We start from the raw sequence: 144,179 nt of genomic DNA on the forward strand, positions 1-144,179 counted from the left end.
GTCACATTATAGGGTAAAGGGAATCTATTTTAAGAACACTCGTCATGGTGGAGGGGTGGCACAAACAATATCCTCCAAGGCCTCAAAACCCAAATGTGCCTCCACGTGGAGGAGGAAATATGGAGTCAAGGCACTCCAAGAGATACGCAGATTTTAAAAATCAGTGGATCTCCTTATACCCCAAGGCACCTTTCACACGTCTTGTAAGAGAAATCCTAAATAGTTACTCTCAAGACTATCGTGTGCAAAGCCTTTCCTTTGGGAGCTTTACAAGAAGCTGCAGAAGCTTTGTTTGGTGACATTTTTTGAGAATGCAAACCTCTATCCATGCCAAGAGGATTACTATTATGACGAAGGATCTTAAATTAGCTAGACTTTTGCATCGTCAAGACTTGTAATCAATAGTGGTGCTATGTAAAAAAATATCTTTATCAATAGAAAGCTCAAGTTTTTTTGTCTTGTCTCATTTTAAGCTTGTATAATCATGGATTTTTGTTTTGGGACACATTTTGAAATATATAATTATGATGGGGTGGTATTTTGGGTAATTTGGAGGGGTCACAGTGCCTTGCAGTAAGTTTCCCAGGTGAATGGTTTGAGAAGAAAAGTGCGCCTCTAGGCTTGGCTGCTCGCCCATGAGTTCGAATGTGATGGGGCGAGCAGTGGTGGGCGGGTGGCCGGTGGTATCCTCCGCGCTGTCTGGGGGGTGCTCTCACCGCCATTGTTGATGCTTGGCCTCGATGTATGGATGTAGGACGTTGATGTCCATGCGGTCCGTTATGCGGGTGATGGGCATGGCTTGGAGTTTTTGACCAAGCAAGATTTCTATAGCCTGCTCAAACTCCGTGCGATCGAGGGGGTCTCGCCAGTTGACAGGGTTTAGTGGAGGATCGATCTCCTCGTACTCAAGTGGTGGTGGCAGTAGTCAGGGGGTCTCGCCAGTTGACAGGGTTTAGTGGAGGATCGATCTCCTCGTACTCAAGTGGTGGTGGCAGTATAATCTCACCATCTTCCAGTGTTGGGTGGGGGGGGACGTGTCGGTGATGGTGGTGGTGGGGTAGTCAGTGTAGAAGCACCCATGGTGGTGAGGTTTGCATCAAAGAGTGGTGGGGGCTTGGGTCTTATGCAAATTTCCATTGCCAAATGGTGGAGGATGGACACATGAGCAACTGCTCATTTGTAGGTTGGGTCATCTTGCCAAATGGTGGAGGATGGACACATGAGCAGCTCATTTGTAGGTTGGGTCATCTTGCCAAATGGTGGAGGATGGACACATGAGCAGCTTATTTGTAGGTTGGGCCATCTCTGCAAGCCTATCTGTAAATAACAAAGTGCCAAAATAAGCTTTGCCTAGAGTCTATGCTCTGATACCATGTAAGAATACATAACAGTGGAATCAGGATCAACACAATGGAAAGCGCATAATTATAGAAAGAAGTGGACAATAAACAATATTACTACTTGCAAACTTTGATTATAAAAACTGATGTTCGCCCACCCATGTGCTCCACGTAAGGAGATTTGATGGCGATCTAGATAGACTCTGGAGGAGGATATCTTGGTTACAAGAGTTCTTGAACATAATAAACTTGATGATGAACTAAGGTTGCCAAACTAGCCTATATATAGTACCCAGGGTCAGCATGGACATGGATCAGGACCACATTGGCCAACCCACAACTTGTTGGTCCAAAATGACCAATCGACCATATTATCTGACCTGGACCATAATATACTATAATAAACGGCCATTTTTTGAGACCATATGGACCCTCAAAAGGCCCCAAAACCCGACAATAGTGTGTCTCAATTTGCTATCCAACACTCACTAACGTGGTTACATTGCCAGCACAAGAATACATCCTACTTGATAGAGTGTATAGCCCGCACAAGCATGTACTCTACTTGGAAGAGTGCCAAGTCTCTATAAGGTGTCTTCTAATCATTTGACCGGACCATATTAGACCACAACAACAAGCAACCTACAACCCGAGAGAAAGTGTGTCCTTCGATTTGATATCTAGCACATCACTAACGTAGTCACAAATCCCGCACAAGCATGCATCCTACTTTGGTAGAGTGCCAAGCCTCTATAAGCCATCTTCTAACCATCTGGCTAGTGTCTATGCTAGGAATTTATGTATGATGACCAGGCATGTTGCAGTAATAGCAAGTCAATTTTGCTCCTCTTTGACCAAACCTACCACCTCTCCTCCTCTTCCATATGCATGATTATTTTGAGGTGCGATGGCGGTTGTTGGCATTACTAAATCTCTTCTAGCCTAGGTTTCTTATTCCTAGATTTATAGTAGCATTTATGATTGGTCTTATTTGTAGATGGAACCCAACTGAGTAGAAGAGAGCTAGCACTCCTCCTTAGTGTGACCCTTGTTCTTACACTACGCACACACCAGACATCTAGTCCTAATTTGGATCCGTTCTTTCCTACATGTCCTCTTCACTAGGGCAGCCTTTAGAGGGTATAAAAAATGAAGTTTTAGCCTTGGGAATCCAAATAATCTAAAACAATGGTAAGAGGTTGAAAGTCCACTGCCTACTTCTTGCCTTCTTCTTCTGAGGATTTTTCTCTTCTTTGGCATTTGAATCTAAAGTGGAGTGTGAGTTAGAAGTGTCTTCTCCAATCTCTAACAATGCTAAAGATTCCTCTTCCTTCTCTTTTCCTATCTTAGACTTCTTCTTCTTCTTCTTCTTAGGCTCTTTCTTGATTTTTGCAAAGATTATTAGGCTCTTTCTTACTTTTTTTCAAGATTCTTCATGCTCTCATTGCTCCCACCACCACCACTTTCTCAAATGTAAGAGTTTCTATGTTAGACAAGGTCAAAGCTCTCTAGAGAATTATTTGTAATTATCCAAAAAACCATTGGCTCATAGCAGTTTCTACTATAGTCTATTAGCTTGATCTTCAATCTCATTAGAAGCTCATCCCCGTAATCTTTTGTGGGCCTCTTTTGGGTCAGTCTTTGTAGCTTATCCACCACTTTCATGATTATCTTGTCCTTCTAGAACTCCTTCAAAAAAGAAGTCTTGAGCTCATCAAATATCTAAAAGTAGTCCATACCATACTGTGCACACCAGTTGTTGCTTCACCACCCAGTGTACTGAGCTACTAGAGCTCTGATGGTCACCAATATGGTTTCAATGAGAAAACATGGGCATTTGGATCTTCATCACTTTTCCCTTTGAACTTTGGATACTTTAGTGCCATTACTATTGGTTGATGTTGTCTAGCTTTAGTATTCATGCTTTCTATCTTGCAGCTCTAGCTATTCTCCACCATTTTCTTGTCCTTCTTGAAATTCTTGATCTTCTTAAATTTCTTGAATTTTTAAATCTTGATCTTGGAGTTCAACTTCTCTCATAGCTTCTTGTTGTTTTGCTGGTCTTATCTCAAGAGCTGATGTGTGTTATGGCTCACCACCATTTCCTTTTGGTCTTGGTTGCCCTTCTCATGGTTTCACCTTTCTCTTGCTTGAGGTTATAGCAAACTTGTCTGCGATGGGGCTCCATCTGGCTCCACTAGGCGAAAATCCCACGTTAAGGTGTGTCTTAAGACCTCATGTTTGGCCTTTTCAAGTGGGTTTAGTGCCCTAAACCATTGGTCTACTTTGCCGTCAAGGCAAAGTTCAAATGAGAAGATCTTAGTGGGATCATCAATCCTTCTTATGACTTCACAAACTTGATCAATTTTTTTCTAGGTACTGAATGAGATCACTAGTTTCATAAAATTTATTCATTATCCTTAAGATGTAGATTGGATTTATTTCGCCTATTTTTGAACCTCTAGCAGCTTTGTTTGTGGCAACAACCCCCCTCTCATTTCAAACACCATCATTAGCATATCCTCTATCTCTAGATTTGGTGGTAGAATGTAAAGAGGCAGTTGTACGAAACCCTCTATCTCTAGATTTGGTGGTAGAATGTAAAGAGGCAGTTGTATGAAACCCTGTATCTCTAGATTTGGTATTCCATGTCTCATCAGTGAGTTGTCTGGTTTTCAATGGCACTTGTCCTACGTTAGTAGAACGTAAGGAGGTGATTGTGTGTAACCCTTTATCTCTCTAGGTTTCGTGTTTCATGCCCCATTGGGTGGGTTATGTGGTTTTCAATGATAGTTGTCTATGTCAGCCTATCTTTGAGGCTATAGGGTAGCCATACAGTTGAGGACACATTATATGATTGCCCTTGTGGAGTACCTCTCTACTACTCGTGTGAATGGAGAGGAACTAGAACTTGGTTCTGTGGTGAAGAATTTTCCATAATGGACTTCTCTTACATATAATTGCAAAGATGCAATACTAAGATGAAGTTAATTTGATTTAATGCTCTTTGTTTTGGAATAAATAATCACTAGAGAAAGATTAGAAAGTGTGCTAAGGCTTCTTTTAATTCAAGGACCACTAGTTGGGCTTTTTAGTGGTTGATTAGAGATTAGCTTATCAATTGTGTTGTAAAAATTGGCAATTGAATCTATAGTTTATTGAATGAATAGTTTATTTGATGAAGAATCCAAAAGATAATTTTAGATTTAATATGAATGAATGTGATCGAAAACACCAACAAAATTACCTTATGTGAATTTTGTATGCAATCTTGTTTCATTATGTGATGTAACCACCTTCCTCTAAGCAACATACCTTTTTAAATGTGATGAAGTCTCTATAATGCAATATGTTTCATTTCTCTCCACTCACAAAATGTCATGATTTTGTCCTTAATTTTGGATACTTCTTTTCACAATTGTCATAGCCTTGTTTTGCTAAGTGTTAGTTATCTCTCTCTCTCTCTCTCTCTCTCTCTCTCTCTCTCTCTCTCTCTCTCTCTCTAGTCCCTTAAACCTACCTCTAACTTACTACCTCATCTAGTTTATAAGTCTTTACGTATCTAAGCCAAATATTTATGAATTCCTAGGTGTGACATTTATGGGGAGCCATGTGTAAACTTGTGTGTGAGAAAAGGGAGAAATGCCAAGTCATGTGGGTTAGAGGACTAGCCTATAGTCACATATATTTAGACTGATTAGATTCAATATTATATATATATATATATATATATATATATATATATATATATATATATATATATATAGGATACTCAGGCAACAATTATGAAAATATTTGTTATATAAAAAGAAGCACTACTTAAGGTGAAATACTTGAAAATAATCTTCAACCATCCCTCTTGAGAGCATTGTTTAATCTAAGACAAAAGGAGATCTATTTTAATGTTTTTAATCATCCTTATACATGATTGTAAAATAGGCATAGGTCTAAAGGGTGTGTGGTTAAAAATAAAAATAAAAAACTCTCCTTTCACAAACTGTGGCACACTTAACATAAGAATACACAAGAGTTGATATTTGATTTTAACACTTAACATAAGAATACACAAGAGTTGATATTTGATTTTAACTATCTATCCACGGAAAGATCTATTTTGCGAGTCATTAAAAGCTTCATAATACAAAGATCAATTTGTAGGATGAGTGTGCAAGAGTCGACAGTGCTTATAGCTTGAAGGTATTGTTCACCATGTGCTCACATTAGAGTTTTATTTGACATCCTGCTTAGCTGGACTAGAATGTTACTCAGATCTGAAAGAGCATCATCATCCTGCTTGGTTTGTTCCTAATTCCATCTGGTAGGAAATGGCGTTGATATGTCCAGCCATTTACGAGAAGAGCCAATGGTTAGCTTGCACAAACAGGGAACCAGGTTAGGGTCACCATTTGATATTGAACTTCAACATGGAGGAAGCCCGCTTGCTTACCGCCTGCAGAGAGAGAGAGAGAGAGAGAGAGAGAGAGAGAGAGAGATATGCAAAACCACTTCAACATATCTGCAGAGCTGCCTAAACCTTCTCTCTTTTGAAGATTCAAGGAGATGATTCACGCTAAGCTAGCTCTTCTGCATGTGTTGGATGTTATGTCAAGGATTCAAGGTCCACATCTATGCTCTCTATCTACTACTCCCACTTAAGTTACAGGAGTCTTTCTCGCTCCAATGCCCCCTGTAGCACAAGCGATTCATTAGAAATCCCATGAACAAACCTGTGAGACTTCTTATCAAGACGGATGAGCTACAGCCATATTTGGTAGTGATGTGTGTGAAAAGACTACGACTAGCTGGCCCGAGGACACTTTTCTCCTCTTTAGGAGGTTTTTTTCCTGTGCTAGTATACACCCATCTTGGGGTATACTTATCATCTTTCTATAGCACACATTTATTATCTTTTTATCATCTCATTGTGTGCTCTCTTGAGCTTCTCCACTGTGTGTACACACGCGCATTCCTACAACCCTATTTCCAACATTTGGTATCAGCGCATACACTCCTCGCCTTTGTGCTGTTGCCTACTCTTCACCCCGAGTCACCTGTCTTCTTGTATCTCGGATCAAGGAGTCCTTTTGAGAGAAGAAAGAGGATTGTGAAGTGTATAGTTTTTTGAACTGACGTTTTTCATTCGGATTCGCGTTCTGGGGACTATTTGCGTAGTTTTAAGTTTTCTACAGACATCTTTGGGATTTAGATTTGCATTGTTTTTCATTGAATTCTAAAGTAGCACTGTCAGATCTAACACAAACGGGTGTGCAGAAGCATCATCAGACACTCACTACACGAATCTTATCTATGAGCTACACTTCAGCGACATCGATCTCTACATCTTATGAGTAAAATTTTAACTTACTTTACATTTCTTTCATACACTTTTTACAGGTATCCATTGTCAGAGGCCTTATTAGTAGCCATCGTGGTTGCATCAAAGGATCACTTTTAGCACTTTGCAAATTGCGTGATTACTTACTTGGGTATCATAAAAAATGACAGATAATGATATATTTCGGATATTATCCATTGACGACGATAGGCTTGAGAAACTTCCTTGTTCCTCTAATGAACATGATGTAGAAGGTATATTTGTAGACACAGACTCAGTTTCACATGGTACATTACCATGAGATAGCATACTCCTACACGTAAGAACAAATAAAGAGGGATGGAAGAGATGGTTTGCTTTCTTTATCAATTAAGAGGAATATCATTCTTCACATTCGATCATACAGGACTGCTAAACATGCTTAGGATGCACTTGCGTCATTGTACCAGCAGGTACATAATGAAGCACATGTTGCTTATCTACGCAAGTGATTAGAGTCAGAGTATATGAATGAGGGATACTCCATGGATAATTTCCTTACAAAAATTAAGGATTTTAAGGAGCAGTTGGCCAGTGCTGATGAAGTATAACTTGACAGTTCATTGGTCCCTAATGTCTTGAATGCATTAACGTACTTATATCAAGGTTTTACTTCTACCATCAGACTCATAATGAAAGATAATCCAAATGCCTTTAAGTATGAGGAGTTGAGTTTTGTGCTCTTGTGAGAAGAGAAATCCATGCAAAATAGATCTGTCATGTATATGCTCTTGTAAGAAGAGCAATCCATGCAAAACAGATATGTCATGCGTATAGGAGATCAAGCTTTTTTTGCCAGTCAAGTATGGGTAAATTTGTGGTGGATTTTATTGATGATATTTTGGTTTATAATAGTAAATCTTTACTGAAGCACAAACCCCACTTATTTACACTATTTGGTGTACTCAGGGGGGAAAATGTGTTGTATGCCAATGAACAAAAGACTTCTCTATATCAAGAGGAAGTTGAATATTTGGGACATATTATATTAGTTGAAAGATGGATCCAAAGAAAGTAGTAGTAATCTTGGGTTGGCTTGTTTCACGGGACATTACTATGTTAGATCTTTCTTAGGACTATGTGGTTTTTATAAAAAGTTTATTATTTTCTACTCTGAATAGCAACGCCATTGACAAGTTACCATTGTTTATGTCTCGACCAACATTCAACAGCAAAGATTTGAAATTAAAGTAGGTGGTTGTAACCGCACTTGTGTTGAAGATCATGGATCTATCATTACGTTTTGTTGTTAAGACAAAGCTAATAGCATTGCCATAGGCGCTGTGTTGGGCCAAGAAGGCCAGCCAATGGCTTTTGAGAGTAAGAAAAATGCAAGGGGGCCACACATGAGCTTGAATTGTATCCACTTATACATGCACTTGAGGTGTGGATGCATTACTTGTATGGTGTTGAGTTTAAGGTATACACGGATCATGATATACTGAAGTGTTTTTGTAACCAGCCGGATTTAAGAGGCCGTCAAGCAAGATAGGCCGAATAAATGCAAAAGCTTGACATGGAAATCTTATATCGCCAAGGAAAAGAGAATGTTGTTGCCAATGCATTGTCTTGCATAATGTATCAGATGAGTTTCAATATAGTTGAGAATGAGATCATTCATAGAATACGTAAAGTACAAAAGACGGATACATATGTTCAATCGTTATGAAATAAGGCTTGCCAAGTAGATGAGGAATTAGCCCCATTTGATTTATTATCTGGTAAATGTAGTTTTGCCACCATTAAGAATGGAATCCTTAAGAGGAATGGCAAGATATGCGTTCCAGACTCAAATAATTCGTGAATATTAGTGATATGAGAACGTGAGGATAGTCCATGTACTGGACACCTAAGATTTAAGAAAACAATTGAGCTCATTAAACATTTCTAGTGGTGGCCAACCACAAGCACCCACCCCCTACTCCTTAAAGGCACAACAAATATGGGTGCCTAAGAATGTGTTGAATATCCAAGGACACTATCTCTACTAGTAATACCAATGTAGAGAACCAACGGGGAGATCTTCACCATTAACCATCATCTAATCTTCTAACCAAATCCACAAATGTTCGAATACCAAAAGGAACCTGCTTGTAGGGTGAATGAAAAGGGGAAACACACACTCAACTCTTATAGCATGAGTTTACTTCTTTGACAAGCCATTAACATCATCCCTTACATGAGAGGCACCACAAGAACCTACTATATTCAAAGAATCAAAGAAAATGCAAAGACACAAAACCCCCATGCATGAAGGCCATGCTTTGAATTCATCAAGCCCAATGTTCATATCTAATTGAGAGTTAGCAAAGGCTCCAACACTGTGCATAATGTGGGCCATCACCTCAAGACTCTCCATTGATTGCGTAAGTAGTATGGGTTTCTTCCATAATTTAATAGGGCTGCTCATACCTTAGGGGTCTCCATACCAAGTTCAACCACCTAGATTTACCGTTTAACTATTAGAGATAACCACTAAGTTAAGTCCACACTAGACATTAACACCTTTATTCCCTATCAGGCAAAGAAACCTACTCCTCGTCGCAAGGTGAAAAAAGGCAAAAAAAAAAAAGAAAAAAAGAAAAAAAGAAAGAACTCCGGAAGTCCACAAGAAAACTTGCTAAAAAGACCAAGAACCGTCCCCTTAGTGAGATTCTCTGAGCACATGATATGTCCTCTCAATAGCCCCACATCTACAACCAGGAAGTAGACCCAACCTCATTCCTTGGCTTTTGACCATCAGCCATGCCAAGTTGTGTGGCCAATGTGCTTCGTCCTACCCTAAGTCCTTTACCTCATATTTCTCGAGGCAACCCTCAGTTCTAGACCTAAGATCGACTACAGAAGGATTTTTACCAATGACTAAACCCATCATTCCAATAATTTCACATATTCCCCAAGGTTCCCCGTGTATCTGATCATTAGCTTTATGAAATTGTTCAACTATCTTATAGCTCACTTATCCATTGTTGATAGAAGGAAGAATGTGCCTTGATGGCTTCCAGATATCAGTGCCCATGCACATTCTTGCTCAAGTTTGAACTTCGTGTCAATGAGCTTTTATAGCTCATTCTTGAGCAATTGAGTACTTGGTTGGGTCTTCGCGGAGAATGAATGGATTAGAGCGAAACATTAATCTCAAAAAGATTATAGAGAGACCATTCTCCTTTATCCTATACCAAGCATATTGTTGAGATTGTAGCTCCTATAACCATAGTGTCTAAAACTAAAGACTCACAAACGTGTGCAAAAAATGGCTACACGGAGTACATTTGTGACTTCCTTTCGTCATGGATGGTCTTTATCTATACAAGTAAAGCAAGAGCACCTACCACTTTATGTGGAGAAAGGAGAGAGAATTTTTGAAAAGGAGAAAGGAGAAGAGAAGACAAGTGTTTGGGGGTTTCTCTCCCGCAACTCATTGGGGCTCACAATTAGTTGTCACCATCAAATCATTTTCTCATTGAATGAGTTTCTTATATATATATATATATATATAATACATTAAAAATCAAAATTTCCACCCCCCTCCTCCCCACACAGACATAGACACATACATATCTTCTAATATTATATTATGTGCATGTTTAAGAGAGAATATACATACATAGATAAATATACACACACATATATATTATGTATGTATGTGTATCTATAGGTATGTAAGTATGTATATATAAATAGATCTATATGTATGTCGATGCACACACATGTATGTTCATGCACACACACATAACACACAGACAGAAGCACATGATACATGCACTCACGCATACAAACACATGTACACACACACACACTCGCACGCACGAACACATGGACACATGCAATATAGAGATATGTACACTTACACGCACACATACTCAAGCTTGCACATACACACGTGTATACATGCACACAAGCACATACATAGACAAAAAAAGATGTACACGCACACATACTCAAGCTTGCATGTATACACACGTGTATACATGCACACAAGCACATACATAGACAAAAAAGATGTACACATGGATATATTCACATGCTCACACACATGTACATGCACACACTCAACACCATGTACACACAATCACAACAAATAAACACACTAATACATACGGACAATTAAGACACTTGCACAACGCATGGAGACATTACACAATCACACATACGTGTGTATATGCACACATAATCACATATGTAAGCAAAAGAGAAGACAAAAGACATTATATGTAACATACACTTATTTAAGAGTGAACACGCCTCATCATGCATCCCCATGTATTAAAATTTAATATTAATTAAAAATGTGTTTATTTATTTTATAAATACACATATATATATAGGTATATGTCTCTAAATATAATAAAACATAATATTATAGATAATATATATTTACATGTGGATGTGTGTGTGTGTGTGTGTGTGTGTGAGAGAGAGAGAGAGAGAGAGAGTGCACGTGTGCATGAGAAAGAGAGTGTGTGCTTGTGTGTATGTGTGTGTGTGCATACATGTATGTAAGAGAGAGAGAGAGAGAGAGAGAGAGAGAGAGTTTCTATATGTGGGAGAGTGTCTGAGAAGAGAGAGCACGTGCGCATGTGTGTGTGAGTAGAGGAGAGAGAGAGAGAGAGAAACACAGAGAAAGACAGAGACATGGAAGTCTATGTGTGTGAGTGTGTGTAGGGGAAAGAGTGTGTTTGCATTAGTGCATGTGTGTGTGTGAGAAAGAGAGAGAGAGAGAGAGAGGGGTGTGTTTGTGTGTGTGTGTGTGTGTGTGTGAGAGAGAGAGAGAGAGAGATAGTTTCAACATTTGAGAGTGTGTGCATGTGTATGTGAGAGAGAGAGGGTGTGCATGTGCATGTGTTTGTGTGTGTGTGTGTGTGTGTGTGTGAGAGAGAGAGAGAGAGAGAAACATTACCTGTAGGATGTATTTTTTTGAGAGTGAGCACACTTCCCCACTCATCCCTACCATTAAAATGTAATCTAAAATTCAATTAATTAAAATTATATGTGTAAATCTATTTAAGCGCGTGTGTGTGTGTGTGTGTGTGAGAGAGAGAGAGAGAGAGAGAGAGTTTCTATGTAGGAGATAGTTTGCGTGGGAGGAGAGTCTGTTTGCATTAGTGTATGTGCCGTGTGTACATGTGTGTGTGTGTGTGTGTGTGTGAGAGAGAGAGAGAGAGAGAGAGAGAGAGTGTGTGTATGCATGCGTGTGCATACATATGCATCTGTGTGTATGTGCTTGAGAGAGAGTGAGATGGGGTAGGCCTGGAGAGAGAGAGAGAGAGATATAAAGAGGGAGAACGTGAAAAGAGAGAGAAATAGAGTGAGATAGAGAATAAAAAGTAGCTATTAATAAAATATAAATTAACTAAAAAACATATATATATGTGTGTATATACATCTGTGCGTGTTTCTATTTACATTTATACATACATACATATATGTATATGTATATACATATATATACATATATATATACCTATGTTTGTGTGTGTGCGTGTAATATATTTATCTATATATATATGTATATATATATATATATATACCTATGTTTGTGTGTATGTGCGTGTAATATATTTATCTATATATTTAATAGTGACCATTGCTTACCCATCTCCGCACATTAAAAATTAATAAAAATCAATTAAAATAATGTCAATGTATGTATTTATATTTTTAAATACATGCATATATGAATATGTGTCTATGTATAGGCACATGTATCTAAAACATAATATTATATATACTATATATTTACATGTGTGTGTGTGTGCGAGAGAGAGAGAGAGAGAGAGAGAGAGACCAAGTGTGTACATGTGTGTGCATGTGAGAGAGAGAGTTTCAACATTTGAGTGTGTGTGTACATGAGAGGGAGAGGGAGAGGGTCATGTGCATGTGTGTGTGTGTGTGTGTGTGTGAGAGAGAGAGAGAGAGAGAGAGAGAGATGGCTGTAGAGAGAGAACAATTCTTTTTTGGAACCTTGGTCGCACAACAAGTGCGGGTCCAATACTAGTATCGTTTAATATGGAAGGCACATCTCTCATGGTTAAGGACCGTACTTGTGGCATACAAGATGTACCAATCCCTCTCTCAATCCATTACAATGCCTCCAATAATGACTGATATATGAGCAGGTACTTTTTTTGGATTTTTTTTCAAAAAGAAACCACCTATGCATAATAGCAATCCCACCCCCCAAAAAAAAAAAAAAAAGAACTTTTAAAAAAGATTTTACAGAAAAATTACTAGCTCGCTCCCAAAATATTAATGAACTTTTAAAAAAGATTTTACAGAAAAATTACTAGCTCCCTCCCAAAATATTAATTACAAACTTTCTCAACATCTTACTGCAGAGATAATTAGAAGTATAATCATGGAGCCTCAGAGCATGATGAATTCCTCTCCCCGCCCCCCCCCCCCCCCCCCCCCCAAAAAAAAAAAGAAAAAGAAAAGTTAAGCAAAAAGGATGAATTTTTCTCAAAGCACAATAAATAATTCAGACATCAAGTTAACTCACGGCGGCAATGAACACCAGCTTCTCATCATACATCGTTCAACCTCCCAGACACAACTTCATTATCTCTGGGTATTTTTTAACACAAAATTGCTTTGGTTATTCCCAGCCTGCAACATAATCCAGAACTGCAACAAGGCCAAGAGACAGAGGGTACAGCAGCAGAGCAATGCTAGCCATCCACGTGGGAAAGACCTTTCGAAAAGACGCCAAGAGGCCCATCACAATGGTCACCAGGCACACCACCAGTACCTCCGAAGAGAAATCCCACACCAGCTGCCGCCCATACACCACAGCCAAGAATATCCCCAAACCCATTGTATTGTTCATCGTCGCACCACCATAAATCTGCACACACAACCCAGAGACAGCTTCCAAAATCACTCTCTCGCTCTCTCTCTCTCTCTCTCTCTCAACCCCGCCAACATTTATGCAAAGTTTGCCAATAACATGTGTAACATCCACCCCTTTCCCCTCAAAGACTGCATCTGCACCGATCTGTATCCCTGTATCCTCCACATCTAGTTTAATGGCAGCACCCATCTGGACAGATAAGAAACAATCTGGGCTGATCCTTCGATTTGCCCCAAGCTTTGCACATGGCTCTACTCTAAAGCTCAAGGGGCCTTTCGTCCTTGAATCTCTATAGACTGTGTTCTTTGGACCTGCTCCAAATAAGTGAACTTTGCTGCCGCATCCATAACACTTTTCTTCACGCTTGAAGTCCCAAAAATGTTGAGGTGTAAAATCAAAGCGATGACATTAGTCCAATCTTAAGGCCACTTTATGTGTTGTTCTCAGCTTTCATTACCAAGTGGGTAAGCTGCTGAATGGGTTAGTTGGGATATACCTCCAAACTCTACGGAATGATGGTGTGCAACCCTACTCAAACTTTCTCTTCTCCTCCTCGGATAGACGTATACATGAAAGGGGTAACCTTGAGAAGAATTCTCCAATATTTGGCTATATAGGAGGAAACTGATTCTCCATATTCCTTTCATACATCCTTCACAAAGTTGGGAGGGACAAATTGTGAATACAATTGCTTCTTGAAGTCTTTCCGACAACAGGCCACACTCCAATTCATGATCTTGGATAACCACCAATCACTGGCGGTGTCCTTCAAATGCATACCAACATGATGGAGTATAGACTTCTCAAACTGTCAGATTAAAGCAAATGCTTGAATCGTCGTGTCCATCCAGCCATTTAAGTTCTCAAACATCACATCTTTTTCCCCTGACTTGAACTCTTTAAGCTTCTTCATATGATAGGAGTCGTCCCCAAAATCTGCCTCTCTATCTTGGCGGCGGCATCGCAATGATGTGTCACGATGTCTCTTCTCTCAATCCTTTGAACTAAGAATAAGACTTTTGCAGCACACCGGGTGAGTTTGTTGGGAATCTTGATAATGCATTTGCACAAGTGTGGACAGACACAGGGAGGCCTGAAGAAAAAATCACAAAAAAGGCTGCAAATAAGCATTGTAGAGAGCTGGATCTCAAGGAGAGTGATTGGGTATTGTTGAAATTTGAGAAAGCTAGACTTCAAAAGCAACCAGGAAAAAAAAGCATGTATCTAAAGCTTTCAAACAGATATTATGGGCCATTAAAGATCACGCACAAGATCAATGAAGTGGCTTTCAAGCTTGTTCCCCAATCACTCAAGAATACATAATGCCTTTTATGTAAACCTCTTGAAGAGGTACGTGGGGCCCAAACCTACAAATGCTATTTGTAAAGGTCCACCAAAAGTGGATAAGATCGCGCAAGTCCTACATAGTACAACCTATGCATGTTATATTTCATAAGGAGCAGAGACATGCCAGTGGCAAAGTCTATAGACTGTTGGAATGTCGACATCGTGGCTCTATAACAAGTGGCATGGTTATCCCATATATCAAACTAAGGTCTATAAGCGTTGGTATAAAAGGGCTTAAGGTAGCCCTTGGCCCCTACCCTTCCAAATTTTAATTTGCTGAACAAGGGATTGCAAGGAGTTTGGGGGCCCAGCGATCGTGCTCGTCGACATGCCCATCGTTCGTTGTGTTGCTCATTCAATATGGTATCAAAGCGGTTGGTGTGTGCATGGAGTCGATCACAATCGTTTTACTGTCTCCCTATAACGGGTTATGTGGAGTCGAAAAACAAGCACAACCAAGATGGACAAGTTCGTTGGTGTGGTGGGTGTTAACTACTGGTAAGTGGGCCTATTGGACCCCAAGTAGCATCATCATCAGGCAGACGCACCTCTAAGCCTCGCGAGAGTTGTCAATGTCCCTAGGTACCACCATGTGGCACGTGGCACGGTTATCCCATATATCAAACTAACGTCTATAACCCTTAGTATACAAGGGTTTAAGGTAGCCCTTGGCCCCTATCCCTACACATTTTAACGTGGGATTACAGGGAGCGTGGGGGCCAGGCCTATTGTGGCTGCCATGCTTGTCAACATGCTTACCGTTTGTTGTGTTGCTCATTCAATAGAGACGCTACCTTGTCAAATTCAAAAATTCGCCACCAATTGATGCAAAGTGCTTCATAAAGGAATACGAACACTTCAAGGAGTATTGGGTACTTTTGAAGAATAGTTGGAGGCGTTTTAGTTATGATAAACTTTTTAAAAGTCTCACGGGGGATGTCACTTGTTTGGCTTATTATCTACGTGAGTATTCACCGGTATGGATAATCATGCGTGTGAATCCCATGTTTGGTTAATTGTCCATGTGATGTATTCACCAATATGGATAATTTTCCATGTCAACCTTACGAAGAACAACTACGAGTCATCTTGCCAACCTCCCAAGCAAGGTTTCATACCCGAGGAGCTGGATTAAAGGTGTAAAAGGCCGATACCAATTGTGTTACAATTGTAAAGAGTACCTGCTGAATCGCATATGTCACACCCATAGATGAACTTCACGCACATGCAAACATGTGACTTGGCCTTGGTTGGCAACTTGAGCCCTTTCACCAATATTCAATTCATGGGTAAGAAATACATGAGGATCGAGTTCGATTCTGCGTGCAGCGACACGAGCGTTCTTGGGCGGAGCCCAATACCAATTCGGGAGAAAGATTTTCTTGGCTCGTTGGCACCATTGATTCTCGTCTGAGTATCTGCCAATAGTGGTAGAGACACCCCCGACGGCCGCCTTGACAAGCACCCACTACATTGGGCGTCTACAACTCCGCTTGAGCCTTGCAAACAACCACCTCGCCCCGCTCCCAACCACCCCCCCCAAAAAAAAGGCCCCAACGACGGAGGGGGCGCAAGCCCTCCTTGACGATATTCCAAGACTGTCACTCTATTCTTTCGGACCTATAGATGGGCTCCATACTGTGGACATTATACCTAGTGGCAGGGGACTTTATCTCTACGCCAAGGGTCATGTGGATTGGCACATCATGGTAAGGGACTAATCTCGGCCAGTAGCCTGGATACGAGAGGCTAGGGATTTTGGTCCGTGCCCATATCCAAATTTCGGTATTTCGGTTGGCATAGGGACATAATGTCTACGCCCTAAATGATCGCCTACTACAAGCTAAATGAAAGGGAGATTGTCCAATACATTCTTACGCATGGCATACTTGCATGCTTGAAACTGTTTTCACGTGAAATATTTTACTACCTACAAGATCTATGTGTCTAGTTTACTGACGCTCTCTCATGAATCGTGCACGTGAATCTGTGTTCTGACCTCGTTTGTGGGCTATAGATAGGTGGTAGGTGTGACCCTACACTCTTTGCTTAAGCTTATTTGTGTTTTAGCTCTTTGTGCTGCTTTGCAGGTCCACACTTCTTTAAAGTATGGCCGGACTACTTATAAGTGAGTTTGGGCATCCACACTTCATTAAAGACTGGGTGGACACGTTATGATTAGTTTGGGCACTTATTGGATGGCGGCTAGCTAGACTCTGATAAATCAGGCACTCTTTTAAATAAAGAAAGTGTGGACAACTGAATGGGCACCCTCTCCACTTATGGGAGAGGCGTGGCTCCTGTTGAGGTGGCCCAAATGGCCACCCATTCTATGAATGGAAAGACTTACCCTCTCCCTCCATTGTAGGGAATTAGGCACCTATGTCATAAGGAGGAAAAGGAAGGCAATTTTCAGCATACACACACTTTTTGGCATGGTTTCTTGCTGCTCCTACTCTGTTGTTGTCCAGCCCTTTGGAGTCCTTTTGACCTGTGCTCTCTTGGATATGTACCTGCTGCTGAAAATGCTTTAGCGCATTTCTATCGCTGACAATTTGATCAAAAGCTGATTTCTTCTCTCAAAATCAGAAAATTCAACGGTAAGAGCTTCTACAGATTCTCTTTACCTACTCTACATCCGTGTGCTTGACCATTAAGGTCTTCTATGACTCGGCCAGACACACACGTGCTTATGTATGGATGCCGATAGAGCATAGGTTGAAAGACGGGAAACAAAAAAGTGGGCAAAAAGTAGGGGTTAAAAGGGTTACTAATGGACTTTCACTGGACGAGGGAGTTTTCCTGACAATATCCTTGAAGAAAACAAGCATGAGCATGCAACTCTCATAGGACTTCACAAGTTGACATCATGGCATGAACAAGGCAATCTTGCTAGCTTACCTGAGAGTAAGTCAGTGACATGTTCCTCTTCCTCTTACGAGCTGAAAACAATACCGATGACACTGCTTCGCTTGAGTTTGAAGCAAGGGGAAGCAGCACAAAGGAGATAAAGAAAGAAGGGATATGACTTGCAGTTGAGAAGCCGTTCACAGAATCAACCAGCGGATCTGCAAATACAGCAGCCATGATAGTGCCTCCAATCAGTAAAAACACAGCTTTCCTGATGATCTCGGCTTTAGTTGGAGGATTGCTTTCCCCGTCGTCCTCTTCCTCATCCTCAATCCGCAAAAGCTCTTCCACAAAGCTCTCAGCCTGAATGCACAAAAACACACGAGGATTGCATTGCAATCAAGTACTCTTTTTTCTTTGACATTACATTGTAGGTTAGGCTTGCACTCGAAAAGTATTCTTTTACTTTGAGAGCAATATATACTCTATTATAGGTGTCAGGAATAAAACTCACACACCCTTCAAGGCGGACAAGGTATCCATTTGGGTATTTTGACGGTACAGAAGAAAACACAAATCCTAGGATGTTATATAAGGAAATATCAAGCTGATTTCAAATGAACTAGAATCTCACTTCCTCCCTCCGGTCTCCAATGGTATGACGAGGATGGAGCTTCAAGTCTTTACACCATTTCTCAATGCCTATTAAAAACTCATTTATGGTGATTTTATCATCTTTGTCCGTATCGTATTCTTGCATAAAATGGTCCACCATTTCGTTATCCACTTTCTCATGAGCTAGAGTTGTCCTTAGCATGAGTGCAACCTCTCCCTTCGTCACAGCATCGTCCTTGTCTACGTCAATCGAATGGAATAGCCTGCCATAACACAAATAAGACCTCGAATCAGCTCCTCAACAAACAACAAATTAGCATAAAAACATGCCAACAACAAAAACTCAGAATCTTACAGACAGATCCCCACCCTTTGGGTAAATGGGGGAGATCATCCACCCATGAGGGATGGGTGCATGAGATCACCCCTCATCACAGGCCGGGGTCGTGTCTGTAAAGACGCTGAAGCTATAGAGATGAAAGATGCTGCTCTCCACTCACTTCTTAGCAAATTCAACATCCAGCTTCCCTTTTTCATCTATTAAATTTGCTCTACCAAATTTCTTGACAAGTCGTTCCATTGTTGAGGCCTTGATGAACATTTTTTGTGCTATTTCTTTCCGTCTCTGTTGTATCCATGGAGTGAAAACCTGCACCATTAAAACACACATCGAAAAGGGACTTATAAACAAGCATTGCTTATATGTGCCACCATGAGAAAACTACAACATAGTGTGGAGCAGACAAAGAACTTCATCTCAAATAATAATAAACAGAGTCAAGCGTTATACGGGAAAAGGGATCAAGAAAAGAACGAAAGGTTAACACACAGAAGAGTTACAAAGGAATGGAGGAGGGTGGGTGGGAAGATACAATAGAATAAGAAAACAAAATCAAGGCACATAACCAAAATGACATCCACAAAACACCACTTCAGGGGTGTATTAAAAGGAGAAAAAGGCTTTCAACCATCTCTCGAGAAGAACTAAAAGATTCAACAATCAAGTAGGAGCTCCCCACCCCCGTGTCGTACCAACTTGTGCCCAACCTGTTCCTCCCTCTCGTTTCCCCCTAACGCCTCCTGCCACCTCCTCGCTGCTCGCCTCTCCCTACCTGCACAGCCTGTCCTCACTCACCGTTGCTAACCTTCCCTGCTCTCCAGGTCCCAGGGATGGTGAGCAGCGCATATCTTCATGTAGGTACTTCTAATCGGGGACAATCGGCTCCTGACTTGGACACCTATTCCTAGCTCTTCTAGGTGGCCCTGGGCTAGCTTGATTGTGCCTATTCTGCCCTAAATCTTCCCTTCAGGTTGCCAATCATGTCATGTGGCACTCCATTAACTGAAGCACGGGAAACTTTGCTCCACTTCCACCTCGGTCATACACTCCACAATAGTTACCTTGCTTCACTTTCCTATCAAAATTCGGGGTCATCACACACCTATTCCTAGCTCTTCTAGGTGGCCCTGGGCTAGCTTGACTGTGCCTATTCTGCCCTAAATCTTGATTCTTCCCAATCATGTCATGTGGCACTCCATTAACTGAAGCACGGGAAACTATGCTCCACTTCCACCTCGGTCATACACTCCACAATAGTTAACTTGCTGCACTTTCCTATCAAAATTCGGAGTCATCACACACAAATCGGGTTATCATATCATGTGGTTCCTACTCTCAAACAATGACATTACACCAAAACAACCCGATTCCCTTCTTCCGGCCTACTTGGAACATTGCATTCTGCTCTAGGATCGATGGCACACCTACTGCTTCCACCCCTTAGTGGGATCATGGCTTTTTCTGCCCTTTTTCTGATGGATTTTCTTTTTCTGGCATCTTGTGTGCATACACTGCTTGGATAGGGTAGAGCCCCTATATTCCGAGAATGCACAAGGTCGGGTTTGGGATGCACGCGTCTCTTTGCAATACAGGCTGGCCAATTGAGACCTGCAGTAGTGTGTGTGGGCTGAGAACTAACATATCACTATTTGGGTTCTTTCAATGCATTGACTCCCGTTATTTTCCGCCCACCCTTACTTAGTGTGAAGGCCTCTCGGAGGGAGACGACATCCTAGGTGCACTAAGAGTCCTCACTCGGGCTTGTAGCACCAAATGCTAAGCCTGGAGATCTGTGCAAACCTCAAAGTCACGCCCATAGAGGAAGTTCTTCCATAATTTAGGGCTTGTATCAACACGAGGAGCTCCCAATCATAGGCCAAGTAATCATTCTCGGCAAAAATCAGTTTACAGGACATGTAAGCGATTGGATGCCCATTTTGATGTAAGACCACTCCAATAGCAATGTTCCTTGCATCATTCATCACCTGGAATGGGTCTTCCCTTGAGGCTAGTGCTAAGCAAGGAGCCTTAGATAATGCAACCTTAAGGTCCTTGAAATCTTGCAATCCATGCGGGGTCATGTGAATACATTGCCTCCAAGTCTTAACACCTTTGAGCAGATCAATGAGAGCTACCGAGACGTCCGAAAATTTGTTGATGTGGGTGGAATATGCTTGGCAAATGCCCACAAACAACCGAATATCATAGGAGGTTTTTGGGATCAACTAATTTAGGATTTTTGCCACCTTTGCGGGATCTAATCGGATGCCTTTGGCACTAATCATGTATCCAAGGTAACGAACCTCGAATAGAAAATACTCCAATTTTTTTGTCATAGACAGTCAGCTCATTGCTTTCCACCAATTTTATCACTTTCTCGACATCAATGTCGTGTTGCTCTCCGTAGTTGAAAAAATCAATATGTCATCCAAGAAGATGAAGACACACTTGTTGATCAAGTCCCTGAACACACGCATCATCATGCGGTTGAATGTAGCTCAGGTGTTTGTCAAACGTAAAGAGTAGCAACATCCACTATGAGTTTTTGGTCAGCCCTTCGGTTGCTAGATCCCTTGTGGCCCTAGGGGATGTAGGTTGGGGAATCTTCGAAAACACCTTAGCTCCATTCAAGCCCTCTAGTATGTAGTCAATCCAAGACATTGAGAACTTGCTTTTGACCGTTAACTTTTTGAAAGCGTTAGCCACTAACAAGGTCTATGTGTACATAGTCCCATAATAAAATGCACCACCACCATGTGGCCATCAGTCTACGCAAAGTCGAAAGGATCCATCCATTTCTTTGACAAAAAGAATCGAGGGTGTGAAAGGCAACACAATAGAGCATAAAAAACCAAATAAGAGCAACTCTTGGAGTTGATGATGCAACTCCGTTTCCACGGCCTTGCTAAGGCAATATGCAAACTTGCTCGAGATTCGGAACCTGAGAGGAGTAATTTTGTGGTCCTCCGATCTAGATGGGGGAATATTAGGGAGGAAATTGTCCCAAAGAAAAATCTTCGGGAGCCAGTCATGCAAGGCACTAGCAACCGTTTGGGTGGCCTAAGCATCAATCACTGCACATTGTACATCTCTCCAAATCTCTCGTTGGCCTAGATATGGCTATTGAACAAAAAGTCAGGTATCCCTCGCTCACATTTTATGATCAAGGCAACCTTGGACGCATTTCGGGTAATCCAGAAAGTGTGTTACTCCAAGTCAATTTTTGGGGTAAACTAGTGAGACTACCAACTCCCTAAAATATTTTATGTGCCTACAAGAGGTGCAACCATAAAATCTTGCACAAATATATTGTGCCTTGGATGACTAACTTAGCACTACAAGCTTCAAACTTAATATTGGTGGTCATGCTTGTGCTAAATCCCTCCACTTGGTTATCTTCCGAGGTCAACGGGAAATGAGCTCTCGGAGCAGCCTCCTCCGTGATCACGTCCTCCGTACTTCCCTTGTCGAATATGATGACGAGTCTCTGCCTATCTATATAGCCAAATGTCTTGAGCAGCTCATTTCGCTCATAGTCTTGGTCATGGTTGTCCTCCTTATCTTCGAGCTCCCCACGGACAATGGCACCAGTCGTAGGATTGGGAGCTGGAGGACTAGCGACAACCTAGAAAGTCGATGTGAGAGGTTGGCTCACCACAGAACCTGTCAAGGCGGGAGTGGTGGTATGTGCAAGGGTCTTCTTAGGGCATGCCCTAGAAGTATGACAGAAAAAACATCGCCCCTCCTCCTTACGCTAGCTGTGCTCCTTGGGGCTAAGCTTACTACCTGTCTTGCCAAGGATCCACCCTAAGCATCCATGGTTAGGTGCACAAGTCCCGTACATGTTCATGGTCAGGAGTGCATGTCCCGCACATGGAGTGAGGCACCCTCTAGAATGATGATGTGGTGTTTCGAGCATTGACAAGCTTTCAGCCAAACGCAAGGGGACTAGGGTAGCATATAGATGCAAGTAGAAGCAAGAAGTGCAGGGCCATAGACTATGTCAATGTTGCCCTACACTTGGGCAACCCATGGGACATGGTTTGGGCCCATAAAATCCCTTGTGCATCAGTTGGCCAGCCCATAGGAGGACCAAGCCAAAGTCGGCCAGAAACCAAGTCACATTCGGCCAGCAGAAACATGTCGGCCAGGCCATGAAGCCACGTGTGAAAAGGGCACGAAGGCCACAATCGACCAGCAGAAACATGTCGGCCAGGCCATGAAGCCACGTGTGAAAGGGCGCCTATTTTATGATGTTGATTCTAGTTGTGAAGCGGTACTAAACTGACGCGTATATGATTACCTTGTAAAAGCATGGACTCGGCAAAGGGCTAAAGTATCTCATTATTCACAAGTGCTAAAGTACTCCAAGGGCTAGGACATCCAAAGGGAGGCTAATACCGAGCTGAATTTGAAGGCGAAGAGTAAGTCATCTTAAGGCTGTTGTTTTCCAGCCAAGAAAGGCCTCCAAGACGTCAATCTTTTACATCATTCAATAAAACAAATACACCAATGCTTAGTGGGGAGCTCTCACCGACTTCTTCTAGACCAGAGTGACAAGGGTAGATTCACCCACTACAACCCAACCTTCAAGATGATGGAGGAGCTCAGCCAAGAGGAGTGACACTAGACAGAGCCATAGAGCTATGCAGAGCCCAGCGCCCTCGACCTCATGGTCCCTGCCACCCCCCTGTCACTACAGGAGGATTACAGCCATCATCTCCCACCAACACAAGACTTTCTATGCAAAGCACAGCGCCCTCGGCATCGTGGTCCCAGCCCACGCCCCGTTACTACAAGAGGATCAGAGCCATCATCTCCCACCAACACACAACTTTCTACCGCTGGCCCAGTTTTACTACATTGGGTACCAAATTTGAGATGTGTTGTTGGATTGGAGAATCAATTTATGCAAGCCTCGAGGAAGTCAAGCTTGGATGCGGCTAGGAGGATACTCCGGTACAAATGTCAAAGTCCACAATTCACTATGGACTTTCTATGAGGCTGCAATAAAGGTACAAGTACATTGGAGATACATATGCATATTGGCCAGGTAGTGTCTCACACAAGAAATCTACTAGTGGCTTTAAGTTTTCTTTTGGGAGTGTTGCTTTGTCAAGTAGAGAGGCAGAGTATAGGGGCATTGTTATGACAGTATGTCAGGAGGCACTTGAACATAAGTGATGGGAAGATGCCATGAATGAAGAGATGGTTGCATTGGATCCAAATAAGATGTGGGATTTAGTGCATTTGCCTAAGGAGAAGAAGACAATTGGATGCAAGTGAGTCTATAAAAGTAAAACAGAATTCATTGAAGGGATTGGGTGTTAGGGTTAGGGTTTACAGAAGGTACAATCAGGCGTGGAAACCAACACTCAGAGAGAACACGACTTCAGTATGCTTCAATGATTAAAAATGTGAAGTACAATAGCCACATGATAGTGACCCTAAAGATAAGTGTTCACATGTCCGGCCATAAATGTGCCGGGTGGACCAAAACACTTATAAACTGCATATAAGTGAAACTGAGCTAAACTGGGGGAAAAAACCTCCACTAACTGAAGTAAAAAGTGCCCCAGTAATCTACTGATGATCACTAGCACTCCTCTGGGTGCATACACAGCATAAAACCCAACAAACCCCCCTGGAGTGATATGTGATCACTGTACATCATCCACCAAAAGGAAACAAATTCAAAGCACTGCGGAATGCTTCAAATTTCGGACGTGGTAATGCCTTGGTGAAGATGTCTGCCACATTCTGATCTGTAGGACAGTAGATCAGACTAATATCTCCTGCCTGGAGTCTCTCCCGAACAAAATGATAGTGAATCTCAATGTGTTTCGTGCGAGCATGAAACACAGGATTCCTGGCCACAGCAATGGCACTCTGACTATCAGTATAGATAGGTGTAGGCTCCTCCACTGAAATATCCATATCAGTCATGAGACGACGCAGCCAAACACACTCAACAGTAGTAGTGTAGGCTGCTCTGTACTCTGCCTCACAAGACGAAGTGGCCACTGTGGTCTGTTTCTTGCTTAGCCAAGAAATGCATGAAGAGCCAAGAAAGAAACAATTTCCACTAGTGGAATGTCTGGTATCAAAATCACCAGCCAATCTGAATCACTGTAAGCGTATAACTGCATGTCACCCCCCTCAGGATAAAGCAATCCAAGAGACAAGGTACCCTGCAAATAACGGAATACACGCTTCACAGCTTGCCAATGTGACAACCGTGGGCTGTGCATGAATCTGCTCAACTGAGAGACTGCATACTGAATATCTGGCCTTGTATTACACAGGTAAATGAGACACCCAACAGCCTGAGCATATGTAGTGGCATCAAAGGAAACACTGTCATCTTGTAGTGACAGTTTCATCCCAGGCTCCATAGGAGTACTAATAGGCTTGCAATCCTGAAATTTAAACTTCTCCAGAAGTTTAGCAACATAGCGTGATTGCAACAACCCAATGCCTCTGTTATCCTGCACAAACTGTATGCCCAAATAGTAATGTACAAGGAAATGTCTGTTGCAGTATCTCCTTAAAAGCTGCAATTTTGTCATCATTTGATCCCATGAGCAAGAGATCATCCACATAAAGACTGATGACCAGCAGATCTGTCTCTTCTTTCTTTACATACAGAGTGGCCTCTGATGGACTGTTCACAAATCCCTGAGTGAGTAGAAAAGCATCTATTTTTGCATACCAAGCTCGTGGAGCTTGTTTCAAACCATACAAGGCCTTTTTCAGCCTGCAAACTTTCCCCTCATGACCATGTTCTGCAAATCCCATGGGCTGAAATACATAAACTTCCTCCTCGAGGTCCCCATGTAGGAATGCAGTCTTTATGTCCAACTGGTGAACAACCCAACCACGATGTGCAGCCAATGCAATGACACACCTAAGTGTCGACATACGGGATGTAGGAGCAAATGTCTCCTCATAATCAATGCCCTTCTTCTGTGCATAGCCCTTTGCAACTAGACGGGCTTTGTACCTGTCAATGGATCCATCTGCATGTCTTTTCAACTTATAGACCCATTTAGTACCAATTGCTTTCTTGCCTTTGGGCAGATCAACCAAATCCCATGTTTGATTCTTTTTAATAGAATCAAGCTCATCCTGCATGGCTTTGTTCCAATGCACATTATCTCGTGCATCCACAAACGAATCAGGCTCATCATCATCCTGTAAACTGGCTGCCATAACCAGATTCAAATCCATGATGTGTGCATGCTCATTGGTCCTTGTTTCCCTACGAGTACGACCAGCAAGAGGACCCTCTAAATGGCTGTCCTGTAATGTCCTCAAATACCATCTAGGTATATGTCTGACCTGTGGTGCCTGCTGTCCCATATTTGGTTCAGCTTCTGGCTCATTTGGCTGCTGAATTTCTGCACCACCTACATCATTTGCTGGCTGTCCAGTACCCTCATGAGTTGGATCACCAACTGTGGAATGAAACTCCATGGGTAGTAGACCTTCAAACACATCATTTTCAGCCTGATTTGCCTCATAACCAGCCATGGATATTTCTGATTTTTCATCAAAAATCACATCCCGACTGATGAATATCTTCCTGGATAGTGGGTCATATAACCTGTAGCCCTTGCTCTCACGGCTATACCCAACAAAAATGCATTTTGTGGCTTTATCATCCAGCTTCCTCCTCAACTCTTTGGGTATGTGTGCATATGCAAGACATCCAAAGATACGAAAATGCGATACAGAAGGCTTGCGGCCATGCCAAGCCTCAAAAGGAGTAATAGAAACCAATGCCTTTGTGGGACATCGATTCAAAATATGACAAGCACACATGACTGCTTCCACCCAAAAGATATGTGGTAGCCTTTTTGCCTTTAACATACATCTGGCCATCTCCATGAGTGACCGATTCTTCCTTTCTGCAACCCCATTCTGCTGTGGAGTGTAAGGAGTAGTATACTGATGTTTTATACCTCTACTCCCAAGAAAGGAATTCAGCATATGTGACATATATTCCCCCCTCGGTCAGAACGGAGAGTCTTCACCTTGCATCCTGACTCTGTCTCAGCAAGTGCTACAAAGGCCAAAAATGCATCATATACCTGTGATTTCTGTGTCAAAGGATAGACCCAGCATATACGAGAGAAGTCATCAATAAATGTTGCAAAATAAAAGCAACCACCTAATGACTTCGTCTGCATGGGACCACAAAGATCACTGTGTATAAGTTGCAACTTTGCAGTTGCTCTTAGAGCCTGATCACGTGGGAAGGAAAACCTGTGCATTTTTCCCAAAATACATCCTTCACAAATGTGATCTGGAGGCTTCTCCATGAGAGGTAGATCTGTAAACATGTTATGTCGCTGCATAAGCATAAGACTACCAAAATTTACATGCCCCATGCGAGCATGCCATAACTCCGGATCAACCATAGCTGGAGTAAGAGTGAATGCATTATAAGCAGACTGATCCTCTGGCTGAAATGCATCCAACTGATAAAGTCCATGACATAGTGTACCAGTAAGCATCAAGGTCAAGGCATTAGCTTTGTCTCTGACCATGCATTTATCATCATCAAAGTGGACGTGCATTCCACAATGTGCTAAAGAAGAAATGGACAACAAATTCTTCTTTATCCCTGGTACATATAAGGCATCTGTAAGGCGGAGAATGGAGCCATCAATGGCTGTAAGCTGAATCTCCCCAATGCCACGAACTGGATATGAAGCATTGTTGGCACACTGAACAGTTTTGCCAACAGAGGCAGGGCCAACATGACTAAACAAATCCCTGCGAGATGTGATATGCTTTGAGGCACCACTATCAAAATACCAAGTACATGCATGCTCTGTCAAACTGAGTGCCTGTGAAGACCAAGAGGCATCATAGCTGCATGTATAAAAACAGTAATCCCTGTCCTCAACAAAAGAAGCAGTCTCTGGAGGAGCTTTAGAAGCATCATTGACAGACATCCCAGCTTCCTTTGCCTTCTCTTTGGCAATCCTCTTCCTACATTCCGTGATGTAGTGACCTGGCTTCTTACAGTAATGACATTTGCCCTTCTTCTTGGGTTGTCCATCACCTTTCTTGGTATCCTGTGAAGAACCACCATCACCTGAGTTTTGATTTGCACTCTTTGGCTGAGTTTTTCCTTTCCCCTTTTGACCTGTAGTAAATGCTTGTTCAACATTTGTGTTCATATTCATATTCTTCCTCATTTGCTCCTCTTGTAGTAAGAGAGCAACAAGTTCCTGATACTTGAGGGGTTCAACAGCATTCCTCATGCTGAGGTTCAAAGAGGTATGAAAAGCCAAGTAAGATCTTGGCAAAGAGTGCAAGATGGTGGACACAAGCTGTGTCTCAGGAATAATCTCATCCACATTGATGAGTTGCTCTCTCAAATCCTGCAGCTTGTTTAAGTGGCTAGACATATCATCTCCTTCATTCATCTTCTGATTTTCCAGCTCTCTTTTCAAAAATGAGATCCTAGCCTCATTACGAGCAGCATACATCTGCTCCAAAGTCACCCATGCATTCTGTGAAGAGCCAGCTGAACGAATATGAGGTATAATGGACCTTTGTACTGACAATGCAATGAGTGACAAAGCTTGTGCATCCCTGGCATCCCATGTCTTTTGAGCATTTGTTCTCTGAACAGGCAATGGCTGTCCTCGAGCCTGTACCTGTTGTCCTCGTCCACGAGCACCCCCTTGGGGAGGAGTCTCTGGAGCCAATGGACCTGGACGTGGTTCATCACCACTAACAAAATCCCAAAGACCTTTTGCCACAAGCACATTTTTCAGCATAAAACTCCACAAGGAGTAGTTCGTGCCATCCAATTTGTCTTCCTTAGACAAATATGTGAATACATCACTTTGCTGTTGATTTGCCATTATGCTTTACGCACAATGTTGTACCTGTTTACCAAAAAACCCAATAGCAGAAACCCTGATAATAACTGTACTCCACTGAATACAGTTCACCCAAATCTGCCTGCACTCTCAATCCTCTGAATGTGCAGCTCAATGCACCAATGACTGAGTAGAGCAGCAAATGGCATACACAATGCCAAAGTGCCCCAAAAATACCCAAATTTGCTGCACCCAAACACTTCTGTGCTGAGCAGTAGGCTAAACTGCAGTCGAATGTTGACGTGGCAGAATCTGGTCGGCTGTACTGTGCAGGTACCTTGACTGTACTATTGCAGTCGTGTGCTGTACTGTGCACTGTACAGAGCAGGGCGACCAGTTACACGTCAGCTGCAGGTTCAGATGTGCGTATCAGGTACAGGCGCTGACTGTACGGAAGCAAGTCGCCTGTTGCAGCAGGCGCACAGGTGTAGCTGAAGGCGCACAGGTGATGGTGGCTATGCTTGACTGTACGGGCAGGTACAGTAACTGAAGGCGATGCAGGTTGCAGTACCCGACTGAAGGCGACCAGGAACAGAAGTTGTAGGCGACGTGCAGTACCCGACTGAAGGCGACCAGGTACAGAGGTTGTAGGCGGCGCTTGACTGGATGTATGGGCAGCTAGTGCGCACGTGTAGCTGAAGGCGGCGCAGAGTTGTACGGGCTGCAACAAAACTGTATAGCGCAGAGGTGTACGGGTGCTGTACGGGCAGCAGCAACAAGAGCTTCAATGCTCTGATACCAATTGAAGGGATTGGGTGTTAGGGTTAGGGTTTACAGAAGGTACAATCAGGCGTGGAAACCAACACTCAGAGAGAACACGACTTCAGTATGCTTCAATGATTAAAAATGTGAAGTACAATAGCCACATGATAGTGACCCTAAAGATAAGTGTTCACATGTCCGGCCATAAATGTGCCGGGTGGACCAAAACACTTATAAACTGCATATAAGTGAAACTGAGCTAAACTAGGGAAAAAACCTCCACTAACTGAAGTAAAAAGTGCCCCAGTAATCTACTGATGATCACTAGCACTCCTCTGGGTGCATACACAGCATAAAACCCAACATTCATATGGGTTTGTAAGTAGGCACAAGGCAAGATTGGTAGCCAAGGGATGTGCACATAGTCACATATGGGTTTGTAAGTAGGCACAAGGCAAGATTGGTAGCCAAGGGATGTGCACATAGTCACATAAAAACGCGTTTTTGGGTTGAGAAACTCTGAAACCCCGAAACGATCGAAATGCTAGAAACGCGTTTCAAAAACGGGGATTTTTTTCTCATTTCTAAAAAAAACTAGAAGTCTTTCTTGAAAATTTAGTCTAAGGGTTTTTTTAAAATGTTGGGCTTTCACTCTCTCTCTCAGCTCCAGATCCAGGACATGCTCCACCACCATCGAGCTACCTTTCCACGTGACATAGTTGAGGGAGACCTCTCGGCCATACTCATCAGCCCCATGCTTGATATTTTGGAGAGTGGTATACCATCTACTCGGAGCTGATGTTGCTCCCATGTTTTTAATGTTCTTGTATTCCATGATGAGTATAAACTCCTTATTTGAGTTCTATTTGTCACGTGTGCGCCCATGCCATAGATAAACCTCATCATGAACATCATTAATCCCTCATCTAAGTCAGCATTTAGGACATCATTAGCAACATCAAAGCATTACCATCGACAATAGCACCATCAGTTCAATGGCATCATTGCAACAACATAAGCATTATCATTAGCCACAACACCATCATCATCATCATCATCATCAGCCATGAAAGGGGATGGGACCATGTCGGCAACAAACAAAGGATCCTATGCAGCCGAAAGCCAAGCACCAGAAGGAAAGTCAACATTGTATGGACAGCATGGCAATTAAAGCACAGTATTTTAGGGGTTCCTGTCCAAAGCAGGCTGATAGCCTTATGGATTGGCCGACCAGCTCAATAGTTCGAGGAGGAAGGATGCTACGAGTGTCCACCCCATCATCAAGTTTCGCAGGAGGGGATGTCACATGCACGCATGTGCCATGGCTAAACCTTAGCATGAACATCATTAATCCCTGATCTAAGTCAGCATTCAGGGCATCTTTAGCAGCATCTAAGCATTACCATTAGCAATGGTATGATTAGTTCCATAGCATCATTAGCATCAACATAAGCATCAACATCATCATCATCATTAGCTATGATAGGGGATGATTGCCTCAGCATTAAGCCAGTTTTTGTAGAATATTAAATACAAGAATCCCTCTCTTCTTCTCTTTGCTCTATCTTGATCATGTTTAAATCAGCATCTTGTTCTTAATCAAGCTTAGGATTGTGGATCAGTGCAACAAGGCTTCTACGCATAAAACACTATTAGAGTTTCCATACTTATTTGAATCTCTCTATGAGAGCAGTAGGCAAACCTACATCCTTTGAGGAGCTAGTTGGTAACTTCTTTATAAGGACCAAACAAAGAAGAACAGATCCAAGGGTGATGCAAGCAAAGGAAACCAAGCTACTTCTCTAGGGACAAAGGCAAAGTGGACTTGTCACAGGGTGACACCAAGAAGAAGAAAGGAAAGTGTCATTACTACTACAAGACAAGGCACTACATCGAAGAGTGTCAGAAGAGGCTTGCAAAGCTGAAAGCTAATGAAGACTTTGCAAACTCCGCTTCTTCTACCTCCGACGACAAGAAGCAATAGCCAAAAGAAAAAGTAAACCTAGTCCAAGATAACTCAGCTTTCTAGCCACATTATCACTATGGGGGGGAATGTTAAATGTTAATAGTGATTACTATGGGAATAAACAAGTGCTAGGTCGTTGTGTAAACTAGCATTAAGGGATGTGTGGTGGCAACATATGCTTCAGAATATGTAAAGGGATTCTCTGCTATAAAAAGAACCTATGTCTAACGAATTCATGCTTTCTACTACTCTTGTACTTCCTGAATCTCTTTACTCTTGTGCTGATTATCTTGTTGGTCATAATCTCTCTTCTCCCCACTAGTTGTGATCTTTTGTTGCATGCGTGGAAGCCTTTATTGTACTAATTTACAGTCTTAAGCCTAATTAAGAAGAAGGTGCTGAAATATACATGATTAAGACAACCGAGAGAGAAGAAGATAGATAGTTGGTGTCAAGTTTTCTTGTATTTCACATGGTTCAAAAAAGTCTGTACATGGTTGAGCCCTTGGTCAGCCCCAAAAGGGTGACGTCCAGCCCCTACATATGCTTCTATTGATGACTTCAATGATGGATGAATGAATGATTGAATTGATTTGATGTAAATGATGGCTTTTACTTATATACATGTTTGGGGATGATGGTTGGCCACTACAAAGGATGCTGGCCTATTTGCTTGGACACATATGACATAAAATATCCTTTTTATTTGCTGTGCTTACTCCCATGTTGCCAACACATGCTGGCCTTCTATTCAGCACCTGTCACCTACTGGATGTTGACAACAATATGCTGGCTACCGACAGGATCCCATGCCTTTCCATGGTGATGATGGTAATGATTATGATGCTGATGACGGGACTGATACTCATGCTGATGCTACTTCAGATAATATTGATGCTAACATTGTTGGTAATGAATATGATGATACTACTAATGATGCTCTAAATGCTGACTTAATCAGGGATTCTACTGTTCATGCTGGGGATTAGCCATGGCACGAGCATGCACGTGGCATCCCCTCCTACTAAACTTAATGACAGGGTGGACACTTTGTCAACCTTCTGGACACTTTGTCAACCTTCTTTTGTGGACTACTGACTTTAAACTTCTACTTCTAACTTTGACACCATAGTTGTCACCTACAAGACAAAGGTACGAAAAAACGATACCGATACGGGACTTTTAAATTTTGGAGAAAAGTTCAATTGAGATACGGTCCACTTTAAAAAACACTTGGAAAAAACATATTTATACACATTTAGAGAAGCAAAGTCTAGAGAAGTTGTAACTTGTCATAAACTAGAAAAAAGTTAAAACACTAGTACAAAGACTCAAGAGTCATGCACATGTGTGGGAGTATGAAGAATTAGGGTTAGGTTAATTCATGTGTGGGAGACATACACAGAGAAGCAGGGGAGAGAGAGAGAGAGAGAGAGAGTTGTGGGGATAAGTCAACTCATGAGGCATGAGTGTGTGACTCCCCTATCACACATGTATATTGCACTAGTACACATAGTGCACTTAGTACATTAAAAGTACTAAGTGTACTATGTACTATAACTTATGGGCTTGTACACACTATAAGGGTGGGCATTATGCCTTTACCCCAACAACCTCCCACTTAAAGGCAAAGTGCCCTTAAGTAAAGGAAAAGAAAAAATCAGCATGTACATGATAATATACAAGGCCATATCAAGGCTGAAACTGGCCTCATCCAATGCCCATCAAGTGTCTACAATGAGCAAACCGCTCCGGAGGCAAACTCTTTGTCAACAGATCAGCCGGGTTGTCATCCGTATGAATCTTAACAAGCTGAATTTGCTTGTTCTCTATCACCTCTCTGATGAAGTGATACTTCACATCCACATGCTTCGTCTTTGCATGGAAGACAGGGTTCTTTGCCAACTGGATGGCACTCTGACTGTCACAATGCAACAATGGTATATCCCCTGTATAACCCAAATCAACCACTAACCGAGATAGCCATAATGCCTCCTTGCAAGCCTCTGTGGTTGCAATATACTCGGCCTCTGTAGTAGATAAGGCAGTGCACTTCTGCATCCTGGATATCCATGACACAGCACCTCCTGTGAATGTAAACACATAACCGGTAGTAGACTTCCGGTTATCTGGATGACCGGCATAATCCGAATCCGTGTAACCATGCACTAATGCATCCTGTTTGCCAAGGCATATGCACATATCCTGTGTGCCCTTCAGGTATCTCATGACACCTTTCACTGCTTCCCAATGCTTCTTGCCAGGGTTGGCCATATATCTACTAACCACTCCCACTGCAAATGCAATGTCCGGCCTAGTAGCAACCATGGCATACATGAGACTGCCACAAGCTGAAGCATACGGAATCTTGGCCATATCAGCCCTGCCACTATCTGACTGTGGGCTGTCCATAGCACTGAGTTTCACATATGGAGGCAAAGGAGTACTAGTCTTCTTCCCCCCGTCCATATTGAACCTCTGCAAAACTTTGCCAATGTATTCCTTCTGAGACAAATACAACACATGCTGATTTCTGTCCCGAAGTATCCGCATACCCAAAATGTGATTTGCATCACCCTCATATCAAAGGTTTCATGCAGCCTCTGCTTCAAGGTATCCATCTCCTTACGAGATTTCCCGGCAATCAACATATCATCAACATACAAGATGAGGATCAATAGACTGCCATCCAAAGCTTTCTTGGTGTACAAGCAGTGATCTATGTCACTTCTCCTGAATTTCTGGGATTTCATGAATGTATCAAATTTGTGATACCATTCCCTTGGTGCCTGTTTGAGCCCATAAAGACTCTTTTTCAGCTTGCATACAAGCTTCTCCTTTCCACTTACTGCATAACCCTCTGGCTGCTGCATATATATCTCCTCATGGAGATCACCGTGAAGAAAAGCAGTCTTCACATCCATCTGAATCAAGTCCAGATCATCATGCGCAACCAAAGCTAACACAGCTCTAAGTGTGGTCATTTTGACCACTGGAGAGAAGATCTCCTCAAAGTCCACACCATATTCCTGCTTGAAGCCCTTAGCCACTAACCTGGCTTTGTATCTTGGCTTTGCATCAGGTGCAACTTTGAGCCTGTAAACCCACTTGCATGGCAAAACCTTCTTGCCTGCAGGCAAATGCACCAACTTCCATGTACCATTTTTGTGCAGAGAATCCATCTCTGACTTCATGGCACGCTCCCATAGAGCTTTGTCTGCCCTCTGTAAAGCCTCCTTATGACATAAGGGCTCCCCACAGTCAGTGAGCATCAAGTAGTCAACCCCTGGAACAAACCTGTCAGGGGCTCTGGAGGGTCTTGTGGACCTCCGTACCCAATGACCATCATTTGCAGGTTGTTGTCCAGCCTGCATATCACCTATTGGTGGCTCCTGTTTCATGCCATAAGGCTGAAAAATCATGCCCGGTATCTCCTCTAACTGTGGTATATCCATAGGGATATCTTCTGCCATCTTTGGCTGTCCATTTGGACCATTTTCAGCACCATTTAAGGGCTGGTTTTGTTGCTGTAATGGCTGATTTACAGCCCTTGGTTGTTGTCCATGATGTCCATCATCATCAAAGATGACTCTGCCAGGCTCCTGTTGCCTTGCAGGCTCCTTATACATGCATGTTTCATAAAAAATGACATCATTGCTGCGTATAATCTTTCTATTCACTGGATCCCAAAGTCTATACCCCATTTCACCTCTGTCACCATATCCTAGGAATATGCATTTGTGAGACTTAGGATCAAGTTTGGTGCGCATTTCCCTGCGTATGTGCACGTAGGCAATGCAACCAAACACTCTCAAGTGCTTGTATGACGGAGGCTTCCCAGTCCATACTTCCTCTGGCACTTTCCCACCAAGCCTTGTGTTAGGTGACCTGTTTGCAAGATGAACGGCTGTCATAACAGCTTCAGCCCAAAAACCATGAGGTAACGCAGCATGTGATAACATAGAACGGACCTTCTCCTGAATGGTCCTGTTCATTCTCTCTGCTGTCCCGTTTTGTGGAGGATCATAAGGAGTAGAGAGCTCCCTCTTGATGCCTTTAGCATCACAAAAGTCCTAAAACTGTTTGGACATATACTCTCCACCATTGTCGGAACGCAAAGCCTTTAGTGTTTTGCCAGTTTGATTCTCAACAAGAGCAACAAACTTCTCAAACACTGAGAATGTATCACTCTTCAAACAAAGAGGATAAACCCACACCTTGCGTGTGGCATCATCTATAAAAGACACAAAATATTTTGCCCCTCCCAAAGAAAGCTGAGGCATCTCACATACATTTGTATACACAAGCTCTAACTGAACATCTTTCTGTCCAAGAGCTTTCTTGTGGGGGCACTGTAGTTGCCTACCATATATACAATGCTCACAAAACTGAAAACTTGAAAACTTTAGAGAAGGCAAGTAACCCAAACGAGACAATTGCTCCATTCCCTTGACACTCATGTGTCCCAACCGGCTATGCCACATAGAAATTTCTGGCAGCTCGGTTGCATTTACATTAGCATGGTGACAAACACCTGCATGCATGAAATAAAGAGTGTCCACCTTAGAGCCTCTGGCAACAACCAGTGAGCCCTTACTAATTTTCCACTTTCCACGACCAAATGTGGTAACATAATCAGCATCATCAAGCTGTCCAGTAGAAAGCAGATTCTTCTTGATCTCAGGCACATGCCTGACATCATGGAGCATAAGCTGTGAGCCATCTGAAAACACAAGCCTCACATCACCTCTGCCAAGAATTTTGCATGCATGGTTATCACCCAAATAAACCACTCCTTCATTGCCAGCAGTATACCTGACAAACAAGTCTCTGCAACCTGTGACATGAAAGGAGGCACCTGAATCAATGATCCATGAGTGCATACCATGACCACCTGTAAGAAGTGAATGGGCATCAAGTGAAAACGTAAATAGGACCTCATCCTCACTGCCACCTGCATGTGACACATTGATTTCTTCAATCTTGACTCCACTTTTGCCCTTTGGCTTTACATCTTTGGCTTCATCTTTCTCTTTGTCTTTGCCTTTTCCCTTTTCTTTTTGATCATTTTTCCATTTGTAGCATTGCTTTTTAATGTGGCGATTTGGTCGACGGCTGGCTACGTGAGCGAGTACGTGTAGCGCTGGACCCGACGGAGCGAAGGAGTACCTGCGACTACTGCGAGCGCTGCTTTCTCGTAGACTTTGCCTTTTCCCTTTTCTTTTTGATCATTTTTCCATTTGTAGCATTGCTTTTTAATGTGTCCCTTCTTGCCACAATAATGGCATTCCAAATCATTTTTGGAGCGAGACTTGCTCCTTCCCCGTTCTTGGCTTTTTCCCCTTTGTTGGGATCTCCCACGTGCATTCATTGCATTGGACTTTCCAACAGAGTTGTTTTTCCTGTTCATCTCTTATTGAAGAAGAGCACCCTCAACATCTGCATATGACAGCATAGCATGCGAATTGCTAGTGGTTGTCCTGAATGTGTCCCAACTCTCTGGCAAAGTGCATAACAGAAAAGTGGCTTTGAACTCATCGTCCATTGCCAACTTTTGATTAATGACCTGGCTGACAATACCATTAAACTCATTTAGATGGGCTGTCATAGACGCCCCTTCCTTCATCTGAAGACCTATGAGTTTCTTCAACCAATACACTTTGCTTGAGGCACTTTGTTGGGCATACAAGTCCTGCAATCTCTGCCACATTCCCCAAGCTGTCTTCTCTTCACGAATGCTGAAAAGTAATGAGTCTGACACAGACAACATGATAGTAGATCTTGCCAGCTCATCCATATCTTCCCACTCTTCAGCAGTAAGAGAAGCGGGCATTACACCCCTTTCTTTGATAGGCTTGTGCTGCTTTTTCTGGAGCAACACATTGTAGCACTGGGTTTGCCAAATATCATAATTATGCGAGCCTTCAAGCTTCTTGATGTGAAGCAATGAAGAGCTCTCACCTGTGGTTGCCATAGCAATATGCAACCTGTCAATGCCTGACTCCCTGCAAAATGTGCAAACACTGCACCAAAAGCACACAAAGTGCTCACAGTTGTTCTCCCGAGCTTTATCTCCCACTGCGGAAGCAAGAATGCAACTTTTCTCCCACTGTTTGTCATGAAATCACCAAAATCTGGTTGCTGCAGATTTTGGACAGCACCTTAAATGTGCTCTGTTACCCTTCCAAAGTACTGTACAGCAGTACCAAGTGCTCACCAATGATGTACCAAACCTGTACTACCGGCAAGTACAGCAGCTGAAATTGAACCTTTTGGTCACTCAAAACAGTGTACAGCCATGCCAAAACTTGCACAAAGCTGTGCCAAATCTGTACCAGCAGGTACAATAGCAATAAATGCTCTCCTGGCTGTCCAAATGAGTGAAAATCAGACTTTTACAGTCCCGAACACTGCATACAACAGTTCCGAACAGAAATTGGGCAAAAGCCCCTTGACTGCAAGCTGATTTCTGAGGATTCAAGGCATAAAAGTCTTGCCTGCTGCTTTGCCAAGCTCAACAAGCATACGAACTTGAAAAGCCCCTTGATTTAAGATCAATTGCTGATCATACATGGTACATTGACGCACATGAAGGCATCCAAAGTCTTCACGGTGCTTCCCCCTGGCCACATATACATACATGAAAGCCCCTTGATTTACAGGCACATTGAGTGCTTGTAAGGCATCAACACATTATCCACAGCATCAAATGCGATTGCCTGCATGCAAATCAACCAATCGGCACAAAAGCCCCTTGATTTGCACTGCAATTTGCTGCAAATTTGCCCAAATGTGCGATTTCTCACGTCATACAGTATGTATGAGTGCTTAATTGCACAATTACATCAAAAGCCCCAAATTTCGACATTCAATTTCTTGCAAATTGATCCTGATTGTGACCAATTTTCTGCAAATTGATCCTGATTGTGACCAATGTCACCCAATTTTGCCAATTTTGCTCAAAAATTGAGCAATTCGGCACCTGTACCTGCTCAATTGATGATTGTACCTGCTCAATTGCAAGTCCCCAAAAAAAAATTGAAGCAAGATACCTTGTAATTTCTGATTTTTTTTTTTTGTTGCAGGAAAGGGTGTGTTGAATTTGGTGCTGCTGCAGAAATCTGATGCTCTGTTGCAGAAGAGGGTGATGAAGCTGCTGTAGAGAAGGGGCTGCACACGTGTTGGGGAGACCAGAAGGGGCTGCACACGTGTTCGGGACAGTCGCCTGCTAGGAGACGCCAACTTTCCCACGACAACACAACTAGCCGCTTGTATCGCCTATTTGTTGGCTACGCGGCCAGTTGACAGGCAAAATTGGGGCGTCTATATTCGATGGACATTCGCTATGCTGCCTTCGCCGTCTCCACCTCTTCGCTCGCCTAGTAGCCTTCGCTTCACGCCCAGCAGTCAATGATTACGCCTTTGCCTACTATTCGGCTGTGGTAGCCTTCGCTTCACGCCCAGCAGCCAGTCGACTGTTAACCCATGGCGGACATTGCGACATACTATATTTTACGTCATTAATTTAAATATTCTGAGTCATGGGCCAGGCTTGTCGGCACCATATGTTAAGGATGAAGGGATTGGGTGATCGCCGATGAGAGGCGCACCTTGGATATCAGTAGGATAAGTGTTAGGGTCGGCCGGCCATGTATGGGCGCCCAAGTGTGAACGGCCAAGTCACCTATATGAGTCAAATGTAACCCTAAAATCCTCATTCTCATGTGTTGTGAATACAAGAGTGCTCTTGCCTTATCTCTTTGGTTTCCTTCTCCTCCGTTTGTGAGAGAGAGAGAGAGAGAGTGAGTGAGAGAGCGATCGAGCACTGTGTAGCGGCACGGCGGCGGCGGAGAGGCGGTAGAGCGGCGACGGCGGCTCCTCCTTCACGGCTGCGACGCGGGAATCCTTCAAGGCGGCAGTTAAGCGGTGAGTGACACACCTTTTGCATTCTGTTTTGAGCTTGCCTTCCTGGTTGTATGCTTGCAGCCATTCGTGGCTCGCATACGGTGTCCGGCAAGTCCCCAGCTACGACCTGTGCGGCAAAAGCGCACATTTTTGGCGCCGCTGCCGGGGAGTTGCCCTGCACCAAGCTCCAGTTTGCAGCTCGGCTGCTGCTGCGTGAAGTTTAATTTACACTACTGTAGGAAAGGCGTCTGTGTTGCTGTTGTGGTGTTTCTGTGGTTTTCAATCTCTGTTTCTGCAAGTTGTCTTCTGCATTTCTGTTTCTTTTTGTTATTTTTCCGCTCCGCGTGTGGGCGTGCATTCTGTTATCTGGTTTCCGCGTGTGAGAGGGATTTCTGAATCCCCAGATCTGCGCTGTGTGTGCGAACTGCACCGCGGCCAAGGCTGAACCCTAAGGAAACCCTAGAAAACTTATCTCACAAAAAAAAACAGAAAATTAAAAATTATAAAAAGTAAAAAAGAAAAAATTAAATTTTATTTTCAAAGAAAGAACCAAACATGTGGAGAGGAAAGATTTTCTAATTGGAGAAAAAAATTTTGAAAAGAAAGAACCCCAATTGACCCACGACCCACGACCCCCGGCCCCGGCCCCGGCCCCGGCCTCGGTCTCGGTCTCGGTCTTTTGATATATATATATAGGAGAGTGAGCCTCCATAGCTTTCTCTCAAGTGATGGCTTATGGGAAGTTGTGCCCTATATGTAGCCCACTCCCCAAGGAGTAAAGTGAGCATGTGGGATAAAGCCCTCACCCCTTCCTCCACAAGCAAATAGGCTTTTGCCCTTTCCCCCCAAAGGAAACGGACTATTTTGAGGATTACAGGAGCTCTAGATAGGCGAACACGGTGCTGTAAAGCACATTAGGACCCTTTAAACGATACGCTCGTTTCGAGCTATCACACGCCCTAGTCCAAGTTCGACCGTAAGTAAGGGGGTCAAAAACGGGTTAAAAACAACACAAAAACAAGTAAAAACGGGGTGCGAAACACCTAAGAAACCACTTGTGTGAGTTTCAAGGGTAGTTACCAACGCACGTAGGGTATCCACGTCACATGTATCTACGTTCTGGTCGGGTGCTAGAGCCTGAACCACTAGAAAGCGTTTCAGTCTACGCAGGCTCACACCATCCCTCCACGTTGGCATCTTGGCCTTCGGCTGGAACCCAAGGGAGTGCAACCCAAGATCCACGAATAGTGGATAGTGACTCATCCTCCGACTCAGAAGCCATGGAAGGGCACCCTACCAAGAACCCTGAGGAGACAAGCCAAAACATGCCAGTGTGGGCCCCACAGCCCGGATCTAGCCTGTTTAGTCGTTTAATAGAGACCTTTAGTAGAGCTACACGCTCTGAGCATGCGACAAGCGAAGTAAATGAGGAAGGAGGGGTAGTAGATTCGCCATTCACATCTTATGTGGACCCTACCCTCCCAAAGAGTGTCCATGTGGATATTCTACCCACTTCGTTTAATGAGGGCCCTACTGAGCTACCACATTCCGATGCTCTTCCTAAAGTAGAGGTCCCTAGAAGCCAATCCATAAGAAGTGACATTGCGTCCACTTCAAGAGAACCGTTTGGCACACCAAGTCTAGATGGGATATTTCTCAATGAAAATTGGGAATATGATCTACACACAGAGACTCTAACGGACCTATACACGGGTTACACATACCATGTAGGTTGGTTAGAAGTCCTACGATCTACATCTAGCGCCACTAATCTAGAGGAGCAACAACACATGATATGTGAGGTGATTCATAGAATTATCCAAATTGAGAGGCAAAATAGGGGAGTGGACCTAGTTTCCACTGGCCCTATGAGGTTTTTGGATACGGGCAAGGCCAAACAACCAACCCTATCATAATTGGAGACTCCCTCGGTGAGTCCCATAGACCCTTCGTATGTTGTTTCGCCTGGAGTCTCAATGCAGGTTGAGCCCACGAGCAGTAACTTTAGTTTTCCAACCTTGGCTCAACTTTCCATTAAGGAATCCGCAATGCCTACCCCAATGATGAGCATAGCTGAAAGTGCACCTGTTACCGCTGTAGTTAGTACGACACCGCTACCTAGTGGAACAGTACCTACAACAGTGCGTGCCAGTGCCTATCGACCCTATGTACCTATCGCTACTCATGCTCAGGTAGCTCCTACGCCTCTTAGTATGCCAATGGCGTATGCTCCACGATCGCCTTATCATAACCATTATCCAAGGGGAGCTAGGCCTAGTCACATATCATATCCTACGTCATTTGCCAACTTACTCAGACCAATGCCAACTCCTATCAGCCAGGCTATCCCAGAAGTGCCTCCACCAACTATGCCTGCTCACTTAGGTGATCTCGCAGCATTTGCTCAGACGATCGGACGATCCATTGCAGAAAACATGCGGGGTATGCCTGAGAGAGAACCTAGAAGCAAGGCAGTACAAGTGGCTAAGCTCACTCAAAACTTCAGTGGTAACGAGGATGTTAGGAAGCACATTGAAGTCTTTGAACACGTGTGTGATTCCTTGGAAGAGCACAATGAGCTGCATAAGTGTAAAGCTTTAGGCTTAACCTTGAGTGGGAAGGCCGGAGATTGGTATCGAACCTTAAGGGTTGAAGAGCGCACTCACTACCCCACTCTCAAGAGATTGTTCTTGAAGGAATACATACGTGAGGGTGTGCTTTGGGGGGTAGCATCTCAACTCCAAAAAGCTGAACGCGAGGAAGGGGAGTCAGTGAGAGACTTTATAAGTCGATTGAAGCATCTAAATTCTCGCTGCACTCCCGATGAACGCTTCAATAACAACCAACTCCTCGATAGATTCATCCGAGGATTGCGCCACGAGGACATTTACAATGGCCTAGTCATTAGAGGTCTTACAACGTGGGAAGCAGTCACTGCCAATGCAATCCAGTTAGAAGACAACTTGATGATTGCAGGTAAAAAGGTGTCTTCAGAAACAAAATCCGTTAGTTCGCAAGTATCTGGGCACGAGCCAATGACGGTAAAACCAATTGCCAAGGAGCCCAAGATATCTGAAATGTCTGTGACCGACCTTACTAAGGCTCTCCAAGAATACTTCAGGGGTAATCGAGCTCCTCAGAATAGCCATATGTACCCAAGGAGAGAGCAACAATGGTGTTCGGTGTGCTTAGGACCACATAGCACGAGTGAATGTCCCACATTCAGAGTCAAATTCAATGGGAATTGCAATGCATGTGGTAAGTATGGCCATCAATCTAAAGATTGCCTAACACTTAAGCGAATGTTGGCAAACCAGGCACCACTAGCTTGGTCAAACACACCTCAAGTACCCGCGCTAATGCCTGCACAACCTATCGAGCAACCGTCACAGCACATAGTTCCAAGGAATCCGAATGTAGTCCAGTCTGTGCCGTTACCACCGCCAGTGCTAGGACCACAACCTCCACATCCAAGGATTACCCCTGTAAACTAGATGGGTTGTGAGTCACATAGTGCATGTGGGGATTATGAAGAGGAGATAGACCCCACTGCTCCATACGGGATTGATACGTTTGAAATGATTCCCCAGTACTACATGGAGGATCATTTCGGGCAAGTCAAGCCTGTATATCAAGCGGCTGCTCTCGCCACAAGAGGGCAAAACCTTAATACCTTGGCAAGGAGACCACCTCTTCAATGTTACGAGTGTGGTGGACCGCATCGTATAGCGGAGTGCCCTAATAGGCTACAGAAGATCGCTACTCAGATGCAACCAAATCAAGGGAGCACATCGGGAATGCCGGTACTTACATGTAATCGTTGTGGCATAGATCATTTGATCGCTCAATGTCCACATAATCCTAATGCACCCAAGATTACGCCATTGAATTTGGTTGAGGTCACCAACCAAGCACGAGGAACCACACCCGTTGTACCCGCGAATGTAGTTACACGGTCAATGCTTCAAAATCAAAACTACATTCTTGAAGAAAGGGATACTGCATCAATCGCTCAGGCAAAGAAAAAGAAAACACGGCGGAAGAGATCGCTTAATGCCACGAGCTCCAAGCCTAGTTCAAAGACTAACATAGGGACAGGAGACGACCCCGTGTATATGAATGATCCTGAAGATGATTCCGATTCAATAGAAACCATGGGGACCAAAGCCACTACCTTAAGGGAGGAACCCACTCGGGAGCTCAATGAAGGAGAATCAAGCGAGTACAAAAATAAGGGGAAACGGAAGGAAACTTCCTCGGCCCCACAACCAAGTCAGTTAATGCCCCCTCGACCACCCAAACTGACTGAGACTCCCCAAGACAAGCCACGTGGGCCAAAAACCCTCAAGAAAAAGATTGGAACTTACCCAAACCCAATTGAGGAGATTGAACAAGTGCAACACTTAAGGGGTTTGGTGGAAGAAACACAAAGAGAACTGGAGCCAAACCCGAGAAAAATCAAAATTCCAGACACAGTGTTTCCTACGCAAGTTCAGCCTCACCGGAACCATAAACCGTTAGCTATACCTAGTATCATTCGGGAAGAAAGTGAGGATAGGACATCTGGAAGTGGGCAAACACCCTTCTTGCTGGAAAGAATGTTTAGTGAGGGAATGCCTGACCCCATCGAAGAGGAAGTGATTCCATCTTCACCAGTCCCTAGTCAAGGGGCGATGTCTCAAAAAGTACCGTTGAATGTGTCTAAGCTAATGGATTTCATGTCCTCTGAGATCAGAACCACGATCATATCCAAATTATACGGAGATCCTGAGCTATTCTTAGCTCTTCGGGCATTTCTCAATGGAGAACTAAAGGCGGGGCTACCACAATTTGCAAATATGGATAGACCCGACACGCTTCAAGATGAAGGGGAGCATTGGGATCTACAACCCAACTTTGATGAAGATTCGGTCGTGGAAATACCTGTGAACAAGTTGGGACAGTACTTTGAAGGTGACGAATCTAATGCCACCCTCCCCATTACTACCAAGGGATTAACTCTAAAGGGAATCCTTGATGGTGGTGCTGGAGTGAGCATTGTGACTAAAAACTGTTGGGAATCTATGGGAAGGCCTCACCTCGAAGTCACAAACATAGTGGTTAAGATGGCAAACGGAACCATAGCTAAACCTATTGGAATGTTAAGGGACCTTAAGATCAAGGTCCTGGGATACAAGGTAAAACATACCTTCATTGTAATGGATTTCTCCAAGCATCCTATGTCATATCAAATGATCTTAGGACGTCCTTTCATGAGGGAAGCACAAATGGTACATGACTGGTCGAAAAACCATGTCTACCTACAATTCCAGGACTCTGTCATTCGAGTTGATCTTGAGAATGGTCGTGCACATCCTTTAGGAAGCAAGGTTATCATCGATAATCGATCGGATACCACTGTTCACTCTGCCCCATTAAGGTATTGCTATACATGCAAAAAAGAGACTGATGATGGGAAAGATTCTCCTTATATGGATGTCCTACCGGGTATGACTGAGTCGGATAACGTGGATTGGGTACACCTAGCGGCAACCATAGACACATGGGAAAATAGAGGCACAAGTTGGGTAACACCTGAGGGGCAAGATATGCCACCGTTAGTGCCAATAAACATGATAGGTGTTATGCACATGACTCCTGATGGCGAGAACGTGGCAAACTCCACCGACACTGAAAGTAGCAAAGACTCTGACCAATGCAACTCTGAGTATGAATCTCAAGAAGAAACTGACCCTGAGCCTGATGGGGAAAATGAATCAAATATTCACACAAATGTGGAAGCAAGGTGCTCAAGGCCTAGGACAGTGGCCTCCTGCAGTTCATCCGAAAGTGAAGATCGACCAAGTGAGCCCGAATCGGATAGAAACAAAAATCAAAAACTTGGTAAGAAGAAACGAGACATAAGCGCCAACGCTATCGAGCTAATGTACGAACTGCAATAAACAAGGAAAGATCCACTGCAGAATGGCTTAGTTATGTAGGAGCCATTGATGCTCATCGGAAGATAGCGGATAATTGGGGACAATACCTCCAAAGCGTCATGTGGTGTATTCCGCAACCTCATGACGTCGCCCAATTAGAAATCGAAGAGAAGCCGAAACTAAGTCGTACTGCAAGAAGGCGGCAAAACCAAGAGTTGGCTCAACAACAAAAGGAAGCGGAATTGAAAGAAAAAAGTCTGGCACAACAAGAACCAGTAGACTTACACCCCGCACCCGAGCATTTCAAATCATTCACCACAGGGGAACGTAAAGTAGTCTACACAAAAGCCCAACGAACGCCTACCAATGGGAGTAGCGGTGTCTACGATGGCCCTGCGGTAGTTAAGGAGATAGACTTAGCAGATCCGGGTGAGGAGTCTAAACCAGTTTATATTGCTCAAGACCTCACCAAGGCGGAAGAAGTTGCACTTACGAAGCTTCTTAAAGAATTCAAGGACATATTTGCTTGGACATATCATGATATGAAGGGTGTTCCACCCTCGGTGGTGCAACACACGATTCCAATGATTAGCACTGCTAAACCAGTCCAGCAACGTCCCTACCCAATGAATCCTAAGTACGCAAAGATTGTACAAGAGGAAATTGAAAAGCTGGTAAAATGTGGATTCATATACCCAATTGAGCACTCAGAATGGGTTTCTCCGATAGTCATCGTGCCAAAGAAGAATGGGAAACTCAGAGTGTGCGTTGATCTCAAAAAGGTTAATGCAGCCACCAGAAGGGATCATTACCCCTTGCCATATTCTGAACATGTGCTTGAAAGAGTGGCAGGCAAGGAGGCATATAGCTTTTTAGATGGGTACTCGGGTTACAATCAGATCACAATTGCAGACGAGGACCAAGCTAAAACAGCATTTATCACGGAGTTTGGAGTGTTTGCCTTTCGCGTCATGGCTTTTGGCCTGACCAATGCACCTGCAACATTCCAACGATTGATAAACACGGCCTTTAAGGAATATCTAAGGGACTTCTGTGAAGCTTTCTTAGATGATCTTTGTGTTCATTCCTCTTGGGACGAGCACTTGATGTGTTTACGAAAAATATTTGAAAGGTGTAGATTATATCGCATCTCCTTGAATCCTTTCAAATGCCAATTCTGGGTTAAACACGGAGTTATCTTAGGGCATATAGTGTCCAAAAATGGGATTTCCACTGATGAGAGTAAGATCAAGGTCATTCTGGAATTACCCCCACCCACCAACTACAAGGGAGTCCAACGCTTTATGGGCCACGTTGGTTATTATCGAAGGTTTATTCTCTTCTTCGCCGAGATAGCTCGACCATTGTATAAGCTTCTCATCGAGTTTATTTGGACCGAAGAATGTGACCGTGCCTATGAGCTATTAAAGAAGGCCTTGGCGAGTGCTCCAATCTTGAGAATGCCTAACTGGGATTTACTCTTCCATGTGCATATTGATGCATCAAACTTTGCTATTGGGTGTGTGTTAACTCAACCTGGAGAACACAAGCTAGACTACCCCATTAGCTTTGCCGGTCGCCAGTTGAACGATGCTGAGATGAACTACACCACTACGGAGCGAGAAGGGTTGGCAATGATATATGCAGTAAGGAAATTTCGTTATTACCTCCTTGCCACCAAGTTTGTTTTCTATGTGGATCATCAAGCATTGTTGTATCTGGTAAACAAACCATGCTCCACAGGAAGAATCACACGATGGCTATTGATTCTTCTTGAGTTTGATTTCACGGTTGTTGTGAGACCTGGCAAGAAACATGTTATGGCTGATCATTTGTCTCGCATACCTAATGGTGAGGCTCCTACGGGGGTTGATGATGACTTACCTGACACTTCCCTGTTCATGGTGGAGACAATGCCTGAATGGAGTGAGAAAATTGTTAACTTTTTGGTTAATGGCTTTCCACCCAAGGAGCTTCGTAAAGATCTAGCTCGGAAGCTGATCAAAGAATGCGAACCCTATTGCCTGATAGCCGGGACTCTTTATAAAAGAGGAAAGGATGACGTTCTTAGGCGTTGTGCCCGAGAGGATGAGTATCTATACATTTTGCAAGAGGCACATATGGGCGTAGCCGGTGGTCACTTCTCTGGAGACTTAACTGCGCGAAAGATCTTACAATCAGGGTATTGGTGGCCCACTATGTTCCAAGATGCATCACTCTTTGTGAAGGGTTGCGATGAATGCCAACGATACAAGAAACCCCAGAGGAAAGACCAGATGCCCCTACATCCGATCAAAGTAAACCAACCATTTGAAAAGTGGGGTTTAGACTTTGTAGGTCCAATTAGTCCAGCGGCCCGAAACACACAATCTCGCTATATTATTGTGGCCACTGACTATATGACCAAATGGGCTGAAGCGAAAGCGACACGTAAGGCAGATGCAAGGACAACAGCCAAGTTCCTCTTTGAAAATATAATCACACGATTCGGTTGTCCTTTTGAACTTGTGAGCGACAATGGTACGCATTTTATAAATGAAGTGATTAAGGAGCTCACAACAAATTTCATGATATCCCATCATAAATCTACTCCTTACTATCCGCAAGCGAATGGCCAAGCCGAGAGTACCAACAAGACTTTAATCTCTGTTTTGACAAAGACAGTTGAAGCTCATCGCACGGATTGGGATCTAAAGCTTACGACAGCTTTATGGGCCTATCGTACTGCGTACAAAGTGGCTATTAATTGTACACCATTCAAAATGGTATATGGCCAAGAAGCAGTCATGCCGTGGGAATTTGTCATTCCAAGTCTTCGTGTTGCTACTCAAGAGGGTTGGGATGGTAATCCCTTAGCAGAACGTCTGTATATCCTTGAGCGGCTAAATGAAGAAAGACAATTGGCTGTATACAATGCCCTTGTGGAGAAGGATAGGAGGAAAAAATGGTTTGATCGCCATCTAAAGGACAAGGACATCAAGGTTGGGGATAAAGTCCTGATGTATGGAGTGCGAAACGAAAAGAAGAAGCTCAAATATGCTGGTAAGGGACCATATAGAGTATGTGAAATTACCCCGCAAGGTACCATCAGAGTGGAGACTCTCGACGGAGTTGAAACCATTGGATTCCTTAATGGGAGTAAATTCAAAAGATACTATGACCCCCTAAGCCAGGAGGAGTTACATGCAATCCATCAAAAGAAGGCAGCTAAAGAACAAGCTGAGCTTAAAAAGATACAAGCGAGAGTCGAAGCCAAAGAACGTCAACAGCGTGCTAGGCGACAACGAGAAGCCAACTTGGGAATTACGCAAGTATTTTTTGAGGAAGCAGAGGAGGATGCACTGGAATCTGACCCACCTCTAAGATACCCAATTGAGTTACAGAGTCCTTACGGGGAGGTGCTGTATAATGCATTATTGGATACAGGAGCTCAACATAATTTGCTATCATATGGCGTGTGGTGTCAACTGGGAAAACCACCTTTAACCAAGAGTTCTATCCAAGTTCAAGGAATCAACAAGAAGAAAACCCCTGTATCAGGAATTCTGCACACTCCGGTTGCCTATGACAAGGGAACCATAATTCAAAGCTTTTTGGTTATGCCTCTTGGTACCATGGGAGGGACTGTAATCTTAGGGCGCAAATGGATGATGGCCACCAAGTGCAATATCGATTGGGCAACCAGACAAGTCACAACGCAAGAACCAACACTAGGTCTGACCGCTCAAAATCCCGCACCTAAGTCATCCACTCAAATATTAGATAACGAAAAATCACAAAGTCCAGTGGCAAAACCATCTTTGATTGTTGGCCACCCCTCTAACGCTTCAATGCCAAGAGTGGAAACAGGCAAGGTGGTCCCTAAAGCTTCACTTACTATGCCAAAGAGTACATACAAATGGGTCCCCAAAGCTTCGTTAACAGCTACTTCCCCTGCTCAATCTCGTTCAGCCACCAAGAAGCCTCGTAAAAGGGAAGCAGCTACCCACCCGAGAAAGGGAAATGTAACATCGCGATGGATCCCTAAAAAATTATTAGTAGCCCAAGGGTACTACGAGGGGAATGACCAGATTTGGGTCCCTAAACATAAGGTGAATCCCTCTACATCACCTGTAAAACCTTGCAAACCAATTGTTGCCACCCCAATGACAATTCAAGACCGTGGTAAGGGAAAGGTAACAGAGTGCTCCGCACCACTTCCAGAGTTAGTTTGGATTCCCAAACGATATCGATCATTACCACCTAGCTCAGGAAGGGGGGAGCCACATGAAGCTTCTAGCTCCTCATGCCAGGCACACACTCATATAGAAGTTTCTACATGCTCTACACCTACTCTTGTCAACACCCAACAAAAAACCGATGAGCCTACATCTCCCCTTGTAATAGTATCGATGGAAACCATTTCCTCCATTCGTCAATGGGAGCGTACACTACCATCTTTGCAATTGGATGTGGCCACAAGGGTCATAAAAAGCTATCTGCCCACATCACAACCTATGACCCGCTGGACAAATTGGTTCCAAGAGGCTGCAACATCATTGCAAATAATATGATCTACCCAAGGAAAGGGGGAGCATGTACTCACGCTCGACATTCTAATGCTTCCTCCTTAACCTTCTCCCCTGACCATGTAATTGCCAAATTCAAGGGGATGTATATATATAGCTTCATACATTATAAAAAACAAAAAAAAACAAAACAAAGAAAAGAAAAACAAAAAATAGTAAAAAGAGCAAGAGCACAAAAAGAGGATAAATATCCGTATACAATCAAGAACTAGATTGACCTGTCTCACAAACCTACTGATGCTATATCTGTGTTTGCAGATATGGCAGATGCACGATCATCATACACTTCATCCACTCCCGCCTTTGATGAGAGGTATCATCTGTACCTTTCTCAGATATTTCACATGTGCTATCCTGTAATTGAAACTGAATGGGATCATATAGATGTATTAGCCAGAGAGAAAAATGTTGAGGAATTAGAATGGCTAATTCGCCTATTAACCATGACTGACCCCTACTCCGTAGAGGACATATCCCCGATAGCCCAATGCTTTCCTTTTCCACAAGATGACTATCCGCGCATGGTTACATTCTTGATGAGTCTATGTGGATGGGAAAATGAAAAGGAAATATCTGACAATGATGAATGGACGGATGAAACTCATGGCACTACTGAGGTTGATTTTATTTATTTGGATGATGCGGATAGAGGCTTAGCCTTAGGGCTAGAGCCAGGACTCTACAACATCCTCTTACCGTATCCTCAGTAGTAGTGTGGTGACTGGTAGGTAGGTTAGTGTTTTCAAGTTTTTTCTAGTTTAGATTCTTTAAACGAGTCTTGAATTTTCACACTGATGTGGCTCTCGAGGTATAGTGCTTGTTAGTTGATTGTACAGGTTAAAAAGTTTGAGGTGGGTTCGCTTCCAAGTCCAGAGACTGCCGCAACGTTCATCAAAATATATCTACATCAAATTGCAAGCTGTCTCGTCAAATCAAGGAGATCTCCAATTACAGGTGTAATTCTTCCATACCCACTCTCTTTCGTTTTTACTGTTCAATCAATTGCATAAACTATAATGCATGACCACATGGAAATTATCAATGTACTACTTAGTTTTTGAAGTTGCTTGCATGCTAGTGTAAATCATTAATGAGCTTAACTCTATTGGAAATATTCCTAGGGAGCATGACGTCTTTAGTTAACCTTGGAATACGATTGTCTTAGGTCTAGGGTCAAACCATCTTAATGTTTGAACACCTGGCTGTGTGTGTGTTGACCTCTAGGACATAGATTTTACCCCTTGTCGAAAAGATGTAAGAACACATTTTAGTTCAGGAGCGAAGATCAAAACAAACTTAAAAAAAAAAAAAAAAGCCTACAATAAATGGCAATACAAGTCTATGATGTGCTTTAATGTTGGCCTATCGCCTTATTGATACTTGGTAGGCGAGGAGTATTCTACTCCAGATCGATGCCTTGGTTGGTAGGGGGTAGCCTTGCCTAAAGTGAGCTAATAGATTCCTGGATAATGCCTTGTGTTAAACATGGTACCAGGATCGATGTTAGTTTTGCCTTAGGAAGGTCGCCATTGTGTATAAAAATTGTCATGTGCAAAAAAAAAATAAATAAAGGCAAAAGGCTCCTGTAACTCTGATGTTTCTTGTGTCCCTAGGCTCGTGGTAACTACTTGTTCTTAGAGTAGACATAGTATGGTCATCTGTTTATTTATTAAGCTTGGTTATTTTCCTTAACTTAGGCCAGTTATAAACCTTGATTAACCTTTGACACCTTGCTAACTCTTGAATTCCTTTCAATAATTTTAAACTCCTATTAATTTGCTACACTAGCTCACTCATGTACCCTTAAACTAAGTTCTAATAGCATCATCCATTGTGGTCTCACACGCTTGAATTTATACACTTTATATCTTTTGAATTCCAGCATACCTTCACTCTACTTCCCTGTTTTGCAGACGGTCTACCACAACAACCCTCTCGAGTTTACGATACCATAGCTTCCGAGGACGGAATCTACATCAGGAAGGGGGGCATGTTAACCCATGGCGGACATTGCGACATACTATATTTTACGTCATTAATTTAAATATTCTGAGTCATGGGCCAGGCTTGTCGGCACCATATGTTAAGGATGAAGGGATTGGGTGATCGCCGATGAGAGGCGCACCTTGGATATCAGTAGGATAAGTGTTAGGGTCGGCCGGCCATGTATGGGCGCCCAAGTGTGAACGGCCAAGTCACCTATATGAGTCAAATGTAACCCTAAAATCCTCATTCTCATGTGTTGTGAATACAAGAGTGCTCTTGCCTTATCTCTTTGGTTTCCTTCTCCTGCGTTTGTGAGAGAGAGAGAGAGAGTGAGTGAGAGAGCGATCGAGCACTGTGTAGCGGCACGGCGGCGGCGGAGAGGCGGTAGAGCGGCGACGGCGGCTCCTCCTTCACGGCTGCGACGCGGGAATCCTTCAAGGCGGCAGTTAAGCGGTGAGTGACACACCTTTTGCATTCTGTTTTGAGCTTGCCTTCCTGGTTGTATGCTTGCAGCCATTCGTGGCTCGCATACGGTGTCCGGCAAGTCCCCAGCTACGACCTGTGCGGCAAAAGCGCACATCGACGCCTGGCTGGACCTGAAAAGCTGGGCAGCGCTGGTTGCTGCCTGTTGGGCAGCGTAGGCTACCTGCTGCGCTGCCTGCCTAGCTGGTCGCTTCTCCTCTTTACACACAGGCTGCGCCCAACACACGAGCGCTGTAGACTAATGAGGGTGACAGCCAGCTGGTAGCAGTCACAGGGTACAACTTGCACAGGGTACGACCAGCAGAATGACCATGGCTCCAGTTGAAGGCTCTGATACCAGTTGTGTGGGAGTATGAAGAATTAGGGTTAGGTTAATTCATGTGTGGGAGACATACACAGAGAAGCAAGGGAGAGAGAGAGAGAGAGAGTTGTGGGGATAAGTCGACTCATGAGGCATGAGTGTGTGACTCCCCTATCACACATGTATATTGCACTAGTACACATAGTGCACTTAGTACATTAAAAGTACTAAGTGTACTATGTACTATAACTTATGGGCTTGTACACACTATAAGGGTGGGCATTATGCCTTTACCCCAACAGCACAGTGAACATTGAACATATGCGTGCCGCATGCAATAAATAAGAGCCGTGGCCCACGTCTGCAATAGGAATACAAAAAAAGTGTGTAGTGACTAGTCACAACACTAAGTACAAAAATGTCTAGAGTCAAGACTCGTCCTCCTCCCCAAAGAAATCACTAGGGGAAGGAATGCCCTTGCTAGAGGTGCTCCCATCATCAGAGGCCAACCCAAAACTGTCCTCGCTAAGGACATTGCCCTCGTCATCATACTCGGGCTCTCTGATGTTTGCAATAGGAGCAACCTCTTCTTCGGCAACAGGTGCTAAAGAGCTCCTCGAAGTCGAGCCACACCTCACATATGTAGCCACCGGGCCGGTTGAAGTAGGGCACCAAACAGTGCATCCGAGGCCTCCTACTCATATCTATGACAATCATTGTAATTACTCATTCAATGAGCAATATATAGTAGGAGTAGGTTAGGTAAAGAGTGTCTCTCTTCTTCTCCTCTCTACTTCTCTATGTCATGAGCATGTGATTAGCGTTAATCTTTACTGATTTGCATTAATCATCATTAATGCACGCTTCCGCATAGTAGTCATGTTACATTGGTATCAGAGCTTGTCTAGGTTGTTTCCATTAGAAAGTCTTGCATCAATGCTAGGGTTTGCATGTAAATCAGAAAATTAGAGCTTGCGTTTTTGCATTAAATCAGTAATTGAGCAAGGTTCGAACAAGCACCCCAAGAAAGCGCAAAGATTTACCGACAAGCATTTGAAGACGGAGATCGCCAAAGGGAACAACGTGAAGAAGAAGCAAGGCAAAGAAGGGAACAACGTGAAGAAGAAGCAAGACAAGGAGAAGAAAAGTATTGGAAAGAAATAAAGGAGTTTTTCGCCATGATGAGTTAAAGTACTCCAATGGAAGCAAGTGTGGTAAAGACCAAGGAAGAGAACAAGCGTACCGCAGTAGAAGACCAAGGACAAAGGGATACCAAAGGGGCACTAGAAACCGTGTCGGATCCACAAGTCGAGGTCAACCAAGACGTGCAATTGATGGAGCATGCAAAGCCACAAACAGTTCCAGATTCCATGCAAGTTCTTGAGATCATCATAGCCATCGAGGAGGTGATAATTCGCGAGGTTCCCACAATTATCTCCAAATCAGCATTTTTGATTAACGCATAGAGGAGGACAATAAGCATAGCATTCATAGTCTAGATCTACAATGGATCTATGATGATCATTGTAATTACTCATTCATTCAGTAATATATAGGAGTAGGTTAGGTAAAGAGTACCTCTCTTCTCCTCTCTACTTCTCTGTCATGAGCATGTGATTAGCGTTAATCTTTATCGATTTGCATTAAAAATAATTAATGCACGCTTCTGCATAGTAGTCATGTTCCTGATGTTGATGCTACTTCAAGTGATACTGATGCTAACACTCAACGACAAGTCGAGTGATGTAGAGTCCCGTCGCGATTCGCAGCGCTTAGGTGCCATGGTTTCGACACTGCATCCGACCCTTTGGTAGGTGTATCTGGCTTCCCCATGACGGTATGCTTCCCCGATCTTCGAAAGGAGTGGCGGCCGCATGTGTGGTGGCCAGGAGAACTGCATCTCGTCCATTAGAGTCTACATTGGCTCATCGGAGGATCTCCCATAGATCATTGCACTCCCAAGCCTTCAGGGTGACCCATTTCTTCAATGGGTAATGTACACCGGTCTCCCATGCCAATGTTTCATTTGCCCACGAGATTCCTATAGATCTTGGCTCATCCTCCGAGGTTCGGGTGTCAGCTACCAAAAATATCAAGTGACAACCAATTGATAGACTCCAACTAATTATTCATAGCTGCAAACCACCCTTTCCTCTGTGGGGGCGTTTCTGGGCTCTAGCAGACTAGCACACAGCTCTAAATTCTAAAATGCATCGGTTGGGAGGTCTACATGCATGTTGCAAGTAGTGGGAGACTTTCATGGCATCTGAAAACATTCCAGAGGCACAAAGCAATGGTCTCATTCAAGGCATTAACCTTTTGCAAGGTTCCAGATTGATCACACATGTTGATACAGCCATTCTCTTGACCTTTGAAGGATCTATATTGGACACCTATCTTACCTGGGTGTAGAGGATGCAAAGACTCACCGTTGAGAAGCTGTTGTTAATAGCATATCTACTGCCTATTGGAGTGATAGGACATAGAACCCCCCCTTACATGTGCAGATCAGCCTCGAGACTTGAGATGTTCTATGGCTTCCAGATTACATATTTGCAATGAGATTTCTCCACATTATTCCTTATTAACTACCCTCGGCATTTCACGCCTAAGCTGAATCTTGATCGGTGTCAACTACACCATCCCTAGGCCTAGTGTGACCTTGTCTGCTGCAGTAGCCAAAAGGAATCATTGGTGTTCTTCAGCTGTCTCAACCTGGTTCTAAACTGCTCAAACAGCTCAGTGACAATGTCTTCTTGAGCATGATTGTGCTCATCCATTTATCACTTCTCTGCTTGATTATTTCAGTCAAGTTAAAACAGCATCACAAGTATGATTTTTAGTTATTCTATTATGGGCCACAACATTGGAAAAAAGTTTGAAGCCAGTGTTTGATTGGCTTAAGTTTCAAGGAACAGGAAGGAAAACCTGGTAGAGACAGTACGCTAAGAGTCCACCAAAAGACAGCACACAAGCTATAAGTACAGGAATGTTCCCAGGTGATGAAAAGTTGAATATACGCGGCAGCTGGGCTACAATGAAGGGAATGATGGACACGATCATAATTCGGGCAGACAGCTTGGTTAAGTCATCGTTTTCAACTCCAGTTCCTGTGACAGGCAGCTAATATTATCAGAATGCACGCATCAGTTGGCTCTAAATCAAATAAAAACCAATAACATAGAAAAGAAGCAACAAGCCCACCAACAGACATGGGTGAAATAATACGTATACCCGTTAGATCCAAAGGCCTAGTGAGTCTCTTGTCTACAGCAGTGAGCTTGTCATTTTCGACCTCCAAGTCACAACGGCCAAGCAAAAGGCAGCTTCCCCACAGAACTGTTAAGAGCATTACAGTTGATCCAGCTAGCAATCCGATACCGACCAATACCTGTTCCTGAGCTTCAGCTTGGGTACCACCTAAGCCAGAAACTACAAACAGCAAGCCACGTGAGATCAAGAAAGACTGTTAACATAAATCTGTGTTGGTGACTATTTGCACTTCTATAACATTGGTCCTTTACAATTCCAACCAAAACACATGTAGCATGGAAAGACTTCCGAACACAGTATTCGCAGAATCAGAGAGCAAGCTATGGGGAGTGGAAGAATTCCATGATGTCAGTGTGGAAAAGAGACATGAGGATTCAAGGAGAGAGGAAGTTCAAGCCATGACAATGGTGAAGAGAGAGACAAAGAAAGAAAGAAAGAAAGTCATATTAATGTCCGCGGAATGCCTTGAAAGCATATGGGACCAAAAGACATGACATCACAAAATCATTACAATCCACTTCGGGGTGCACTTAGGCGCAAATGTGCATAGGCGCGGACATTGAAAATAAAAATAAAAAGCTAAGGGTCAACTACCATGTGTAATATGAAATGTTTGTGGTACGTAGGAGAGAGCCAGTTAGTGGGGTTTAGGCTTCTAGAAGTCTTCAATTATTGCTCTTCCTTCGCGGTAGACAGCCCACTTTCCAGCTTTGCGGCTTCTCGAACTTTAGCCAGTTCTGCACTTCCGTTTTTGAGCTGCATAGGTGTAAGCTCGTCTGCTAGCCACAGCTTGGTGCCCTGGAGTGCCTTGGATTGTCGCAAAACCTTGATCTTGTCCTTCTTGGTTTCATAGCATAGGATGGCTTGTCCACTTTTCGGGGTAATAAGATATGGATTGCCTATGTCAATGGAGGGGAGAACCCTGCTGATTCTTCTCTTCCAGATGTCCGTATCGGGGATGTAGTCATCTGCATCAATCTTGGTTTGCTTGTCCCAACCTTGTGGGAGTCCCCCTACCCAAATGTCTCGGGCAACCGACACTTGAAGTTTTTCTTCCTTGATGGTGGAAATAACATCTAATTTCACATGTTGTTGCATACCTTTGGTGGCGTCAAAACGACCTCCTCCTTGGCTTCTTGGATCTGCTACTGAACTTCTTGAACTGGATCAAGCTTGCCCTCACGAGTGGCCACCTTGGCCTCAACTTTGCTGAGCTACTTCTTCAAGGCTTCGTTTTCTTCTCTCCTATAAGAGAAACACCTCCCATGAGCTCGAGAAGACAAGGCAATGCTTGGCTGCCTCTTGGTGCTTGATGAAATAGCTCCTGAGCCAAGGGTAAATCCGTAGCCTAGTGTAGATCTCCTCGTGTCTGGATCTCCTCCCCAATCTGAGCCACTCCAACCTTGAAGTCTGACTGGTTCCATTGTTCCCCGTCTAGTGTCATAGAAGAGTCCAAGATCCTTCATACCTTGCGGATACCACAAGGTCCGCAATCTTGCGTCCGAATGAGTCTTCAAAGGCGTCTGCATGAATGAGCTCAACAGCCCCACGAGAAAGCTCAAGTCCAATATGGTGTTCAGCAACCAAATCAATGAACCGACAAGCTTCCGATACAGAGAGGCATCAATGTGCTCACAAGGATCATTCACTATGTAAGTTTGGTGTTCGGGCCCATCAGTGAAGTAATAGACTTACAGTTCTCCATCCCAAAGGTCTCCAACAACTCATAAACATACCGTTGCTGAGAAACAAAGAACCCCCTCTGGCTCTGCCAAATCTCCAATCCCAAGAAGAAATGAAGTAAGCCTAAGTCGATCATCTCAAACTTCTTTGACAAGGCAACCTTCGTCACTGCTATGTGCTCCACATGACCGCCATGAGAATGAGATCATCCACATAAAGGATAATCAACGTAACCAAACCGCATTTCCAATAGAGATAAAAGTTGGAATCTACAACTGATCTCTGAAATCCCGTCCCTATAAAGAAGGAATCAATCTTCTGATTCTAAGCCCTGGGAGCCTGCTTAAGACCATACAAGGCCTTCCGTAACCTGTAAACCATCCCCTTTGATCCCGGAACCTCAAAGTCTGGAGGTTGCTCAACATACACCTCCTCCTACAAGTCACCGTTAAGATTTTACATCCATCTAATATACGGGCCACTGCTGAGAAGAGGTAAGGGCAAGAACGGTCCGAATCGTGGTCATCCTCGCTATCAGTGCAAAGGTATCCTCATAGTCGATGCCAGGCCGCTGAGCATAGCCCTTAGCCACAAGTTTGGCCTTGTGCTTGTCCACCGACCTATCTGACGTATACTTGGTCTTAAAGACCCACTTGACACCAATGACTGACCGTTTTGACAGCCTCGGAACCAACTCCCAAGTTTTATTCTTTATATACCTTCATAAGGTCAGAAAAATCTAAACTTACGAATTGAGAGATTTACCTAGCTATGAAGGAGAGGAAATCAAAAGATAATATCAAACAAAGACTTTTAATTAAGACATTAACAAAAAAACAAACAAACAAAACAAAACAAACAAAAAAACAAAAAAACAAGAAAACAAGAAACAAGAAAACAAAACAAAACAGAACAATTACATGAATGAAAGAAACTTTAAAAAATAAAAAACACACACACAAAAGCATACACACACTTCTTCTTAATAAGAACTTAAACCTTTTAAGCTGAGATACTAAACAACAACACAAAATAGCAAAATAGAGAACTGTAAACTCTAGACCTAAAGCACTTAAGAGCCAGAACCAAACAATAAGCTAAACTTTAAAAAAGACTTCGACTCAAAAGTGCAACCATTAACTCCAATGTTTGTCCGAACATGAAGTGTAGGTTCATAAACTCTATCATGCATAACGTGGACACTAAGCTATGACATCCCTACTCACGTCACATGCTTTATAAAATCAGCAAACTGAGTTTCTATCACTCTCTGGAGGTGATGGGCATACTCAGCCATGATAGAGACTAGCACTCAAAGTCTGCTCTTAGGTATATAAGAACATAGAATCACAAAACATAGGAAAGAACCAAACTAAGTCTATATTAAGCTAGAGCGAGAAAGAATTACAAAAAGACTAAACAAGGCCTAGTCTAAGTTATAACAACAAACCCTACTCTAAGCTAGAACAAGCCACTTTTACAAAAAAAGAGCACTGAATTATGAATTAAGTGGGCTTTTCAGCTCCCCACTTCTATAAAACTTACTCCTTATCATTTTAAACATTCCAAAAGCTGAAATACCAAAGATAAACTTACTACGATTCATGAAAGAAAGAACCTTTTTCAAAATCTTATTGAAACTATAACCTTTTTTGATAAGCAACAAAATAAGATCGTATGATTAAGAGATAAAGGCAAATTTAGTAGAGCAAAGATGAGAGAATCTAAAAAGTTGAGAGCAGATAACACCATACTTAGCTGTATCACAAACATTTAAAGAAAAGCATGGCATCCGAATCATCTTTTAAGTTAGCATATTCAGGTTGTAAGCGTTTGTCATAAATATCTACTATGAAGCCTGAAGATGATTGAGAGATCTTGAGGTCTAAAAAAGCACAACTATCGCTATTCGAGTAGACTGGCATCTAGTTCCACTTGCATGGCTTTCCTCCAAGTCTCCTGAGAAAGAGCTTACTTAACGGAAGTGGGCTCTTTGTCCCGAATGATACGAGAGATCAAAGCATAGTTCACCTCCAACAGCTCCTCTGATTCACTTTTGTCACGAACTCTATGTGCGATCTTTGAGGTCCATCCTCTATGGTCCACTCGGAGAGAAGCTCCATAACACTTGACTCCTGAATGATGTCTAACAACCACTTTGGTACTCGAACAAAACGCCGAGCCTCCTGCTACTACCAGGGCTCATCTCCAGCCCAAGTGCCGGGGCTCATCTCCAGCCTTGGGCTCAACCTCTACAATTGACTGAGGCTGTCTAGTTGGAACAATAGACTAGGAATCATCCTTATACTCATTTGGTTCTCCAAGAAGTGGCGGCTCATCAACAGCGGAAGGTGAAACATGCTCATCAAAGATAACATCTCTGCTCACAACAACCTCGTTCCACTCTGGGTCATATAACATGTAGCCTTTGGAAAGAGTTATACCCCACAAACACAAGCTTCTGGAACTTCGAGTCAAGCTTCCCCCTCTGCTTCTTTGGAATGTGAACATAGGCATCACTCCCACACACACGGAAATGGGAGACGTGTGGTTTCTTGCCAAGATAAGCCTCAAATGAAGTCATCTTTGGTACTGAAGTTGTCGGAGATTGGTTGAGAATATGGATAGCCGTAGCCACAGCCTCTCCCCAAAGTGGAGGAGGAAGATCACGATGCTCTAGCATCGTCCTCGCTATCTCCACCACAGTCTGGTTCTTACACTCAACTACTCCATTCTCTGAAGACGAACCTGTATTAGCCAGCTCCCGCTTGATGCCATGTTCCGCACAAATTCGCACAAAAGCATTAGAAGAGAATTCTCCTCCTTTGTTAGCCCGAAGAGTCTTCACGTGCAATCCAGATTCCTCCACCATAACATGCCACTCCTTGAACCGAGCAAAAGCTTGGTGCTTTTGGGAAAGAAAATAAATCCATGTAAATTTGCTACAATCATCAACAAGCACCATAGAGTACAAAGAACCTCCCAAGGATGGGGTCTGCATAGGTCCACACAAGTCAATGTGTACCTACTCCAAAGGTTTCCAAGCCCGCCTCATAGCCATCTTTGAAAAAGATTCCATGTGCTACTTACCACACGAATGCAAGAACTTTAGTGTCCTTGCCTGTTGCCAACATTTGGCAAGCTATCCACCATCTGGTCTCGGAAAGCCCACGCAACGCAAGTGGCCAAAACGGAAATGCCACAAATCATCGATCATCTGAGTGCCCGTCAAAGAAGAGAGTGCTGAGAGTTTGTAGATCCTATTCTCCACTCCGCCTTCCCAAACAACTTGGCATGTTGCTATGTCCCGTAGAGCAATAAAATGCTCATCAAACTCCACCCAGATGCCAGACTTGCAAACCTCATGCACTGACAAAAGATGAAAACCACATGCTGGGACATAAACAACACGAGAGGAATGGTTCTCCCCTTTACCATCAGAAATAATCTCCAGCTTGCCCTCACTGTGTATCGGGATAGAGGAATTGTCGCCAACGAAAATGCGACCTGACTGCTATTGAAGATCCTGTAATAACTCTCAGGAAGGAGTCATGTACCTGGAAGAAGCAGCACTATTGAGAATCCACTCCCCAGTATCCTTGGTGGTGAAACCAACTGCCTCCTTGCTCAAGAAGATGAAGCATCTGTGTCCATAATCTCCAAGTGCACAAAAGCTGGAGTCTTGGCAGTTGCAGTAGAAAGCTGAAGAATCAGCACTCTTCTCAATACTTCGCTTAGGACATTTCCTCCAATAGTGGCCTTTCTCGCCACAATTGTTACAGGTCCGCTCGGCCTTCAAAGCATCACGCTCTGAATCGGGTTTCTTCTCAAAAGACTTCTCTGATGAAGACTTCCCTTTGCCCTTATTGTTGCTTGTATGGCCTTTCGACCGCTGGCCAATCAAGGCTTCAGAACCTCCGCCATGTGAAGGGTTAGTAAAACGCTCTTCCTCATCCAAGACCATAGGCACAAGCTCCTCCCATGTGATGGTGTCGAGCCTCCCACTGGTGATCAAAGAGGAGTAGAAAGCTGAATATTGAGAGGTCAGATGAGACAGCAAAGTGATGGCCATGTCCTCTGAACATATCTCCTTCCCAACCTGAAGAACCTCTTGCTGAAGAGCCTGCAACTTCTTGATGTGCTCATGCATCGTCGAGGACTTTGCGGGATTCATCACCCGCATCTGCACTTCCAAGGAAAACCGCTTCATGGGGGATACCCTGTTATATAGAGAAGTCAAATGCTGCCAAATTCCTCTGGCCAACGTCATACATTTGATATGATTAATCACCTATGGTGTGCAATTAAGGAAGATGAAAGAACACACACGAGCATTGACACGATCCCATAACTGTGCCTGAGCCTCCCATTCTTTCCTAGTAGAGGGTAAAAGCTCCCCGTCCTCCAACTCTGGCTATAGAACACCAACCACAATGAAATCAGCCAAGTCATAAGACTTCAAGACAGACTCCATCATTCCCTTCCAGATGCCATAGTTGGTCCCGTCCAAATGTCGATTCATAGGGAATGTGAGGAGAGTGGGGATCTTCACGTGCTTCTCAGCCATCTCCAGCAAATCTGCCATCTCAAGGGTTCACAAGGTCTTCTGAAGGGAGGGAGGGTGGGTGGGAAAAAAATGAAGAAGAGGCTGCAAACACTATGCCAAGTGGCTGTCCAATGGTGATTGCCGCCTTCTACCCGATCGCCAAGTCCCGAACAGCCCAAGAAATCTCCAATTAGCACCAAAAATCAGCAAACCCTCAAGCTCCCACTGTCTCCAAGCTTCAAGCCATCTGGGGCTCTAATACCATGTTGGAATGCACAACGAAAAATGAGACAAGTGCTATAGAAAACAAAACGCAAAAGTGTAGAGAGAGAGAAGCTATATAAACTATGCTATATACACAAGGATCCAATACAAAACAGGTGTCAGGGGCAAGGGTGGTATTTATACCAACCTCCAATGCTGGTCGGCCAGGACTAAAACAGTCGACAGGGTGCAGATGATGTCTACGACAGAGAAAAAGTAGTCGGCCAGCATATGTACAGTCGGCCAGCACAAGACATCAAGTCGGCCAGGACAAAAGTAGTCGGCCAGCACAAAACTGCCTCCACGACCAGAAAAATAGAAAAATGGAAAAAATGGGAGAAAATAGAAAAAGCTCCTAGGCGGGACCATCCACAACAAAGCCCCTCACTATATAGACGGGAGATGACTGCTAACGAGAGAGAGAGAGAGAGAGAGAGAGAGAGAGAGAGAGAGATGAAATGAAATGATATATTAACGTCTTCAGAAGGCCAAAATGACCTATGAGACCAAAAAGGTTACAACAATTGGTGGATCTGATACAATGTCTGTGTAAGAAAAGCTAAAAACAACTAAACAACTAACTGAAACTGAAACAACTATGAAGAAAAGTACGATACTAGGAGCTCCTAATGGATAACATCTGGGAGGAAAACTCCAGCCAACAAAGGTAAGCATCATACACATCACTATCCAAAGATGTCTCTCATCGGTCGATGGCGGATATCCTCAATGTCCTCCATGGTGAGTACTCTGACTGGACGTCTCCCATGCCGTGCTAGTATGGTCCTGATCCTCTGTTGTAGTCTCCGCCGGTGTCGAGATGGGCCTCTCATCTTGGGGCACCTGGACCGCCCCAGCTCTATAGCCCGATCAATCAGTGTACCTCTGGTGTGACTATACTTTGGGGCTAGCTGCAATGCCTGCTGGCCTGACTGCTCAATCTCTGGTCGAAAGAAGTCTGTAATCTGCCTCTGTAGGTGTCTCTCCCTCTCCGATCCCCTCCCTCTCAAGAGACCCTCTCTATGTCTACGCAGCTCCAGCAAGTATAATCCGAGGCATCTCTGATCCTGGTATCTCATGACTCTAGAAAGTGGTCCAAAACCCTCTCTAAACAGGCAGTGAAAACGGCCTCGTATCTCATAATATATTGGACAGTGACATATGTAATGTAACTCTGTCTCTGGCTCCATCTGGCACAACTGACAAATCCTGGCCTCATCTAGTACTCCTCTGAATCTGCCAGTCTCAATCTCTAGCTGGTGTGAGGATGTGTGCATCTGACCAATAGCACACCGTACCCCATGAGAAAGATGAGTATCCATGTAGCTGGGTCTAATCACAAACCCATCATCCGTGAGCTGGAGAAGATGATCTCTATAGAAAGCCATCTTCGTACCAAGCTCGTGTGTCGGCCGTATCCATGTCCTCCTAGTGTCCAGCTGAGTCCTGCTTGATAAGTCTGGTAATCTCTGCCCGTGTGAGAGAGAGGGAGGGTGCATCCACGGAACCAAGCTGTCATCTGTGCATACCAACATGATCCGTCTCCCTGTGATGCCAACTGTCTTGAAGACTCCCGAGCTAAGCGAGCATATCTGTCTCTAGGGAGAGTCCAAGTGCTATGTATAAAGGAGACTGATCGAGTGAGTGCCTCTACTACCAATGGGGGGGCAGCCATCTCTGCACGGATAATATCATGTGGTACGGATGCCTTAGCCCTAATCATCCGGGAAATCATAGAAACCAAGGGCCTCTCCATACGTCTTCATCCATCAGTGCTACCAGCTCAGCTGTGGTGATCCACTGAGGGTCCCCATATCTCCACTCCATACAGCATGGCTGAAGTGACCAAAGTGTCAAAGAGCCAGAGCTTTATTCGAGGTTCCTGAAACTGAACCTGCGAACACATTTTCTCTCGTCTCCCCAATACTGCATAAGCTCTAGTCAATCTGGTCTCCGCTGCTCTCCTCTCAAGGAAAATAGTGGGCCACTAAAAACCACACCAAGGTAAGTATATGCATCTGTATACTCCATTGTCTCCTCCTGACCATATGTAAAGGTGGGTACTGACCTCCTAACCCACTGTGCTGTGGTGTTAAACACCATCACCTTGGTTTTACCAAGGTTAACAGACAATCCACTGTCCTGTGCAAATGTGTGCAATGCATCCAAATGACGCTGCATCCCCTCTGGAGAATCTGAGATCGGCACAATATCATCAGCATACAATAACAGCGGAATCCATGTCCCTGCTAGTTGTGCTGCTTTGTCACCCTCCCGCTCTACATAGTCCGAAACCTCATCCACATACATCCCAAATAAGGTGGGAGAAAGGGGGCAGCCCTGTTTCACCCCAATAGTGAAGTGAACCATCTCAGATATACCCTGAGTAGTACGTACCTACCCCACAATTGTCCTGTATAAAGCCATGATTCCCCAAATCAGCTCTGTGGGCACTCTCATCTCCTGTAGTCTGCGCATCAGTCTGGCTCTCAGTACTGTGTCAAAAGCTTTGCGGAAATCCACAAAGCAACAATAAATCCTCCTAAAGTTGACCTCAACATTCAAAGACAATCTCATTTTCTGAATTCACTAGAAGTTAGTGTAGGCATTCTCTAGATAAACTTCTTTTATCTATAACCTGCATGTATTGATGTGTAATCTCGTCGGCATTTTCACTTGTTGGAATCTCTTTCTTTAGAGTTCAACGAGTTTATCTTGTTGTGTTCGGATTAAGGAAATTTGGATTTTTCCTTTGTTGGCATTTCTTTCTCTAGTTTTGTACTTTAGGTGATTTATACAGTCAACTTGATGATTTACGGATGAACATATGTGACTCATCGAGACGTTGATGACTCTCTATATTGATATGGGTAACTCAGGACGCCGATAATTCCATGAGCAGATGTGGGAAAATAATGCCATGTTTTCTTACTTTATTCCGAATGGTTTACAACGAGGAAATTACTTTGAGTATGAATTCCTTTGATCATCCGCAGTCTAATGGGCAAACACAGCGTATGAATCAGATTGTAGAGGATATGCTTCGTACATGTCTCTCTCGAAAAGTATCAAATTGGAAAAAATATCTTCCAATGATGAAATTTGCCTATAACAATTTTAAACATACGGCTATTGGTTTTAGTCCGTTCATGCTTATGTATGGGTATCAACCCAGGGCACCTATTGATGTCGGTCTTAAGGACATCGAGCTTCATACATCGAGGGATTTCTTACATGATATGCAGGAAATGCTGACTGAAGCTCGAGATTCTATCAGGAGTGCTCAGGATAGGGCACAGTTCTATGCTAATAGAGGATGCTCAACTTGGTATTTTGAACCAGGAGCGTTGGTTTATTTAAAAGTTCCTAAAGATTCTCAGATTTTGTCAATGGAAAAATGCTCGAATTTATCTCCTAGATATTGTGGTCCATTTCGATTTATACATCGGATTGGCACGGTTACGTATGAACTTAAACTACCTCCACATGTTAGAGTTCATCTAGTCTTTTATATCAATAGATTGAAAGGGAAACTGGGAGGTGAGGATAACACAGTTACTCCTCAAGAAGTCGTTGAAGTCGAAGAATTATCCTATGTTCCACATGAACCTGATAAGGTACTTGAATTCAGGGAAAGGAAACTTTCTAGTTGACTAATCCCTGAGGTTAAAATTAGGTGAAAAGATAGGGAAATAGAGGTTTCGACTTGGGAGTCGGTTGAGATTGTTCAGCACAGTTCTCCTTCTTTTCATTGTAAGAGTGCAATGTTTTGAGAGAGGGGAACTATGTTATATACACATTATGTGTGCATATACTAGGAGGCTAACCCACATTAGGCTTGTGAGCATGGGAGCATGGGAACAAGCTCTAGTGAAGCATGGGTTAGGACTAACCTTAAGGGTTAAGGTTAGGGTCAGGCATCTAAGGGTTAAGGTTAGGGTCAAGCATCTAAGGGTCACACATGGAAAATGGAGAGTCAAGAGTCACTTGAGGGTCCTCCTATATAATAGGGGCATGGGGCACACTCAAGGGAGGCTAAGACTATGTTATCTTGAGGCTAAGGCTATGTTATCTTGAGACTAGGTTATGATGTTATGTTCTCTTGTGAAGAGGATTATATCTACTCACCTACCATTTCACACTATAGCTACATGCTACTGAATTGGAGTTATACCTCTTGATTGTATGGGACATCAGGGTAAAGGTATGATGTATTTCATTATAATTCATGTGTGCATCCCTTGGGCTCGCGGGTGGTCGGGTGGTTGAGTTTATGCCTAATTTATGCATGTTTATGCATAACAATTATCTAGAGAGATCTTAGGGTTTTAACAGGCGGGCACACCCACAACAGAGGCCCTGGTGTAAATATACAGACAGGAGATGACTGCTAACACCCCCTCTTAGCTCTTGGATGTGGAACCAACCCCAATGAGCTGGAGTGCCGTCGGAGCATAGCTTGAGGTAGAGACTTCGTGAAGAGGTCCGCCGCATTGTCCTCTGTCGAACAATAAAGAAGCAAGATGTCACCAGCCCAGATCTTCTCACAAACAAAGTGATATTGAATCTCTATGTACTTGGTCAAGGCATAGAAGACTGGGTTCCGAGCAATAGCGATACAGCTCTGGTTATAGCACTGGTGGATGACTGTGGGCTCCTTCTGTGGAAACCCAATCTCGCCAAGCAACCTCCGCAGCCACACAACCTCGCAAGCAGCACCACGAGCAGCCTGGTACTCTGCCTCTGTCAATGACAAGGCAATAGTTGGCTGCCTCTTGCTGCTCCATGAAACCGCTCCTGAGCCGAGGGAAAAACTGTAGCCTGATGTGGATCTCCTTGTGTCTGGATCTCCTCCCCAATCTAAGTCACTCCATCCTTGGAGTCTTAACTCCATCCATCAATCCCCCTCCTGTGTAAAAGAGTCCAAGATCCTTCGTACCTTGCAGATACCGCAAGATCCGCAATCCTGCATCCCAATGAGACTTCAACGGTGTCTGCATGAATGAGCTCAACAGCCCCACAAAAAAGCGCAAGTCCAATTTGGTGTTCAGCCAACCAGATCAATGAACCAACCAGCTTCTGGTACAGAGAGGCATCAACTGGCTCACAAGGATCATTCACTATCAGCTTCGTGTTCGGGTCCATCGGCGACGTGATAGGCTTGCAGTTCTCCATCCAAAGGCCTCAAGCAACTCATGAACATACCGCTACTGAGAGACAAAGAACCCCCTTTGGGTCAGCCAGATCTCCAATCCCAAGAAGAAGTGGAGTAAGCCTATCTCAAACTCCTTTGACAAGACAGCCTTCGTCATCACTGCAATGTGCTCCATATGACCGCCGATGAGAATAAGGTCATCCACATAAAGGATGATTAACGTGACCATGCTGCATCGAAAGAGATATAGGTTGGGATCTGCAAACAACTGCTCTCTGAAATCCAGTCCGAAGAAAGAAGGAATCAATCTTCTGATTCTAAGCCTTGGGAGCCTGTTTAAGACCATATAAGTCCTTCCATAACCTGTAAACCATCCCCTTTGATCCTGGAACCTTAGAGCCTGGAGGCTCCTCAACATACACCTCCTCCCGCAGGTCACCATTAAGGAACGTAGATTTGACATCCATCTGATATACGGGCCGCCACTGAGAAGAAGCAAGGACAAGAACGGTCCGAATCGTGGTCATCCTTGCTATCGGTGCAGAGGTATCCTCATAGTCGATGCCAGGCCACTGAGCATAACCCTTAGCCACAAGTCTGGCTTTGTGTTTGTCCACCGACCCATCTGATGTATACTTTGTCTTAAAGACCCACTTGACACCAATGATGACAGACCGTTTCGACGGCCTTGGTACCAACTCCCGAGTGTTGTTCTTCTCAATGGCATCCAATTCCACCTATATGGTTTTCCTCCAAGTATCCTGTGCAAGGGCTTCCTTGACGGAATTGGGCTCTTTGTCTCGCATGATACGAGACATCAAAGCATAGTTTACATGTAAAAGCTCTGCTAAATGTCTCTTATCATGGACTCTGTGCGATCTTCGAGGTCCGTCCTCTATGGTCCATTCAGAGGGAAGCTCCGTGACACCTGACTCCCGAAGGGTGTCCACTAACCACCTGGGTACTCGAACAGAACGCGAAGCCTCCTGCTGCAGTGGGGGCTCATCTCCAACTGCGGGCTCAACCTCCTGAACTGACTCAGGATGTCCAGCCCTGGAACAATCGACTGGGAATCATCATCAAAATCCTCTGGGTCTCCAAGAAGTGGCGGCTCATCAACAGTGGAAACTGGAACATGCTCATCAAAGACCACATCCTTGCTGATAACAACCTCGTTCCTCTCTGGATCATACAACCTGTATTCCCTTGGAAAGAGAGTTATAACCCACAAAGATAAGCTTTTGGGACTTTGAGTTGAGCTTCCCCCTCTGCTTCTTCGGAATGTGAACATATGCATCGCTCCCAAACACACGAAAATGGGAGACATCAGGTCTCCTGCCAAAATATGCCTCAAAGGGAGTCATGTTTAGTACTTAAGTCGTCGTAGACCGGTTGAGGATATGGACAGCCGTAGCCACAGGCTCTCCCCAAAGTGGACGAGGAAGATCACGATGCTCCAACATCGTTCTCACCATCTCCACCACAGTCATGTTCTTTCGTTCAACTACTCCATTCTCTGACGGCGAACCTGTATTGGCCGGCTCCCTTTTGATGCCATGTTCCGCACAAAATCTCATGAAAGCATTAGAGGAAAATTCACCTCCTCTGTCAGCCCGAAGAGTCTTCACTTGCAAGCTAGACTCTTTCTCCACCATTACATGCCACTCCTTGAACCAAGTAAAAGCTTGGTCCTTCTGTGAAAGGAAATAAACCCATGTGAATCTGTAACAATCATCAACAAGCAGAATAAAATACAAAGAACCTCCCAGGGATGTTGTCAACATAGGTCCACACAAGTCAATGTGTACCAACTCCAATGGTTTCGAAGCCCGCCTGGAAGCCTGCTTCGGAAAAGATTCCTTGTGCTGCTTACCATGAATGCAAGAACTGCAGTGTCCTTGCCTGCTGCCAACATTTGGCAAGCCAACCACCATCTGGTCCTAGAAAGCTCGGCCGCAGCACATCCACATTTAAGTGGCCAAACCGAAAGAGCCACAAGTCACCAACCTGAGAACCTGTCAAAGAGGAGAGTGCGGAGAGTTTGTATATACCATTCTCCACGCCACCTTCCCAACCAAACTAGCCAGTCTCACAGTCCCGTAGAGCAACAGAATGCTCCTTAAACTCCCCCCGGAAGCCAGTCTTGCATACCTCATGCACTGACAATAGATGAAAACCAAGTGTTGGGACATAAAGAACACGAGAGGAATGCTTCCTCCCTCTACCATCAGGAATGATCTCCATCCGGCCCTCGCTATGTATTGATATTATGGAATTGTCGCCAAAAAAAATGCGACCTGACTGCCGTTTCAGATCCAGAAAGAAGTCACGAGAAGGAGTCATGTGCCTGGAAGCACCACTATCGAGAATCCATTCCTGAGTAGTATCCTTTGCGCGGTGAAGCCAACTGCCTCCTTGCTCGAAGAAGATGAAGCATCCGTGTCCATCATCTCTAAGTGCACAAAGGCTAGAGTCTTTGCAGCTAGCTGAAGAATCAGCACTCTTCCCAGTCCGCTTTGGACACTTCCTCCAATAGTGGCCTTTCTCGCCACAATCATTACAGGTCCTCTCGGCCTTCAGTTTCTCTCGGTCTGAGTCGAGCTTCTTCTCAAAAGACTTCTCCGATGAAGCCTTCCCTTTGCCCTTGTTGTTGTTATTACGGCCTTTCGACCATTGGCCAATTAAGGCCTCAGAATCTCCGCCTTGTGGAGGGTTCGTGAATCGCTCTTCCTGGTCCAAGACCATGGACACAAGCTCCTCCCATGTGATGGTGCTGAGCTTGCCACTCGTAATCAACGAAGAGTAAAAGGCTGAGTATTGAGAGGCAAATGTGATAGCAACGTTATGGCCATATCCTCTGATGATATCTCTTTCCCTACCTAGTGGTGTGCAATTGAGGAAGATGAAAGAACGGACTCTGGCATTGACATGATCCCATAACTGTACTTGTGCCTCCCGTTCCTTCCGAATAGAGGGTAACTCCCCTTCCTCTAACTCCGGTCGTGGAACCCCAACAACAATGAAATCAGCAAGGTCATAAGACTCCAAAACAGATTCCATCATTACCTTCTATATGCCGTAGTTCTTCCCATCCAACTGACGGTCCACTGGGAACGTGGGGAGTGTCGGGATCTTCACGTGCTTCTCAGCCATCTCAAGTAAATGTGCCATTGCAGGGGTGTAACTAAAAAGGGAGGGTGGGTGGGATAAAATGAAGAGCTAAACCTGCAAGTGGCTGTCCAGCAACAAGGCCCGCCTTCCGCTTGCTTCTCCTCTTCCTGTACGTCCCAAAACAATCCTCCAATCAGCACTACATGTTGGGGTAAAGGCGTTATGCCCACCCTTATAGTGTGTACAAGCCCATAAGTTATAGTACATAGTACACTTAGTACTTTTAATGTACTAAGTGCACTATGTGTACTAGTGCAATATACATGTGTGATAGGGGAGTCACACACTCATGCTTTTCATGAGTTGACTTATCCCCACAACTCTCACTCTCTCTCTCTCCCTTGCTTCTCTGTGTATATCTCCCATGAATGAACTCTAAACCCTAATTGACAGGTTTCTCCCCATCAACTGGTATCAGAGCCAGAGTGAGGTTTGCCTGGTTCATTCGGAGCCTGTAGGTGTTGAGAAGGGCGACCTTGCAGCTTCTGTTTTAGGGCAGGTGCCCTTCGAATCTTTGACACAGGCAGGCAGCAACTTTCCCATTCAGCAGCCTGTGTGTGAAGAGGCGCAGCCACCCAGTTAGCGCAGCAGAAGCCAGCGCATCAACAACAGCAGCCAGCGCATCAACTGCACCTACAGGTAGTCGGCGGGCGTCCATCAAGTGGGTGAAGCGAAGGCTTTTACTACTTGACACGAGCCGGCAGAAACGGTGCGGTGAGCGTGTAGCCTTGGTGGCCACAAGGCGTTAGACGTGCGACGGGCGCCGTGCTGCTGCAGGTTCACGCAAAGCTGGCGGATAGGCGAAGGCAAACGCCCACCACCGTGACATCGTGATCAACGCCCGACCATTAGCGAAGGGGGCGCCCGTCAGCAAGCTTCCATCTGGCAGCAACCTGGTATTGTTCTGTGCGCTGCTGGGAGTACAGGCAACAACCTGGTATTGTTCGCATCACTCGCCCTGACAAAGCTCGCCAAAGGGCAGCGCTTGCAGCAGTCTTCTACACCACGCTTGAAGATACTCACATGTGAGGATTTTTCATCAGCACAATCTTTCTGCAGCAGCACCAAATTCATCAACCCGCCTGCAAATCAGAGAAATTCAGAATTTCATAGGTATTTGCCTTCAATTTTTTGCGAATTTCTTATCAATTAAATCAATTGAGCAAATACAGGTGCCCAATTGCTCAATTTTTGAGCAAAATTGGCAAAATTGGGTGACATTGGTCACAATCAGGATAAATTTGCAGGAAATTGGTCAAATCAGGATCAATTTGCAGGAAATTGGATGTCAAAATTTGGGGCTTTTGATGTAATTGTGCAATTAAGCACTCATACATGCTGTATGATGTGAAAAATCGCACATTTGGGCAAAATTGCAGCAAATTACAGTGCAAATCAAGGGGCTTTTGTGCCGATTGGGTTGATTTGCATGCACGCAATCGCATTTGATGCTGTGGTTAATGTGCTGATGCCTTACAAGCACTCAATGTGCCTGTAAATCAAGGGGCTTTCATGTATTTAATGTATATGTGGCCAGGGGGAAGCATCGTGAACACTCTGGATGCCTTTACGTGCGTCAATGTACCATGTATGATCAGAAATTGATCTTAAATCAAGGGGCTTTTCAAGTTTGTATGCTTGTTGAGCTTGGCAAAGCAGCAGGCAAGACATTTATGCCTTGAATCTTCAGAAATCAGCTTGCAGTCAAGGGGCTTTTGCCCAATTTCTGTTCGGGACTGTTGTATGCAGTGTACGGGACTGTAAAAGTCTGATTTTCACTCATTTGGACAGCCAGGAGAGCATTTATTGCTATTGTACCTGCTGGTACAGATTTGGCACAGCTTTGTGCATGTTTTGACATGGCTGTACACTGTTTTGAGTGATCAAAAGGTTCAAATTCAGCTGCTGAAATTGCCGGTACAGGTTTGGTACATCATTTGTAAGCACTTAGTACTGCTGTACAGTACTTTGGAAGGGCAAAAGAGCACATTCAAGGTGCTGTCCAAAATCTGCAGTAACCAGATTTTGGTGTTTTCATCACAAAAAGTGGGAGAAAAGTTGCATTCTTGCTTCCGCAGTGGGAGATAAAGCTTGGGAGAACATTTGTGAGCACTTCGTGTGCTTTGGGTGCAGTGTTTGCACATCTTGGGTGCAGTGTTTGCACATTTGCAGGGAGTCAGGCATTACAGGTTGCATTTTGCTATGGCAACCACAGGTGAGAGCTCTTCATTGCTTCACATCAAGAAGCTTGAAGGCTCGCAGAATTATGATATTTGGCAAACCCAGTGCTACAATGTGTTGCTTCAGAAAAAGCAGCACAAGCCTATCAAAGAAAGGGGTGTAATGCCCGCTTCTCTTACAGCTGAAGAGTGGGAAGATATGGATGAGCTGGCAAGATCTACTATCATGTTGTCTGTGTCAGACTCATTACTTTTCAGCATTCGTGAAGAGAAGACAGCTTGGGGAATGTGGCAGAGATTGCAGGACTTGTATGCCCAACAAAGTGCCTCAAGCAAAGTGTATTGGTTGAAGAAACTCATAGGCCTTCAGATGAAGGAAGGGGCTTCTATGACAGCCCATCTCAATGAGTTTAATGGTATTGTCAGCCAGGTTATCAATCAAAAGTTGGCAATGGACGATGAGTTCAAAGCCACCTTTTTGTTATGCACTTTGCCAGAGAGTTGGGACACATTCAGGACAGCCACTAGCAATTCGCATGCTATGCTGTCATATGCAGATGTTGAGGGTGCTCTTCTTCAAGAAGAGATGAACAGGAAGAACAACTCTGTTGGAAAGTCCAATGCAATGAATGCACGTGGGAGATCCCAGCAAAGGGGGAAAAGCCAAGAAAGGGGAAGGAGCAAGTCTCGCTCCAAAAAGGATTTGGAATGCCATTATTGTGGCAAAAAGGGACACATTAAAAAGCAATGCTACAAATGGAAAAATGATCAGAAAAAAAAGGGAAAAGGCAAAGACAAAGAGAAAGACGAAGCCAAAGATGTAAAGCCAAAGGGCAAAAGTGGAGTCAAGATCGAAGAAATCAATGTGTCACATGCAGGTGGCAGTGAGGATGAGGTCCTATTTACTTCTTCACTTGATGCCCATTCACTTCTTACAGGTGGTCATGGTATGCACTCATGGATCATTGATTCAGGTGCCTCCTTTCATGTCACAGGTTGCAGAGACTTGTTTGTCAGGTACACTGCTGGCAATGAAGGAGTGGTTTATTTGGGTGATAACCATGCATGCAAGATACTTGGCAGAGGTGATGTGAGGCTTGTATTTTCAGATGGCTCACAGCTTATGCTCCATGATGTCAGGCATGTGCCTGAGATCAAGAAGAATCTGCTTTCTACTGGACAGCTTGATGATGCTGATTATGTTACCACATTTGGTAGTGGAAAGTGGAAGATTAGTAAGGGCTCACTGGTTGTTGCCAGAGGCTCTAAGGTGGACACTCTTTATTTCATGCATGCAGGTGTTTGTCACCATGCTAATGTAAATGCAACCGAGCTGCCGGAAATTTCTATGTGGCATAGCCGGTTGGGACACATGAGTGTCAAGGGAATGGAGCAATTGTCTCGTTTGGGTTACTTGCCTTCTCTAAAGTTTTCAAGTTTTCAGTTTTGTGAGCATTGTATATATGGTAGGCAACTACAGTGCCCCCACAAGAAAGCTCTTGGACAGAAAGATGCTCAGTTAGAGCTTGTGCATACAGATGTATGTGAGATGCCTCAGCTTTCTTTGGGAGGGGCAAAATACTTTGTGTCTTTTATAGATGATGCCACACGCAAGGTGTGGGTTTATCCTCTTCGTTTGAAGAGTGATACATTCTCAGTGTTTGAGAAGTTTGTTGCTCTTGTTGAGAATCAAACTGGCAAAACACTGAAAGCTTTGCGTTCCGACAATGGTGGAGAGTACATGTCCAAACAGTTTCAGGACTTTTGTGATGCTAAAGGCATCAAGAGGGAGCTCTCTACTCCTTATGATCCTCCACAAAACGGGACAGCAGAGAGGATGAACAGGACCATACAGGAGAAGGTCCGTTCTATGTTGTCACATGCTGCATTACCTCATGGTTTTTGGGCTGAAGCTGTTATGACAGCCGTTCACCTTATAAACAGGTCACCTAACACGAGGCTTGGTGGGAAAGTGCCAGAAGAAGTATGGACAGGGAAGCCTCCGTCATACAAGCACTTGAGAGTGTTTGGTTGCGTTGCGTACGTGCACATACGCAGGGAAATGCGCACCAAACTTGATCCTAAGTCTCATAAATGCATATTCCTAGGATATGGTGACAGAGGTGAAATGGGGTATAGACTTTGGGATCCCATGAATAAAAAGATCATACGCAGCAATGATGTCATTTTTGATGAAACATGCATGTATAAGGAGCCTGCAAGGCAACAGGAGCCTGGCAGAGTCATCTTTGATGATGATGGACATCATGGACAACAACAAAGGGCTGTAAATCAGCCATTACAGCAGGAAAACCAGCCCTTAAATGGTGCTGAAAATGGTCCAAATGGACAGCCAGAGATGGCAGAAGATATCCCTATGGATATACCACAGTTGGAGGAGATACCGGGCATGATTTTTCAGCCTTATGGCATGGAACAGGAGCCACCAATGGGTGATATGCAGGCTGGACAGCAACCTGCAAATGATGGTCATTGGGTACGGAGGTCCACTAGACCCTCCAGAGCCCCTGACAGGTTTGTTCCAGGGGTTGACTACTTGATGCTAACTGACTGTGGGGAGCCCTCATGTTACAAAGAGGCTTTACAGAGGGCAGACAAGGCTCTATGGGAGCGTGCCATGAAGTCAGAGATGGATTCTCTGCATAAAAATGGAACATGGAAATTGGTGCCTTTGCCTGCAGGCAAAAAGGTTTTGCCATGCAAGTGGGTTTACAGGCTCAAAGTTGCACCAGATGCAAAGCCAAGATACAAAGCCAGGTTAGTGGCTAAGGGCTTCAAGCAGGAATATGGTGTGGACTTTGATGAGATCTTCTCTCCAGTGGTCAAAATGACCACACTTAGAGCTGTGTTGGCTTTGGTTGCGCATGATGATCTGGACTTGATTCAGATGGATGTGAAGACTGCTTTTCTTCACGGTGATCTCCATGACGAGATATATATGCAGCAGCCAGAGGGTTATGCAGTGAGTGGAAAGGAGAAGCTTGTATGCAAGCTGAAAAAGAGTCTTTATGGGCTCAAACAGGCACCAAGAGAATGGTATCATAAATTTGATACATTCATGAAATCTCAGAAATTCAGGAGAAGTGACATAGATCACTGCTTGTACACCAAGAAAGCTTTGGATGGCAGTCTATTGATTCTCATTTTGTATGTTGATGATATGTTGATTGCCGGGAAATCTCGTAAAGAGATGGATGCTTTGAAGCAGAGGCTGCATCAAACCTTTGATATGAAGGATTTGGGTGATGCAAATCACATTTTGGGTATGCGGATACTTCGGGACAGAAATCAGCATGTGTTGTATTTGTCTCAGAAGGAATACATTGGCAAAGTCTTGCAGAGGTTCAATATGGACGGGGGGAAGAAAGCTAGTACTCCTTTGCCTCCATATGTGAAACTCAGTGCTATGGACAGCCCACAGTCAGATAGAGACAGGGCTGATATGGCCAAGATTCCGTATGCTTCAGCTTGTGGCAGTCTCATGTATGCCATGGTTGCTACTAGGCCGGACATTGCATTTGCAGTGGGAGTGGTTTCTAGATACATGGCCAACCCTGGCAAGAAGCATTGGGAAGCAGTGAAAGGTGTCATGAGATACCTGAAGGGCACACAGGATTTGTGCATTTGCTTTGGCAAACAGGATGCATTAGTGCATGGTTACACGGATTCGGATTATGCCGGTCATCCAGATAACCGGAAGTCTACTACCGGTTATGTCTTTACATTCACAGGAGGTGCTGTGTCATGGATATCCAGGATGCAGAAGTGCACAGCCTTATCTACTACAGAGGCCGAGTATATTGCAGCCACAGAGGCTTGCAAGGAGGCATTATGGCTATCTCGGTTAGTGGTTGATTTGGGTTATACAGGGGATATTCCATTGTTGCATTGTGACAGTCAGAGTGCCATCCAGTTGGCAAAGAACCCTGTCTTTCATGCAAAGACGAAGCATGTGGATGTGAAGTATCACTTCATCAGAGAGGTGATAGAGAACAAGCAAATTCAGCTTGTTAAGATTCATACGGATGACAACTCGGCTGATCTGTTGACGAAGAGTTTGCCTCCGGAGCGGTTTGCTCATTGCAGACACTTGATGGGCATTGGATGAGGCCAGTTTCAGCCTTGATATGGCCTTGTATATTATCATGTACATGCTGATTTTTCTTTTCCTTTACTTAAGGGCACTTTGCCTTTAAGTGGGAGGTTGTTGGGGTAAAGGCGTTATGCCCACCCTTATAGTGTGTACAAGCCCATAAGTTATAGTACATAGTACACTTAGTACTTTTAATGTACTAAGTGCACTATGTGTACTAGTGCAATATACATGTGTGATAGGGGAGTCACACACTCATGCTTTTCATGAGTTGACTTATCCCCACAACTCTCACTCTCTCTCTCTCCCTTGCTTCTCTGTGTATATCTCCCATGAATGAACTCTAAACCCTAATTGACAGGTTTCTCCCCATCACTACAAACAGCCCCCCTCTTGCTCACACAGTTTCCAAGATCTTCCAAGAGCCTAGGGCTCTCATACCATGTCAGAATATGCAGCGGAGATGAAGACAAGATCTGAAAACACCTAGAGCAAAAGCACAGCAGAAAAACGCAGAAATGAGAGAGAGAGAGAGAGAGAGAAAGAAAGAAAGAAAGAAAGATTTTATTAACGTCTTCCAAAAGACCGAACTCGGCCTATGAGACAAATCGGAGTACCTGTATGGGGTATCCTCTGTCATCCCAACAAGAGAGAGAGAGAGAGAGAGAGAGAGAGAGAGAGAGAGAGAGAGAGAGAGAAGCGTATAACTCTCCTATATACACAAGAAAATCCCAGAGTACAAGATGAATAGTGTGGGGGGCAAGGGGCCATTTTATATGGCCCCAGGTAGCCAATCGACCTGCTCAAAAATAGCCGACAGCCCCCAGAGTGTACCCGACCAGCAGCACTACAGTCAGTTTGCTGTAAATCTTGTTGGCCATCAACAGAGTCGGCCAGCTCCTAAAGACACATTGGATAGTACAAAGAGGCAGGCGGGCAGCCGACAGCCCTCCACACATTAAAAAAATGGAAAAAAATAGGAAAAAATATGGGAAGTGGAGATAAATGAGAAAACACCTAAATCGGGCGGGCACACCCACAACAGAGGCCCTGATGTAAATATATAGACAGGAGATGATTGCTAAAACAGATACGGCATATGCACCACTAAAGAAAGAAAGAATTAACACAATATCAACTGGCTGCAACATGGACGAAAACTTCACAATGTGAAATTCGCATGTCCGCTAATACATCATAAAGATATACCTAGAGGAATCCAAGAACATGCTCAAATTCACTTTATAATAATGAGCAATTTATAATCTCATGGTAGTCATCCACAAGACAATAAACCATCAACTCCATCATGCATAGTATGAACTAGATACTACGACATCCCCACTAACATCATCAATGCCCAATAGTGGGTGTGTAACTCGGTAACAATATATGCTTCCACGCACACACCCCGCGCGTGCGCGCACACACATAAGAGCATACTTTTATACAAAGGTCTGTGTATTAAGTTTTCTGTTAGAGCTCTAGAGATATAGGGTAAACTCAGCCATAATGAAGCCTAGCACTAAGGATCATAACAAATAGAAAGAATTATTACAACAAAAAGGTAGTTGATAGGGCATATGCACCACTAAAGATAGAAAGAATTAACACAATATCAACTGGCTGCAACTTGGACGAAGACTTCACAATGTGAAATTTGCATGTTCGCTAATAAAGCATAAAGATATACCTAGATGAATCCAAGAACATGCCCAAATTCACCTTATAAGAATGAGCAATTTATAACCTCATGGTAGTCATCCACAAGACAATAAACCATCAACTCCATCATGCATAGTATGGACTGGATACTACGACATTCCCACTAACGTCATCAATCCCCAATAGTGGGTGTAGATCTTGGTATCCATATATGCTTCCACACACACACCCCACGCGCACGCGCACACAAACACATAAGAGCATACTTTTATACAAAGGTCTGTATACTAAGTTTCTGTTAGAGCTCCGGAGATACAAGGTCTGTATACTAAGTTTCTATTAGAGCTCCGGAGATACAAGGCAGACTTAGCCATAATGAAGCCTAGCACTAAGGATCATAACAAATAGAAAGAATTATTACAATAAAAAGATAGTTGATATGGTATATACACCACTAAAGATAGAAAGAATTAACACAATATCAACTGGCTGCAACTTGGACGAAGACTTCACAATGTGAAATTTGCATATCCGCTAATATAGCATAAAGATATACCTAGATGAATCCAAGAACATGCCCAAACTCACCTTATAAGAATGTGTAATTTATAACTTCATGGTAGTCATCCACAAGACAATAAACCATCAACTCCATCATGCATAGTATAAACTGGATACTATGACATCCCCACTAACGTCATCAGTGCCCAATAGTGGGTGTAGAACTTGGTATCAATATATGCTACCACACACACACCCCCCACGCGTGCACACACACAAACATAAGAGCATACATTTAAACAAAGGTCTATGAAATGAGTCTCTCTCAGCACTCCGGAGATACAAGGCAGACTCAGTCATAATGAAGCCTAGCACTAAGGATCATAACAAATAGAAAGAATTATTACAACAAAAAGGTAGTTGATACGGCATATGCACCACTAAAGAAAGAAAGAATTAACACAATATCAACTCGCTACAACTTGGATGAAAACTTCACAATGTGAAATTTGCATGTCCGCTAGTACAGAACAAAGATATACCTAGATGAATCCAAGAACATGCCCAAATTCACCTTATAAGAATAAGCAATTTATAACCTCATGGTAATCATCCACAAGACAATAAACCATCAACTCCATCATGCATAGTATGGACTGGATACTACGACATCCCCACTAACATCATCAATGCCCAATAGTGGGTGTAGAACTCGGTAACAATATATGCTTCCACGCGCACAACTCGCGCGCGCACACACATACATAAGAGCATACTTTTATACAAAGGTCTGTGTACTAAGTTTCTGTTAGAGCTCTAGAGATATAGGGCAAACTCAGCCATAATGAATCCTAGCACTAAGGATCATAACAAATAGAAAGAATTATTACAACAAAAAGGTAGTTGATAGGGCATATGCACCACTAAAGATAGAAAGAATTAACACAATATCAACTGGCTGCAACTTGGACGAAAACTTCACAATGTGAAATTTGCATGTCCGCTAATAAAGCATAAAGATATACCTAGATGAATCCAAGAACATGCCCAAATTCACCTTATAAGAATGAGCAATTTATAACCTCATGGTAGTCATCCACAAGACAATAAAACATCAACTCCATCATGCATAGTATGGACTGGATACTACGACATCCCCACTAACATCATCAATGCCCAATAGTGGGTGTAGAACTTGGTATCAATATATGCTTCCACACACACACCCCACGCACGCGCGCACACACACATAAGAGCATACTTTTATACAAAGGTCTGTATATTGAGTTTCTATTACAGCTCCGGAGATACAGGGCAGACTCAGCCATAATGAAGCCTAGTACTAAGGATCATAACAAATAGAAAGAATTATTACAACAAAAAGGTAGTTGATAGGGCAGGGCATATGCACCATAAAAGATAGAAAGAATTAACAAAATATCAACTAGCTGCAACTTGGATGAAAACTTCACAATGTGAAATTTGCATATCCACTAATAAAGCATAAAGATATACCTAGATGAATCCAAGAACATGCCCAAATTTACCTTCTAGGAATGAGCAATTTATAACCTCATGGTAGTCATCCACAAGACAATAAAACATCAACTCCATCATGCATAGTATGGACTGGATACTACGACATCCCCACTAATGTCATCAATGCCCAATAGTGGTGGGTATAGAACTTGGTATCAATATATGCTTCCACACACACACCCCACGTGCGCGCGCACACACATAAGAGCATACTTTTATACAAAGGTCTGTATATTGAGTTTCTGTTAGAGCTCTGGAGATACAGGGTAGACTCAGCCATTATGAAGCCTAGCACTAAGGATCATAACAAATAGAAAGAATTATTACAACAAAAAGGTAGTTGATACGGCATATGCACCACTAAAGATAGAAAGAATTAACACAATATCAACTGGCTGCAACTTGGACAAAAACTTCACAATGTGAAATTTGCATGTCAGCTAATACAGCATAAAGATATACCTGGAGATACCTAAGGCCATTGATAATGTAGAAAAGTACTTTTGAATCGTTTGTTTTTCACTTATTGCTCACAAAGCCAAGCCTGAGGGCTTTTCGTGTCTATACCATTCACAACTCTTCATAACCCCTTTTATCTACTAGTGCCATTTGCATCTTGATGGCCCAATTATGGTACTTGCAACCATCAATCATATTCACTTTATTAAAATACCCACCCATGTCGTTTGTCATGATGCTCCTTCGAATTTCTCACAAGACCTTTTCTCGATTGAGGTATCCCTTTATAAGTGAGCCTCCGTGCAAAGAGAGTTCCATCAAAAAGGAAGGTGATAACTCACACTTGATCAACTTAAACCTACCCTCCTCATACAAGTGAAATTTTTTACTTAAAACTCTAAGTATCCCAAGCTCTCAGCTTTGACATAATAATGGGATAGTTTTAGTTTCTTGATCTTTGCTTTGATTTGCTTAGACTTCTATTACAAGATGAGGTTAATTTTGTCATGCATAACTCTCTCTCCATGAGTCCATACTAAGCTTTTACAACTCTCCCACACACTAAGCGGAGTTACCTTTTATCCACAAACCCTCAAAGGTTACAATGAAATTCCATGTTTCCTCAAGAAGATGTTATGACACAAGAGGCTCCAAGGTCTACAAGGTTTGTTTCAAAGGTTTATTCAACTTATGAAGTTGAATTTTAAACTTTAAACTTTTCACCAACTGAGGTCCGCTTTATCACTTATTCGAGAAGGAAAGAAAGAAAACCCACTACAAATGTAATATGCGGAAGCTTCAGAGAAGAATCGGCAACTTCAATACTCAGAATTCAGCACTCTTTTCGTGACAGAAATTAACGCACAAATTGAAAGGAGAAGTGCAGAAAATAGAGAGAGAGAGAGAGGGAGAGGTGGAGAGGACACAGTATTGGGTCCCAATTACCCTCTGTAGGGCCCCCACCACGGATGGTGTATTTACTTTATTAGAATGATGAGAAATCTGAAAGAAAATACAGCAATCTTGGACCTTTTCTTGGCTAGGAATACCCTGCCCTTGACCTGAATCCTTCACCCCTTTGCTTAGCACCCTCTTGGCTTTGTCTAGCCTCTTATGCTTGAGCTCTTGGTGGAGAATGAGATAAATGAATGGGAACATGGGCTCTCCCTTTTACACTAGCCCAACTACAGCAATCGGCCAGTACTACTGCAGGCGGCCAGCAATAAATGCTCCCACGACTGAAAATTCAGCATAAAATGCTGAAAATATTCACATAAAATGCTGCATTTTTTCCTTAAAAGGCTGGACATGATGCGCCTGCTTCTGAAGGGCTGGGCACACCCTTTGCCCACATTCCAAGGGCTGGGCAGCCTGTATGGGCTGCCCCATACCTGCCCTACAGCCATGCAAAGGCTGTAAACTCTTGGAATCTGCCTTTTGCTTGCCCTAGGGCTGTCCTACAGCCCCTTCATGGCTGGTGGGTTCAGCCTGGGCCTTCTTGGCCCTCATGGGGGTGGTTCCACACCATTCCCATGCCCACACTAAGATCTGGGGTAGCCCTATGGGCTGGCCCCTTGTTCTAAACACTAACTACTCAGTGATCTGGCATCCGGTACCATACCAAATACACAGAATCACTGATATCATTCTAGAGGGAGACTCACAGCGCGGACTGGCTCTGTTTCATGTGCAGGACAGTGCACACCTGACCTTGGACTCATGTGCAGGACAATGCACACCTGACCTCGAACGACTGAGATGGATCCCTGGGTGACTCGTTCCGGACTGGGCTCACATGGGACCAGTTCACCATCCTAGGTCCTGCACCTTTTGTACAGAAATGTCTACGTGGCATCCAAGTGCAGGATGCACGTGACATGAACAAATGGGAGCACCTGTATGCAACTTAAGGCAAGACATTGCAACAAAGTGGTCAATAGCAGAAGCAGTTGATAACTGCACAACACGAGTGGTTAGTGCTTAAAAGGACCTGAAGTTGTCCAAGAGTGTGGGATCAATGGAAGACCAAGAACAGATGTTGTTCTCAGTTTCTACACAGTCAACACAATTCTGCAGTCCACAAAGGTTCATGAACTAGTAGTTTCGAAGATCCAACAGTTCCCACAATCGGTGGCAGCACCCTGCAGATTTCATTTTCCGAGTTCATTCCAATGGAGAATGCAGTGACTTCACTAGTAGAGACAGCACTGGAGGAAAAGAGGAGGAGAGCCTAAAGTGGACCAAATTGAGGAAGGAGTAAAGCCTAAAGGTGAATAAGTTTTCTTTTGCTCCAAGTTTAACAGGAAGAAATGTCACGTATAACAGCTACATGAGTGCCACATGGACATGGTTCCAACAATTTGCCCGGTTAAGAGCAAGAATAGACGCATTTCAGATATCCAGAAGGATGCCCAGGGCCGGCACCCAAGTGCGAAGCCTGGTTGGCCAGGTTGTCAGTTGACCACTGACCAATTGGAAAGTACCCATATTGGGCTAAGCGTTGGCTGACCAGCAGGACAGCATACATAGTAGAATAGGTAAATTTCTACTCTTCTCTGTGCTCTCAGTTCAGGCATGTTAATCAGCATTTAATTAGCATTAATTATTGCATAGTTAGTCACGCTTCGGCTTCTACATGTAACATGTTTACAGCCCGATGTCAGGCCTTGCCAAGGGCCAGGCGTGTTCGAATCCCGGTTTGAACAAATCCAAGGGCAAATATTAAGATAAAAATGTGCTCCTAAACAGAGGGTGAGATGCATTAAATAGGGCCGTCATTTGTGCATTCAGCCCCTCTTAACCCTCAGCCGCGAAGAGCAGCCATTGGAGGCCAGAAACCCAGCAACCCAAGAAGAGCCTTGCAAATCAACTATGGTGACTACAGATTCGCATCCGCAAGAAGATAGTCCATGAGGGATGTCTTGGCTGTTGGCCCCAGTTCTGGTGCTGTGAGAGTAGCATGCAGCTTTCTTTCCTTAATTTTATGCTGTATTCTACTTTCCTAAGATCGATTGCTTTTGTGAACGTGCGTGACAATGGCACGAGTTTCCTGGAAGGCCATTACAAGATGCTTCACTGCCACACATAATCTCCTAATATATAAAGTGTTAAGACCAACAAAGTGTATAGTCCTTAGGAGAGTAGCATACATGATCTCCTAATATGTGAAGTGTAAGACCATAAAAGTGTAGAGTCCTTAGGAGAGTACTACTGCAAGCTGTTGTTTACAGACCAGCAATCCCGCAGGCTTTCGATTAGGACCCGAGCGGTTATGTAGTGTAGAGCAAAGGAATGAGTGGGTACCCAAAATGAGGATGGAGTCCGGAAGCGCGCCCAAGATGGGGAGGAGAAGACCACCGATGATGCCAGCGTCCAGCACGGTCAGAAGGAGTTCGCTGCCCAAGGACAGCAATTTGGCCGCTACGAGGAGGAGGTAGCCATAGGCGGTGAGCAAGAAGATGTTGCCGATGACGGTGTTGGTGCAGGGTAAGACGCCATAGGTGGCCTGGCAGGAAGAGGCGGAAGCGCTGGTTGAGGTTCTGTTGGAGGAAGAGGAACTGCTGTTATTGCTGGTGCTCGCAGCTTTCACCTGATGCGAAGAGAAGACACTATCTCCAGCTCTGGAGAGTGAATCCAGGCCCAGCTCGCGCTGGTTAAGGACGGTGAGCTCGTCGTAAGCGAGCAGAGAACGGGGCAGCGCGAGGTCGGAGACGGCAGAGGGCGTCGTTGCAGCTGCAAGTACGAAGAAATACAGGAGAAGAGAAGACGCAGTCTTGTACGCAGATTTCCACAAGTCCGGCACGTCCCCCCGCCTCCTTCCATTATCGGTTTGTGTCGTCTAGGCTACCACCATCCCCTCGATTTGCGTCGTCTAGGCCACCACCACGACCACCACCCCGGCGCTTCTTGCAGAGCTTTTACTTATATAATAATAATAATAATTATTATTATTATAATAATGCTACTCTTCTAATGCTGCTTTTGCAAGGAAAAAATTACGCTACTGCCCAAACCCACATTTTGCAGCGCTCCCTAATTTAATTTCTGTTTCGTCTACCTTTTGAACCGCCATTAATTAATAACTGATTGGCAACCAGTGCTTGTCAGGCTTTCAAAACCAAATTCTACCCAAATTTTTTCTTCCCTTTCTTGAACCTCTAAATTCTTGCCACTTGGCAGTTTTGTGAAACTCTTCCTTAAGATAATATAGAGAAGAGATGCCATAGAGATGTCTCTACTGTGGAAAAAAAAATCAAAGCTTCTTCTAGGTATTGCTGAAAAATATGGTTCCATATATTTCTTTTTTTTTGTTAATAAGAAGAACTCCTATAAAAATTTTTCTTTTTTTCCTTTCTGTTTTCTTGCAGGACTCCTTCTCTAGTAACCTCTTTCTCAAGACTAGTGGGTTTCTCAAGACTAGTGGGGTGACCTGTGCACTATATAATTCTCAGCTTGATATTTTTTAAATTCTTAAAAAGAGAAAGACTAGTGGTGAAAATATCAATTCCTAAAAAGAAAAACTAGTAAAGTGACGTATGCACTCCCACCTTGAAATTTAAATTCCTAAAGTAATAAAAATATACCTCTTTCAACCTCCAAATTGTTTTTTGTGGGTGGTAGCTTCGCTAAACTTTTTCTTCATAGTATAGTATATATAATATACATATATATATATAATATAAAGACAAAGAAAATTAGCAACCAAGCAACATCCTTACTATTCCTTAGCACTGTAAGGTTTTCTTATTGATACATCTCACATGAATATCCATTTTTCACACAAAGTCCCTATTTCAAACTTTAACTTTTTTTTAAAAGTACTAATCTCAGCCATTCTCTTTCTATTTCTTCAAATACATATAAACGATTACAAACATCGCGCCCGCCACAAAATCACTTGTCCTCGAGGAGAAAAAGAAAAAAGAAAAAAAATAGTACATTCGGCCTGAGTAGAAAAGTGGAAAAACAACGTCCTTACGATTCTTTAGCACTCCACGCCACTTTCTCTTTTTCTTTAGAGATTAAAAAAATCACACCCGCCACAATCACTTGTCACAAATCAATCTTCCTCAATCACTTGTCACAATTCAAAAAAAAAGGAGAGAAATAGTACACCTTTTCATGTCGCAGCTACAGGTGGAATAGAAAAGTGCACATACCCAAGATAAGGATGGAATCAGGAAGCGCGCCAAGGATGGGCAGCAGGAGGCCACCGATGATTCCCGCGTCCAGCACAGCGAGAAGAAGCTCGCTCCCCACCGACAGCAATTTGGCCCCTACAAAGAGGAGGTAACCGTAGGCAGCCAGAAGGAAGAGGTTGCCAATGACGGTGTTGGTGCAAGGCAGGACTCCATAGGTCGCCTCACAGGGCGACGAAGAGCTGATGGTATGGTTGGAAGAGGGGGCGGAGTTGCTGATGTTTCCGGTAGTGGCCTCCTGGGAGAGAGAGAAGGTACCGATTTCGAGCTTTCCCACGCGTTTGGCGTTGGAGATGAAGCCCCATCTGGGGTAGGATCTGATGGAGTCCAATCCCAGCGCATGCCTGTCAAGGTCGGAGAGCTGCTGGGCAAGAAGCGGTCGGGGATTCGAGAAAGCAAGGCACGCTGAGAGTAACAAGAGGAGGACGACGACGACGAAGGCGAGAGGAGTAGAGCAGAACATCGACATGGCGCTGATTGAGCGTCCCATACAGAGTTCCTCCTATCTACTACGGCATCTTAAAAGCCGATATTCCGCGGCACGATCACCGTCAGCATAAGAAAGAAAGTGACTATAATTAATTAGTGGATTCACGCATGTCCCGCCACCTAGAAAGTAGCGTGAAAAACCATCAAGGGTTGGAACTTAGGCTTAGGCAGCACCTATTTCAAGGTCAGTTTTAAAACTCAACCTTTCCTTGCAAGTATCATAGTTAAGTACTATGTATGTACGTGACAGCGACGATGGAAGGACAGCAAAAGTTACTTCTTTATTTTAAGGAATGATTTTTTATATATTTTAGTTATAAAATTGGTATATTGTAAAGATTTTGGAAACAAAAATTAGATAGATTTCAGGGTTGTTTTTATTTTAATTGGTTGAAAATATGTTTTTTTAGAGCACTCCTCCATACCCTTCTTCCAATGGGAAAAACACAACTTTCTTAAATAGGGTGGGGATAAAAAAATAAATAATTGAACTACTTTTTAGAGTGGGTACATAATTTAAATGCCACAAGGATAGATTTGAACTCAATACCGAGGCTCCACGGTACCACCTTAGAGGCAAGGACACTAATATCTATTTTGAAAAAACTTGATTCTTTACTTTAGCCTTTCTTTAAAGTATTGGTGTTTGAGATTTTTTGCTTCTATTTTGAGATCTAGGATTAGTTTCTGTTTGGATCTTATTCTCAAACTTTGAAAAATATTCTATTTATGCTTGTTGTTGTTGAAAAAAATTTAAAATATTTTACTCCTAAAATATACTCCTGAGAAGGTAACTTTTGCACTAGTCCTATGGAAAGGCCATGCTTAGTTCCGTACGTCGTACGGATCTGTCCGTACGTACGAATCGTACCGTACGGTACCGTACGGATCCGTACGATCAGGTACGAATTTCGCCTGTTTCTACCCGTTGGAAGTAGCCGTTTTCAGCCCGTTTTTTTCGTTGTTTTCCTTTCATCTCTCCTGAGTCCTATAAAAGCCTCAAGGACCAAGCCTCTCCTCCATCTACTCCAAGCCTCTCCTCCACCACCCTCCATCTGCTCCAAGCCTCAAGGACCAAGCCTCTACTCCAAGCCTCTCCTCCACCCTCCTCCACCCTCCTCCAAGCTCCTTCCATCCCACTTGAGCCTCTACTCCAAGTTCTCTTCCTCCAAGCTCTTCCCATACTTCATCTTCTCTACGCTCTCTCCTCTACTCCACGCTTTAGCCCTTCTCTTATCCATCATGCCTCGGGAGAAGCATGAGGCTTTTGATTTGCATGGCCTCAATGTGGAGAAGGACACCAAGAAGTCCAACTCCCATCATTGGACATGCCGATATTGCGGCAAGTCATACACCAGTGGAACAACAAGGCTTCTCCAGCACCTTTCAAAGATTGGGGGACAAGTTGCCCCATGCAAGGAGATTCTGCAAAGCATTGCCGATGACATTTCGTGGAAGATGAGCGGCGGCTCAAATTCAAGTAGAGGAGCATCATCAACACACGCACCGACACCACCACCAGCACCACCATCAGCACATGATGAAGCGGCCACTGGCTCTTTCATTGGTGTATCCTCCACTGCCACTTCCACGGATGCACGGTCCGCCTCCGCACCAGGCAAAAGGCAAAGGGTGGTGGAGCGTGAAGGGGTGCAACCCTCTCTCCACCAAGTCACGGGTAGTGTGAGAGCTTCGGTTGCATTCCTTAAGGAGTGGCAACGCCTTGCGGAGATAGAGATTGCTCGCATCATTATTGAATGCAATCTTGCCTTCAATGTACTCCAAAAGGAGCAATGGAAGAGGATGGTGACGGCGATTGCAAATGTGGGCCCATGTGAGGGGTGGACGGGGGTCTCTTACACGGCTATGCGCACGAGGAAGATTGATGAAGAAGGAGAGAATTGATCGAGCCCTTGACCCGATTCGAGCCGCATGGACGAAGTATGGATGTTCTATTCTCACAGATGGATGGAGTGATCAAAGGAAGCGTGGCATCATCAACATCCTTGTGTCTCGCCCGCTTGGCACATACTTCTTGCGTGCGGTTGATACTGGGAGAAGGGGGAGAAAGACTACCGGGAGTTTCATCTACCGCCATATTAGGGAAGCGATCATAGAGGTAAGCATTATTTTACTTAAGTGTGGCTGATTTTGTCATTTGTGCAAAGCCCTCAACTCATATGATTTATCTACCATGTAGGTTGGGGCTCAAAACGTGGTGCAAGTCATCACCGACAATGCATCAAATTGTCGACGCATGGGCCGCTTGCTTGAGGAGGAATTCCCCACCATTGTGTGGACTCCATGTGCGAGTCATTGCATTGACTTACTCATGGAGGATGTGTGGCGAAGCTCGGCTGGGTGAAGAGGATTGTGCAACAAGCTACATCTATTGTCAACTTCTTCATGCTAAAGGTGAAGGTGCTTGCTATGTTTCGTGAGCATAGCAGGCTTGACTTGAAGAAGCCATCGGCCACCCGCTTTGCCTACATGTGATTGGTTTTGGAGCGTCTATACGATGTGAGGCCCGCCCTTCGCCAGACAGTTGTTTCCACCATGTGGAACGAATGGGATGAGCACGTCACTGAAGAGGCCAAAGCCATGCAACGCTTTTGCCAAGAGGAGAGATTTTGGGCTAGATTCCGAGCAATTGTCATTGCTATGACTCCATTCTATAGGCTCTTGTGGATGACAGATTGCGAGGGGTCCACCATGGGCCTTCTTGTCCACTTCTTTAGAGCTGCCCTTGTGGAGTTGGAGGCTTGCACAGACATTACATCTGAGGAGCGAGCACAAATCATGGAGATTGCACAAAAGAGATGGAGGTGGATGCACAAACCAATCCACGGGTTTGCAGCATTGGTACATCCAGCCTACAAGTCTCCAGTAGTTTGCACCGATAGGGAGCTTCGACAAGATCGAGATGCATATATGCTTCGAGCTGTGCCAGTTGATGAGCACAATGCCTTTCTAGAGGAGTTGGGCTGCTATGTTGATCAGAGAGGTCAAACCTCCTTTTCGTCTCCCACTTGCTGGAGGAGGGAGTCACTTGTGAAGCCCCTTTTTTGGTGGGACAATTTTGGGTATGGACTAGAGCATCTCCAACCCATAGCCTTAAGGGTCCTAGCCCAGGATTGTTCTCTACGGGTGCATGTGAGAGGAACTGGAGTTCCTATTCTCTCATACACACGAGGATACGCAATCGACTGAGCACACGACAGTTGGAGCGGTTGGTCGACTGCCGCACTAACTTGCGCATGATGCAAGGCATTCTTAGTATGGGTAGTCCCAAGCAAGTAAGTGACAAGTCTAGCCTCTAACTTGTCATGACTCATAACTTTTAAGTTTTGTGTACACTGTACAGACTCTAACTTTTGTGCCTTAATGTGTAGGTCAATGTTGACACTTTCACGTTGACGAGTGAAAACTTTGCAAGTGTCAATCAACAACCTGATGAGGAGGAGGAGGCAATCTTCATGGAGCTCTATAGTGAGCTTGTGGCAGCAGATACTCGCAGCACCAGGAGTCAGCATGGACGGGGCCGAGCAGTTGGAGTTCATAGGCCTCCGCCTTCGACATCGGCAAAGGGTGGCCTTCGCACATATGTGAGGCGGGGATCCTCGAGCTCCAATCCCCGCCTTCATGATGATATTCCATTGCTCCCTCATGATGATACCCCACTGCCTAGAGAGCCCTTGTTTGATGATGATGGCAACCTACTTAGCGAGAATGATCCCCAGAGTGTCTCGTCCACCTTCGAAGAGTCCTCTTCAGAGAACTCTCTTGATGGACACTCTAGTAGTGATCATGTTGATGATCATGCAGATGTTGATGATGATGTAGACTTTTGATATGTTATAGCTCTCTAGGTATTGGGCATCTATCTCCTTCTAGCCCATTGATGATGTATTGTAGTATGTAGTATCATGTATGTACGCATGTTGGCGGTCGCCCATGCCATGAGTTTTTGGCCTATCCTTTTGTAGCAATTTTGTACTCTAATGGCATGATGACATTATGTTCATGGTTCTACTATTTTGTAACTTCTTGTCTACAATTTTTAAGTTTAGGAAGTATTTTTTTAAAAAAACGTACTAATATCGTACCGTACCTCAAAAAATTTTAAGGTACCAATTAGTATCGTATTTTATCGTACCGTACCTTTCGTACTAACTAACCATGGGAAAGGCAAAGTATAAAATTCACCTTTCTCGACTTCCTAAAAATGGACCCCACTTAGAAAAACGAACCAAGTGTGAAGCCTCCCAAAGCTTACTTTCTTAGTACTATTGATAACACATGGCTCTCCCAATGCAGTTTCGAAGATAACTCGACTACACCAACTTAGAGGAAATAGATCTTGGCAACCTATGAAAAGATGCAGGGAGGAAGAGAGCTTGAGCTCTTGTAAGCACACACACTAGATGAGAGGCTGAAAATTTGTTCTTCACAACAACAACAACAACAACAAAGTTCTACCAAAAAGATAAGGGAAATACAACATAAGTACTAAAGTACTATGTACATGCGGTCCATAATGTGAGAGTGAGCTGGCAAGATAGTACACCATAACTCAGCGGTGCACTAGTAGCTGGTGTAGTCTAGCTATAGAATTACTGAGACGAAGATCTATCATATCAACATCCTACAGAACATGCCAGAGATCTAAGTGGCGAAAACGGTCACCCAGGCATATCATAAGTGTCAGCTTGTGTTGAGCTTGACATCTCAACACTCCCCCTCAAGCTCAACTCAAGCATAGTCCGGAATCTGCGAAGCTTCTCTGCTCCCAATGCTTTCATGAAGATGTCAGCTACTTGCTCCTCTGTGCTAACATACACGAGATCAATGTCTCTTGCTAAGACCCTCTCTCTAATGAAGTGATAGTGGACCTCTATGTATTTGGTCCACACATTAAAAATTGGCTTCCTCGCTACCTGTATACTGCTAAGGTTATCACATTAGATGACAACCTATCTGTCAACCTGCAGTCCCAAATCACCAAGAACCAAGCTACCTCGAATGCGGCCATTGCAGCACCCCTAAACTCTACCTCTAGTACTCAACAAGACAACTGTTGGTTGCTTCTTACTGCTCTATGTCACAACACCACTCCCAAAGGAGAACATAAATTTACTGGTAGATCTCTTATCTATGATCCTACCAACCCAATCTGCATCGATGTATCCAAACACCTGCAACTCTGTACCAGCCTTATAAAAGAAATGTCACGTGCACACCCATCAGGTGTACAAGTGGCATGGCATCATCAAGCATTAATCAGGACATCTAAGTATTATTTAGGCGTATATCACCATGAGCATGTATATGGGGCTGTTTCAGCACCAACATCAGCACCTTAAGAGTCTTCATGAGCATGTAAGGCATTTAGTTGCATCAGGTCGGGACTGTTAGCACCAGCCGACAGCATGGTATGGGTAGCCGACAGCACTTAGGCATTTATGGCAGGTCGTGAGCATCCAGGAGCTGGCCGACAGCAGCAAGGCTGGCCGACCAGCATTATTCCCACATATATATAAGAAGCGCATCCATTCAGTCCTTCATCTCAGTTCAGTTCATAGATCATCCATCAGATCTCAGTTCAGTTCATAGATCATCCATCTCCTTAGCGTTTCCCTCCCAGGCAACAAGGAGAGCATCAGCTCAGCATCAGTTCATCAACGTTTCAGCATACAGACAGCATCGCATCAGTTCCAAGCATTCCCTTCAGCGTTTCCTTCCCAGGAGACAAGGGAAAGTCAGTGGGACAGCAGTTCATCCAGCATATAGTCATCAAATCATCATATTCAGCATATAGTTCATCATTCCTACCTCCTACATAGAGGGAAGCCGGCATCGAAGGGTAGACCTCAACATTGGAGCAAGGAACAGTCCTCATCTTCAGCATTCAGCCCATCCATCTCATCCCGAGAAGGATCTTCATCTAGGACAGCATCATAGATCTATTTAGATTTCATTGTAAACCCATTCATCTTATATAGCTACATTGCATTGCATTGCATTGACACTATTTGTCTATCTCTTAAGCATCATTAAGTGAAGTTTAGTTAGCCTAAGGTTGTGTTTACGAACGGTCAATCCCTCACATGTCACATTGGTATCAGAGCGTTACAAGGTAACCAGCCTTAGATCATTTTCATTCCGTCAGTCATTCAATTAGACATCATGTTAATCGCTTCCGCATAGTTAAACCCAGTTCCCAAAATCTTGCAGGCCATCCTTAGGGATTTTCCCTTAGGCATGCATTAGTAACCCATCCATCTACATTCTTGCACAGCATATAGGGTTGCACATGGCTTGCATAGCAGACATCTTAGCAATCAGTCTTGCATCTGTAAGGCATACATGAATTCTCTGGGGAAGAATGACATCCATCATCAAAGGAGTACATAAAGTTTTGGGCTTCAATTGGCAGCAGCAGCAGGGGGTTCTCTTTCACAGAAGAAGACGGAAGTTTGCTCCAACATCGCCTCAGGAGGTTCAAAGTTTCAGGAACGACGGAGATGGTAGGTGAAAGGATTCCACAGACAAGTTAGGGGTGACTCACGTATTTCCAAACAGTTTTAGCAGCATTTGCCATTCACTTCCCGTAGTAGACAAGTCTTTGGCTCAAAGGATTCAACTCCTACAGGTTTCAGTGGAGAAGGATCAGCAGAGGAGTCGAAAGGTTGCCAGGTATACCACCTAGCAACAGTTTAGCAGAGGGGAATGCCACGTGCACACCCATCAGGTGTACAAGTGGCATGGCATCATCAAGCATTAATCAGGACATCTAAGTATTATTTAGGCATATATCAGCATGAGCATGTATATGGGGCTGTTTCAGCACCAACATCAGCACCTTAGTCTTCATGAGCATGTAAGGCATTTAGTTGCATCAGGTTGGGGCTATTAGCACCAGCCAACAGCACTTTATGACCAGCCAACAGCATGGTATGGGCAGCCGACACAGCACTTAGGCATTTATGGCAAGTCATGAGCCAACCACAACAGAGGCCTTGGTGTCTGATAAAGACAGGAGATGACTTCTAACAACTTTCACCAGTGCCAGAGCTTTGCAATTTCTACATTTGCTTTTCTTCTAAAATTTCCCTCCACACAACACTATCTAATTCATGCAGAAATTTAATTTTCCTTTCTCTCCACTTCCACAAAACCTACAGTATAGTATATGTACTGCTAAATCTTCAGACTGCCCATCTTTTATGCCATACATCTTTAGCAACACAAACGTATTCATCAATTTGCATTTGATATATGCTCTTCATCTACATTTCTTTAGTCTCATCTGAAATCTTTTCTACATTCATACTCTTATTTCTAGACTACATGGACCATGCACAGGGATAAACTATCTTCATGAGCATGCCTTCTCTTTTGTCTACAACAATACATGTTAGGGAAATACTCAACAAAAACAACACATCAATAACATTGATGGAAGAGGATAACACCATGCATGAGCTCACCTTACCTATACTTCCCATACATCATGTGATCAAAACCAGCCTCGATACATGATTCAACATGATGTTGATCACATTCAATGGTACATCAAACCCAGATCATCAAGCCCATATCATTTTGTATTCCACTCTCATGTGGATGATGAACGAGGGCATGAAATTTTTGAGTTACCAAATTTCATGTTATTCCTCATAATTTGCAACTTAGTGCGTGAAGACCTTAACAAGAACAAATTCCAGCTCGATTCAATTCATTGGTAGGCCGCCTTTTCAGTGTGGAAAAGAAAGTTGCAATTGTGGTGGAATGTGCTTTTGGTTGGCTCAAAGAGACTTGGCGTTACTTGGATGCGTTGGGTGGCTCATCACCTGGTCCATCATGACATTATGCAAAATACAGCAAAGCGTGGATAACTCCTAGGACTGTTTCTATACAAGGACTCTTGATTGTTCGGTGGACTTAAATGACTCTCTTGTAGACAAACCTCTCACACAGAACCTATTTGAGGATGGGGAGGATGATGCTGGTGGGGCATAGCTCAAGGCAAGATTTATATACCATCATAAGGCCAGATGAATCCGGACTTACAAATAATTTTAAAAGAAAGAAGAGAATCACTAAAAACAAACAAATCAAAAATAGGAAAGCTTAACCGAGTTACTGAACCACAAGAAAAGTATTTCTAACAAACAAGCTAAACAAATTTTGAATGACTAAATAGCAACGACAAAACAAACTTTACATAACTAATTCACTAAAACAAAACAAGCAAAGACAAGAGTACAAAAAGTGTGAACTTTACCTCAAAGATTATCCAATCATGAAGTATAAGATCATCAACTCCATCATGCATAGTGTCATGTGCATGATCAATGCCATGTACCTTCTCAGGTGCTGATTCAGAGAAGGCAGCCAGATAAAGACTATGAACCAGATAGGAGCACAAGAGGACAAAGGTGGATTCAGAGCAAGGCCTGGAGGAGCTTCATGACCATGCGTTAGGAGCCAGGACAAGGGGTCGGCTGAACTAGCACTGGTCGGCTGAACCAGAGGAAGGCAGGAGCCGGCGCATCAAATGCAAAAAGGAAAAGCAACAAGTCGGGCAACGCTGAAGTGTTTTTAGAGAATGTGTACTGGCCGACTAGCAGTCGACCAGTTGGCCAAGCATTTAAGAGGCCCTATAAAAGGGACCATGTGCTCATTGTTAAGACCATTCAATCCTCTAGGGATTGGGTCTCTAGGAGTCCCGTAGGGGGGACAATTTTGGGGTGTTATTCACCTTTTAGAAGAAGGCAGCCTACGGCTGTGTGTAAGAGTACCTTTTTGTACTATATGAATATACCTGAATTTCCAGCATTTCTCTCTCTCTCTACTCTCTCTCTATATCTGCGTTTTGCGTCAGCATGTTGCCAGTAGTGTTTAGGGCTGAAAGAAGACTCCCAGAGCTTCCGCGTGTTACATTGGTATCAGAGAATCAGGCTCAGCAAAGCTAAACACTGATTCAGTCCCATATGATGGTGTACAGGTCCAAGGTACAGGAAAGTACACGGATACAAAGCCCAAGGCAAGGAGCACACAATCGGGAAGAGCTCCCAGGAGGTTTGTTAGTGGTGTTCCACAAAGCCAAAGGGGATGGCAGTCCTATGAGCCAGATAGGTTCTCGTGCAACGGTCCCAAGGGAGGTTTATCCTCCAAGGGTGATGTGAGTGCCAGACTCATTTCTCAAGAATGAAGACCAAGACAGTGTTCAGAGTCAGGGTAGGAATGGATTGTGGACTAGATGGAACAGATGCATAGATCTTCGTCTGAGACAGAGTGGTTTGGAGATCGGGCCGGGCTTTCAGAGAAAAGGGTTGCCAGGGATGGATGGATGACAGAGGGACTTCGGGAAAGGATTTGGATGATGACAATCATCCAAGAGCAGGTTGGAATCCCGCCATCAAGTTTAGCATAGGGGGATGTCATGTGCATGATCAATGCCATGTACCTTCTCAGATGCTGATTCAGAGGAGGCAGCCAGATAAAGACTATGAACCAGATAGGAGCACAAGAGGACAAAGGTGGATTCAGAGCAAGGCCTGGAGGAGCTTCATGACCATGCGTTAGGAGCCAAGGCAAGGGGTCGGCTGAACCAGCACCGGTCGGCTGAACCAGAGGAAGGCAGGAGCCGGCGCATCAAATGCAAAAACGAAAAGCAACAGGTCGGGCAGCGCTAAAGTGGTTTTAGAGAATGTGTACTGGCCAACTAGCAGTCGGCCAGTTGGCCAAGCATTTAAGAGGCCCTATAAAAGGGACCATGTGCTCATTGTTAAGACCATTCAATCCTCTAGGGATTGGGTCTCTAGGAGTCCCATAGGGGGACAGTTTTGGGGTGTTATTCACCTTTTAGAAGAAGGCAGCCTGTGTGTAAGAGTACCTTTTTGTACTATATGAATATACCTGAATTTCCAGCATTTCTCTCTCTCTCTACTCTCTCTCTATATCTGCGTTTTGCGTCAGCATGTTTCCAGTAGTGTTTAGGGCTGAAAGAAGACTCCCAGAGCTTCCGCGTGTTACATCATAGCATGGACTAGGTGCTTTGACATCCCTACTCATGTCATCAGTGCTGCCCAAGAGTAGATGTAGGTTTACATATAAAAAATTTGTCTTAACCAAGAGGACACAATTCTTATACAAAAACCAACGTGTTGAGTTTCTATCACTTCTATGGAGGTGAAGGGCAAACTCAGAAAATCCACTAGAAATGGGGAAGAAGTGTTGGGGTAAAGGCATTATGCCCACCCTTGTAGTGTGTACAAGCCCATAAGTTAGAGTACATAGTACACTTAGTACTTTTAATGTACTAAGTGCACTATGTGTACTAGTGCAAAATATACATGTGTGATAGGGGAGTCACACACTCATCATTCCAATGAGTTGACTTATCCCCACATATGTCTCTCTCTCTCTCCCTTCTTCTCTCTGTGTGTATGTCCCCCACATTAAACCCTAATTAACTCTCCCATTCAGAGCCACGGTTGTGTCCGTGTGTGTGCACGTGTGCGGAGTCATCTTCATCGCGAAGAAGAAGCTCGGCTATGGAGCCTTGAGCTTGGCACGAGCAGAGGAACTTTTTGGTGCTCAGCAAGGAGCACGTGCGCTGCAAGTTTCCTGTGCGAGTGAGCATTTAGAAACAGCGCTGGACTTTGGCCAGCGTGAGCAAGGCACAGGTGCTGCAAAGCCCTGCACAGCAAGCATTGAGTCAGCGCACAGCAGGCGAGCGTCCATCGAACACGCCTACTGTCATGGCCCTGTGAAAATGGAGCAGGACAAGTGTGGGCATGGTGGTTGTAGGGTCAGAATATTTTATGATTCACATGGGAGGTGCCCAGACAGTGTTTAAGATGTGTGGACATCCCTAGGTGTGAAGGGGGAAACTAAAAACATTAAGTTTTAATGTTTATTGAAGTTTGCCCCTAGGCCTTAGTGGCCCTAGGAACTTATTTAAGTTGGGGTCCTAGGGATTAAATTGGGGAGGAGTTTTCTCTCTCTTCTCTCTCTCTCTTCCCTTTTTGGGGAATCGTGTAGCAAAAGAGGAGTTTCTTTCATGCGCTTGAATCCTAGCGTGGAAAAGCATAGAAGTTGAAGGCGGCTGCTGAAGACCAGTCTGGTTGCTGTTTTTCTGAGTGGAATCAGCCGTACAGCACTGTACGGCCAGAACTGGGCAAACTTTCTCTCTCTTTCTCCTCTGCTGCTGGCTGCGCACAGAAGCTGCTGCTGGAAACTCTGCGCACAGGCCAGTACAGGCTGTACCAGCAAGTGCACAGGCCGTACAGCCCTGTACGACAGCCGTACAGTGTACGGACAGGGCTGACGCATGCTTTTCTGAATTCTGTAGCTTCAGGCGGCGCTTGTCAGGTGGCTGGGCAGACCTGAATACACAGGTTCAGGTTGGTACAGGAGTGGACAGCAGGCTGTTTATGCAAGTACAACTCCTGGCACGTATCCCGAGGCGGTACAGACGGGTACTGTGCTGATTTTCAGATCTGTATTTTTCAAGGACAGCATAAGAGTGAGCATCAGGAGGAGGATACAGGCAAGTGCAAGCACACGTGTGAAGCAGGGTTGTGGATTCAAGTGCCTGCAAGCACAGATTGGTGCTGTTGCTTCCTCCAGTGTTGTTTCACGAGCTGAACTTGGTAAGCTCTGTTTCTGTTCATCCATCTCTCTTCCTACTGCTTGATGTCTGCTGCAGGTATGTGTTATCTGGCTCCTTGTGAGAGGAGGGGTATGGCAGATTGACAAGGGATTAAGACAGAGATTGGACAGCACATGTATGTTTGAGCTGAGAAGATGTGTCATGCTCTTGAGTTATGCCAGATGTATGCCCATGGCTGGCCTGCTTTGTGATCTTGGCTGATCAGAGGGAGGCACAGTGTGTTGCTTGAGGACACAGATCTGTGTGCATAGATCCTCTGTGCTGAGAAGGATTTGTGGGCCGTCAGATTGGACTTACAGGTGTAAACTCTTGGCTGGTCTTTGTGTTGTACTCAGCCATACATATTATTTTAATTGAATAAAGAAATACCGCAAGGGGCGCCAAGCTTTGGGGCCAACAGGTGTCGCTGTGTTTTCAGATTTGGGCACTCTAGCCCCAATCTGTGTTTTGTTTCTCATCTAGACTACAAGTGGACAGGTGATTGCTCCTACCGCACTCTGGTTTTCTATCAGAGGCCGGTTTCAAGGTTCCGTTGCCGGGACCAATCATCAACTTTCTGAAGGGGGTGAGCTCGTGGTTGCCTTGAAGAAAGCCATCGCTGAAAATTCAGCAATCATGTCTGATACAGAGGAAGAGTACTTCTATCATGAAGAAGAAGAGCAAGAGTCTTCTCTTGAAAGAGATGTATCTGAGGATATTTTTGCAGGAGAACAGGCTGCAGATGTTGAGCCTTATGAGGATGTAACACAGCCAGAAGATGTGCATGGTAAAGAGGATGATGATGCTCGGTTCAAAGATCGCTTGGCTAGTGTTATGGATACTTTTATGCAGCTCACACAGAGTGAGAGATTTGCTGAATTTTTGAGATCTCGCACAGAGCCCCGCACAGAGCCCCAGAAAAAGAAGAAGAAGGTTCGTTCAAAGAATCTTTCTCAGGGTCATAGTGGAACCACTCCACAGGATCCATCTCCTGCACAGTTTCCGAACATGCAGCATGCTTTTGGTGCTAACCCACAGAGTTCCTTCTATGGACAGCCACCTATTCCTCAGCAGAACATGCATCCAGGTTATTTTGGTGGTGGCTCGGTGTTTCAATCCATGACTGGGGGTTATCCTCAGGGAGGCATGGGTATGTATGGGCCTTTTGGAGCCAATTTTCAGCCTGGCATGCAAGGGAATATGTATGGTGGTATGCAGTCCGGTATGCAAGGAAATGTGTTTGGAGGCATGCAACCTGGGATGCAAGGCAATATGTTGCATGCAGCCAGGTATGCATAGTGGAATGTATGGAAACATGGCTGGAATGTATGGTATGCCTGGCATGGGAATGGGAAATGTTGACCCAATGATGGGTATGAATGTTGGGGGCAGCAATCTCACGACACCACTTCCATATGATAATCTAACGCCTATGGGAAAGGCGAAGGATTACAAGGAAGGGGGAGCTGCAGTGAAGTTTGACACTTTCAGTGGGGCCAAGGATAAACTTAAAGCACTTACCTTTTTACAGCAGTTTGATGCTGCTTTTTCTGGTGGGAATTACACAGAGTCTTCTAAGGTGAGGAAAGCTGCCACTTTTCTCAAGGGCAATGCTTTGCAGTGGTGGTCTACTCTTCTTTTGCAGGGCATAGCACCCACCACATGGGTCCAATTCAAACAGGTTTTCTCTTCCGTATGGCTCACATCTACATTTGAGGTGGATGTTATGACAGCATGGCACAAGCTGGATGCTTCAAAGTGTGATAGTTTGGAGGATTATAACAAGAAGTTTTGGGAAGCTCTACTCCCAGTGACTTCTTATCGTGCCGTGCCATTATCTGAGCAGGTAGAGAAGTATTGTTGTGGGCTGCCCAAAGTGGTACGAGATTACTGTATAAAGACGAGAGTAACGAACATGTCACAGATGATTGAAAATGCTATGACAGCTAATGCGTTACTCACAGGTGGTTCATCTGGATTTAAAGGCAGTAAGAAGTTGGGCAAGAAAGCTGAAAAATTTGGGCATGCTTCTCGTAATGCTAAAGGGTCTACAGAGACAAAGTATAAGAAGTTGCCAATGCCCAAAAGGACTTCTGAGGAAAGACAGGCTTTGAGAGATGCTCAAAAGTGTTTTTTACTGTACTGAAGAGGGGCATATGTCATTCAATTGTCCCAAGAGAACGTCCAAGAAGGACCCTGACAATAAAGGAGAGCCCAAGCCAAAGAAACCAAAGCCTTCTGCAGGCTTAGTTCCTGATCTTGTGGGGGAGCAGCTAAGTGGTGAAGCTACAGAGTTGTGCAGGGCATGGGGCAAAGTGAGAGATCAGAATGCTTTGATCTTCTTTGACACAGGTGCTAGAGCCAACTTTATTTCACCAGATTTGGCTGGCCGATTGGGGATTCACGCAGAGGAGATGGGGCCGTTACATGAGGCAAATATGGCTTGTCCAGGGTATGCAGAACCCGTTACTCCTATCATTGGGAAGCTTCGGCTTCATTTGCAGGGTTATGTGGACAGCGAGGAGTTCTTCATCATGCCTTTGGATGGCTGTGATGTTTTGTTGGGGATGCCATGGTGCCACAGGGTACATGCGGTGGTGGATACTTACAATAGGAAAATTACTCTGACTCATAGAGGGAAAGAGCATGTATTGGATGTAAAACTCAAAGGGGAATCTGTTCCTATTGTATCCGCTTCGGCGATTTCATCAGTAATGAAAAAGCATCTTTCCGCGTACTTGATTTATGTAAAGGATGCACAGGATGATGAGTCTAAGTCTAATTTGTCAATGTTAGATAAGGACAGGGCTGATTTCTTAAGTGGGTTTCAAGACTGTTTTCCTGAGTCATTGCCAGGAGAATTACCTCCTGAGAGGCCAGAAGATCATGCCATAGATCTGATTCCTGGTAGTACTCCACCGAATAGACCGCCGTATCGTGTTAGTGCAGCCCAACAGGAAGAGATTATGAGTCAGGTGCAGGAGCTTTTGAATAAGGGGTTGATTCAGCCTAGCTCATCACCCTTTTGCTCACCTGTGCTCTTAGTGCAGAAGAAGGATGGTTCTTGGCGCATGTGTATAGATTACAGGGCGCTGAATAAGAATACCATCAAGAATCGATTCCCCATACCGAGAATCGATGACATCTTGGACCGCTTACAGGGCTCCATAGTTTTTAGTCGTATTGACTTGAAAAGCGGGTATCATCAGATACGCATTAGACCCGAGGATGTGCATAAGACAGCATTCCGAACCACGTTTGGGTTGTATGAGTTCTTGGTTATGCCCTTTGGTTTGACAAATGCGCCTGCCACATTTAACAGAATGATGGACAGGATTTTCAGGCCTCATAGAGAGTTTGTGGGCACATTCTTTGATGATATGATTGTGCATTCACGAACTGAGGAAGAGCATAGAAGGCATTTGGCCATTGTGTTTGCAGAACTCAGAAACCATAGATTGGTGGTTAATGGCAAGAAGAGTGAGTTTTTCTTGCAGGAGATACATTTCTTGGGGCATATTGTGTCTGGTCATGGAGTCCGTATGGATCCAGCAAAGGTGGAAGCAATACTTAATTGGCCAGCTTTGAGGACCGTGCATGATGTACGCAGCTTTCTAGGATTGTGTTCCTATTACAGGCGTTACATACGGCACTTTGCTGAAATTGCTTCACCTCTTCATGCTTTGACGAAGAAAGCAACTCCGTTTAGATGGGCTGATCGGGAAATTACAGCATTCAAAAAGCTCAAAGAAAAGCTTACTTCGGACCCAGTATTGGTGTTACCGGACCTCCGAAAGGCTTTTGTTGTCCAGTGTGATGCATGTGGAAGTAGCATTGGTGCAGTTCTCATGCAAGAGGGACATGTGATAGCCTATGAGAGTAGAGTTTTGCAAGATGCCGAGAAGCATTTACAGGTGTATGAGAAAGAGATGTTGGCTGTAATTCACGCTCTTTCTACATGGAAACACTACTTGCTTGGGGCTGATTTCACTGTGCACACAGATCATCAGACCTTGCGATATTTCCTCACGCAGACTAAGCTTTCAGAGAAGCATATGCGTTGGGCAAACTTTTTGTCAATGTTTCACTTCCAGATTGTGCATGTGAAAGGCAAAAAGAATGTAGTGGCAGATGCTTTGTCACGCAAGCCACAGGTCTCTGCAGTTTCACTTGCTTATCATCATGAGCTTGATGAAATGAAAGAGCAATATGCCCATGATGAGGATTTTGAAAGGTTGTATGATCAGATGTCTGAGGGTCAGCGGCATGAGCATTATACTCTCAGAGATGGGTTTTTATTGATGCATGGCAGACTGTGTGTTACCAGGCCATTGCGACTCAAGGTTATGATTGAAAGTCATGCTCCACCGTATGCAGGTCATAGAGGGATTGACGCCACGGTCAAAGCAGTGGAGACTTTCTTTTATTGGCCAACCTTGAGAAGAGATGTTGATGCCTTTGTGAGGCAATGCATCGTATGTCAGAAGGTAAAGTTTGACCGTCAGAAGACACCAGGGTTATTACAGCCTTTACCTATTCCGGATAGACCTTGGGAGAGCATTGCCATGGATTTTGTATTTGATCTTCCACGGACACAAACGGGAAACAATGCGCACAGGCCAGTACAGGCTGTACCAGCAAGTGCACAGGCCGTACAGCCCTGTACGACAGCCGTACAGTGTACGGACAGGGCTGACGCATGCTTTTCTGAATTCTGTAGCTTCAGGCGGCGCTTGTCAGGTGGCTGGGCAGACCTGAATACACAGGTTCAGGTTGGTACAGGAGTGGACAGCAAGCTGTTTATGCAAGTACAACTCCTGGCACGTATCCCGAGGCGGTACAAACGGGTACTGTGCTGATTTTCAGATCTGTATTTTTCAAGGACAGCATAAGAGTGAGCATCAGGAGGAGGATACAGGCAAGTGCAAGCACACGTGTGAAGCAGGGTTGTGGATTCAAGTGCCTGCAAGCACAGATTGGTGCTGTTGCTTCCTCCAGTGTTGTTTCACGAGCTGAACTTGGTAAGCTCTGTTTCTGTTCATCCATCTCTCTTCCTACTGCTTGATGTCTGCTGCAGGTATGTGTTATCTGGCTCCTTGTGAGAGGAGGGGTATGGCAGATTGACAAGGGATTAAGACAGAGATTGGACAGCACATGTATGTTTGAGCTGAGAAGATGTGTCATGCTCTTGAGTTATGCCAGATGTATGCCCATGGCTGGCCTGCTTTGTGATCTTGGCTGATCAGAGGGAGGCACAGTGTGTTGCTTGAGGACACAGATCTGTGTGCATAGATCCTCTGTGCTGAGAAGGATTTGTGGGCCGTCAGATTGGACTTACAGGTGTAAACTCTTGGTTGGTCTTTGTGTTGTACTCAGCCATACATATTATTTTAATTGAATAAAGAAATACCGCAAGGGGCGCCAAGCTTTGGGGCCAACAGGTGTCGCTGTGTTTTCAGATTTGGGCACTCTAGCCCCAATCTGTGTTTTGTTTCTCATCTAGACTACAAGTGGACGGGTGATTGCTCCTACCGCACTCTGGTTTTCTATCAGAGGCCGGTTTCACCTACGCTTCGGTGAGAGCCATCGCGTGTAGCGCTGGCCACTAGGCAGGCGAGCGAAGAAGAAGAGCAGCGGCGCTTCACCAGCGCGCACAGCTGGTTGGAGTCGGGCGCCGTGCTGCAGGTTCGCACGCAGCTGAGGAGTCGGGCGCCGTGCGTCGCCGACTCGATAGCACACTCAGTCCCCTACAAAGCTTCGAAAAGTCACCTGCCGTGTATTCGCCACGCTCACGTCGACTAGTTCGCTTGCCCATCGCCGGCATAAACTCGACGTCGTCTTCTTTTGTGCGCAAAGGCGGCTGCAGCGAACCTGTGTGCAGAACTCGTCGCCTTCAGCAAAACATCCCATCGTTGTCCCCTCCAGCACCATATGTAGACAGGCGAATCAACTTACGCTTCTGTGTATAGAAGCTCCAACCAGCTGCAGTTCATCTGCACAGATTTTCAGCAGCAGCAACAGCATCAATACAGCAGCACCAAATTCAACGCCCCCTTTCTGCAACATTAATCAGAAATTTCAGAGGTACATACTTCATTTTTTTTTGGGATTTGCAATTGAGCAGGTACAGGTGTCAAATTGCTCAAATTTTGAGCAAAATTGGCAAAATTGGGTGACATTGGTCACATTCAAGATCAATTTGCAGGAAATTGGATGTCAAAATTTGGGGCTTTTGATGTAATTGTGCAATTGGGCATTCATACATGCTGTATGATGTGAGAAATCTCACATTCGGGCCAAAATTGCAGGAAGTTGTAGTGCAAATCAAAGGGCTTTTGTGCCGATTGGGTTGATTTGCATGCAAGCACTCGCATTTGATGCTTTGGGCAATGTGTTGATGCCTGTCAAGCACTCAATGTGCCTGTAAATCAAGGGGCTTTTATGTATTGGATGTATATGTGGCCAGGCGGAAGCACTGTGAAGACTCTGGATGCCTTCATGTGCGTTTATGTACCAAGTATGATCAGAAATTGATCTTAAATCAAGGGGCTTTTCAAGATTTTATGCTTGTTGAGCTTGGCAAAGCAGCAGGCAAGACTTTTATGCCTTGAATCCTCAGAAATCAGCTTGCAGTCAAGGGGCTTTTGCTCAATTTCTGTTCGGGACTGTTGTATGCAGTGGTCGGGACTGTAAAAGTCTGATTTTCACTCATTTGGACAGCCAGGAGAGCATTTATTGCTACTGTACCTGCTGGTACAAATTTGGTACAGCTTTGTACAAGTTTTGGCATGGCTGCACATTGATTTGAGTGACCAAAAGGCTCAATTTCAGCTGCTGTACTTGCCAGTACAGGTTTGGTACATCATTGGTGAGCACTTAGTACTGCTGTACAGTACTTTGGAAGGGCAACAGAGCACATTTAAGGTGCTGTCCTAAATCTGCAGCAACCAGATTTTGGTGATTTTATCACATACAGTGGGAGTAGAGTTGCATTTGTGCTTCCGCAGTAAGAGATAAACTTTGGGAGAACAACAGTGAGCACTTTGTGTGCTTTTGGTGCAGTGTTTGCACATCTTGCAGGAAGTCAGGCATTGACAGGTTGCATATTGCTATGGCAACCACAGGTGAGAGCTCTTCATTGCTTCACATCAAGAAGCTTGAAGGCTCACATAATTATGACATTTGGCAAACCCAGTGCTATAATGTGTTGCTCCAGAAGAAGCAGCACAAGCCCATCAAAGAAAGGGGTGTAATGCCCGCTTCTCTTACTGCTGAAGAGTGGGAAGATATGGATGAGCTGGCAAGATCTACCATCATGTTGTCTGTGTCAGACTCTTTACTTTTCAGCATACGTGAAGAGAAGACAGCTTGGGGAATGTGGCAAAGATTGCAGGACTTGTATGCCCAGCAAAGTGCCTCAAGCAAAGTGTATTGGTTGAAGAAACTCATAGGTCTTCAAATGAAGGAAGGGGCGTCTATGGCAGCCCATCTAAATGAGTTTAATGGTATTGTCAGCCAAGTTATAAATCAAAAGTTGGCAATGGACGATGAGTTCAAAGCCACCTTCTCTTATGCACTTTGCCAGAGAGTTGGGACACATTCAGGACAGCCACTAGCAATTCGAATGCTATGCTGTCATATGCAGATGTTGAGGGTGCTCTTCTTCAAGAAGAGATGAACAGGAAGAACAATTCCGTTGGAAAGTCCAATGCAATGAATGCACGTGGGAGATCCCAGCAAAGGGAAAAAAGCCAAGAATGGGGAAGGAGCAAGTCCCGCTCCAAAAAGGACTTGGAATGCCATTATTGTGGCAAGAAGGGACACATCAAAAAGCAATGCTACAAATGGAAGAATGATCAAAAGGAAAAGGGCAAAGGAAAAGACAAAGACAAAGATGAAGCCAAAGATGCAAAGCCAAAGGGCAAAAGTGGAGTCAAGATTGAAGAAGTCAATGTGTCACATGCAGGTGACAGTGAGGATGAAGTCCTATTCACGTCTTCACTTGATGCCCATTCACTTCTTGCAGGAGATGGTCATGGTATGCACTCATGGATCATTGATTCAGGTGCCTCCTTTCATGTCACAGGTTGCAGAGACTTGTTTGTCAGGTATACTGCTGGCAATGAAGGAGTAGTTTATTTGGGTGACAACCATGCATGCAAGATTCTTGGCAGAGGTGATGTGAGGCTTGTGTTTTCAGATGGCTCACAGCTTATGCTCCATGATGTCAGGCATGTGCCTGAGATTAAGAAGAACCTGCTTTCTACTGGACGGCTTGATGATGCTGATTATGTTACCACATTTGGTCGTGGAAAGTGTAAGATTAGTAAGGGCTCACTGGTTGTTGCCAGAGGCTCTAAGGTGGACACTCTTTACTTCATGCATGCAGGTGTTTGTCACCATGCTAATGTAAATGCAACCGAGCTGCCGGAAATCTCTATGTGGCATAGCCGGTTGGGACACATGAGTGTCAAAGGAATGGAGCAATTGTCTTGTTTGGGTTACTTGCCTTCTCTAAAGTTTTCAAGTTTTCAGTTTTGTGAGCATTGTATATATGGCAGGCAACTCCAGTGCCCCCACAAGAAAGCTCTTGGACAGAAAGATGTTCAGTTAGAGCTTGTGTATACAAATGTATGTGAGATGCCTCAGCTTTCTTTGGGAGGGGCAAAATATTTTGTGTCTTTTATAGATGATGCCACACGCAAGGTGTGGGTTTATCCTCTTCGTTTGAAGAGTGATACATTCTCAGTGTTTGAGAAGTTTGTTGCTCTTGTTGAGAATCAAACTGGCAAAACACTAAAGGCTTTGCGTTCCGACAATGGTGGAGAGTATATGTCCAAACAGTTTTAGGACTTTTGTGATGCTAAAGGCATCAAGAGGGAGCTCTCTACTCCTTATGATCCTCCACAAAACGGGACAGCAGAGAGGATGAACAGGACCATTCAGGAGAAGGTCCGTTCTATGTTATCACATGCTGCGTTACCTCATGGTTTTTGGGCTGAAGCTGTTATGACAGCCGTTCATCTTATAAACAGGTCACCTAACACAAGGCTTGGTGGGAAAGTGCCAGAGGAAGTATGGACTGGGAAGCCTCCGTCATACAAGCACTTGAGAGTGTTTGGTTGCATTGCATACGTGCACATACGCAGGGAAATGCGCACCAAACTTGATCCTAAGTCTCACAAATGCATATTCCTAGGATATGGTGACAGAGGTGAAATGGGGTATAGACTTTGGGATCCAGTGAATAGAAAGATTATACGCAGCAATGATGTCATTTTTTATGAAACATGCATGTATAAGGAGCCTGCAAGGCAACAGGAGCCTGGCAGAGTCATCTTTGATGATGATGGACATCATGGACAACAACCAAGGGCTGTAAATCAGCCATTACAGCAACAAAACCAGCCCTTAAATGGTGCTGAAAATGGTCCAAATGGACAGCCAAAGATGGCAGAAGATATCCCTATGGATATACCACAGTTAGAGGAGATACCGGGCATGATTTTTCAGCCTTATGGCATGAAACAGGAGCCACCAATAGGTGATATGCAGGCTGGACAACAACCTGCAAATGATGGTCATTGGGTACGGAGGTCCACAAGACCCTCCAGAGCCCCTGACAGGTTTGTTCCAGGGGTTGACTACTTGATGCTCACTGACTGTGGGGAGCCCTCATGTTATAAGGAGGCTTTACAGAGGGCAGACAAGGCTCTTTGGGAGCGTGCCATGAAGTCAGAGATGGATTCTCTGCACAAAAATGGAACATGGAAGTTGGTGCATTCGCCTACAGGCAAGAAGGTTTTGCCTTGCAAGTGGGTTTACAGGCTCAAAGTTGCACCTGATGCAAAGCCAAGATACAAAGCCAGGTTAGTGGCTAAGGGCTTCAAGCAGGAATATGGTGTGGACTTTGATGAGATCTTCTCTTCAGTGGTAAAAATGACCACACTTAGAGGTGTATTAGCTTTGGTTGCTCATGATGATCTGGATTTGATTCAGATGGATGTGAAGACTGCTTTTCTTCACGGTGATCTCCATGAGGAGATATATATGCAACAGCCAGAGGGTTATGCAGTGAATGGAAAGGAGAAGCTTGTATGCAAGCTGAAAAAGAGTCTTTATGGGCTCAAACAGGCACCAAGGAAATGGTATCATAAATTTGATACATTTATGAAATCTCAGGATTTCAGGAGAAGTGACATAGATCACTGCTTATACACCAAGAAAGCTTTGGATGGCAGTCTATTGATCCTCATCTTGTATTTTGATGATATGTTGATTGCCGGGAAATCTCGTAAAGAGATGGATGCCTTGAAGAAGAGGTTGCATCAGACCTTTGATATGAAGGATTTGGGTGATGCAAATCACATTTTGGGTATGCGGATACTTCGGGACAGAAATCAGCATGTGTTGTATTTGTCTCAAAAGGAATACATTGGCAAAGTTTTGCAGAGGTTCAATATGGACGGGGGGAAGAAGACTAGTACTCCTTTGCCTCCATATGTGAAACTCAGTGCTATGGACAGCCCACAGTCAGATAGTGGCAGGGCTGATATGGCCAAGATTCCGTATGCTTCAGCTTGTGGCAGTCTCATGTATGCCATGGTTGCTACTAGGCCGGACATTGCATTTGCAGTGGGAGTGGTTTCTAGATACATGGCCAACCCTGGCAAGAAGCATTGGGAAGCAGTGAAAGGTGTCATGAGATACCTGAAGGGCACACAGGATATGTGCATTTGCTATGGCAAACAAGATGCATTAGTGCATGGTTACACGGATTCGGATTATGCCGGTCATCCAGATAACCGGAAGTCTACTACCAATTATGTGTTTACATTAGGAGGTGCTGTGTCATGGATATCCAGGATGCAGAAGTGCACTGCCTTATCTACTACAGAGGCCGAGTATATTGCAACCACAGAGCTTGCAAGGAGGCATTATGGCTATCTCGGTTAGTGGTTGATTTGGGTTATACAGGGGATATTCCATTGTTGCATTGTGACAGTCAGAGTGCCATCCAGTTGGCAAAGAACCCTGTCTTTCATGCAAAGACGAAGCATGTGGATGTGAAGTATCACTTCATCAGAGAGGTGATAGAGAACAAGCAAATTCAGCTTGTTAAGATTCATATGGATGACAACCCGGCTGATCTGTTGACAAAGAGTTTGCCTCCGGAGCGGTTTGCTCATTGCAGACACTTGATGGGCATTGGATGAGGCCAGTTTCAATCTTGATATGGCCTTGTATATTATCATGTACATGCTGATTTTTCTTTTCCTTTACTTAAGGACACTTTGCCTTTAAGTGGGAGGTTGTTGGGGTAAAGGCATTATGCCCACCCTTGTAGTGTGTACAAGCCCATAAGTTATAGTACATAGTACACTTAGTACTTTTAATGTACTAAGTGCACTATGTGTACTAGTGCAAAATATACATGTGTGATAGGGGAGTCACACACTCATCATTCCAATGAGTTGACTTATCCCCACATATGTCTCTCTCTCTCTCCCTTCTTCTCTCTGTGTGTATATCTCCCACATTAAACCCTAATTAACTCTCCCATTCAAGAAGAAGAACAAATGGAAGCACCTGTTGGCAACTTAAGACATCGCAACAACAAAGTGGTCAATAGTAGAAGCAATTGATAACTACACACGAGTGGTTAGTGCTCTAAGGACCTAAAGTTGTCCAAGAGTGTGGGATCAATGGGAGACCAAGAAAAGATGATGTTCTCGGTTTCTACACAGTCAACACAATTCTGCAGTCCACAAAGGTTAATGAACTCGTAGCTTCAAAGATCCAATAGTTCCCACAATCGGTGGCAGCACCCACAGACCAAATTTGGCAGATTTAATTTTCCAAGTTCATTATGCATTGAGTTCCAATAATGAAACGTTTCGCGGTGACCTTCATTGGGCTAAGCGTTGGCTGACCAGCCGGCGGACAGCCAACTGACCATTTCTATGGATGCACCAGTGTTCACGAAAAACTGAGGTTTAGTGTCAGGTAAATAGCAAATTTTGAAAAATAACCTTCAAATTTCAAGATAAAAATTCACAAAAACCTACAAATTTTAAAGGATTTTAGTTATAATTTTACTAAAAACCTTTAAAATTTAGAGAAAAACCTACATAAATTTGAGGTTAAGGTTTTTTGAATTGTTGGAAAAGATGTTTTCTGCGAACACTGGGATGCACATACATGGGCAGCTAAGGGACACATGAAGACAAGAAAGCATTCGTCAGATCTGCTAAGTCAAAGCCATGTGCCATAAGGGAAGAAGGCAGTCCGAAACTGTAGTAACCAGCCTGCACAGGAGTTGGGAAAGCCACGTTGACCTTTTATTCATGCATTGTAGCTAATCACATGATAGCCAGTACTCCAAATCACCGTCCAGATTTGGGTTTAGAGCATTGAATATATTAATAGTAGAATAGGCAAATTTCTCCTCTTCTCTGTGTGCGCTCAGTTCATGCATGTTATTCAGCATTTAATTAGCATTAAGTACTGCATAGTTAGTCACGCTTCGGCTTCTACATGTAACATGTTTACAGCCCAATGAGCAGCCCGATGTCAGGCCTTGCCAAGGGCCCCCAGCCGTGTTCGAATCCCAGTTTGGACACATTCAAGGGCAAATATATTAAGATAAAAATGTGTTCCTAACCAGAGGGTGAGATGCATTAAATAGGGCACTAGGCCCCTTCATTTGTGCATTCAGCCCCTCTTAACCCTCAGCCATGAAGAGCAGCCATTGCAGGCCTTGCCAGAGGCCAGGCGTGTTTGAATCCCAGTTTGAACACATTCAAGGGCAAATATTAAGATAAGAATGTGGTGACTACAGCTTCGCATCCGCAAGCAAATAGTCCATCAGGGATATCGTGGCTGTTGGCCCCAGTTCCGGTGCTGTGAGAGTAACATGCAGCTTTCTTTCCTTAATTTTGTGCTGTATTCTACTTTCCTAAGATCCATTGCTTTTGTGAAAGGGTGTAACAAAGGCACGAATTTTCTGGAAGGCCATTACAAGATGCTTCACTGCCATACATAATCTCCTAATATGTAAGTGTTAAGACCAGCAAAGTGTAGAGACCTTAGGAGAGTAGCATACATAATCTCCTAATATATGTGAAGTGTAAGACCAGCAAAGTGTAGAGTCCTTAGGAGAGTACTACTGCAAGCTGTTGCTTACAGACCAGCAATCCCGCAGGCTTTCTGTTAGGAACCGTGCGGCAGTGTAGTGTAGAGCAAGGGAATGAATGTGTACCCAAAATGAGGATGGAGTCCGCAAGCGCGCCCAAGATGGGCAGGAGAAGGCCACCGATGATGCCAGCGTCCAGCACGGTCAGAAGGAGTTCGCTGCCCAAGGACAGCAATTCGGCAGCTACGAGGAGGAGGTAGCCATAGGCGGCGAGCAGGAAGAGGTTGCCGATGACGGTGTTGGTGCAGGGTAGGAGGCGTCTAGGCTACCACCATCCTCAGGCCATCACCACAACCACCACCCCGGCGCTTCCCCACCGTGATTTCTGTGCCTTGCGCTATGTACTCTCCGCGCATCAGAGTTCCTTATATAATAATTATTATTATTGTTATAATGCTCCGAGCTCTAATGCTCTTTTTCAAAGAAAAAATTAGCATTATAATAATTATTATTATAATGCTCCGAGCTCTACTGTGTCACATTTTGCAGCAGCGCTCGGCATTAATGCCCACTAATAATGTAATGCCATCACCTTAGGTGAGCCTAAGGTATGCATGCCCACAAAGAGAAAGCGCACTGTGTTGCGGGGGAGAGAGAGACAGAGAGGGGGAGAGAATTTTGATCCAGACACACCAGAGAGAGGGAAAGAGAGGGTGCCATCCATTAGCAAGCGTAGGGGCAGCAGCACCACAATCGCAAAAAAGTCTCTCTGCAGAGGAGGAGAGAGCGCACTCTTCGAAAGGTCTGAAAGATAGCAGGAGGGAGGGGTCCCTTCCCTTCCCCCTCGTATCCACCGGAGGTGCATTGAGCGTTGAGTAAGCGAAACGCTCAATGGACCGGGTTGAATGACTCAAAAGAGGTGCAAAACACTGGTTTGGGTAGAATTTCATTTTGGAAGACTCAAAAGAGGTGCAAAACACTGCTTCCCAACTAATTAATTAGAGATTAAAAACACCGTTCACTTGTCACAAATCAATCTTGCTCAAAAAGCAAAACAAAAGGTAAGCACACCTTTGTACAGCTGAAAAGTGCACATACCCAAGATAAGGATGGAATCAGGAAGCGCGCCAAGGATGGGCAGCAGGAGGCCACCGATGATTCCCGCGTCCAGCACAGTGAGAAGAAGCTCGCTCCCCACCGACAGCAATTTGGCCCCTACAAAGAGGAGGTAACCGTAGGCAGCCAGAAGGAAGAGGTTGCCAATGACGGTGTCGGTGCAAGGCAGGACGCCATAGGTCGCCTCACAGGACGACGAAGAGCTGATCATGGTATGGTTGGAAGAGGGGGCGGAGTTGCTGATGTTTCCGGTAGTGGCCTCCTGGGAGAGAGAGAAGGTACCGTCTTCGAGCTTTCCCCCGCCTTTGGTGTCGGAGATGAAGCCCCAACTGGGGTAGGAGCTGATGGTGTCCAGTCCGAGCGCATGCCTGTCGAGGTCGGAGAGCTGCTGGTCATAGTGCTTCTGCTGCTGGGCAAGAAGCGGTCGTGGATGCGAGAAAGCAAGGCTCGCTGAGAGTAACAAGAGGAGGACGACGACGAGAGGAGTAGACATGGCGCTGATTAAGCGTGCCACACAGCGTTCCTCCTACTATCTACTACTACTGTAAACTTTCTTCCCTGTCATCCCACAAGCGTCTTAAAAGCGGATCGTGCGAACCAATCCGCGGCACGATCACCGTCGGGATAAAGAAGTGATTATTATAATTACTAAAGAAATCGTTGGCTATTTACGAGAAGCCAAACATCTTTCAAGGTGCGCCCTTTGTTTGGGAAACCGATAGGATCATAGGAGGTACGAAGGGGGCGCTCAAGCTTGCTTCCAGGAATGTTGTTTTATATATTTTTTTGGTACGTTTTCAGCCCTACAAGCTCCCATGAGTCCCATCGTTTAGTGGACTCCATGTGGGTGGTCCAGGTGCCTCCACTGGCTCCACTCCTCCTGCTTGAACGTACTTGACGGCCTTGTTCAGCCTTTCCTTGCAAGTATCATAGAAGGTACTAGGTATGAACGTGACAACCAATACGGTAGGAGGGAAAAAATTGACCCATACCCTTCTAAAGCCATTTTAACTCGCAAACACAACCTTCTTAAATAGGGTGGGGACAAAGAGATAAAAAAATTGAGCTACTTTTTAGAGTGGGTACGTGATTTAAACTAGTACGTGACCTCTGGGCTACTGTGGCCCTACGCACTGCTCCCTTGGTGCTCTCGTGTGGCACATCACTAGAGAGGGGCTCTTAGACTTGCCACGCGATAGACATGGGATCAGTTTCCCACATTGTTGCTCTAGCAGTTTTTGTTGTTGCCTACAGTGCTTCCACATGGTAGCTCTCCCCCTGTGTTTGCCACAAGCACCCCCAAACTGTGCTCTCCTCCTCCCATGTGGCAAAAGAGAGAGTATATGGTAGGAGAGTGCACGCAAGTCATGGACCTGCACGTAAAAAGAAACCTTAGCAATCACCTCGAAATTGCACTATGTACCAACTTGTGAGCTTATATTCGAATGTGAGTGACTATATGTATGAATACACTTTGTAAGATGTGCATATGTTTTATTGGGATGAACACTACTATAAATATGTATATGTACATGTGTGTGCACCATGTGTGTAGGTTCATACATCTCTCTCTCTCTCTCTCTCTCTCTCTCTCTCTCTCTCTCTCTCTCTCTCTCTCTCTCACACACACACACACACACACACATAACACACGTATGTACCCACATGTGTACCCTCTCTCACACAGACACTCTTTCTCTCTGCAAGTATAGACCCTTACGCTCAGACAATATACATGTGTGTGTGTGTGTGCGTGTGTGTGTGTGTGTACACACGTGGAAATGTATGTGTGTATATGTGTACATGTGTGTCAACTATGTACGCACTAACATTTTGTGTGTGTGCACATGCATGCGAGTGTGTGTACCTTTATGTGTCAATAGATTTTACGCACATGTCTGTGTGAGTGTACTGTCATATCATAAAGCCTTAATGAAGATGATTCTGTGTGTCGACTCTGTGTACACACCTATGCAATTGTGTGTGTATTAGTGGTGCACATGCACATGGGGATGGGCCTAGGCACATGGGGTTAGGGTCCATTTACACATGTGGGGCATATGGGGCCCTAGGGGTATAAATAGGAGAGTACTATCATGTATTGGGACCTTTTGATCTTTTTACTCACTTTATGACATTGGGTCATCTTTTACATATGCAAAGTGACACTCCCTCATTTATGCGTGTGCTTGGTGAGCTACACCCATGTGTGGACTCCATGTGATGAGTCTAATCCATGTGTGGACTCCATGTCAATGAGTCTAATCCATCATTAATCTTTCTTAATCTCCCTCTCCTCTTGCATTGGTATCAGAGCTCTTGGCTTAGATCCCTAGGATTAGAGCCTTTGGCTTAGGTCCTTGGTTAGGGAGTGATTAGTGTTAATCATTTTTGAAATTGATTTTCACACAGTTTTCAAATTTCCTAATTTCTTATTTGATAAGATTAGCAAAGAGATTTCTGTTAATCATTTTCGAATTTGTATTTCTGAACCCTAATCCAGTTTACTATTTGATTCTTGATCTTCTTTATCTTGATTTTCTTGATTTTCGAATTAGGGTTGATTTCAGCAAAACAATCAAAATTGAGAGATTTTCTTGCATTATCCTGCTTAAAGAGCTTACAGTTCCAATTATTAATCCATAAAGCCTCTATTTCTGTTCTATTTTCCAAAATCTTGGAGTTCTTGGAGCAAATTTACAAGAAGCTTGGTTCCTTAAGCAGTTTTGTAGAGAAAATTTCATTACAGTTTCAAAAATTGGTGCATACTGTGCAGAATATTCAGATTACAAGTTTATGCAAAGTACAATTGCTGTGTAGACATCAAGATTGCTGTGTAGTTTTTAAATTATTGTGCAAATTATTGTGCAGAGTGCAGATAGAAGTGCAGTTTTCAAATTTCTATGCAGATTATTGTGCAGAGTGCAAATTGCTGTGCAGAACAGAATTCTGGTGCAGATTATTATAACAGTTGTAGATTCTGGTGCAAAAAATTGAAGGTTACACTAGTTCATTGAAGTTTGTGCAATTTCTTGAAGTTTGTGCAAAGTTTTATGTAGCTGTGCAAAGTTCCTTGAAACAGTCATAGTTAGTGCAAAGATTATGCAGAAAATCCATAAAGATTATCAAGAAAACAATGCAGAGTGAAGAACTTAAGTGTTTAAAGCAAGATTGGTGCAAAAACTTTACATTAGTAAGTGATCTTTACCCTAAACTTTATTCTATTCTTGATTTTCTTGTTTTTGTGCAAGAAAAAAGTGTTCAGCAGTTGGTCTTGGCAAGAAAAGTCAAAGACATAGCAATCCCTCTCAGAATTGAATTGAGATCATTGGCAAGCCAATGTGTTACCATTTACACCATGGGATTCCACTGCTATACAAGAATTGATAGATCTTGCTAGATATCTAACAAACAAGCCAAACAGTTGTGAATCTTTCTACATTCAAGGCAGTTACAAGCAAATCTTGATGAATGCTTAGCGCAAGAATGGTCTGAATCAGTCCAAGATTGACAAATTTACAGACATTTGAATGTGTGCATGAAGAAACCAGTGAAATGCATCTATGCAGACAGTTTTGCAAGCCAGCTATTGGATGTATGCTTGTGTGTCACTGACCGACATCAAGAAAAAGCAATAGAGAGTGCAAATTTTTAAATTTGTGCAGAACTTTAGAAAGTCTATTCAAGAAAGCTTCAAGAAAACCTAACTGCAGTTGCATTAAGTAAAGAACTTAGATTTGAACAAGCACTGAAGGGCGAGAAGCTACAATCAGAGTTGAGCAAGACAATAAGATCAACACATTAGTGTCATAACTACTCTAAAAGAGACACAAAGATCATCCTCAAACTACTTGGAGATCAAGGATCAAATAGGCGTGAACTACTGAGTGAATCAATGCATATTTGGAAGGAAGCACATATCAACAATAATACTGACATGTGTCAACATTGTTGAAATATACAAGTGAATAGGGTGTGTTTGGGAACAAGCCCTTAGCAAGAGGCTATAAAAGAGAATCTGTAAATGAGTGAGAAGCAGTAAAAAGGTGAGATATATCTACTGGGAGAGAATAAAGGGTAGCATGATAAGATTTAGGACATGTGGAGATATTCTGGGAAAAGTGAAGAGGTGGAGAGAATCAAGCAAAAGAGGTGGAGTGAATCAAGGAGAGATCAGTGGGATTAGATGCTTGGATATAAACTCTATAAATTGAGGCATTGGCCTAATGAGAATTTGCTGGTTTTTGATTATCCATGTCTACATAAAGCTATCAGTTAATTACTCACTAATCTTATCTTAATCATTGTCTAATCTCTTTGTTAATGATGTTGATTCTTGCGTTTTATCTACCATAGCTCATCACATTGCTGCAAATTTAACATGGTATCAGAGCCTAGCTTAGTATCCATCAAATCTATGAGCTCATTATCTTGCTAATCACCTAGTTAATTAGGATTAGAAAAAAAAATCAATTTTTTTGCTCTTTTTCAATTAGCCTCTGTACCCCCAGCTGGTGGCGGGGCTTGATCTCCCTCTTGCCATAACATTAGCCCAAGCCCTCTTAGCCACATCTAGCCAAGCTGCCCACGCTTTAGCCCATCAAGACGAATCGTGAAACTGCCAAGAGAAGCTGTAGATTTTCGTGAATTTTCAAGCGGCTGTTTCTAGAAGAAATCTGCAGATCTACTCCTCCACAGAAGAAATTGGTCTAATTCCTCTTAGCACCAGGGGTTTTCAAGGGTGCTCTACATATTGGTGATGTCAGATTTGTGAAATTCCTCAAGGAGAAGTGGCATCAAGCTCTGCATCAAATCTGTAGGTGACTTTGGTAAAATAGAGATTAAACATTCAATGTTTGATCAAATCTTGTGTTTCTTGGCTTGATCCTCTACTAGACTAACTGTTATTGATGGCTTTGAAAAGGGTTAAGCTCATTTGAACTCTAAGGCCACAGATCTGGTCTCCCTGTGCACTTTGTTTTTCGTACATAAAAACAGAGGATTATTTTACTAATTAATGATTAATCAGTACTAATCACTGTATTTTGGTACAATTAAGGATTCAAATTTACCATTGGGTGTTTGATACAGATCCCTATAACTTCAGATTATAATTCGGAGATGGTTTGATGCTCCAACCATTCAGTACAGATTTGTTACCCTTGGCTTTATGTAATTTTTGATGCTGATAAATTTGTTGTAATCATCACCTAAACACTAGATTGAGTTGCAAAAGGGTAGACAATGTCCTTGAATCTTGAAATTGGATCAAGAGGTAAGACCCCCTTCACATCATCACGAGCACGGCACAAGAGATAGCCAAATTTAATGGGAAGTAGTTTTATACATGGCAAACAAAAACCATGTATTTGCTCATGAGGAAAAATTTGTGGGGGCTAGTTAAGGGAAGAAATGAATGCCCAGAGGTGAGTGGGAAAAATGAGTGGAAGAGCAGGAATGAGAAAGCATTAGGACTCATCGCACTCAGTTTAAATGATGAAATCAGTCATCACATCACAGGGATACAATGGGCAAAAGATGCATGGAATGAACTCAATAAATTATTTGGCACTCAAGCAAAACATTCAAAGATAAATCTGTTAATGCAATTCTACAAACTTGATATGAAGGAAAACCTTTAATCACACACTTGAACAAATACAAAAGCATTCAGCAACAACTAGTAGCCATTGGCAAGAAGGTAGAGGATGATGAGGCACTAGCAGTGTTTCTAAAGAGTGTGGACAAAGGTGAATATGAAAACATTGTAGCAACCTTAAAGAATGTACCTGAATTGAAGCTGCATGAGATAGAAGGAGCTCTACTAGAGCAAGAGACCAAGGTCAAAGAGAAGAAATGGCTGGACTCAACAGCTGGAGAAGAAAAAACATTCTTCACCTAAGGAGGATTCTCACGAGGACGAGGACAAGGACAAGGACGAGGATGAGGACGAGGAAGAGGCAGAGTAGGAGGAAGGTCCTTCACTGGCCACAACTGTGGGAAGCCAGGACACATGGTAAGAGACTGCTACAGCAAACCCAGTGGAGAAGGAACGACATCGACAAACTTCATGGAGACTCCTAAGGAAGTGGAGTCAGATCGTCTTTTCAGAGAGAGAGAGAGAGAGAGAGAGAGAGAGAGAGAGAGAGAAACCCCACAACCCAATGTAACCTGCCCCAACAGAGTAAAACCACCTTTGAGCCACCGACGATGTAGGCCATGTGGTAGATGTATGTGTGAGCGCTTTAGTCAAGGTCACGGGCACTTGTAGTAGTCTTGGACACATAGAGAGAGAGTGTGTCAAGGACTATGAGCTTAGGGAGTTGAGGCACTAGTCGCGGGCTACCAAGTAAGAGGGAAACTTGGTATAGGGTCCAGGTGTGCTAGGATTATTCACTTGAGGGGAGGTGTGCTAGGATTATTCACTTGAGGGGAGGTGTTGAAATATACAAGTGAATAGGGTGTGTGCGAGAACAAGCCCTTAGCAAGAGGCTGTAAAAGAGAATCTGTAAATGAGTGAGAAGCAGTGAAAAGGTGAGAGGTATCTACTGGAGAGAATAAAGGGTAGCATGAGAAGATTTAGGATGTGTGGAGATATTTTGGGAAAAGTGAAGAGGTGGAGAGAATCAAGCAAAAGGGGTGAAGTGAATCAAGGAGTGGGATTAGATGCTTGGATGTAAACTCTATAAATTGAGGCATTGGCCTAATGAGAATTTACTGGTTTTTGATTATCCATGTCTACATTAAGCTATGAGTTAATTGCTCACTAATCTCATCTTAATCATCATCTAATCTCTTTGTTAATGATGTTGATTCTTGCATTTGATCGATCATAGCTCATCACATTGCTGCAAATTTAACAATTATCAAGGCAATGTGGAATAAGATCAAGATGCATACTCCACACATAGTTTTATCAGGCATCGTTTACAGCGCTTAGGCGAGAACAGGTAGCATCATTAAAGCTACTAGCGTTTATGCATTAAGTGCAAGCTTACCCAACTCAACAAGCACCACATGCACATGCAAGATCGCTGACAGCAGATCGCACACAAGACATCTGCCATAGATTTTGTTTCACCATTGTGCATAACCAATGGTACACTTCCAACATGTGTGATAGCATGTTGGGTATCATCTCCTGTTTCCACATAGCCTTTCGCATCCATAGGCTTCATATGCTCAAACCATTCGCCATGACAAGTCATATGGTTTGATGCTCTAGAGTCCATATACCAAGTGTCATCATTTTCACCATTCGTCATCATAGATCCCACAACATGTTTCATGGCAAACAAGTGATTTGCACTAACATCATTACTGCTTGATGCATAATTTCCACCATGTTGTGCATAATGTCCACCATGTTGTGCTCTACCCCCTCTCAAATCATTTTGTTAGCTGAAACAATCACGTGCCATATGACCAAATTTCCCACAGTAATGGCATTCCACATTTTGCATAGATGTTTGTTGGCCTTGCCAACGTCCTCTACCACGAGGAATACCTCTGCCTCTCTGAGGTGTATATCCACGACCACCTCTAGCACCATATGTAGGCTGAAAATTATGTTGTGGTGACCTATCGTGCCATCCACGACTATTACCACGGCCACGTGATGCAAATCTCCCCCTGTCTCTAGATCCCCTTTGTGAATAGAAAGCCTGATTTCTGCCATTATCATCATGGCTAGTAGATGCATCATGAAAGGAGTCACTGAGTTTGATTTCCTCAACAAGTAAGAGTGAAACCAACTCATCAAAATCTGGTAAACCTGTACTGCGAACCGAGATGGATGTATCAAAAGACTTATACTCCTTGTTGCCAAGACCACGCAAGGTAATGTCTACCAAATCATCATCAAGCATGGGGGCATTGATTGTTGCCAATGCATCTGCATACTTCTTTATCTCTTGTACATAATCATGGATGCTCCTTCCTTTCCGTTTCACATTATGAATCTGTTGTCGCAACACTGAGACTTGCGAGCACTAGTGTCTGTATTAAACAGCTTTACCAATGTATCCCATGCATCCTTGGGATTCTCAACATCATGTATATGTAAGAGTATAGCATCCGAGATACATATAGACAGATAATGCAAAACTTTGTATGCTCTTTCTGACCATTTCTTATGAGTTATAACCTGTTGCTGTGTAGGTTGTCGGGGTAGTTCCGGGCTCTAGCTTCGCACTTGTAATAAGAGCTTCACAGCTTCTTCTCCCTCTTCTCTCACTCACTCATAAACCCTAATAGAGAGTACCAAACTCTGATACCATGTTGAAAAACAGGTAGAGGGAGAGGAGACACACACACAGGAGCAAACCCTAATGTATATTGCAAACCCTAACCATAGAGGGAAGCCATCTCCCTTCTCACACAATGCATAAAGCCATAATCCATAATACACACACACACATTATTGTGTTGTGTCCACACAGCTAACCCTAGCTAATGTCCACACACTATGACCAGCTGGACGTGGTCATTTATGTCTCACACATGCTGTTACCTAACATGCCAGCACATAGTGCAACTGGCATAAGCCGACATCGAGCTTAAATATCAACATTCTTGGGTGCGGGCTACAGCATGTAGCATGCCTTCTTCTTCAAATTCTCAGTTCACTATGTTAAGGAGGGCAATCAAATGTATCCTGTGTACTTAGCAGCCCTGATATCGTGGGCCACGGATATGAATCGAACAACAAAAGACCACCCATACAGTGTTATGATTATGGTGGACGATAGCACACTAGCCTTAACTTGTTGAGTGTTAGAAATGGTTTCGTTCGAGCAGTACCTCTCAATGTAGCTACAAAACCGGCAATGGGCCGCAGCACATGTTGATGCAGAGGCATCAACCTCTCAAAACTAGGACATAGCAAGAGCCCCTGACCAAGCCCGAATAACTCGGCGCTCACAAAAGAAGGCCACCAAGGTTGGGAAGGGTGAAAGCCGAGTGATTATCAAAAGCGATTCTGACTCTGGCTCTCATCCTTTGACTTCTCATGGGCTCTTGGGTTTTATAAGTGGTAGTCTCCAGGATTTCTCCCTCATTCCCATCCTCGAAGCGTTCTATCAAGGTTATTTGACAAACTAGTGCGACTCTGGGTAACGGGGGTGTTGAAATAATGGATCAAGCTCTCCTAAACAACTTTCTAATAACAAGACATTTACCTAATCATAGACTAATCCTACACTAATCTAAGGTGGATAAAAATTAACAATACTCATGGTGATGAGTGTGTGCTAATTAAGTTTAGACTCAAGTTCAGTTAGGTTACAAGATGGAAACTTGTACTCATAAAAAGACTTAAGATATTGTGCTTGTATTTCATTGTTTGAAATGGCCTCCTTTTATATGAGGAGAATACAACTTGGCCTTTCTCTTGCATGTGGGATAATTCTCACTTGGTGATGTGGCGTCTCACACTCACTCCATATTTTCCTTGTACTCTTTGGCACCACATTTCTCAACACCCCCCCTTGGTGCCAAATCTTTGGGCTACTCAAGGTGGTTGGATGTTGGTTACATAATGTTGTTTGAATTTTTCCTTTCTACATTTCCCTATGTTCTATGAGCAACTTTGGCCCATGTGCTACTTTGGCACTTCCCCCCCTTAATGCTACTTTGGCTCTAGGTGAGGGATGAATTTCTAGCTTGGGTACATCATCGATCCTAGAGGCTAGATACAAGCACTTTTTGTAGGAAGTAGAATTTCTAAATTTTTTGGTAGTGAGGTAGGTAGCTTCTTTGATGTGGACTAGATGAAATTTCCCATTTATGGTTTTCACACATATGCTCGCATACTCATGTGGTTGCGGCATTTTTACAAAGATTGTACTTTTTCTTTTCACACACACTAGCGTGCTCATTTGGCCGATTTTACAATGATTTTGATGATGATGGTAGAGTAGCCTTTTCTTGATTTTGATGTTTCCCTTGATTTCATGAGGCTTCTTGTCCCAGTGATGTAGATATACTTCATAGTATCAATGTGAGACGAGCATGAAGGCTACAAAGCATTTATATTTTATGTGAGCAACTCCTATGAAGATATGTTCACATATAACTTTAATGCGCATGTGATCATGCCCTTGGGTTTCTTTTTATTTTTTATTTTTTAAATAAATTTTTAATAAAACCTTATCTCAACCAATTTTTGGCAGTGGACACCATCTCTTCTCTCGACTGTACTGTAGGCAAATGGTGATGGTGCTTGTTAACCCATGGCGGACGTACTATATTTTACGTCATTAATTTAAATATTCTGAGTCATGGGCCGGGCTTGTCGGCACCATATATTAAGGATAAAGGGATTGGGTGATCGCCGATGAGAGGCGCACCTTGGATATCAGTAGGATAAGGGTTAGGGTTGGCCGGCCATGTATGGGCGCCCAAGTGTGAACGGCCAAGTCACCTATAAGAGTCAAATGTAACCCTAAACTCCTCATTCTCATGTGTTGTGAATACAAGAGTGTGTTGAAATTTGAGCTGAATGATGAGCTATGGTGGATCAAACACTAGAATCAACATGATTAAGAAAGTGATTAGCAAATGATTAACACGTAATTAGTGAATAATTAGCAGATAGATTAATGTAGGCATGGATACTCAAAAACCAGCAAATTCTCATTAGGGCTATGCCTCAATTTATAGTGTTTACATCAAGCATCAAATCCCATTGATTTCTCCATGATTCACTCCCTGAATATCTCCACCTCTTGCCTGATTCTCTCCACCTCTTCTCTTTTCCCTGAATATCTCCCAGAATAACTCCACACTCCTAAATTCCCTCATGCTACCCATTATTCTCTCCCAGTAGATTCTCCTAACCTTTTCACAGGTTCTTTCACAATTACATCTCCTCTTTTACAGCCTCTATCCAAGAGCTTGTTCCCACACACACCCTATTCACTTGTATATTTCAACACCTCTCCTCAAGTGAATAATCCTAGCACACCTAGACCCTATACCAAGTTTGCCTCCCTTTACTTGGTAGTCCGCGACCAGTGTCTAATCCTCCCCTCAAGTTATCTCAGCACACCTGGACCCTGTATCAAGTTTCTTTCTTACTTGACAGTCCGCGACCAGTGCCTCAAGTCCCTAAACTCCATAGTCCTTGACACTCTCTCTCTCAATGTGTCCAAGGCTACTATAAGTGCCCGCGACCTTGACTAAAGTGCTCACACATACATCTACCACGTGGCCTACATCATCGGTGGCTCAGAGGTGGTTTTACTTTATTGGGGCAGGTTACATTGGGTTGTGGGTTCTCTCTCTCTCTCTCTCTCTCTCTCTCTCTCTCTCTCTCTCTCTCAGAGATTTTTACATGGCTCCTCACTCTTTGGAGCCTCACATCTTCTCTTTTCTTCAGTCTTCTTCTCGTGGCAACATCTCTTCTCGGGGCAGCTTCTCTTCTTGTGGCAGCTTCTCTTCTCGTGTCCATGTCTTCCTTCAGGTCTTCTTCTCGGTGTGGATCCTCTTCTTGGGAAGAGATATTCTTCTTCTTTCATGGCTGGAGCCATGAGCTCGTCCGTCAGGTCATTTTGCTCCATGTGAGCAACATGTTTCAATGTTTTGCTGACAGTTCCTTTGGGCTTTTTATGTTTATCTTTTGTCATTATGCAATGCAAACCCAAATTTATGCGGGAGGTCTTACCTCTTGCCTTAATCTGGACAAGGGCAGTGTCTGTTCCCATTTTTACACTGATAAAATGTGCCCAATACATAATGCGTATAGCATTCATTCTCATGCACATTCCAAATGCAATTCTGGCTGTGAATAATCTTGAATTTGAGTGAGATTTACAGGCATTAACCAAGGGTTGAATGCAAAATGTTGATTTTCACAATTTTATCAGCACAATTTTCCCAGAAATTACACTAAATTGAGAGTAACCAATTTGTACGGGATGGTTGGAGTATCAAACCAACTCCGATTTGCAATCTGAAACTTTAGGGATCTGTATCAGATACCTAATGGTTAATTTGAACCCTCAATTGCACCAAAGTACAGTGATTAGCACTGATTAATCACTGATTAGCAAATTAATGCTCTGGTTTGTGTGCAGAAAACAGAGTATGCGGGGAGCCCAGATCTGATGCCTTCCACTTCAAATGAGCTCAAATGCTTTCAAAGGCATCAATAGCAATGAGTCTAGTAGAGGATTAAGCCAAGAAACACAAGATTTGACCAAATAATGAAAGCTTAATCTCTGTTTTACCAAAGTCACCTGCAGATTTGATGAAGAGCTTTGATCTCTCTGTAGACTTGATGAAATTGATTTCTGTCTTCACCAGCTTGTAGAGCATGCTTGATTACCCCTTGGGCTAGGAGGAATTGAAGTAATTTGATTGGAGCCAAGGGAAATCTGCAGTTTGCTTCAGAAAAAACGCGCCGGTTCAAACGTCGATTTTCGCTTCATTTCTGCGCGGTTTGCTACGCCGTCTTGATAGGCTTGAAGCCAAAGACCTAAGCTAGCTTGTGTAAGAATCTTATGCCCTAATTTTGAGTGTGCTAGATGCTAGAGACCCTCCACTGGCTGGGGGTGAAGGGGAAGAGTGAAAACTCACTAAAAACTGATTTTTTGCTAATTATCTTACTAATCCTGATTAATTCACTAATGGGCTCATAAATCTGGTTGATTCTAGGCATGGCTCTGATACCATGTTGAAATTTGAGCTGAATGATGAGCTATGGTGGATCAAACACTAGAATCAACATGATTAAGAAAGTGATTAGCAAATGATTAACACGTAATTAGTGAATAATTAGCAGATAGATTAATGTAGGCATGGATACTCAAAAACCAGCAAATTCTCATTAGGGCTATGCCTCAATTTATAGTGTTTACATCAAGCATCAAATCCCATTGATTTCTCCATGATTCACTCCCTGAATATCTCCACCTCTTGCCTGATTCTCTCCACCTCTTCTCTTTTCCCTGAATATCTCCCAGAATAACTCCACACTCCTAAATTCCCTCATGCTACCCATTATTCTCTCCCAGTAGATTCTCCTAACCTTTTCACAGGTTCTTTCACAATTACATCTCCTCTTTTACAGCCTCTATCCAAGAGCTTGTTCCCACACACACCCTATTCACTTGTATATTTCAACAGAGTGCTCTTGCCTTATCTCTTGGGTTTCCTTCTCCTGCGTGTGGGTGTGAGAGAGAGAGAGAGAGAGAGAGAGTGATCGAGCACTGTGTAGCAGCACGGCGGCGGAGAGGCGGTAGAGCGGCGACGACGGCGGCTCCTCCTTCACGACTGCGACGCGGGAATCCTTCAAAGCGGCGGTTAAGCGGTGAGTGACACACCTTTTGCATTCTGTTTTGAGCTTCCTTCCCTGGTTGTATGCTTGCAGCCATTCGTGGCTCGCATACGGTGTCCGGCAAGTCCCCAGCTACGACCTGTGCGACAAAAGCGCACATTTTTGGCGCCGTTGCCGGGGAGTTGCCCTGCACCAAGCTCCAGTTTGCAGCTCGACTGCTGCGTGAAGTTTAATCTACACTGTAGGAAAGCGACTGTGTGTTTGTTGGCAAGGCGTTTCTGTGTTGCATTTTTGTTTCTTTTGTTATATTTTCGCTCCGCGTGTGGGCGTGCGTTCTGTTATCTGGTTTCTGCGTGTGAGAGGGATTTCTGAATCCCCAGATCTGTGCTGTGTGTGCGAACTGCGCCGCGGCCAAGGCTGAACCCTAAGGAAACCCTAGAGAACTTATCTCACAAAAAAAAACAGAAAATAAAAAATAAAAAAATTATAAAAAAGAAAAAAGAAAAAATTAAATTTTATTTTCAAAGAAAGAACCAAACATGTGGAGAGGGAAGATTTTCTCCAATAGAACCAAACATGTGGAGAGGGAAGATTTTCTAATTGGAGAAAAAATTTTTGAAAAGAAAGAACCCCAATTGACCCACGGCCTCGGTCTCGGTCTCGGTCTTTTGATATATATATATATAGGAGAGTGAGCCTCCATAGCTTTCTCTCAAGTGAGAGCTTATGGGAAGTCGTGCCCTATATGTAGCCCACTCCCCAAGGAGTAAAGTGAGCATGTGGGATAAAGCCCTCACCCTTTCCTCCACAAGCAAATAGGCTTTTGCCCCTTCCCCCCAAGGGAAACGGACTGTTTTGAGGACTACAGGAGCTCTAGATAGGCGAACACGGTGCTGTAAAGCACACTAGGATCCTTTGAACGATACGCTCGTTTCGAGCTATCACACGCCCTAGTCCAAGTTCGACCGTAAGTAAGGGGGTCAAAAACGGGTTAAAAACAACACAAAAACAAGTAAAAACGGGGTGCGAAACACCTAAAAAACCACTTGTGTGAGTTTCAAGGGTAGTTACAACGCACGTAGGGTACCCACGTCACATGCATCTACGTTCTGGTCGGGTGCTAGAGCCTGAACCACTAGAAAGTGTTTCAGTTTACGCAAGCTCACACCATCCCTTCACGTTGGCATCTTGGCCTTCGGCTGGAACCCAAGGGAGTGCAACCCAAGATCCACGAATAGTGGATAGTGACTCGTCCTCTGACTCAGAAGCCATGGAAGGAAACCCTACCAAGAATCCTGAGGAGACAAGCCAAAACATGCCAGTGTGGGCCCCACAACCTGGATCTAGCATGTTTAGTCGTCTAATAGAGACCTTTAGTAGAGCTACACGCTCTGAACATGCGACAAGCGAAGTAAATGAGGAGGGAGGGGTAGTAGATTCGCCATTCACATCTTATGTAGACCCTACCCTCCCAAAGAGTGTCCATGTGGATATTCTATCCACTTCGTTTAATGAGGGCCCTACTGAGCTACCACATTCCGATGCTCTTCCTAAAGTAGAGGTCCCTAGAAGCCAATCCATAAGAAGTGACATTGCGTCCACTTCAAGAGAACCATTTGGCACACCAAGTCTAGATGGGATATTTCTCAATGAAAATTGGGAATATGATCTACACACAGAGACTCTAACTGACCTATACACAGGTTACACATACCATGTAGGTTGGTTAGAAGTCCTACGATCTACATCTAGCGCCACTAATCTAGAGGAGCAACAACACATGATATGTGAGGTGATTCATAGAATTATCCAAATTGAGAGGCAAAATAGTGGAGTGAACCTAGTTTCCACTGGCTCTATGAGGTTTTTGGATACGGGCAAGGCCAAACAACCAACCCTATCACAATTGGAGACCCCCTCGGTGAGTCCCATAGACCCTTCATATGTTGTTTCGCCTGGAGTCTCAATGCAGGTTGAGCCCACGAGTAGTAACTTTAGTTTTCCAACCTTGGCTCAACTTTCCATTAGGGAATCCGCAATGCCTACCCCAATGATGAGCATAGCTGAAAGTGCACCTGTTACCGCTGTAGTTAGTACGACACCACTACCTAGTGGAACAGTACCTACAACAGTGCGTGCCAGTGCCTATCGACCCTATGTACCTATCGCTACTCATGCTCAGGTAGCTCCTACGCCTCTTAGTATGCCAATGGCGTATGCTCCACGACCGCCTTATCATAACCATTATCCAAGGGGAGCTAGGCCTAGTCACATATCATATCCTACGTCATTTGCCAACCTACTCAGACCAACGCCAACTCCTATCAGCCAGGCTATCCCAGAAGTGCCTTCACCAACTATGCCTGCTCACTTAGGTGATCTCGCAGCATTTGCTCAGACGATCGGACGATCCATTGTAGAAAACATGCGGGGTATTCATGAGAGAGAACCTAGAAGCAAGGCAGTACAAGTGGCTAAGCTCACTCAAAACTTCAGTGGTAACGAGGATGTTAGGAAGCACATTGAAGTCTTTGAACACGTGTGTGATTCCTTGGAAGAGCACAATGAGCTGCATAAGTGTAAAGCCCTAGGCTTAACCTTGAGTGGGAAGGCCGGAGATTGGTATCGAACCTTAAGGGTTGAAGAGCGCACTCACTACCCCACTCTCAAGAGATTGTTCTTGAGAGAATACATACGTGAGGGTGTGCTTTGGGGAGTAGCATCTCAACTCCAAAAAGCTGAACGCGAGGAAGGGGAGTCAGTGAGAGACTTTATAAGTCGATTGAAGCATCTAAATTCTCGCTGCACTCCCGATGAACGCTTCAATAACAACCAACTCCTCGATAGATTCATCCGAGTATTGCGCCACGAGGACATTTACAATGGCCTAGTCATTAGAGGTCTTACAACGTGGGAAGCAGTCACTGCCAATGCAATCCAGTTAGAAGACAACTTGATGATTGCAGGTAAAAAGGTGTCTTCAGAAACAAAATCTGTTAGTTCGCAAGTATCTGGGCACGAGCCAATGACGGTGAAACCTATTGCCAAGGAGCCCAAGATATCTAAAATGTCTGTGAGACCGACCTTACTAAGGCTCTCCAAGAATACTTTAGGGGTAATCGAGCTCCTCAGAATAGCCATATGTACCCAAGAAGAGAGCAACAATGGTGTTCGGTGTGCTTAGGACCACATAGCACGAGTGAATGTCCCACATTCAGAGTCAAATTCAATGGGAATTGCAATGCATGTGGTAAGTATGGCCATCAATCTAAAGATTGCCTAACACTCAAGCGAATGTTGGCAAACCAGGCACCACTAGCTTGGTCAAGCACACCTCAAGTACCCGCGCTAATGCCTGCACAACCTATCGAGCAACCGATACAGCACATAGTTCCAAGGAATCCGAATGTAGTCCAGTCTGTGCCGTTACCACCGCCAGTGCTAGGACCACAACCTCCACATCCAAGGATTACCCCAATAAACCAGATGGGTTGTGAGTCACATAGTGCGTGTGGGGATTATGAAGAGGAGATAGACCCCACTGCTCCATACAGGATTGATACGTTTGAAATGATTCCCCAGTACTACATGGAGGATCATTTCGGGCAAGTCAAGCCTGTATATCAAGCGGCTGCTCTTGCCACAAGAGGGCAAAACCTTAATACCTTGGCGAGGAGACCACCTCTTCAATGCTACGATTGTGGTGGACCGCATCGTGTAGCAGAGTGCCCTAATAGGCTACAGAAGATCGCTACTCATATGCAACCAAATCAAGGGAGCACATCGGGAATGCCGGTACTTACATGTAATCGTTGTGGCATAGATTATTTGATCGCTCAATGTCCACATAATCCTAATGCACCCAAGATTACGCCATTGAATTTGGTTGAGGTCACCAACCAAGCACGAGGATCCACACCCATTGTACCCGCGAATGTAGTTACACGGTCAATGCTTCAAAATCAAAACTACATTCTTGAAGAGAGGGATACTGCCTCAATCGCTCAGGCAAAGAAAAAGAAAACATGACGGAAGAGATCGCTTAATGCCACGAGCTCCAAGCCCAGTTCAAAGACCAACATAGGGACAGGAGACGACCCCGTGTATATGAATGATCCTGAAGATGATTCTGATTCAATAGAAACCATGGGGACCAAAGCCACTACCTTAAGGGAGGAACCCACTCGGGAGCTCAATGAAGGAGAATCAAGCGAGTACAAAAATAAGGGGAAACAGAAGGAAACTTCCTCGGCCCCACAACCAAGTCAGTTAATGCCCTCTCGACCACCCAAACTGACTGAGACTCCCCAAGACAAGCCACGTGGGGCAAAAACCCTCAAGAAAAAGATTGGAACTTACCCAAACCCAGTTGAGGAGATTGAACAAGTGCAACACTTAAGGGGTTTGGTGGAAGAAACACAAAGAGAACTGGAGCCAAACTCGAGAAAAATCAAAATTCCAGACACAGTGTTTCCTACGCAAGTTCAGCCTCACAGGAACCATAAACCGTTAGCTATACCGAGTATCATTCGAGAAGAAAGTGAGGATAGAACATCAGGAAGTGGGCAAACACCCTTTTTGCTTGAAAGAATGTTTAGTGAGGGAATGCCTGACCCCATCGAAGAGGAAGTGATTCCATCTTCACCAGTCCCTAGTCAAGGGGTGATGTCTCGAAAAGTACCGTTGAATGTGTCTAAGCTAATGGATTTCATGTCCTCTGAGATCAGAACCACGATCATATCCAAATTATACGGAGATCCTGAGCTATTCTTAGCTCTTCGGGCATTTCTCAATGGAGAACTAAAGGCGGGGCTACCACAATTTGCAAATATGGATAGACCCGACACGCTTCAAGATGAAGGGGAACATTGGGATCTACAACCCAACTTTGATAAAGATTCGGTCGTGGAAATACCTGTGAACAAGTTGGGACAGTACTTTGAAGGTGACGAATCTAATGCCACCCTCCCCATTACTACCAAGGGATTAACTCTAAAGGGAATCCTTGATGGTGGTGCTGGAGTGAGCATTGTGACTAAAAACTGTTGGGAATCTATGGGAAGGCCTCACCTCGAAGTCACAAACATAGTGGTTAAGATGGCAAACGGAACCATAGCTAAACCTATTGGAATGTTAAGGGACCTTAAGATTAAGGTCCTGGGATACAAGGTAAAACATACCTTCATTGTAATGGATTTCTCCAAGCATCCTATGTCATATCAAATGATCTTAGGACGTCCTTTCATGAGGGAAGCACAAATGGTGCATGACTGGTCGAAAAACCATGTCTACCTACAATTCCAGGACTCTGTCATTCGAGTTGATCTTGAGAATGGTCGTGCACATCCTTTAGGAAGCAAGGTTATCATTGATAATCGATCGGATACCACTATTCACTCCGCCCCATTAAGGTATTGCTATACATGCAAAAAAGAGACTGATGATGGGAAAGATTCTCCTTATATGGATGTCCTACCGGGTATGACTGAGTCGGATAACGTGGATTGGGTACACCTAGCGGCAACCATAGACACATGGGGAAATAGAGGCACAAGTTGGGTAACACCTGAGGGGCAAGATATGCCACCGTTAGTGCCAATAAACATGATAGGTGTTATGCACTTGACTCTTGATGGCGAGAAAGTGGCAAACTCCACTGACACTGAAAGTAGCGAAGACTCTGACCAATGCAACTCTGAGTATGAATCTCAAGAAGAAACTGACTCTGAGCCTGAGGGGGAAAATGAATCAAATATTCACCCAAATGTGGAAGCAAGGTGCTCAAGGCCTAGGACAGTGGCCCCCTGCAGTTCATCCGAAAGTGAAGATCGACCAAGTGAGTCCGAATCGGATAGAAACAAAAATCAAAAACTTGGTAAGAAGAAAACGAGACATAAGCGCCAACGCTATGGAGCTAATGTACGCACTGCAATAAACAAGGAAAGATCCACTGCAGAATGGCTTAGTTATGTAGGAGCCATTGATGCTCATCGGAAGATAGCGGATAATTGGGGACAATACCTCCAAAGTGTCATGTGGTGTATTCCGCAACCTCATGACGTCGCCCAATTAGAAATCGAAGAGAAGCCGAAACTAAGTCGTACTGCAAGAAGGCGGCAAAACCAAGAGTTGGCTCAACAACAAAAGGAAGCGAAATTGAAAGAAAAAATCCTAGCACAACAAGAACCAGTAGACTTACACCCCGCACCTGAGCATTTCAAATCATTCACCACAGGGGAATGTAAAGTAGTCTACACAAAAGCCCAACGAACGCCTACCAATGGGAGTAGCGGTGTCTACGATGGCCCTGCGGTAGTTAAGGAGATAGACTTAGCAGATCCGGGTGAGGAGTCTAAACCAGTTTATATTGCTCAAGACCTCACCAAGGCGGAAGAAGCTGCACTTACGAAGCTTCTTAAAGAATTCAAGGACATATTTGCTTGGACATATCATGATATGAAGGGTGTTCCACCCTCGGTGGTGCAACACACGATTCCAATGATTAGCACTACTAAACCAGTCCAGCAACGTCCCTACCCAATGAATCCTAAGTACGCAAAGATTGTACAAGAGGAAATTGAAAAGTTGGTAAAATGTGGATTCATATACCCAATTGAGCACTCAGAATGGGTTTCTCCGATAGTCATCGTGCCAAAGAAGAATGGGAAACTCAGAGTGTGCGTTGATCTCAAAAAGGTTAATGCAGCCACCAGAAGGGATCATTACCCCTTGCCATATTCTGAACATGTTCTTGAAAGAGTGGCAGGCAAGGAGGCATATAGCTTTTTAGATGGGTACTCGGGTTACAATCAGATCACAATTGCAGTCGAGGACCAAGCTAAAACAGCATTTATCACGGAGTTTGGAGTGTTTGCCTTTCGCGTCATGGCTTTTGGCTTGACCAATGCACCTGCAACATTCCAACGATTGATAAACACGGCCTTTAAGGAATATCTAAGGGACTTCTGTGAAGCTTTCTTAGATGATCTTTGTGTTCATTCCTCTTGGGATGAGCACTTGATGTGTTTACGAAAAATATTTGAAAGGTGTAGATTATATCGCATCTCCTTGAATCCTTTCAAATGCCAATTTTGGGTTAAACACGGAGTTATCTTAGGACATATAATGTCCAAAAATGGGATTTCCATGGACGAGAGTAAAATCAAGGTCATTCTGGAACTGCCACCACCCACCAACTACAAGGGAGTCCAACGCTTTATGGGCCACGTTGGTTATTATCGAAGGTTTATTCTCTTCTTCGCTGAGATAGCTCGACCATTGTATAAGCTTCTCATCGAGTTTATCTGGACCGAAGAATGTGACCGTGCCTATGAGCTATTAAAGAAGGCCTTGGCGAGTGCTCCAATCTTGAGAATGCCTAACTGGGATTTACTCTTCCATGTGCATATTGATGCATCAAACTTTGCTATTGGGTGTGTTTTAACTCAACCTGGAGAACACAAGCTAGACTACCCCATTAGCTTTGCCAGTCGCCAGTTGAATGATGCTGAGATGAACTACACCACTACGGAGCGAGAAGGGTTGGCAATGATATATGCAGTAAGGAAATTTCGTTATTACCTCCTTGCCACCAAGTTTGTTTTCTATGTGGATCATCAAGCATTGTTGTATCTGGTAAACAAACCATGCTCCACAGGAAGAATCACACGATGGCTATTGATTCTTCTTGAGTTTGATTTCACTGTTGTTGTGAGACCTGGCAAAAAACATGTTATGGCTGATCATTTGTCTCGCATACCTAATGGTGAGGCTCCTACGGGGGTTGATGATGACTTACCGGACACTTCCCTGTTCATGGTGGAGACAATGCCTGAATGGAGTGAGAAGATTGTTAACTTTTTGGTTAATGGCTTTCCACCCAAGGAGCTTCGTAAAGATCTAGCTCGAAAGCTAATCAAAGAATGCGAACCCTATTGCCTGATAGCCGGGACTCTTTATAAAAGAGGAAAGGATGACGTTCTTAGGCGTTGTGCCCGAGAGGATGAGTATCTATACATTTTGCAAGAGGCACATATGGGCGTAGCCGGTGGTCACTTCTCAGGCGACTTAACTGCGCGAAAGATCTTACAATCAGGGTATTGGTGGCCCACTATGTTCCAAGATGCATCACTCTTTGTGAAGGGTTGCGATGAATGCCAACGATATAAGAAACCCCAGAGGAAAGATCAGATGCCCCTACATCCGATCAAAGTAAACCAACCATTTGAAAAGTGGGGTTTAGACTTTGTAGGTCCAATTAGCCCAGCGGCCCGAAACACACAATCTCGCTATATTATTGTGGCCACTGACTATATGACCAAATGGGCTGAAGCGAAAGCGACACGTAAGGCGGATGCGAGGACAACAGCCAAGTTCCTCTTTGAAAATATAATCACACGCTTCGGTTGTCCTTTTGAACTTGTGAGCAACAATGGGACACATTTTATAAATGAAGTGATTAAGGAGCTCACAACAAATTTCATGATATCCCATCATAAATCTACTCCTTACTATCCGCAAGCGAATGGCCAAGCCGAGAGTACAAACAAGACATTAATCTCTGTTTTGACAAAGACAGTTGAAGCTCATCGCACGGATTGGGATCTAAAGCTTACAACAGCTTTATGGGCCTATCGTACTGCGTACAAAGTGGCTATTAATTGCACACCATTCAAAATGGTATATGGCCAAGAAGCAGTCATGCCATGGGAATTTGTCATTCCAAGTCTTCGTGTTGCTACTCAAGAGGGTTGGGATGGTAATCCCTTAGCAGAGCGTCTGTATATCCTTGAGCGGCTAAATGAAGAAAGACAATTGGCTGTGTACAATGCCCTTGTGGAGAAGGATAGAAGGAAAAAATGGTTTGATCGCCATCTAAAGGACAAGGACATCAAGGTTGGGGATAAAGTCCTGATGTATGGAGTGCGAAACGAAAAGAAAAAGCTCAAATATGCTGGTAAGGGACCGTATAGAGTATGTGAAATTACCCCGCAAGGTACCATCAGAGTGGAGACTCTCGACGGAGTTAAAACCATTGGATTCCTTAATGGGAGTAAGTTCAAAAGATACTATGACCCCCTGAGCCAAGAGGAGTTACATGCAATCCATCAAAAGAAGGCAGCTAAAGAACAAGCTGAGCTTAAAAAGATACAAGCAAGAGTCGAAGCCAAAGAACGTCAACAGCATGCTAGGAGACAACGAGAAGCCAACTTGGGAATTACACAAGTATTTTTCGAGGAAGCAGAAGAGGATGCACTGGAATCTGACCCACCTCTAAGGTACCCAATTGAGTTACAGAGTCCTTACGGGGAGGTGCTGTATAATGCATTATTGGATACAGGAGCTCAACACAATTTGCTATCATATGGCGTGTGGTGTCAACTGGGAAAACCACCTTTAACCAAGAGTTCTATCCAAGTTAGGAAATCAACAAGAAGAAAACCCCTGTCTCAGGAATTCTGCACACTCCGGTTGCTTATGACAAGGGAACCATAATTCAAAGCTTTTTGGTTATGCCTGCTGGCACCATGGAAGGGACTGTAATCTTAGGGCGCAAATGGATGATGGCCACCAAGTGCAATATCGATTGGGCAACCAGACAAGTCACAACGCAAGAACCAACACTAGGTCTGACCGCTCAAAATCTCGCACCTAAGTCATCCACTCAAATATTAGATAATGAAAAATCACAAAGTCCAGTGGCAAAACCATCTTCGATTGTTGGCCACCCCTCTAACGCTTCAATGCCAAGAGTGGAAACAGGCAAGGTGGTCCCTAAAGCTTTGCTTACTATGCCAAAGAGTACATACAAATGGGTCCCCAAAGCTTCGCTAACAACTACTTCCCCTGCTCAATCTCCTTCAGCCACCAAGAAGCCTCGTAAAAGGAAAGCAGCTACCCACCCGAAAAAGGGCAATGTAACATCGCGATGGATCCCTAAAAAATTATTAGTAGCCCAAGGGTACTACGAGGGAAATGACCAGATTTGGGTCCCTAAACATAAGCTGAATCCCTCTACATCACCTGTAAAATCTTGCAAACCAATTGTTGCCACCCCAACGATAATTCAAGATCGTGGTAAGGGAAAGGTAACAGAGTGCTCCGCACCACTTCTTCCAGAGTTAGTTTGGATTCCCAAACGATATCGATCATTACCACCTAGCTCAGGAAGGGGGGAGCCACATGAAGCTTCTAGCTCCTCATGCCAGGCACACGCTGATATAGAAGTTTCTACATGCTCTACACCTACTCTTGCCAACACCCAACAAAAAACCGATGAGTCTACGTCTCCCCTTGTAATAGTATCGTCGGAAACCATTTCCTCCATTCGTCAATGGGAGCGTACACTACCATCTCTACAATTGGATGTGGCCACAAGGGTCATAAAAAGCTATCTGCCCACATCACAACCTATGACCCGCTGGACAAATTGGTTCCAAGAGGCTGCAACATCATTGCAAATAATATGATCTACCCAAGAAAAGGGGAAGCATGTACTCACGCTCGACATTCTACTGCTTCCTCCTTAACCTTCTTCCCTGACCATGTAATTGCCAAATTCAAGGGAATGTATATATATAGCTTCATACACAGAAAGAAAAGAAAAAGAAAAGCAAAAAATAGTAAAAAGAGCAAGAGCACGTTAAAAGCAGAGATATCTGTATATACAATCAAGAACTAGATTGACCTGTCATAAACCTACTGATGCTATATCTGTGTTTGCAGATATGGTAGATGCACGATCATCATACACTTCATCCACTCCCACCCTTGGTGAGAGGTATCATCTATACCTTTCTCAGATATTTCACATGTGCTATCCTGTTATTGAAACTAAATGGGATCATATAGATGTACTAGCCAGAGAGGAAAATGTTGAGGAATTAGAATGGCTAATTCGCCTATTGACCATGACTGACCCCTACTCCGTAGAGGAAATATCCCCGATAGCCCAATGCTTTCCTTTTCCACAAGATGACTATCCTCGCATGGTTACATTCTTGATGAGTTTATGTGGATGGGAAAATGAAAAGGAAATATCTGATAATGATGAATGGACGGATGAAACTCATGGCACTACTGAGGTTGACTTTATTTGTTTGGATGATGCGGATAGAGGCTTAGCCTTAGGGCTAGAGCCAGGACTCTACAACATCCTCTTACCGTATCCTCAGTAGTAGTGTGGTGACTGGTAGGTAGGTTAGCGTTTTCAAGTTTTTTCTAGTTCAGATTCCTTAAACAAGTCTTGAAATTTTCACACTGATGTGCCTCTCGAGGTATAGTGCTTGTTAGTTGATTGTACAGGTTAAAAAGTTTGAGGTGGGTTCGCTTCCAAGTCCAGAGACTACCGCAACGTTCATCAAAATATATCTACATCAAATTGCAAGCTGTCTCGTCAAATCAAGGAGATCTCCAATTACAGGTGTAATTCTTCCATACCCACTCTCTTTCGTTTTTACTGTTCAATCAATTGCATAAACTATAATGCATGACCATATGGAAATTGTCAATGTACTACTTAGTTTTTGAAGTTGCTTGCATGCTAGTGTAAATCATTAATGAGCTTAACTTTATTGGAAATATTCCTAGGCAGCATGACGTCTTTAGTTAACCTTGGAATACGATTGTCTTAGGTCTAGGGTAAAACCATCTTAATGTTTGACACCTGGCCATGTGTGTGTTGACCTCTAGGACATAGCTATTACCCCTTTGTCGAAAGGATGTAAGACAAATTATAGTTCAGGAGCGAGGATCAAACGAAATAGATTTTTAAAAAAAAAAGCCTACAATAAATGGCAATACAAGTCTATGATGTGCTTTAATGTTGGCCTATCGCCTTATTGATACTTGGTAGGCGAGGAGTATTCTACTCCAAACCGATGCCTTGGTTAGTAGGGGGTAGCCTTGCCTAAAGTGAGCTAATAGATTCCTGGATAATGCCTTGTGTTAAACATGGTACCAGGATCGATGTTAGTTTTGCCTTAGGAAGGTCGCCATTGTGTAAAAATTGTCACGTGCATTTTTTTTAAAAAAAAGGCAAAAGGCTCCTTTAACTCTAATGTTTCTTGTGTCCCTAGACTCGTGGTATAAACTTGTTCTTAAAGTAGACACCGTGTGGTCATCTGTTTATTTATTAAGCTTGGTTCTTTTCCTTGACTTAGGCCAGTTATAAACCTTGCTTAACCTCTGACACCTTGCTAACTCTTGATTTACTTTCAATAATTTTAAACTCCTGTTAATTTACTACACTAGCTCATTCAGGTGACCCTTAAACTAAGTTCTCATCGCAACATCCATTGTGGTCTAACATGCTTGAATTTCTACACTTTATATCTTTTGAATTCTAGCATACTTTCACTCTACTTCCCTATTTTGCAGACGCTCTACCACAACAACCCTCTCGAGCTTACCATACCATAGCTTCCGAGGACGGAATCTACATCAGGAAGGGGGGCATGTTAACCCATGGCGGACGTACTATATTTTACGTCATTAATTTAAATATTCTGAGTCATGGGCCGGGCTTGTCGGCACCATATATTAAGGATAAAGGGATTGGGTGATCGCCGATGAGAGGCGCACCTTGGATATCAGTAGGATAAGGGTTAGGGTTGGCCGGCCATGTATGGGCGCCCAAGTGTAAACGGCCAAGTCACCTATAAGAGCCAAATGTAACCCTAAACTCCTCATTCTCATGTGTTGTGAATACAAGAGTGCTCTTGCCTTATCTCTTGGGTTTCCTTCTCCTGCGTGTGGGTGTGTGTGTGAGAGAGAGAGAGAGAGAGAGTGATCGAGCACTGTGTAGCAGCACGGCGGCGGAGAGGCGGTAGAGCGGCGACGACGGCTCCTCCTTCACGACTGCGACGCGGGAATCCTTCAAAGCGACGGTTAAGCGGTGAGTGACACACCTTTTGCATTCTGTTTTGAGCTTCCTTCCCTGGTTGTATGCTTGCAGCCATTCGTGGCTCGCATACGGTGTCCGGCAAGTCCCCAGCTACGACCTGTGCGACAAAAGCGCACAGTGCTGATGTCCTTTTTTATTGTCTCCACATGAACCTTTTAAAATTTCAGCTACTCACTTTCTCTCGTTTTTTGTTATCAAAGGAAGGTTGCTGCTGCCATTGCTGGAGATTGTTGAAATATACAAGTGAATAGGGTGTGTGCGAGAACAAGCCCTTGGCTAGAGGCTGTAAAAGAGAATCTGTAAATGTGAGAGAACCTGTGAAAAGGTGAGAAGAATCTACTGGGAGAGAATAAAGGGTAGCATGAGGAGATTTAGGAGGTGTGGAGATATTCTGGGAGAGGTGGAGTGAATCAAGCAAAAGAGGTGGAGTGAATCAAGGAGAAATCAGTGGGATTAGATTCTTGGATGTAAACCCTATAAATTGAGGCATTGGCCTAATGAGAATTTGCTAGTTTTTGATTATCCATGCCTACATTAAGCTATCAGTTAATTGCTCACTAATCACATGTTAATTATCATCTAATCTCTTTGTTAATGATTTGATTCTAGAATTTAATCCACCATAGCTTATCACATTGCTGTAATTTTAACATGGTATCAGAGCCTAGCCTAGAATCCATCAATTTGTGAGCCCATTATCTTGCTAGTCACTTGGCTAATTAGAATTAGTAGCTAATTAATATTTTTACCTCTTTTTTCAACTAACCTCTACACCCCCAACCAGTGGAGGGGCCTGATCTCCCTCCAGGAGCAACATTAGCTCAAGCCCTTCTAGGCTTGCATAGCTATCTCACTGTGCTCTAGCCAAGTGAATCAACGCAGCAAACCACGAAGAGAAGCTCCAGATTTTTACTAATTTGCAGGTGTCGTTTTTCTGAGGAGAAATTGAAATAGCTGCTTCATCACATGCAATGGGTCTAATTCCTCTTGGCCCTGGGGGTTTTGAAGGGTGCTCTACAAGTTGGTGAAGTCAGAATTTGATTTCATCAAGTCTACAATGAGATCCAAGCTCTTCATCAAATCTGTAGGTGACTTTGGTAAAACACAGATTAAGCATTCAATGTTGGTCAAATCTTGTGTTTCTTAGCTTAATCCTCTACTAGACTAATTGCTATTGATGGCCTTGAAAGCATTTGAGCTCATTTGAACTCTAAGGCCTCAGATCTAGGCTCCCCGCATACTCTGTTTTTTGCACACAAAACAAAGGATTAATTTACTAATTAGTGATTAATCAATGCTAATCACTATTTTTTGGTGCAATTGAGGATTTAAATTAACCATTAGGTATCTGATACAGATCCCTATAACTTCAGATTGCAATTCGGAGATGGTTTGATACTCCAACCATTCCATACAAATTAGTTATCCTTGATTTAATGTAATTTCTGGTGATTTTATGCTGATAAATCTGTTGTAATCATCTCCTAAACACCAGATTGAGTTGTAAAAGGGTAGACACTGCCCTTGAATCTTAAAATTGGATTAAGAGGTAAGACCCTCTTCACATTATCATAAGTACGACACAAAAAACAGCCAAATTTAATGGGGAGCAGTTTTACACATGGTGGCAGACAAAAACCATGTATGTGCTCATGAGGAAAAATCTGTGGGGGCTAGTTGAGGGAAGAGATGAATGCCCAAAGGTGAGAGGGAAAAATGAGTGGAAGAGCAGGAATGAAAAAGCATTGGGACTTATCGCACTCAGTTTAAATGGATGAAATCATTCATCACATCACAGGGATACAATGGGCAAAAGATGCATGGGATGAACTCAATAAACCATTTGGCACACAAGCTAAAAATTCAAAGATAAATCTGTTAATGCAATTCTACAAATTGGATATGAAGGAAAGTGAACTTTTAATCACACACTTAAATAGATATAAAAGCATTAAGTAACAACTGGCAGCTGGCAAAAAGGTAGAAGATGATGAGGCACTAGCAGTGCTTCTGAAGAGTGTGGACAAAGGTGAATATGAAAACATTGTAGCAACACTAAAGAATGTACCTTAATTGAAGCTATACGAGATAGAAGGAGCTCTACTAGAGCAAGAGAGCAGAGGCAAAGAGAAAAAATGGCTCGACTCAACAGTAAGAGAAGAAAAAGCATTTTTCACTCGAGGAGGATTCTCTCAAGGACGAGGACGAGGAAGAGGCAAAGTAGGAGGAAGGACATTCACTTGCCACAACTGTGGAAAGCCAGGACACATGGCAAGAGACTGCTATCTACAGCAAACCCAGTGGAGAAGGAACAACATCGCAAACTTCATGGAGGCTCCTAAGGAAGCGGAGTCAGATCATCTTTTCTGAGGAGAGAGAGAGAGAGAGAGAGAGAGAGAGAGAGAGAGAGAGAGAGAGAGAGAAACCCCACAACCCAATGTAACCTGTCCCAACAAAGTAAAAACCACCTCTGAGCCACCGATGATGTAGGCCATGTGGTAGATGTATGTGTGAGCACTTTAGTCAAGGTCACGAGCACTTGTAGTAGCCTTGGACACATAGAGAGAGAGAGAGTGTCAAGGACTATGAGTTTAGGGACTTGAGGCACTAGTCGCGGACTATCAAGTAAGAAGGAAACTTGTTATAGGGTCCAAGCAGGTGTGCTAGGAGTATTCACTTGAGGGGAGGTGTTGAAATATACAAGTGAATAGGGTGTGTGTGGGAACAAGCCCTTGGCTAGAGGCTATAAAAGAGAATCTGTAAATGTGAGAGAACCTGTGAAAAGGTGAGAAGAATCTACTGGGAGAGAATAAAGGGTAGCATGAGGAGATTTAGGAGGTGTGAAGATATTTTGGGAGAGGTGGAGAGAATCAAGCAAAAGAGGTGGAGTGAATCAAGGAGAAATTAGTGGGATTAGATGCTTGGATGTAAACCCTATAAATTGAGGCATTGGCCTAATGAGAATTTGCTGGTTTTTAATTATCCATACCTATATTAAGCTATCAGTTAATTGCTCACTAATCATGTGTTAATTATCATCTAATCTCTTTGTTAATGATGTTGATTCTAGCATTTGATCCACCATAGCTCATCACATTGCTAAAATTTTAACAGAGATATCTACCTCTTTTGCTTTTGCGCTGAATGATGTTGCCTCTACTATGTGTCTGAGTGATGTGCAGTGAGATCACGACCGTCACTTTCTGAGGACCTAGCAACAAGTGTCTCTTTTCTTCTCGTCTATGGGTTTTCACCATCCACCCACTACTGTTATTACAACCCGTCTGCTTTGCTTCATGTAGTAGCAGTCTATGCGGTCTATGGAGTTATTTGTTGGTGGTCCAAACTTTGCTGGTGGTTGAGTGTTGCTCTCTGTCTTTGTCTTGAGTTCTTCTTCTCTTGGCTCGTCGATTCTATTATGGCCTTTCTTTTGCTGTGGTTGTTCTGCTCTTCTAACAACTAATGCGGTTGATGATATACTATTGTTGGCAATGGAGCCTTTTGCTTATGCTCACTATTTCTACCTAGTTCTTGCTTTCTCTCAGCTGATGCAGTTGTCGGGCTCCTTGCTCTTCTTGCCCGCTAGAGATGTAGTGTTGAAATCTATTCATGCTATCTTCCCCCCACACTTTTGCTATACATCTCTCTTTCTTCCTGTTATGGCTTGGCTCTAGTCTTTAGAGAAGAGGTGCTATGCAAAAACTATGTATGCTTACTTTCTTTGGTTGTTGCTTTAGCCACACGACCTCACCTTGCTTTAGACTCAACGGATTTGTAGTTATTTTGCTCTCTCTTAAGATGAAAACAACACTCTCTTCCACAAAAACAATCAACTCCTAAATGAGTTAATCATGTAAGGTCACCTACTTAATGAAATCTAATCACTTGCTAATGAGCTATAGCTAAGCTAAGAGAGCTAGACCTAAGCTCTAATACCGTGTTGAAATCATGGATTGAGCTCTCCTAAACAACTTCCTAATAACAAGACATTTACCTGATCATAAACTAATCCTACACTAATGACAATACTAATCTAAGGTGGATAAAAATGAACAATACTCATGGTGATGAGTGTGTGCTAATTAAGTTTAGACTCAAGTTCAGTTAGGTTACAAGATGGAAACTTGTACTCATAAAAAGACTTGAGATGTTGTGCTTGTATTTCATTGTTTGAAATGTCCTCCTTTTATATGAGGAGAATACAACTTGGCCTTTCTCTTGCATGTGGGATAATTCTCACTTGGTGATGTGGCTTCTCACACTCACTCCATATTCTACAACGCATGGTTTAAGCTAATGGATTGAGATTAATTAAATAATTAAATAAAAATGCAAACATGAAGAAAAACACAAATAGGGACACTCACTTGTTTCTTCCCCGTTCTCGATGAAGACTCGAATGCTCTGATGCTCAATCAACAATCCAACCTCCGGGTAATCTCCAACAAAACACAAAACAAACAATGTTAATCAACCAATAGGTGGATTTGCATCCAACTGGGCAAAATCAAGCTCTAGCTAATGAATCAAGTAGAGGACCCTAAGCCGAATGCCAATCCCCGACAGCGGTGCCAAAGATGTTAATGGTTTAACATGCTACCTCACAAGCACAAGAGAGAAGAAGAAGAGAGTGCATGCAAGGGTCGAATCCAGTTATTTGCACCACTTGGCGAGCCCTATTAGGGTTAACTCCCCGATGTGAGGATGCTAGGGGCTCACTCTACACTCTCTTTATGTTACCCAAAGCGAGATCCAAGCAAGATAGGTAGGAGCAAGAGGGAAGGAGCTATGGAGAGCTCAACCTCTACCTCATGCCAATCATATACAAACAAGACAAGGTGGAGAGCAATGAGAAGGGAGTGAAGGAGAGAAGGGAAAGTAACACCATTCCTATTCACATACACCAATAATCACAAGCAAGCAAGCAAGCTGCCATAACAGAGAGAGAGAGAGAGAGAGAGAGAGAGAGAGAGAGAGAGAAGGCAAAACTCAATTGAGACAAATGGGATTTTCTCTTTTCATATTTCATAAAATGTCTTATGTACATGAGCTTATATTTATAATGGGCCCAAAACTAGTCTTCCTAGTTTATCTAGCTCTATGTACATCGATTCCATATGACTGACATTACACAAGCCGTAAGCTTGGTCATCCCTTGTCTCATTTATAATTGGCGCTTAGCGCAATTACAAAAAGATGGATTACAAAGGAAGTGTGGTAGCTACGCGAAAGGCCATGTTAAACAATGTGGTTAATAGTGTGGCGCATAGGGTAGCAAAGGCCGCAAGCCAGTCGTATGGCCACATGGTTGGCTGTGCAATGGCTAAGCCGTTGCATAGCCAATGTTTAGGGCTCACAAAAGAGCCCTCAATAGCCACCCTCTCTCTCTCTCT

The 144,179-nt window shown here is 43.8% G+C and overlaps 2 protein-coding genes across 6 annotated transcripts; one reads left to right on the forward strand and one right to left on the reverse strand.

The window, feature by feature from the left end:
• Positions 1-13,152: 13,152 nt before the first annotated feature.
• LOC147636501 (sodium/calcium exchanger NCL2-like) lies at positions 13,153-113,346 on the reverse strand. Of its 3 annotated transcripts, none has more exons than XM_086801971.1 (7): positions 112,586-113,346; positions 55,688-55,885; positions 55,382-55,563; positions 18,880-19,028; positions 18,399-18,642; positions 17,816-18,127; positions 13,153-13,561 (listed from the first exon to the last, which is right to left on the reverse strand). In XM_086801971.1, the coding sequence occupies exons 1-7, from the start codon at positions 113,094-113,096 to the stop codon at positions 13,313-13,315; spliced, it is 1,845 nt and encodes a 614-aa protein (XP_086658097.1). In that variant the 5' UTR covers positions 113,097-113,346; the 3' UTR covers positions 13,153-13,312. The 3 variants fall into 3 exon arrangements, with proteins under 3 accessions (XP_086658097.1, XP_086658100.1, XP_086658099.1); XM_086801974.1 differs by lacking the exon at positions 112,586-113,346 and adding an exon at positions 112,181-112,367; XM_086801973.1 differs by lacking the exon at positions 112,586-113,346 and adding an exon at positions 86,163-86,852.
• Positions 86,930-90,806, forward strand: LOC147636502 (uncharacterized). 3 transcript variants are annotated; one of them, XR_015266555.1, is made up of 3 exons: positions 86,930-88,809; positions 88,891-89,986; positions 90,083-90,795. XR_015266555.1 is itself a non-coding variant. In XM_086801975.1 (2 exons), exons 1-2 carry the CDS (start codon positions 89,948-89,950, stop codon positions 90,539-90,541), a joined length of 498 nt encoding a protein of 165 aa, XP_086658101.1. In that variant the 5' UTR covers positions 88,880-89,947; the 3' UTR covers positions 90,542-90,742. The 3 variants fall into 3 exon arrangements, 1 of the variants encoding a protein (XP_086658101.1); XR_015266554.1 differs by having other exon boundaries at positions 86,930-89,986; positions 90,083-90,806; XM_086801975.1 differs by lacking the exon at positions 86,930-88,809 and having other exon boundaries at positions 88,880-89,986; positions 90,083-90,742.
• Positions 113,347-144,179: the final 30,833 nt, after the last annotated feature.

The sequence above is a fragment of the Cibotium barometz genome, chromosome 8, assembly GCF_041138505.1.
Source record: "Cibotium barometz isolate CiBa-2024 chromosome 8, ASM4113850v1, whole genome shotgun sequence".
Taxonomy (NCBI): Eukaryota; Viridiplantae; Streptophyta; class Polypodiopsida; order Cyatheales; family Cibotiaceae; genus Cibotium; species Cibotium barometz.

Bases quoted from the DNA above. Each gene is read 5' to 3' on its own strand.
- LOC147636501 (XM_086801973.1), bottom strand. From the start codon at position 86,691: ATGGGACGCTCAATCAGCGCCATGTCGATGTTCTGCTCTACTCCTCTC. The intron at 55,886-86,162 runs GTATGTGCACTT...TGCTGTTTGTAG, and splicing joins TGATTCCATCCTTATCTTGG to TTTCTGGCTTAGGTGGTACC. The intron at 55,564-55,687 runs GTATACGTATTA...TGCCTGTCACAG, and splicing joins TAGGCCTTTGGATCTAACGG to GAACTGGAGTTGAAAACGAT.
- LOC147636502 (XM_086801975.1), top strand. From the start codon at position 89,948: ATGATGCAAGGCATTCTTAGTATGGGTAGTCCCAAGCAA. The intron at 89,987-90,082 runs GTAAGTGACAAG...CTTAATGTGTAG, and splicing joins GTATGGGTAGTCCCAAGCAA to GTCAATGTTGACACTTTCAC.